Source organism: Triturus cristatus, chromosome 4_2, assembly GCF_964204655.1.
Source record: "Triturus cristatus chromosome 4_2, aTriCri1.1, whole genome shotgun sequence".
Taxonomy (NCBI): Eukaryota; Metazoa; Chordata; class Amphibia; order Caudata; family Salamandridae; genus Triturus; species Triturus cristatus.
Window position 1 is genome coordinate 509,705,468 of NC_140586.1, and position 144,179 is coordinate 509,849,646.

The window sequence follows — 144,179 nt, forward strand, 5'->3', positions numbered from 1 at the left end:
GCCATTACAATACCCAAGGAGTTAACTGAACAAACCTTGGATATAGAATGTTCGCGCATTTTAATACCAACACACACTAAACGTATACATTCCCTGACAGGGTCATGTATCTGACATTGGGCCTTTAAAGTTTCCAGTGTATTTTTTTTCAGGAGTAGCTAGATGTGGAAGGTTACCCAAACTTGTATTTCCAAGTCATGTTCCCATAGGTATCGCTTCACAAAAATCACAGCGGGCACCACCAGGGCAGCTTTAGACCACACTCCAATCAGAAGGCAGCATTTGGTCCAATGTAGGTTACAGGTTTGCTTGTCTGTACAGCTAATTATTGAGCAAAAATGTAGACATATGTTCATTTGAAAACTTCAACTAATAAACAAGCCAATATCTAAATGACAATAAAATATGGTTGCCTGAGATCTTGGGCAAGCATTCATGAATCAGCCCGGTGGAAATGTGAGTCCCAAAAAATAACATGCCCAAGGGAAGGGATACATAAAAGGGCTTTCTGGCTTGATGAAGGTCCTGGGAGCCACCAAATATTCCTCTCTCTTCACTGCCCATATAACAGCACAATTAAGGAGCTTCCCTTTTCCCCAATCTATGCTGATCGATTCCTGTTAGGATGGAGGCCATCCTCAGGAGGGTTCAAAGAGCATAGAATGCAACCACTACATCCTGACTACCCTCTCACTTCTCTCTACCCTACCACTTCAAAGCTCCCTGGACTTGCAGAATATATAGGGAGAAATGTCTTTGTGTTTCTCTATGGGGCAAGGGGTCTGACCCTCATTTTTCCTTACTGGGTGCTGTGGCAACTGCCAGCTGCTCTGATCATTCTCTGGCTACCATTGTGCAGATGGCAGCGGATGCTAATAGCCTCGTAATGTCATCAGGAGATTCTTCCTCTCCTTATAAGAGTGTGAGGTGAAACAGATGGGAAGTTCGGGGCAGCCAACAGCTGCCTTGGTTTACTGCAATGCAAGAAACTGGAAACATATCTTTGTGAGTCTGCCCTTACTCCCAGGTGAAAAAGAAATCCTCTACAGGAGCCTGCTCCCCGAGAGAAGAGGGATAGAAAAAACTCAGACTAACTCAACATTTGCTGTTTAAAATGTCAGATTATTGACGTTGGAAATAAATATTCATTGTGGAGGCATTTAAATGTAGACAGTGGCACTGCAAACTTCTAATTACAATTAATATGCATGACGACATGGAGTTATGGATTGTGCATAGCAGTTACTCTATCAGCCTTTGGGCCTGCCTACAAGTTGCAAGGCCAAGACCACTTGAGTGTATAGAGAATAGGCATAAATTGAAGAATTGTTCTCGGTGGTTTTAGTATATCGAAACAAAAGGAGGGGACTACATTTATTTGTGCAGCAAGACCTAAATATGTGGCTAATAAAATGTGTAAGGACTTCACTTTGGTAGTGGACAAAGGTGGAGATCCCATGGACTTTAGCCACAGTGACTCATGCCATTGGTCAATGTGGTTGCCACAAACCATACTGCTCACACAACCCTGGCCATGTGTCATACCCTGTGCCTATTAACAATGTCCATTGAATCCACGGCCTGATATCCATGACCTTTAGGTACTGGGAACAAAGCATCACCTTTGTTTATACACTATGCACATTACCCATTTCAATAGCACCTGCAGGCCCTCCGGCTGCAGCATGGATGCCATGACTACCAGTCAAGAGCTCATCCTTTGACCTATGCATTGGTTGAGGAACTGATCATACAGCATGGCCTGTTGCCTTGCCTACAGAAAAACACCAATTCCCTCATTACCCAAACTGCAAGCAGTGGAGATACTGGACAAAAAGCATGGCCCTGGCTTTGCTGTGTTCCAAGCTTGGGTGCTTAACATAATATGGCTAGTAGATATCAGCAATACCAAGTATCCAAGTACTATGGCCATTCTTTTTAGACGGTACCCATGCTCACAGACCCTATTCTGCTGGTACAGGGAACAGCATGGCTGGCAGTCAAAGACTTTATCAACTAACCATCTCCTCAGCACCCTGAGGCCTTGCCTTGCTGGTAGAGTACACAATCATGTCTGTTAGCCATGCCATGAGCATGGTACACCTACCCTCTATACTCTAGTTTTCTGGAAATTCTATCTTAATCGCTAGACAAATATTCACCAAACCTATAGGTGCACTAGATGGAGTCAATAAGATCAGCGCTTTTGGACTGTCATTGAATGTGTAATGGCAGTATAACACTTGGATCATCCATTTTAACTTTTCAATTGTTGATCACTCACATACTGGGTTCCAGGATTAATATGATCTGTATCTAAACGTTTTGGAAAATTTACCATAGACTGAAATGGATGTCAGTTCAAAACGTTTGCAAAAGGCTATTCTGATGGACTTGTCAATGAATACTGTATTTCTGCTGCCGATCCCAAACAGGCAGACAGATGGACGGAGATAATGGGGAAAACCTATAGTCCCTCAGTTTTGCTTCATTTTAGTTTGTTCTTATGTACATTCTGGAATTCTTAGTTTCCCACTTTCACTTCCACCAAAGAACTCAGTGCAGTTGTTTTTTAATGATTTTTTAATATTAATACTCCAATGTTAGATACAGCTTATCAACTAAGAAAAGTAGCCTATGTTGCAAGCAAATAGGTATGACGTTGTCCAAAAACCATGAGATCAAAATCGCTTCCAAAATAATGTTTAACTAATGGACTATAAAGCTAATCATTGACCTGAGATATATTTACACCTACACTGCATCTGTGAACTATAAAAGCTGAAGCGTGCCCTTCATTTCTATTCACCACAATCATGAGGGGGATCATCCTAGCCCTTGTGGTAGCCCTTGTGGGTAAGTTCTTACTTCACTTCTCTGGGATAGTTTTCTTTCCCCAAGATGTATCTCCAGTAGACTAGATGTTGTGTTGAGGAGGTGATGTGCTGTTTCTCACATATCAATTTATTTTCTTTTCTGCAGGCAGTGAGCAGTACAACTATGGTAAGCCTACTTTGTGTGCACTTCTGTGAGGATATTAAAAACTGCGGATTCACTTTTTTGCAATTTTTCATGGATAGAGATTTTCAAATTTGCAAAAGTGAGACAGAGACTTTGGGCTGAAAGTAGCACAATGGGGCAGGTTGTGAGTTGTATGAAGAGGGAGTGACAAGCCACAATCACTAAAACCTAGTTGTTTTCCGTCTCAATTATGTTTTTTCTAACAAATTAAACCATCTAGACTGTGAATTTAAAATTAACTTATTACTACAATGGATAGACGTAATGATTATATAGATTAAATCAAACGTGTATAAATATGCTGTAATTTACTCTCTAACATGCCTAGGATTATGTTGCTTCTAATTTCTGTGGCCAGGTGTGTCAAATAGAGTGATTTTCTGAATATGATGAAGTTTGTAAAAGTAAGTCTAGAAATATTGGGGGGAAAGTTCCCTGAGTAAAGTTTAGCAAAGCCGCAATGCAGCATCCAGTTAGTTGTCAGCCTAAGTAAATGGAAATATCATTTTCTTAAAGGCACATACATGAGTTGATGTTGAACAGAATGAATGCTGCTGGGTGCTGTGCTAGATGCAGACCTACTAGAATATGTCATGAGTTTCTCTTTAGAGCTACTTGTAAAATTCAAGGTATATATTTATGTGTGATATTCGGGAAACCGTGCCTCAAAAGGACCATGTGGGCCTAATATTAAAGCCAACTTCTTGGGAGACCACTCCATCTGACTCAAGCCTTCTTAAACGGGGTGAGACTCACTTGCTATGCCTATCAGTATATGCACAATACACCTCATCTTGCCCCCAGATAAGGAAGCATTGGAATAGACATGTTTTGTCAGACATGTGTGAAATTACATAGAGGTCATAGTAGAGAAGTTTGGATGTACAAGCAATCTGGTTAGGATATGTTTGATTAATTAGCATTTGGACGCAATCAGCCAATCAATCTTTCTTTTGGGGTAGGCTAGAATGCAAAATCTGCGGTGAAAGATGCCCCTAAGTGTCACCACTACTGGGAATCTCAGAAGAGAGCTTGAGTCTACATGGAAACCCAAGCATGCATTCCCTCTTTACAAGCCATTTGAAACGAGGTGGTTTGAAGGCCATGATCCTCCCCACCGGCTTCAATTGGTCATTGGTGACAAGTCTACTGATCCTGCACATTTACACAAAAGTATATATTTGCAAAACCTGCTCTTTCTTTCTCGTTGTAGAGCCTACCTTCAGTGAAAGCAAGACCTATGTCTACAACTATGAGGCTCTGATTATGAACGGACTGCCCGAAAGTGGTTTCGCAAGAGCTGGGATAAAACTGAACTGCAAGGTCGAGATCAGCGGGTTTGCTCAGAAGGCCTATCTCCTCAAGGTAAGGGGCGCCCACCATTCTACAGGGTGATGCAGGAGCCCACAAAAAACAGAGCATCTCTGATGGAGATAGAAATTAACACTCATGATTTGAAACCAGGAACAGTAAAGAAGTCCTATTTCATGACAAACAAGTCACCTCTGCTCTAGGGATGTGCAACCTATTTGCACACGTGCAGATGACATTTGTTACTTTTATAGACTTATATTTTTGCAAAGTACAAGCCTTTACATTATCTCTCTATAGAATGTGACCAATGGCCCATATGGGTATCAATTGACTGTTTATGTGGAAACCTGTTCCTCTGGTTAATCAGAAGCAGGACTTAAAATCCTGAAGTCAAGTGACTAACTTCAGACATCTGATGAAGATTTGAACCTGAACTTCTTGTTTTGTAACTCACTGTACGCGAATATATGGTGACGTGTTACTTTCCATTCAGTAACCCCGGGAGAAAAGTACCTCGGGGTAGATAAACCGGAATAACAAAAATAACGCAAGTCTAAAGAAATATCGGCGAGGAAAGTAAAGTAAAGTAAGGAGAGTTAAAGAGTAAAGTAAATAAATAGTGTAAAGAATAACGGATGGGAAAAGAGAGCAGGAAATAGTTTTAAATAAAAGGGTTGGTAAGAGAGGTGATCCCTTCATCAAATGCATAAATTAATAAACACACAGCATAAAATGGGCGTTTTACGTGGGTCATTCCTGTGGATAAAAAGATTAAATACAGGTTTGTAAAAAAAGAATATTATACTTGAAGCAGAAAAGCCCCGCTTGAGGATGACTCAGTGCTGCCATCTCTCAGCACAAATGTAATAAACCCTGGATGAAGACGATTTAATTCACCTGAATCCCCAAAGCAGTTACAAATCAATAGAGATTAATTCCGATTAATACCGAAGTAATTCATGAAATGAATAATTGTAAACACGTCCTGCTGATTCTCTAGTTACTGGATATGCATACAGCTGGGATTAATTATTCGTAGCAAGTAACTGTTTAAAACGTCTTTGCAACGATATCAACAGTTTTTCACAGTTTTACACATAGAGAGGCGACGCCCACAAGGACTATAAAAAAGGCTGTACCAAATCACCAAATGTAGAAATAAAAAATATGCAGTGAAGGAGCCCTTAGACTGAATTAACAGTTTTTCGTAACGCAAGCAGATACCAATACTGGCTTGAGGTGTCGTTTCATTAATAGTAATTAATATTAATTTGTGCCTACCAAAAAAAAAAAAGAATGTGTTTTTGTGTAACTTAACTGGTGCTCATGTAAAGCGCTCCAATACCTTCGGGTCGAGTTCACGCTATATAAATCTGCAAAAAATTATAAAACAGTAGCTCATCGCATGATTCCATCATGAAAACAGCCTAACTAAAACTGAGAACTGTTTTTTGGTACCTGAAATATTGCGAACCACCTAATTGGTAGATTGTCAGTCTCCATATTATCTGAAAAGATGCTCTGGTACTACAGACACTTTATGACGTATAAGGCCCAATGACAGAGGTGTGCGACCACTGCGACGCCTAGAAAGGCAATGGGGACCCTCGTTGGTAAAAGGCTTTCATCTGAAGTCCTGTGGGTGAGGGAACATCTCAGATCAGAGGCAACGAGCGGGCCATGGGGCTACCGGCACTTTGTATTGACTGGTACACATAATCTCACCTCGAGAACTAAACCATTATACAAAGGCATACCACAAACCAACAATGCTACAGCTCCTGCACGTGTCCTTATTTTATGAGGCTCAAGTAGTATTGATTATCAGACTTTGTGTACATGGAAAAAAACTTCATGCAAAGTGAACGTATGGTTCGAATTGGTTAGAACACCTTACACTTAAAGTGGCAGATGCAATGTAAGTGCCATATATAAATTAATAATCACAGGCAAGAATACACAACGCTTGCAAATTCAATATGTTTCTAGTTTTAATTCATAAACATAACTGAAATTTAACTGTGTTTTCAAGTGACTACATGTGTGTAAAAGTATACATATGAATATATATTTAGAAATTTGTGTGTGTGCAATACATCTGTAATTGCATCTTAGTATGCGCACAACGTGACACTCACGCCTCCCAACAATTGCCAACATCCATCTCTACCCACACCCTTTCGACCCTTTGCCATGCCCATGAATTGACGGAATCCGGTTCTGTTGTCTAAGGCGTAGATTTATTCATATCAAACAGAATAATTCAACATAACCACTACTGGAGTATAAGTATCCTACTTAGGTACATAAAAGTTATACATGCTTCACACGTTAGCGTCCTTCATATGTCAAAGGCACAAAGGCACTAAGATATTACAATAGGTATTACATTTTCAGCATAGCATAAAGCTGACCATTCTCTTGAACCCTCTACGGCGCACATTATGCCGGCAGGCCACAACGCGCTACAGCAAATAGTTGCATTGCCTGAACCAGGCCACCGCATAACGCACCGGCCCTCATAGGTACCTGAAATGGCAAAACCTTCCCACATACACATATCAAAGGCACCATAAAATTGTAATAGTCGTCACAGATGAGCATAGCATAAAGTTGGTCCCAGTCTCGAATCCTCTGCTGCGCACATTGTGTCGGCAGGCCACAACGTGCTACAACAAACCATCGCCTTACTTGAAAGTCAGGGCTCCGCATAGCGCACCGGCCCACCGAGGTACCTGAACACAGGCAGCCTCCACAAGATTCATCTCAGTCCTTAAGGAACGTGTTAGGGTGGTAGAGTTGAGGACCACCGGCAGGCCGGTCCCTTTCTCCGCCAATCCACTAAACACTTCGGTCCTACCCCGTCATGGGGTCCATCCAGTTGCTCAACCTCCCTTGTTGAGCATGCCCTTTGTTGTTAACAGTCAGCACTCCGCCACAGGGTGAGAAGCTCCCCGGCACACTCGCCCTCCCCCCGTGCTGACGCTGACAGTGCTTCAGGACCTCCCCCAGTATGGTGTGGATGAATATCTCAATTCCTCCCCCAGTATGGTGTGGATGAATATCTCAATTCCTTTCACCGACAGATGCTCACCGTTGTGATGTAACAACTCCGTTTTCCCCAGATGTAGCAATTTGTGTCGAATTGTACCCATGGAGGAGCCACATAAGAGTCTATGTTTAGAAGAGTTCAACTTCCGTCCAAAGTTATTAATGACCTTCGGCGAGGCTCCGCCAAGCCACACTGCCCTAAGTATAACCTCTGACCACAATATCGCTGTAGTTGGTAAGAATTGCCGAATCCTAGACAAGACTGAAAACAAGGCCTCTCGCACTCCCTGCCTGCCTAAAGGCAGCATGTCATTCCCGCCACCGTGCATAACTAAAATGACTGAAGGAAGCATCTCTTCACCTTCGACCGCTAGTTGAAGCCGGACAAAGAGATCCTGTAACTGCAGACCCTGCCCCCCAAGCCAGTGGTGCACAAACCCAGCGGCCCTTGTGCTGCCTCCAAATTGGACCCGTGAAATTGCTGTTCGGCACTGCAAATCAAGGAATGCCCACACGAACATACATGCACAGGATTTCGTAAAACAACTGCAATTTAGAAAGAAATAGTGTAAAGACCATGATTGATAAGCATCCTGGGCAACATTCCTCCCCTTAAACCAGACTTGGCCGAACATACCGTTGAAAACATTCTGACTGCCAATGACCTACTTTTTTGATTGCATCTGTTGACAAACCCATTGCCGCTGCTGTAGTGGCTGCTCCTATGCGAAAGGAATGGGAGGTAAACTGCATCAAATCCTCCCCCAAAAATCGTAACGCCTTCCTACATACCTGGGTAAACTGGTATCTTGTCACTGGCACCCCATCATTGTGTACTAAAAGCCTAGTTGAGCCCCCCACTGGGCGGACCTTTAGGTATTCCTTGGTGCATTCCACTGGACAATATTCTGCCTGCTGGGCCGCATACAATTTAACCCATGTGCCTCTTCCACGCGAGTCTGTTTGTGACCGCTGGATCCTTATGTGGACCGCTCCCTCTTGTAGCAAGACGTCCACTAGTCCTAATCCACCTTCACCTTGTTTGGATGCTGCCACCAACTCAGAGACCCGTAAGGCCCCGAAAAAGGCAAGCAAGTAAGTCAGACTGAATAATCTTACCTCATATTGGCACCGGCACACCCACTGTAGGGCCCCCACAAGCCTACCCAACCTTTCTACATTGATAGGTCGCCTAGTGTCCTGCACTCCAGGCACCAAACGTTCCCAACCCCTGATAGCCTTTTGCACCCTAAAGTCTTTAGTGGGATCACTAACACCATGCAACTCCACGAAGAAAGCAATGGCCAACAATTGCCTACGCACTGACGAGAGTGACTTTCTTTGCTCCTTCTGACCCACAAGACAACCCAGGACACCTTCCGGTGTGAATCTGCTTTGCTCAGTGCCAGTGACAAAAGTTGCGCTGTATACCTCCCAAGCCCTCTCGTACATACGTTTTGTCTGGGGTGCCAATGATGCTGTAATTAGGTGTGTGGCTACCGGGCACCAAGCTTTCATAACTACTCTGGGAAATCCATCATCCGTTCGTCTGTATGCGGCCACCGTGCCCTGAATTCTGCCATCTTAAACCGAGACAAAGCGTCCGCCACTGTATTATCCACACCAGGTACATGTTTGGCAGCAAAATGCACGTTATGCAAGGGACACTGGCGAATCAGAGTTTTCAACTACCGCAGCACCAAAGGGCATTTCGCACTCTGATTATTAATGGCCATCACTGCAGACATACTGTCTGACCAAAAAATTACTCTTGTGTTTGCCAAAAATGCCCCCCAAATGTGTAAGGCGACAATGATAGGAAACAATTCCAGAAAGGTGACATTACGTGTTAGCTCAGACGTAACCCATACCTCAGGCCAATGCTTCATGCACCACCTAGCGCCCAATACTGCTCCAAAGCCAATACTGCCCGCTGCATCAGTATAGAGGGCTAACTCACTGTTGTTGCACGCTGGCTGCTGCCATAACAATGTTCCATTGAAGTTGTCTAAGAACCCTCGCCATGACTCTAAGTCCTCTCTGACATCTGCCGACAACCTTGTGTGATGGTGTTTGGCCCGTAGACCAGACGTCGCTCCCGCTATGTTCTTCGAAAAGACTCTCCCCTTGGGAATCACTCTCAATGTAAAATTCAATTGGCCTACCAAGACCTGAAGCTGATGCAAAGTAACCTTCTTGGCTGAAATGCAGGCGTTAACCGCTTTCCTGAATGCCTTCACCTTCTCCTGTGGCAACCTACACTCCCCGCCACTGAGTCAATTTAAATCCCCAGGAAACATAAATGGGTGGTGGGACCTTCCGTCTTGTCTTCAGCTAACGGAACCCCCAAAGCCTGGGCAAGCTGCCGGACACCTTCCAGCGCCCTCCCACATGCCTGATCACCCAGAGGACCCATGAACAAGAAGTCGTCCAGGTAGTGTACTACATAGTCTTTCACCGCTTATTCAAGGATTCTGCTGAATGTCTCAAATACTGAGCACGCTATGGGACATCCCATGGGCATACGCAAGTCCATAAAGAACTGTCCCTCAAAAGTGAAACCCAACAAACGAGTATCCTCTGGGTGTATGGGGAGAAGGCGAAAGGTGAACTCAATGTCCGATTTGGCCATTAGCGCACCTTCGCCTAAACACTGTAACTTTGCAATGACCTCGTCAAAAGTGGTGTACCGCACTGTGCATAGAGGTTGGTCCAAACCATCATTTACAGATAGCCCGTTGGGGTGAGACAGATTATGGATCAACCGAAACTTGCCTGGCTCTTTCTTTGGCACCAACCCCAGGGGCAAACACACAAAAGATTCACAAGGTGGAGAACTAAAAGGACCCGCCACCCTGCCTGAGAACACCTCCCCCATAATCTTGTCCCGTACCAATTCCCGCTGTTGCAGAACCGACTGTTGATTTCATGGCGGGACTGATGAAGGGGGTGCGCGGGAAGGAATGCGGAACCCATCCTTGAAGCCATAATACAGCATTTAAGCATAGTCATGATTATTGTATTTACTGAGTAGGTGCGTGAGAACATGCATGCGGATTGGTGAAGGACGCCCGGGATTATTGCTTGGGCAATATGCTCTTTAGGGGTGTGCGCTCTCTTGGCTTGCCCTGTTTTTTAAAACACTTGAACTCCAGGTGTCCTTGTCCCCCACAGAATGAGCAAACGTGTTTAAACTTACAGGCTGCCCCTCTGCTACATTACTTCTTGTTGTACTGCCAGCAGGACAGTTTTTTGTCTCCCAAACTTTTGTTGAAACGAAAGGACTGGGTTGTCTTCCCAGGTGCTTGAGCCATATTAAACTCAGCATGCCAAATATTGATCTCCCTTTGGTCCCAAGCTCTCTCCGGCCTAACAGCTTTCATCTGTTTAAATTTAGTGTCGTACCGCATCCATGCAGACCCTTGGAACTCGGAGGCCGTCCCATGTATGAGGGACATGTAACCAAACAACTGCGAGGCCAATGATGGTGTCTTCTCAGTTAAGATCGCCGCATAAATAGAAAACCCTGTTATCCAGTTCCGCAAAGACCACTCTACCCACACCGTTTTTGGCTTGTACTCACTCTCTTTAGCTGTCTTGGTACGACTTAGGACTACCTCTGCATTGATCAGATCAAAAACGTTCACAAATTCCCCCCTGTGTATTTTCTCCTTTGTCTCTGACGGAACATGCCATGCAATCGCTGAAGGGGGGGCCAGCACCAAGGATGTACACCCAAATATTAGAGGAGTCACCACTGGTGGTGATTGGACTACACTTGCCCCCACTGCAGACATTGAGGTAGTAGGCTGTCCTACCCCCAGGGCCGCCGTTATTGGAGTCTCACCAGTCTGTCACCATACTTGCGCTGCCACCGCCCCTTGTGACCCTTTGACTGACTGCGGTCCCTGTGATACTGTAACTGGCCCCCCTTCAATGACCACCGGGACCTGATGGGCTACCAATGTCCCTGCCAATTGCAACCCCCTTAGGGGTCCGCAAGGTACACCTGGCGGCGTCAACAAGCCTGCCATATTCCCCGGGGGCTGCGGGGTTGGAGTGTTAACTGCTGCCTGTGACACCATTGGCGCCACCCCCACCTGCGGCTCCCCCATGGACGCTGCTGTCGTGGATAACGCCATTATGCACTGCCCCACCGCCCCCACTGTCATATTGAGCATGGGCCCCTGTGCTGCTTAGTCCGCACAATGCGCTGCCATGTCCTGAGTGCTTGACTCACCCCCCACAGCAGCCACTTTCTCAGGCTGTGTATGCGACTTGTCCTGTTGTCCCTCTCTAAAACGAACCGGGACTTTCCTCTGCCGCGTAGGTGCTCTGCCGTCTGGCCGCTGCTCTAGTTCGCCAGCCAACCTTTGGAGTGCTGCTTCCATGCCATGCCGCTTTGCCGCCTTCCAAAGCTGTGCGCGAAAATCCTCCTGAACCACTGGCTTCCCAGAGGTGGGGCGAGCGCATTTTGGTGCCATGTTACCACCTGCTAGTGAAAGCGAAAGACAACCCGTTAAATTCACAAAATCAGCATTACTCCACCCCCATACCACCTGAAGGGAATCACCCCGGATGTCCCACCAGAATAGTGGTTAAACCAACCACGACCCATTACCAGCCGCTGGCTATTAGATAACTCAAATTCTTTAACTAGCTCACCCAGACCCAATGTTTTTGAAAATTCAACCAATATTTTTGACATCCTGAAAACGACCTTCCCCAATGGTCAACTGAGCACCTCATGTGCCAACTCATTGCAGTAGGTGGGTGGTAAACTTGCCCTATGCGTATAAATGACCCAGTATCGCCTCAAAAAAGCACCCGATTAAGCTGCATTACTAGTTCCTTCATACCACAGAAATTACACCACAATCCCTGAGGTGGCATCAAAACATTGCGCTAAATATCCTTGTAATGTTCCATTATGTAACACGTTTGTGTTGTAACGTAACTGGCTCTATTGTACAGTGCTCTGACATTTATTCACTTATTTATATATTTTTAAAACGTCAGCAGCTCTATAAGACACACTAAATAAACACATTTTTCTTCCGAATAGCAGCTGCTCCACTGGCAACGTTGCCGTTTAATGTCTGTTCTATAATGGCTGCTGTTGTTCTAAATCCTCGATTGCGCACAGTTTCACTCCCTCGCCAATGCGCTATGTATCTAAACAACAAGATCCTCCTTGCACTTTCCCTGCATCAAATGCCTGAAGGAGCCATTCCCTCCAGACACCAAAAAAACGGCTTCCTTTGATCTGGCCACGCCCCCTTACATATACCTGGGCCCGCCTGGGACACTGTCCGAGCGTTCCCCAGTCATCGCCGCATCAAAAGCACCACTCAAAACTACATCGCCAATATGCCCTAACCCCAAGCCCCTTGTGTGAATATGCACCACACACAGCCCCTCGTGTGAATATGCACAACACACAGCCCCTCGTGTGAGCCACCCGGCCCGCCTAGAAGCCCGTCATAGCGTTCCACAGTAATCGCCGTTCGAGAACAACCCATCCGAACGATAAGCAGCACGCACTGGGGATGTAAACCAATCACAAAATAAAATTGAAACATTTAACAACATTGAGCATTTCAACTGCGCCAGTGGTGTAACTGACAACGCGATGTAAACTGCAGCCGCCGTATTAAAATGATGACGAGACTTCACATGTAGAATAGGCAGCCCCCGACCGGCCCTCTTAGAAGATACCTCAGGGGCACCACATAATCAACAACGCCAACCGCGCGTTACCCCTGGAAGTGCCAAACGGCTTCAAAGTGACAATCACCCACCCGCAGCAACCACGCGCCCCATTGTTAATCACACTTAACATATGCCCCCGCGATCTAAACTGCAACTGCAGTATGAACAATAGGCAGCTCCCTCTGGGAATAAACGCGCGCTAAACGGCACCACAATGACCCCCTGCTGTGTGAACCATCCGGCACATATGAGCCGACCGGCCCTCCTTAAAGATACCTCGGGGCGCCACCTAAACTAACAGGCCATCTGCGCGTCAACTCTAGGAAGAGACAATCACCCTTAATTATACCAGCACAGCCCATTACCTGTCCCGGAGGCTAACCAAGGAATCCAAGCTAGCAAAGTAACACAGTGTTACACTACGCCGGCCCCCCTGAACCCACAGCTTTGTCCTCCTTGGGCCGTCGACCGGAACCTGCACTCCTGGGTATTATTTCCAGCTCCTCTGTTGGTAATGTCCAGGGAGACAAAGAGGACGACCCAATCAGTGTGTCTTGTTTTCGCCTGTCAGATTCCATCTGACAGCGGTGAGTTTTTGGATACCGAGGCGATAGCCTCATTACTCCACATTCATTTTTGAGTTTTTTAGTCGCTGTTTCAGTTGTCTTATTGATGTGACGCTTTGTCACAGTTGAGGTTGGATCACAAGGTCAGTGCTGTGAAAGGCCGCAGGTTGCGGTCAATATGGTTTGCGGAAGTGTCAGCAAGTTTAGTCGCAGAGTCTTGTATTAGTCTGTCAAATGTCTTCTGGCGGTGATGAGCTTTTGATGGCTGCCGCGGCGGTTGCCTTCTGACAGTGATGGGTTTTGGGTACCTGCCGGGGCGATTTGCCCTCAGGCAGTGATGGGTTTTTTGGATGCTGTGTTGTTGTTTCAGTTTCACAAGTTTAGCACTTCGATGGGCCTCGGGTAGCGGTCAAATGGGTTCGTAGAAATGTCTGCAAGTTTCCTGATCAGTGGGTTATCTTTTTGATCCAGTCCTTTGTAGAATGTCCTGTTGAGTTTGCGGAGATGGTCGTCCAACATCTCAACGCCTAGGTCTCTGTGGAGGTCTGCTGTTCTTGTGAAGATTGGAGCACCTGCTGCAATCCGTAAGGCCTTGCTCTGTAGTCTCTGCAGGTCTTGCCGAAGCTGCGGGCGGCAGCCACTCCAAACTGGTGCAGCGTTCCTCATGGTTGGTCGAATTATTGCGGTGATTACTCGCACCTTGCTCTGCAAGGGCATCGACTTGGTCTTCAGGAGTGGGTATAGTGCAGTCAGTTTTGTTGCTGCTTTCTGGCAGGTCTTCTCTATGTGGTTTCTCCATGTGAGTTTAGAGTCCAGAGTCACCCCCAGGTAGGAGCTGCTGTTTTCCCATTTGATCTCATCCCCATTGAGGAGGATCGCTGGGTGTTTTCTGTTCAGCTTCCTGGTGAATAGTGTTGCTGTGGTTTTGCTAGTGTTCAGGGTGATCTGCCAGTCGCTGTACCATTCGTAGAGTCTGCTGAGTGATGCCTCAAGGTTTTTGGCCACTTCCTGTTCGCTGAAGGATTGGGAGATGACTGCTGCATCATCGGCGTAAAGAGCCAGATCAGTCTTCTTTAGGTCCGTGGGGATGTCGTTTGTGAATATGTTGAAGAGGAATGGTCCTAGGATTGATCCCTGGGGCACTCCAGCGAGGATTGGGCGTGGCGTTGAGCATTCGTCTCGTACCGCCACGTGGAAGGTCCGTTTTGACAGGTAGCTAGACAGCAGTTTAATCAGGTAGCTTGGAAACTTGAGCTTGATGAGTTTGCAAAGCAGTCCCTCATGCCATACTCGGTCGAATGCTTTGGCTACATCCAGAAAGACTATTCCAGTGGACTTGTTGATGTTGAATCCATGGCTGATGATGTCCACAACTCTGAGGAGTTGGTGATTTGTCGAGTGGTCTTTCCGGAACCCAAACTGTTCTTTGGCGAGGAGGTTCTCACTTGTCGCAAAGTCCACAAGGCGGGCAAGGATAACTTTTTCGAAGAGCTTTGATAGGCCAGATAGCAGACTTATAGGGCGGTAATTTGCGGGATCTCGTAGTGGTTTCCCAGCCTTGGGGAATACGATGACTCTTGCTTCTTTCCAGGCATTAGGGAAATACTGGTGCTGCATGCAGGCGTTGAATATCTCAGCAAGGTGATCCACTGCAGCGTCTGGGAGCATCTTGATGGCTTGGTTGACTATTCTGTCCTTTCCAGGTGCCTTGCCGTTTTTTAGTGTCTTTACCAGGGCCGATAACTCGCCTGTGGAGCATTCCTCAATGTTTGCAGCTTCGGTTTCTGGTGGGTGCTCCCGGTGGTGCTTAGCGACCTCTTGCTCAACTTCTGCTGCCAGCTTGCTAGCCTGGTTAGGCCTGAAGGACGCCTCCAACGTGTCAGCAAAGACCTCAGCCTTGTCCCTGTTGCTGCATGCCAGGTGAGTCTTCCCTTGTATCGGTGGGTTTGGTTCCTTCTTCCCGGTCAAGCGTCGGGTCATTTTCCAGAGAGAGTTGTCCGAGTCCTTTAAGTTAGCCGTAGCTGCTTCCCACTTTTCACCTCTGTGCTGGCTTATTTGCATCTTCAGCTGTCTTGTCAGCTCGTTGTATTTCTTCAGCAGGTCGGGGGTGCGATTCCTTTGCCACTCTCTCCGGGCTCTGTTCTTGTCAGCAATCGACTGCTTGATGCCCTTCGGGAGGTCGTAGATAGAACAGCGTTGGAGTTTCTGTTCAGGAACGCTGCGCTCGATGGCAGTGTGGACTGCAGCTGTGAAGTGGTGGACCGCCTGGTCAATGTCTTCAATGCAGCGTAGAGGGCCAGGGGCCAGTGTCTCCTCCAGGCTTCTCTTGTATAAGCTCCAGTCTGCCTTCTTGTAGTTGTGTCTGGTGCCCTGTTGTTGGTCTTCAAGCACGTCGCCAACTGTGATCAACACTGGGTTGTGGTCGGACGTCAGTGCAGTTAAGGTTTCCAGCTCCAAAGACTGGGAGAGATTCTTCATGACGACGATGTCCAGAACGTCCGGTTTATGCAGTGCAGGGCCTGGGTAGTGTGTTGGTTGAGTTGGGCCAGCCACTACAAAGTCCTCCTTCTTAGAGTGGGCAAGTAGAGCGTGTCCTTTGCTGTTTACCACGCGAGAGTTCCAGCACTGGTGCTTGGCATTTAGGTCTCCGCCAATTAATGTTGGGATGCGGGGGTCTAATAGAGCATCCAAGTCCTTTGGGCTTAGCTTGCCTGGGGGTGAGTAGGCGGCAATCAGCCGTAGGGGGCCTGCAGATGTCTGGATCTGTATGCCAGTTGCTTCAACGCTCCCCACTGGTGGTAGTGAGATCTCGTGGTGCTTCACTTTTGTGCTGACAATCACCGCTGTTCCTCCGCCCTTGGCTCCGGTGGTGCGATCTGTGCGGTACACCCTGTGGTTTGCTAGGTTGAGCTTCTGGCTTCCTTGGAGATGGGTCTCGGAGATAAGCGCTATGCTCACCCCCACGCAGCACTGCCTTAAATACCTAATCCCTTAGGATTCGGTTTCGTTTCATCCCTGTCCAATCCCAAAACCTTAACATCCGTCCCCCTCCTCAAACAGGCCCCCCAGTGGAATGCTTGGTCCCGTGGCGCAACTAAGGGCGCCCCTCCTCTAGGCGCAGGGGGCACCTGCTCATTCACATCAAAGATTAAGGGTGTAAAGTGCACACTTTACATATTTGGGAGTGTTTATTGCATTAAATGTAGTTTACAAAAATCCATATTTTAAAGGTACAGTAAAATACATAAAATAATCAATTTAGAGTTCAACTTGAAATATGGATTTCATCATCATAATACGAATCCCCAAACCACTCTGTAGACCTATACCATTGGCAGGGTTACTTGGGTATGTGGCATGAAAGATGAAAATATTCAGCAAGGTTATTTAAATATTGTGGCAAACGCGTAAATTATGCAGCATATTCTTGGCAGTATTATTTATATCCATTTGGCATATAATTTTTTTTAATGAAATCTGTAATTTATGTGCTAAATGCAAGATATCTACAATTAGCAAAACAAAAACAATGAGAAGAAAAATAGTTGAATTAATCTCAGCTACTGGTAATAAGTCGCCCGAATGATAGTGCATCCTTTCTTGCCCACCATACTATCTTTCATAGGAACTAGCCATAAGCAACTCAACCTCGGTCTTGCTACAACAGGAACAGTCCAGCAATACTTCCAGACCAGGTCCACTGTGAGAGGGTATTAAGGCAGCCGCAGACCACTTTTTGCCTATTTAGCCCTTGTTAGGTCTACCCATCACTGGTCTTGTGCACACTGTGACACAAGACTATTTTTATTTATTTACTTCTTTATTCGGCATATAAGAAATACCATAAAAGTGACAGCTTATCAATAGAGGTTACAGTACAAACTTTGTCTTTTTTTAAAATGCAAAGAAGCAATTCATCAATCTAAAATCTACATGGTACAATTTAAGTATATAGATAAAAAAGAACAAACATCACATATAACATGTCTCTCATCGGTCCACCCCATTTAAGGGCTTAGTTGACACTACCCCTTGTGGACCTTAGTCTAAATGCAGTCCTTAAAAAATTAATAATACAAGAGTGTAAAAGCATCTGGGGCCAATTTTAAAAATAAAAGTGCCACCTGTGCTTGTTTGAATCTGGCTTTTTTTTTAAACACCCCTCAGAAAAAGTCTTCTGGGATGAAGATAAAATGGGCAAAATAAAACAAACTGAAGGGTGTCCTGTGGAGACCTGTGGTCGCAGCCACAGGGCCCCTTCATCTCTGAGTGCAGTGTAAACCCTGCCAGCTCTGCTAAAACGTGATGCAAAAGATTTAGCCTGAACTGAGTCATTAAAAATCTATCATGGGCACTACTTATACAGGACAGGTATGGTTCAATGCCCTCGGTGGACCTGGCTACGAAGTGTTCTCTCACCGACGGTTTGGACAACTCTCTGTCTTCCCGGTGCATCAATGCATACTTAAAGAACCGGTCCTTAACCAGTACCTTATCCTGCGTGCTTATTTTCGAGGGGTTATCAAATAAGTTTGCACATCCAATTTTCACAAAGGACTTCTTTACATATTTTAGCCAGGGAATTTTAAGTCCATGGTCCAGGGAGAGACATTCTTTTATAACCTGGCTGCTTAGTGCAGCCTCCTCATTTAACCAGATCTTTACCCAACAAACTAGAGGGTTGACAGCCCACCTATCCGTAATGTAACGGGCACCCAGTTCTTCATGTACAATGTGGGCTGGCGTGCTCTGTGGGACTTTTAGCAGGCGCTTGAAATACTTGTTCTCCTCTATTTGTAATTGATTCACCTCAATGAATCCCCACACCGCGCTGCTATACAGCACTTTGGCACAACACATGGAGCTGTACAATTTCAGAATCTGCTCTGGGGACCACCGTCCTAGCCTCTGTGCAAAGTTCATTATTGATCCGTTACATTTGGCCAAAGTTCGGCACTTCTCTTCTAGTAAATATTTAAAATTTAATCGCCCATCAAATAAAATCCTCAGATGCGAAAAGGACTGTACCTTACCTAAACAATAAGAAGCAATTGTGTAATTATAGGATTTACCTGGCTTTTCATGATGTAAGATTTTGCCAAATTGGGAGACAAATCCAGGTTCTCCATAAAAGATACAAACCCATCTATTAGGATCTGCAAACTTTTGGGAGTGCATGCAAGGAGTACCGCGTCGTCTGCATAAAGCAGAACTGGAATTCCACGGGTACCTATCCTTGGGTGGTCTGCCTGGAAAGTGCTTAGTGCGAGATCAAGACTATTTATATACAGCGTAAACAGGAAGGGAGCTACCCAAGAGCACGGAAAGAGTTCTGTATTATTTCCAGCCTGACTGTATCTGACCGTAGCAGTGGTATTCATATGCAATGTTTTTATGATGTTAATAAGCCCGGGATCCACACCAAGCCCGCCCATTAGTGTCCACACTTTCCCTCTATTGACTCTGTCGAAAGCGGCAGTTAGGTCCATAAATGCCAAATACACCGTCCCTGAACTGACTACTGTGTATTTGGCTGAAATAAGGTACAGGTTGAGGCATTGGACGGTGGTAGATTTCCCTGGCCTAAAACCAAATTGAACATCAGTTATAACTTGATGCTCATCAGCCCAGTCCATCAGACTACTTAAAACCACCCGCCCTAGTACCTTCGCTGACACATCAATGAGAGACTAAAGCTACAACTCACAAATGAGTTCTGAGTAGGTAAAATTGGGTTTGGTGTTGCTTGTGCTCGCAACTAGAGGGTACCAGGCCTGGTAGCTTGGGCGCAGGACCAAGGCTGATTTGTACATAACTAAAGTGTCATAATAGCGTGTCTTAAGTGGCATAGCAGGCAAAAAACGATGGACAACAGAATGGCCTCGAATAACCGCCAGTGGCTGAAATTAATTCAAGCACTCCTTCGATCAACTTGTTGTTTATTGCAGTAAACTCATAAATATAAACGCTGCAGCCAAATTATCACATATGTCCTCTGCCCATCACCATAATTCATTGATTTATGAATAATGTATTTCTGAAAGGTAAACAAACCCTAAATATTTTAATTTCAACTAGTGCCCTTCATTGGCTGCATTTTGAAGACAACAGCATTTCAAATATAATTAGCCCAAATTAAATATGTGGTATAAAAAATACATAATAGTCAACCTATGCTATGGTGACATTTACAAATCACCAGACCTTTGGCTTAATTGGTTATGATCTCACTACCCAGAGCCCCTAAACAATAATGGACCATATTACACAGTTACTTGCCATGTATTCTCTCTTTCTTTATTTTTTTCTGTCTCTCTCTCTATCTCTATCTGTCTCACGCGCTCTCTCTCTCTCTCTCTCTTTCTCTCTGTCCCTGAGATTGTTTGTGCATGTTTGTGTAACACCACTCCAATACCATCAAGTTTTTTTATCATTACAATCATTATTTTCTAAGTGTTTTTGCAGAACTGTAATCTCCTACCAATAGAAACTCTAATGTGATGACCATTTATTTGCAGATCACATCTCCTGAAATCAAAGAGTACAATGGCATCTTTCCCAAGGATCCATTCACTCGATCCTCAAAGCTGACCCAGGCTCTTGCAGCTCAGCTTACCAGACCGGTGAAGTTTGAGTACAGCAATGGACGTGTCGGAACATTTTATGCCCCAGAAGATGTTTCTGAAACTGTGATCAACATTCAGAAAGGAATTGTCAACATGTTTCAACTCACCATTAAGAAGAACCAAAACATCTATGATTTACAGGAGGTTGGCATCTACCAGTTTCTACTAAATCATAGGTTTAGTCCTTGTAGGAAGGAAATTATCTTTGTTATTTTTAACAATGGAAAACATTATTGTAATCAAATGTACTGTTTTTCACAGGTCGGTGTCACTGGTGTTTGCCACACAAGGTATGTCATCCAGGAAGACAAGAAGGCTGATCGAATCATTGTCATCAAATCCAAGGATCTCAATAACTGTCAGGACAAAGTAGAAAGGAACATTGGCATGGCGTACATGGAGACCTGCAGGACCTGCCAGCAGGTGGGCCTGTTTTAGTGTCTATTTATTAACATTCTAAATGCATTTGCTCAATGGTCACAACTTACCTTTTCTTGCCTTCCACAGAGAGGAAAGAACTTGAGGGGAACTGCTACCTTCACTTACAAGTTGAAGAACAAGGATATTGGTGCTCTTATCACTGAAGCTACCGCTGAGCAGGTGTACCACTACTCCCCGTTCTATGAACTCTATGGTGCTGCAGTCATGAAAGCCAGGTAGGTCAGGGCGGGCCATCCAACCATCTTTTTAACATAAATTACATTCTTTAACCACAAGGTGAATAATTTGTATGGGAAATTAGCTTGAAGTAAATCAAAAGTATGGATCAGTGTAAATCAAAAATCGTTGTCAAAGAATTGGAATGTGTTGGAAGAAACTGTTTTAGAAATGCTGTCAGAGTGGTAGGAAGTTCAGAATTGTGAGCACACATACTGGCAGGCACATTACTTTTAAAAATAAGATTGCAAGGGTGTTGAGGGCAGCAAGACTATAGTTAATCGTCCTTATTTCAAGAATTTGGCATACTCAGTGGCCACTAATATATAGAAAGGCACAATAGCATGCCCAGAGGGTAAGAAAAGTTATGTATTCAATTTTGCTAGCAGTCACCCTGATCTTGCTTACTTCTTCATTTCTTTCCTAACATTCTGTGACGGTGTATCTTGACCCACTGGTCACTGGTATGGCCCTTCAGTGGTGCCATTAACATCTCTCAAATCACAGTCATCAAGTCACCGTTGAAATTTAACCACGTGCTGTGTGGGGTCGTACTGCGATTTTTACTCACTTCTCTTAATTTCAACATTTTTATGAAACCACAATCCCAAGTTTTTTTTCACCATCTCCTCCAGTTTTAAAGGTATATGGAGAATATTTGGTCCTCTTTCATCTAAACATGCACAAATAAAAATTGGCAGTATAGTAATATCTGCCTGAAATACATACACCAATCAATCACTACCTCATTCTGAATTGTACAAAGATTGAAATCCTCTTTGTTGGTAACATTCTACCACTCAATTGGCCAGTGGGATTAAGAAGTATCCCATTATCAAAAAATAAAACTTATTTGAATCTGGCTGGATTCGAAATACATTCCACACAAAATCACACCACTGGTTACAAATACCAACTTCTCCATTATGCTGGTGAAACAAATTGTCCAGCATACTATAATAGGGCTGCTAACATCACATCGGCTATCACAATACTCACCAGTTACACAGAGGCTTCCTATAACAATTTTACAAAACAATAAAAGCAATAAATAAACACAGAGAAAAGAGGGCCTGATTTAGAGTTTGGTGAATGGGATACTCTGTCACAAATGTGACGGATATGCCATCGGCCATAGTACAAGTGCATTCAATCTCATGTCACCTGTAAAACTGCAGACACAATATTAAATGACAATAAATATGTAGAGTAAATACTCAATGGCAGGAAACTGCTTGAACTCTATGTTTTACAATAGGTTGAAAAAGGTCAAGGAAAGATAAACAAATATCCAGAGAGTCACCAGAACTCACCATTCAACAGGTTCATTTAATCATTCTCACATTTATGAGCAGAAGCAATTTAAACTCAGTCCTGCAATTCCTTTCCTCTGGTACCAGGAGGGCTGTGGCTCGGTAACTCCCTGGAGAATCTGCACATGACTCTTTATGAGGTTAATATCAAACATGTCACGTGTTTGATTTTACTCAAATTCAGTATGTGAATACATACATTTAAAGGACTATGATTTATAGGTAGCTCATCAATCTATTGAAAAAAGAAATATTTTAATTAGAACTTACTTCATTTATTCCCCATTGCTTTCTAGGCAAGTGCTCACCCTGGTGGAGAGTAAAAGCAATAATGTGAAAGAGCCCCAGACTCAGCTGCAGAATCGTGGAGACCTTCAATACAACTTTGCTTCGGAACTGCTGCAGATGCCCATCCACTTGATAAAAAGCCGAAGCTCTGAAGCCCAGGTACACATAGTTTTTTGTATTCATCCTGAATGGGCTAGTATCCTAGGCTAACAAATCATGCTAATATTTTGGGTAACGTCTTTGTGTCAACTGTAGATTGTGGAGACTCTGCAGCATCTAGTGCAGAGCAACCAACAAGAGGTCCACCAAGAGGCACCGGCCAGGTTCCTTCAACTCACCCAGTTTCTGCGCAGAGCAAGCACTGAAAATATCAATGCACTTTGGAAACAGTATGCTTCAAGACCCCAGTACAGGTGAGAACATCTTTCTAAGTAATTGTCCTTCAACACACGTCTATGGTCGACTCAGCCAATATAATGTCAAATCCTTCTCTTACCTTCAGGCGTTGGCTGCTGAATGCAATCCCTGTGGCAGGAACAGCTGAGTCCCTGAAGTTTATTAGGCAGTGCATTCACAACGAGGACATGACTCTTTCTGAAGGCATTCAGGCCATTATGCTCGCCATGCAGTACACACAGGCCGATCACCGCACCCTTCAGACAGCGGCGGTAAGTACCTCATTTTGGGACTCCATGCTCTGAGCATTAATTGAAATGCTGTATCTTGCACTTAGTATGTTTAGTCATATAGAATGTTCGCCAAATCATCAGATTTTTGAGCATGGGGAAGTCTATTTTGGACTGGCTTTGCTGAGGGGGAGGCTGAGGAGTCAGGATCCCCATCTGTGAATGTCCTGGTCCAGCCAGCAAAAACAGACACTGTCCTCTCAACCTGGGAACAGTGTTGCAGTTCCTGTTTCCATTTATCGTTCTACTTACACTTGGAGTCCCTGAGAGTATTTGCTGTTTCCAGAAAGGGCTGTTTCTGTAGGTTTGTCAAGCAACATATTACTCATGTATAGTGTGTAGTGTTAAAAGTATATGAGTTCAGGAGGTGGAAGGGCCACAATTAAGAGCCGCAGACTGCAAGCCGAACACTGCAAATTTGTCACGGTGCCGGTCAATGCACTATAAAGGGCTTCTTAATAAATGCTCATCCAATCCTTGGCTTCTCTGCGGAGCACACAGAGCAATGGTCAGGTGTGGCAATTATAATTGTGATTATATGTGAAAGCGTGTGAAGGAGGTACACAGCTGTCAAAATACTGACAGGCTGAAAGTTATAGAAAATGCAGTGTGTAAAGGTGAGTGGGTGCATTGTGTGAAGGGCACAATTTATGAATTGAAGGAGATGCAAGAAAGTGTGTGTAGAAGAGAGTTAAAGCGGGTGCTCAAGAGGAAAGATATGCAGATTGATAATTTCGGAAAGATATGAGAAAAAGAATGTACATTTCTAACAAAGAGACTCCAGAAAAGAGTAGTGTGAAAAGTACAACGGGAGTGATTGAGACACTCTAAAGATCATTCCCCTTCCACAGACCATAGTAATGTTGAACTCACAGTCCGCTTCAACGCTTAAACTACTTGGTATGTATATATATATGTGTGTGTACCTGTTGTATGTGAAACTGCCAGTTTTATATGTGGCCTCTTTCGTGTCCGCCTAAAATCACATCTAGAGACATCACTGTGGATTTCTTTAGGGAGATTCTGATTCTTTGTCCACATATTTAAAGATTGTGAACAGGTGAGAATTACTTACAAATGTCAAATGAAATAAAGTTTTGATAAAAGTGAATATTAGTTATATATTAAGGTCTCTGATGAAGAAACCCTCTGCTGTTGTGGAACAGTATTTTCTACCACAAATATGGAAAGTGTCATTTGAGAAGATTTATAAATTATTTTCCATTCTAGTGTCAGGGAGAAACAAGTGGCTCACGAAACCTTCCCCAATCATTAACACTGATACTCATTAGTTATATAATTACTTGTTTCTGTGTTCATTTTTATTTATTTATTCGTATTTGCTTAAAAAAGTGCCAAGTGCAGTGTAGAGACACTTTGACTGTGGCATATAAAATAGGCAAAATAAATAGATAATAACTATACATATCATATATAATATATACATGTATTTGCACCAGATGAAGCAAAGCACCAGGGCGGGTCCACATCCTGGATGGATATTACATATATGGGTGCACAGGACTGTTCTGGGATTGGTGCAGGGTAGGTCACTTCACACTACTTCAAATTCATACAAATTGCCCCTGAATCAGATGTCTAGGCGAAACAATTTTTGACAACCACTTGTTGGGGAATTGATAGACCTTTCACTGATCAATGGTTTTGTATCCGAACCACTTCATATTGCACAGTGGTTTTACTGTGTGATTTGATACTCTTGACCACGGTCTAGCATTTTCAGTTTGGCCTGATCTTGTTGGACTAATGGGGCTAATCATTGCTCCCCTGTCTGCAGGAGTTTGTGACTGATGCCAGGATTCGGAAGTCTCCAGAACTTTACAAGATGGCAACGCTCCATTACGGTTCCATGGTCAACAAGTACTGCGCATCGCGATCAGTGTGTCCTGAAGAAGCCCTTGAGGTGAGTGTCGGTAGCTCAGTGAAACGTATCTGCAGTTGGCAAAATGCAGCATTCTCTCATTCAGCACAGTTATATCACTGTTTGGGGGAGAGGAGAATGGGGACAAGGGAAAGTGCTTGACAACTCAGTCCATATATACGGGACGTCATATCCCCCAGTGGTGTGTAAACCAAAATGATAGGAACCTCCTACAGAATGTGAAAAGGGGCTCCCGTGCCCCTCTTCACGTTCACAGATATTCATTGACTGTTGGCTGAAAGCCCCTTTCTGAAGCTTTGGCAGGCCCCTGAACGATTGGGGTCCCCCTGAACTGCAGGAGCTATGGGGGCCTGCGTTGCGCCCCTTTTCCCCATCCTTGTGTTCTAAAAATTGGCATTATGGCCCAACTCACAAACGTTTTTGCACACCCACTAACAATGTAATTGTGCACAAAACATAATTTGTGAAAGCAAAATCCCATTCTAGTAGTCGCCTAATCAGAAATGGTAAGATTTTGCCATCTCAAATGGGATTTGCTCACAAAACAATCCTGCCAGAGAGGTAGAAATTCATTGTCTGGAATTCTAGTGTGTTGACATTTAGTAGCAACTTACAGGTAGTGTCCTACCAGAAACATGCTCTGAAATTATTTTTGTCAAGAGCAGAAATAAATACAATTCAATGTGAATGAATCATGAACTCTACCATCAATCATTAGGTTTGCTCCACAGAAAGGAAAATAGTTTCAACAGAACTGTTTTTGCTTCATATATTTGGGTTCAGAAATGTACACCTGATACATTCCTATATGCAAAAATAGTAATGTGTTTGACATTTAAATAGATCTAAAACTGGCATTAATAGTCACAAGATTTCTTTCTTTCAAAATTCTGAAATGTCACTGTAAATATAGGACTAATCCTAGTAGAGAAAAATTCAGATTGTTTTTTTCAAAGTAGTTTTGCTAGTTGAACCCTAAATTAGAAGTGGAAATTAGTTTCCACCTTACCATTCCATACACATATATACCATAGCATTCCTCATTAGTCTGAAAATGTGTTAAATGCATCGTGTATTCTGTTACAGCCTCTGCATACTCTCGCTAATGAGGCAGCTAACAAGGCCCATGAAGAAGACATCTCCTTGGCTCTAAAGGCTCTTGCAAATGCGGGTCAGCCGGCCAGTATCAAGCGCATCCAGAAGTTCCTGCCAGTGTTCTCCTCCAGCGCGTTCCAGCTCCCGGTCAGGGTCCAGACTGATGCAGTGATGGCCCTCAGGAACATCGGCAAGGAGGATCCAAGGAGGGTAAGAAAGTACACGCTCCAGCCAGACCAGAACCTGGAGGGTCACCTCAATAGCCTACTTAGATGCTGAATGCGGTTGGAAGGTCCTGTTTGTGCTTTTTGGTGAACACCATTAGCAACTGAAAATTAACTGAGGAAGTCTGTTTGCTGGTTCAATGACGTTTTCCATCCGCTAATACATTAATTATTCATCACTGGGACTTCCTTTGCTCTTGGATATGCATGTGGATGCTCAGGTATGAGCAAGCTCCTTCAGGCACAGGGCCCTCACTTCTGCTAATTATTCTGGGGCAGATTTATGACGGACTTGCGCCACTTTTACGCCGCCGGTGCGTCACTTTTGTGACGCAGCGGCGGCGTAAACCCTGCGCCATGTTGCGCCCCATTTACAACGTGAAGCAACTAGGGAGATGCGTCACGTTGTAAAGCTTGCGCCATATGTGGGCGTACCTGCACGGGAGGGGGGCGTTCCGGCGCAGGAACGCCTGCGAAAAGTGGCTGAGTGAAATCTACAAGATTTCACTCAGTCACTTTTCCGGCCATGCTGCGTCTAAACCCTGCGCCTGCTTGAAGCAGGCGTAAGGATTGACGCTGCATTGTAATGATAGGGCACCCCCGAGCCTTGCTGGAGCTGCGTCGCGCTTGCGACGCAACTCCAGCAATGCGCCAACCTTCCGCCATCAGATGCGTCACGCATCTGTTTATCCTTGCGCCACAATGCGCTGCATTGTAAATGCGGCGCATCTATTGTGGCGCAAGGGTAAACTTACGTGACGCATCTTCCCTGGCGCATCCATGCTGATTTGCAGGGATGCGCCAGGGAACATAAATCTGCCCCTCTGTGTCTAAAGGTACATCAATTCACCACAACCACTTTGATAAATCTGCACCTTTCCAAGTAGAAATTTGGGCCCTCATTGTGGAAGTGATTGACAAGTTTTTACGTATACCGAAATTATGAGTCTGGCTGCTGACACCACTCTTCTGCTGAATTTTGCTCCTGATAATGTTCGGCAGTTCAAGTTTGCTGAACTTTATCAGGGGAATAATGCCCAGTAATTTGGATTTTAGTGCAGTAAGCAGCAAAATGTGGTTACCATTCCCCATCACCAGAGACAGGGTGTTCTATATTTGCCCTGATGAATTCTGACCCCTACGGTGTCGGATTTCATTTGGTACAATAAATATTGGCCAAACACTGTGGCCATCTTCATAGCAAAGTGGTGCAGTGCAGCGCAGGACGTCACCTTGCTGCACTGTGTCACTGAGAAAGGGCAGGAATGTACCGTATTTAAGGCATACAGCACATTCCCGTCCTTTACCCTGGCGCAATGGGCTTCCTAGTGTCAATGCAGACACCGTTGCAATATGGTGCAAGAGTGTCTAGCTGCATGCAGTATAGTTTTTGTGCAGGAAGTGACATCGGCACAAAAACATTCCTTAGAGGCATATTCCTCTATCTATGTGTGCCGCTGAATGCAGCACACCTAGAAAGAGAAAGTAACAGAGAGAAACACATTTCTCCTCGTTACGCCTCTACTGGGGAGGCGTATCTTTTTGGCACATTCTAAGGTTTACCACGGAACACCCATGGATTGCTTCCCTTACGCAGAGTAATACAAAGCAGCGATTTTCACTGCATTGAATTACACCAGATTTTTAAAGCTGTTCAATGCCACGCCAAGTGGTGTGGCTTCAAAAACACGATTCATGGTTTGCGTTGCTCGGCACCATGTTGTGTGGCGCAAAAGCGACGCAAACGGGGTCATACATATAGCCCTGGGTCACTTGTAATGCAAGCCAACTCCTTCAAAATTATAGATTACAACAATATTCAGAAATGTAGAGTACAAAACTGAAGACCATAAAAACTTACCTGCCCCAAAATAGGGAACTGTTTGAAATTCGCAGATACAGCCTAATCTCAGCCCAAACTTGTTTACTGGCAGTAGGATAGAATGCATTTCAGTATTTTATTAAGTATATACTGAAAGTGTTTATTTTTGAAACCCACATTGTTGAGTAGTCTATTTAGATATAATATGCCATAGAACGCTCTGCACGGCTGGCTGTTGAAATCATATTTTAGTTTTTAAATCCATATTGCCAATTCTAAAAGGATTTTACCCTGCCTACCTCACTGTTTATTAACTGTATTTTTTAATTTAGGGGACATGGCTGGACTGAAAATAAAAACATACCCAGGCAAAAATGTTCCCACCAGACTCATACTCCTGGATGTCTCGTCCAGTGCAGGGCGACGGGTGAATGCTTGCGTCATGGCAGCCAATCTTGCTGAAAAAGCAGCCTTCTAGCAAACAGCCTATTGGCAAAGGGCAGAGTAGCAGAATGGCTAGCCCACCCCTATTGGAGGCCTTGAATTGCCTGTAATTGTTCCACCTGAAGCATGAGCAGGCCCCATTCATTAGTGGTCATGACAGGTGCCAGGAAGGATTTCTTTCAGGTCCAGAGGAGTCACAGTGTGTCGAAAGCATCATGAAGGGTGTGTCCTCAGTCTCCTTTGCCCTATGCATCTGGTTTAGTCTGTGTTGGAAAGTAAACAGCAGTGGCCAAAGGTTCCAGACCATTTTGGATAAGAGTGCATAAGCTGTGAGCTGCCAAAGCATTGTTTGTGCAAGAATGTGTTTGGGTTCGTCTTAGTGGTCCAATGAGATTTCAGGGCCACTGCCCACTGAGGGTCATCCCTTTGTACCTCTTCATTTGGACCACAAATGCTAAATTCGAGCATAATCCCACCTAGCAGCTGGAGGTTAAACCAAGCTGTCATCTACATTAAATTCCATATTTGTTGCTGAATAGTTAGGAGCAGCCGCAGTCCGTGCAGGTAGCAGCGGTGGGGCGGTGGGCCGTGTAAGGGGAGATTTCGAGGGATGATGCAGATGGAAAACGAAATAAATAATTTAAGAAGAAACTGGTCAAAGTATAAAATATGTCTCTATTGTCAAGATATTTTGACAGTGTACTTGCTAGTAGCTATCCCTCTCTAATGGAATTAACTATGTTGCAAGCTTTAGTTAAAACCTCTACTGAGCGTTAGTAGATCCGTAAGGCATGTTATAGCAGCAGCCCTAGGCTCAACCACTGTGTGACACCAAAGTACAAGAGAAGCCTAAACAATTGCTTTTATGTTGGGGAACATACTCTCTCCTCTTGCAAAATATAATCTTGCCTTAAGCACTGAAAATCTTTACATGTTCCTGTCATGACATAATTGAATGCCCACATTCTTTGATTTGCAAAGATATCTACTCATGGGTACAAGCATTTTAAATCAAACCCACTATGTCTGCTTTTTTGTGTTACTAATTAACCATTTTGTTCATCCAAAGACAACCAGGACACTAACAACAGCTTCACCTTCTTAATTAAAGTCAATCTCTATATGATACAATGCTTTCTGTCTACAGGTTCAGGACATTCTGCTCCAAATCTTCATGGACCGCAGGGTTCGTTCTGAAGTCCGCATGGTCGCCTGCGTGGTCCTGTTTGAAACTAAGCCTAGCCTTGCCTTGGTATCAACCATTGCTAGTGTTGCACTGAAGGAGAGCAAACTCAACCTGCAGCTCGCGAGTTTCACCTACTCACACATGAAGTCATTGTCCAAAAGCCAATCTCCAGAACTCCACCAACTGTGAGTTCAGCCAGATCTCTGCCTCTAAATTGGCTACATATGCTACACAGTATGTTACTGTGGCTGGCAAATCTGTTCCTGTAGTGACTAATTTGATGCTCCTTCCTTTAGGGCTGCTGCCTGTAATGTTGCTATTAAGATGCTCAACCCGGCGCTTGATCGCCTGAGCTATCGTTATAGCAAAGCTCTCTACATCGACACTTTCAAATGTGAGTAAACAAAAGGATTTGTTCTTTTAAATGATTATTTATTTGCTTATGCATTCAGAATCAGTTTTGTTCATTGTGCCGTCACTAAAAAAATGTCAATGTCACATCTGTTAATGTTGTTATGATATGTAACTGCACCTGATGGGGGAATGAGCGGTTAGAGCACAGGTTACACACTGGCGCATGGATAGAATTTGGGACAGTGTTAAGTGAAGCCTTGGGTGAGTTACAACAGGTTCCCACCTACTTCACTCTTTCACTAAACTGACAAACCTTATTTGGCACCGTTTAGCATCTCTAATTATTTGCAAGTGAAAACATAGATGTGCGCCATGGTTTAGAGGTGAACTTACTACTTTAGGGAAAATATGCCATCAGGCTGTCTAACTGGTGTGTTACTTGGTATTCCATGGCATTTGTTGTCTGTAAATCTGCCCTAACCTCTAAAAGCATTGTTTAAAGCAAAATGATATTTTATGTCCATCAAGATTTCTTCTTCCGTGAACAAACCTTCTGCCAAATTATCGTTCACCATCAGGACGGTGAGAAAAATTGACTGCCTTGCCAGAAAAGGCAGAGCCTATCAATGTCTTTTTTTATCCAGAAAATTACAGAATTCCAACTTTCCCGCTTCAGACTCCCCTTTATCTAAGGATTTAATTTCAAAGATTCTGGAAAGCGTAAGTCTTCTTTAATCTGTGAAGCCTAATTATAAATCTGGAACCTCCCTTTCAGCCAGACCAGCCAAAGCTCATTTTGAGATCCTTACCACAATTCTTCAAAAGCTGGACTATTGTTCCTTAGCTTCAGGCATTCTTCTTAATAACCTGAGGATGGCTACAGTAGTAGCTTTTTTAAATAAGCCACTTGGATCCAGAAGGCTTGGGAAACTTCATCCTTTAGCCAGTATCCCATGGCTGTATGAAGGAATCTTATACAAAACAACTTTTGGCTTTTGAAAGAAGATTGCATTATAGATCACTTCCACTTCAGCTTTTGACCAACCAATGCACCGAAGCAGCTTCTGAGGATCTTTGGGATGCCCTAGCTTGATGCTGCTGATCAGCGATGCATCTCTTCTCACATTGTTGTACTTCTTAGCACTTTCCAGCAGTGTTCTTCACTTGCCTCTTTGAGGGCATTTGAGACACATGATTGAAGCCTCAGATTAAGCCGGTTCTATGATCTGAGGAGCAAGCTGTAAAACCATAGACACAGTAGCTAAAGTGCCCAATGCCAATAAATTCATCCTTTAAATCACATTTTACAGCAAACCAATAAGTAATAAAGAAATTCTAAAGAAATCTATTAGGCTGAAGTGGTGGCCAATGAGTTACAGTATTATTTAAAGTTAATATAAGAATATTTAATAATCAAAAAAGCTTAAGAAGCTGTTCACAATTAACAAATGAATCCACCAACCATGTTGATGATAAACCTGCAAACCTTAGCATTCTAGCAGATGCCAACATTCTCTGGAACAGTCACTGGAGAATTTTTGTTGCATAGCAGCCGCTCCGCTGTGTCCATAAATTAAATAAACCTAACAGTTACAGTTCGGAAATCATGCCTCATAGAGAAATTTTTCTTTTCGACAGGCTCTAATGCTGAATTAAATAAAGATCAGTCAAAACCAACATCTGCATTAGTTTAGAAGAGTGGAACAAATGCAGAGTACGTGCAATATTTATTCTTGTAAAGCAAGCACAGTCTTGCATAAATCTTGGGATGCGCTCAACCCAAATCATAGTTGCAACAGTCTTAGTTTAAAATGCCTTTATGACTTCCAGCCAGATAGGTCTGGTGTTGTAAACACTTGCATGTATTGATTGTCATTCCAGCATTGCCAGTGGCATACCATTGGTCCGCTGAGTCCCCTCTGTGTGGAGGGGGGCTAGCTCCAGGGGGCACCCTAAGAGCAGTACACTGGGTCTGGGACCAAAGTGGTAGGTGGTGGCCTTGGGGTATCGGAGGGGACCTCATGTACTTTGCAGGGGGTCCCCTCAAGTTTCATTACACAGCTGAGTATGGCTTCTTTTTCTTATTTTTTCCTTATCCTTGAGAAAGGTATTCCGATTCACTTGTTTATTCAACATTTTTTTAAAGATGGTATATGGGAGATTTCCCATAGAGTTATGCCTGCAAATCTCAGAGCGCAACAAACTATGTGCACTCATAGCTATCATTTAAAACACATATAAAGGATATATGTGATAAAATACCACACATCATTTAATGCTATCTTCTTATAAATCTCAGCCCACCATAACAATTGTAGTAATCTTTCTCAAGTTCATTCAAAAGGAGAAAATAGCAAAATACATTTTAATCATATCACTGTGCATAAAAGCAATTGCACACTGTCCCCGTGAGCTTAAGAACCACAAAAATATACATCCAACAAGTACACGTGTTTCTTTTAACAAACAACACACATTTTTAAAAAACATTATAGTCCATAAGCCCGCTCAAGGCTATTATTTGTGTATGTTTGTTGGTTAATTGCATCAATGGACTTACAATCCAGAAAGGTAGCCAGGTCTGATCAGGACAAGAACAATGGGGGTAGACCTTGCGGCTGAGGAATCTTTTGCCGCCGTCAGTGGAGGAAGGAACGTAAAAAGCATGACACCCCCCCTGCCATTAGGAAAGTGTTAAAGGCTTTACCATGAATTATGAATAACAATGCCTTACCCAGGGACAGGAATTGAACCACTGGAAACACATCTCAATGGTCAAAGCCTGGCTTTAGCGGTGCTGTGTCTCTAGATGCAGCCGGCGACAGGCTGAATGGTAAACAAAGCATAAAGCATTGCAAGTGCCACTGTTCAGTTTTGCAATTACTCCAAGGCCTCATGGGTTTACGGGTTGCTCATATAGCTTAGTGTGTGCAAATCTCAGCGGGCTGAGGCCATTGCTAACTCTCATACGTTCCTGCATCTCCTTCCAGATGTGAGATTTTAATGTCACCGCTTCTGCATGCCTCAAGGAGGATAAGCATTTGATCAGTGATGCCTTCTGGATCAAAAGTGCATCTTTATGTTGAGATACATTTAAAAAAGACCCACGTTTACCTGTGAAGGCAATAGAGCTAAATGATAGCACTGGAATGAGCTTTGTCACTCACACGAAGTACAAATCATGGCTTACAGGAGATTTTGTGAGTTGCCATTCCATCTCCTTAAAACAGAGGTGTTGCTGTCCTTCTGCAACGACTGGGAGTCCTGGCTTTTCAATGACCTGTTACCATGATCTTCTGATTGAATAATATATCCACAGCCTTAATGAATCATGGGGTCTAGACACCACTTTTTTCATTTATCTGCACACTGTAATCGAACAAATGCAAAAATGCATATAGTCAGTACCCAGTGTCTTAAACATACCTGAAGGCACCTAATACAATCAAACCCAAACCTTAAGAATGCAAATATTTCGGAGTGGATACAAATCTAAGCAGATGAGCATTGAGACAAATTTGTTGAAAAACTGGATAAATCTTTAGGTGCATATCACCGGTGTTTGCTTGCTTGTTAACACTGCACAATCACAAATTAGAGGCAGCACCCAATTTTAATGTTCAATCACTAAAGACCCTTAGTGATTTATTTTACTTTTCTGATTTAAATCTACATTAGCGGTCATTACTTGATTCATAAAATTAGACTGTTTCTCACAATAATCCCTATCAGCTATGTTCACTCAAAACCGCTTAGATAATTCTTGCACAGCGCTGGCTACAAAACAAGGCTGGCAAGAGAGTTTAGTGAGTTAAACCCATGCCGTTATGAAAAGGGACCATCTGCAGGTGATGAGATTGAATCCTGGTAAAGCCTGTTGAGCTTTCGAACCTTGTGAGTTTAGTACCATTATGATGGGTAATACTAAAACTATTTGCAGTGCTCATAAGCAGCAGCAGCTTGGCATGAATCGCTACATGTAATGCAAGCCATGATTATTCAACTGAATTCTAGTGTTAGAAGCAAACTTTCTATGCTTGGCTGCTGAGATCTTACACAAGACCGATCTTGGGGCTTTTGGCTTTTTAGTGATGCATGCATCTAGTATTGAATTAGCCCACAATTTTCTACAGGCTCATCCAAATTGATGAGCTTGGAATATTCATCTATCTAAGGCTTAACCTTGTAAGGGGTGTTGTTACACCTCAGAAAATGGTGTTCCTTTTAGATTTGTACTTGAAATATTTGACTGTGGAAGATGCAGATCCATGATCAATCTTCTAAGACTATTTGAAAGTTAGATGAAGGATGTATGGTGCTCAAAGTACTACCATTAACCTATTGGAGTAGCATTAAAAGGATAAATATTTTTCAATTATCTGACTCTGTTGTGGAGCAGCACTGTTAAGACAGTGCGCCAAGATTGCTTTGGATTTCTTTTCTCATGTTTCTAATAAGACTGGATGCTGCATTTTATAAATCAGAGTATTGCAAGTGTGGGTCTTGCCACCTCGAAGAACATGACCATGGGGTCAATCTCACCAACTTTCCAGTTCCAAGAGATCATGGTAGAACGGGGAATCATTGTATAAGCAGAGCGGTATCAATGCAAAAGGAGCATGACCTAGATAGGATGCACAGAGAAAGAGGTTCTACAGCATGAGTCCACCTTGGAAAGATGAGAAGATTGACATGTTTCTGAACTTGGAACATTAAGACCTTATTTTACATCCCAGAGGGGTAGCTTTGGGGAGGGGGTGTTTGAGGTGTGACAACTCACCAAATAAAAACATTCTTGGCTTGGCAGGTGATTCTGAGGGCCCTGGGTCAGGTCTGCTAAATCTGTGTCGAATTTGCTTGTCACACAGATATCATTAGCATGTTTCAACTTGCTATGTTAATCAGGAACCTAAATATATTTAAGTCCAGATTTACAAAGATTTTGCATTGAGGTAGTGTCACTTTTTGACGCAGCCAGCCCCGGGCACAAAATTCTATTTGCTATTTAAAAAGCCGCACAAATGTTGATTTGCATGGCTTTGTAAGCCAAAACAACTCAGTGCATTGTGCTGCCTTTTATTACTTTGCATCAGGTAAGCCCTCTATGGGTCGTACATGGGCGTTCCATGCAGTCACCCACAGACATTGACGCAAACCCATATTTACATAGGCTCAGATTTACAAAAATATTGAGTCTATGTACAGCTCCTCATCATTTGAGCTTCTTTTTCTTGCAAATGCACACCATTGTTGCAATTACCCATCAGCACATTCAGGCCTTGGTCATAGACTTGTAACCACAAACGTATTTTAGTAGACCCACAAGCAGTGAGATTATAGCAGTTTGTAGCACTGAGAATGTAATTCCATACAAACTAGTTACAGCTTTATCAACTCATTTTCTCCACTAAACAAGTTGTTTTCATAGAGTAGCCATGGAAAAACCACGTCAATGAGCAAGTCCCAAGAAGATCTTTTGTGGGGCATTATTTATTATTTTATTGGATCTTCTTTCAACCTGCATAATTATCTTTGAATAATACTTTTAAAATGTCCCTATGATTTTGAATCTGTTACTTAAGATGCTTGAAAAATATTTTACACTTGTATGTATGTATGTATGCAGTATTTGCCTATTGATACCCTAGCCAAAAGGCTGCAAAGTGTCATGCTGAGTTTAGTTTTTTAATTTGCAGGAAATAATTTGTAGAATCTTACAAAGGCTTCTTTGCATGTACTTGACATACACTTGAAGTCAATATTCTCTGTAAGCATCAGAGGTTTAGTTTTATAGAAAAGTTGCATTTTTACCTGCAGATCCTGTAATGGCAGGAATTGGTGCTAATGCCTTCATGATCAACAGTGCAAGTACAATGTTGCCCGTACTTCTGCTTGGGAAATTGAGAGGATACTTTTCTGGTGCAGAGGCCGATCTTCTTGAGGTATGATAAAACCAAATCATTGATCACTCACAAGACTTACATAAATAACGTGCTGTAGCACCATGTCACCCTGCTTTGCTTACCTCCACTGTGTTTGACCTTCATCTTCCCAAATCTATCCTCCAGAACTATGCTAAACTAGTATTATCATCCCTGTCACTCTATCCTCAATCTTAACATGTATTAGGCAATAGTAGTCTCTTCTACATATCAATTCTTATTTTATGAAATTCTGATCTAGCTAAACCTACTTCAGTAGATCCCATCCTACCAGATCCTACCTTGACCTACAATTCTCTACTTCATTCTGTCTTTCAAATTATACACTATTCTCGACTCTACCCATTCCAACAAAACCTTACAACAAGCTGCATGATCATCCCTTATTGGCTGCTAACCTCCCCAGTCTTAAGCTATCTGATTTATCCCTAGCCAACCCATACCTTTGTGTCCTAAACTCTACCTAAAGCTATCCCTAATGCAATCGAAATAGATTATACTCAACTCAGCTCTGGCCTTCCAAAACCTCTCCTCTTAAATCCATCCCCATCCAATTCAACTTTACCAAATCCCACTTACTTGGTGCTATTTTATCACATTACAAGATACCTAGTTTGTATCATATCTGGCACACCTCTATGCTGTCCTTCTACATAGCATGCCATCCCACATGGCATTATACAATTCAAACATAAATGAGCCTACTGTACCAGATATACTTTACCCATTTGCGCTTACCAAATCTGACTGATCATGAGCTAACATTTATTCTACCTGTTCTATTCCATCCAATCCCACCCTACACTACACAATCCTACTCTATCTTACAATGTTTTTTCTGCCTGATGTAACCTTCTTAGAGTATGCCCTATCAGAATCCACTAATCCCAGTCCTAGGCTGCCAATTGTACGGTTAAAGATTCACCACTATAGAGCCTTCTCTGCATATTTCCACTCTATGCTACTCTGTACAATCATTCATCACCAAATGTTCCTCCGCAAGCCTCCCCTTAATTATTCCACACAAAAACAATCAACCATACCTGATTCCACCTATCGCTACCATTATCGACCCAATTTACACAACTTGATATGACCACATCAGATCTACACCTATAACTACCATTATCAGCTCACATTAACTCAATCCAGTCGGACCATATTGGATATGACTCCTTACTAACGTCTGGGGACCCATCCATTTGATGCCATCCTTTAAAATCCGAATGCACCCAATAATCATACATTGATTCTCACTGTAACTAATCAAACCCAATCAAATTGTACACTACTAAAACCTACACAACCAGATCATTTATTACACAATTTAGCGCTATTCAGATATAATGTACAGAACCATTCACCTACCCATACCTTACCTTATTCAGTTCAACTCTTTCTAAGCCTTTCCTATACAATTCTACATTGCTCAAGTCTTACACTACATGATATCAGACTACCAGATCTTCATCTTAACAGATCCCTCCAGGGCTATCCTTCCCTCCTGCTCATGTCTTGTGTGAGATATTTCTCACAACCCAGTAAGATGCAAATATTGTTAGATAAGTTTCAGTCCCATCATTGAAGCCTCTTCGGTGCGTGCTAGTCTTTCAATAGCGCAGACATTTTAATCAAACATGAGACATTTCTAATAGCATGCCTTGTACTTTCCAACATTTTATATTTTTAAAACTGTTCCATATAATATAGCCTTGGTAAATATATCGATGCTAAAGACAGCTTACGTAACATATCTGTATCACAGTATGAATAATTTAACAAAAACGATATAAACATTTTTGCATTTATTTTCATATGTTTTCATAGATTGTTGTCAGAGCTGAAGGTCTGGAGGAAACGCTGAGAAAACAAAACATCCCATTTGCTGAATATCCCATGCACAAAAAGATAGGACAGATTGCAAAAACGGTAATTCATATTTTCGAAGTTTTCACTGAATATATGTTATACCATATACATTGTTATAGGTTCAGCCTAATTGTAAAGAGCGTGTGTGAATAGTCCAGTTATTCTTGAGCCAATAAACTGTGCACTGCCTGTAGACAGACACCTGCTCTCAGATAGTCTATGCTAGGGTATATGAATATGGGATAATCAACCTTTCATGTAAATAGTCTTTGGTTATATGCATTAGGTAGAATTAAGTGTTGTCTTAAGCAAGCCAACTTTATTTTAACTTTGTTCTAAAATAAGGAAGAGACTGTCGAATTATTGTTGATTACCAGTGTAGCCGGTATTGAGTACAATGTTTCTCGCATTAATGTGGGTACCTTTATTTGAAATTGTCCACTTACAAGTACGTGGCTCTTTTCTTCGCCTAATCGTCTTGCAATTTCAGGCTTGGCTGTCGTTCCTACTGGTCCAGTATTTGGTGGCAATAATACACCCATTAAACTACAGATCCCATTGACACAGCCAAATAGCTAAAGAAATGGCCCACATTTGCAAATCAGGCTGTTTTGAGCTTGAAAAGAAACACTGCATGAGTATTTTTTATAAGGTATGGGAAACTGCAGGCAGTTGTGTTTGCTACAGGCAAGCTATGTGGTCATATCAGGGAAATCAATAGTAAACACCAGTCCACATGGTCATAAAACAGGCCCAAAAAACTGCTAGAAAAGTAGCTCACAGACTGATTTGTTAGACCAGCACATCAGGCACTGCCTAGTTGCACTATTGGCCAGTCCAACCCTGTAGATCCCATAGGGTGCTTTTTTTTCCTCTACAGGACTATCCTTCTTTCTGAGCTTTTCAGGTTGGAATGGGGGATATCTTTTCAATATCACACCTTTTCCCACATGCTGAGCTCCAACATTCAGTATGGCGCAGTATACCTGCACTAATCTTTCCAGGTTGGTTTAAAATTTGGGAATGTTTTGTAATGTTGATTCAGTTACAAACACTTGTGCCTCAGTCAGTCCTACTGGCCAACTCACACTCAAGTCCTAAGTAATAATTCAGAGGCTCCTTAGAATCCCATTTTCAAAACTGCAACACCATAATAATTGCAGAGGTAATACTAGGATGTGCACCCATTAATACCATTAATAGGTCAATTCATGGTATTAAGGGTAGCTCGTGTAGATGACGTTTATTGACCCTATTGAATCACTGGAAGATATCGCCAGAGACCCAGTAGTGCCAGGTCACGAGTGGTCCGGCGTTGGATCGCTATTTAGCGATTCCATGGGGGACGTCAGCTGTTGGAGCAATAATTACTCTGATTACAAGAATCACTCAATAAAATGAAGCATCATAAGAGGTTTTTGGGCAAATGCACCAAAGTCCACACGTCCTTTCGTGTCCCAGGTTATTTTCCCCCAGCAAACATTGGCAAGTTTGACTTGACAATATTTATCTGCTGAAAATGTTGAGAGTGCAGCCTTTGCCACCAAACTCTTAATTGTGATATGTTAGGTACCAGGAGGTACAGCTCATATCACAAATAACCAGGACACTCCTAATCAGGCCTGTATAGTGCAGTGCAGAACGTTCTTGCAAATCAGCAAGAAATTGTGTGGTGGTATATTTATATCAACCAATATATACATGTGGGAAAAATACAAATATTGAGTTATGCGCCTTTGTGACATGTTGCGGAAGTTAGCTCGCTGCCCGGATCATTTTCAGTTAAAAAATGCAACATTCAAGACAGTTGGATAGTTCTATTTATGAAAAATAACATCAAGATAGGGAATGTAGTCTCCACCCGTATAAAAAACAGGTTGATATAGTTCTACATGAGGGGTTTCCAAAATAGTTTCAGGTGGACCTGATCCACGCCAGAATAACAAATTCCCCAGTTACAATGGTCTACATTCCCTATAGATTAACTAAATCTAACTGTTGCCTAAGTGGTTACCCTGAATATCTGGAAAATAATTCTGTCTTCCTGCACCTATGGCAGTCTTAAGGTCCGCATTACGATGAGATCCCCAGACTTAAATGCAGGGATAGAGGGTGGCTGAAATATTTGATTCCATCCAGTATACTTGCAATAAAATTCAGGGATTACAAGTTAATTTTTCCCCGGAAAAGAAAATAACACATGGACCCAAGAATACGGAGTCCCAATCTGTGTCTTTTTTTCCCAGTTCTGTATTTATTTGCCACCTGATTGGCGCAGGTGGAAAATGGATGCAGCTATTTTGGCTCATACTGTGCAGTTGAGCAGTTGGGATGTGAACGTTGGTAGCATTTTTAGCTCCTCTTGCCATACAGGTTGGACAGGGGAAGGCACAGTAGTTACAAGCAGCCCCTAGAGCTCCGCGTCCAATTCTGGTTTTGTGTTTTCATGTCTGGGGTTACTGGGCCCAGTATTTTCAGAAACAGTAATTCCAAGCCTGGAAATATCAGCTTCTCAGAAAAGTTTAAAGTGGTATCCCCCGACCCGACACCTACCCCCCACCCCCACCCTTCCCCGGAACACCATGGTTCTGAGTAACAAGCCCACTCTCTTCCCAAGATTTGATCTTTGATGATTCATCCAGTTGTCACTCACCTACCTATCCACAAAGTTCACACAGCAGAAAAAGAAAAAGGTAAAAGGTTAGTTACTAATTGAACTATACGTTTCAATCAGATAACTATTGATGAAAACAGCGAATGTTGACAGAAAATATTTTTCAGCTGACAGGTTGAAGCTTGTGAATACATTTGATTGATAAAATGCAATGTTTCCACAGTTGCTGGGCTGGAAGGCACTCCCATCGGAGGTACCCTTGATATCAGGCAACATCAAGTTATTTGGCCAGGAGATCGCATATCTTGACATCAATAAGGAAGTCATCCAAAGTGCCATCAAGGTAAAATAGATGAAGTAGCTGGTTTTCCTCAACAAAGTTTGCTTTCTCTTTGCTAACCGTCCAATCTGTTTGTCCCATCTTAGGCTCTGAATGAACCAGCTGAAAGGCATAGTATTGTGAAGAATGCAGTACACAAACTTCTGAATGGCGTCGCCGGACAATTCGCACAACCAGTTTTGGCCGCAGAAGTGCGACAACTTCTTCCCACCTGTGTTGGTTTGCCAATGGAGTTCAGCTTGTACTCCACTGCTGTGGCTAACGCGGTCATCAACAGTATGTCTCAATCTTTCTTACAGAGCTCTTAGCCCCAAATAATGCATTCACATTTATTAAATATATATTGTTTCTTTGACAGCTGATGTGAAAGTGACTCCAACTCCATCTTCAGATTTTAGTGTTGCACAGTTACTAGAATCAACTATTCAACTTCATGCGGATGTGGCACCAAGGTAAAGATACTTCCTCAATGTTCTCTGCATTCCACCAGAATAATGATGTTGTTGTTGTCGGTATTCCACCAGAATATCAATTACAGACCATCGTGGGGTCAAAATATCATGGCAAAAATATCGATGACCAAAATATTGTGATGGTAAATTTGCACAGGTAAGAGCAGGTGTACTCTAATTCTCCACACAAAATCACATATTATATACATAGCTCTTCAAGGTGCGTAGTTGTTGAGCTAAGAGTAGTAAAATATCTTTTCTGACAATATCTAATATAAGAGTGGTGGGGCCGAGTGGGAGGGGGGTTTCGACTGATGACGACGTGGGAGAATTAATTAAGATATTTAATTTTCCCTTGTTGTTATCTGTCTAATCCCCCCAAACCTGGCCCCACCACTGTTACCTGCACGGGCCGCTCCTGTAACCATCTATGATGTGTACGCATGCCTTTTTGCATGAACAAAGTATATGCAGAAACGTATGCACTTTTATAAATATTGGATGAGGGAACAAATCGTTGAACAAGACATCTTTTTTTAATTTTAGGAGATCTATCTGCATAAGCCCATTAATTTTTAGCTTCTTGTTCCTTCATGTTGGAAACAAGCAATGATAATGTCTCATTGCTCATTTACAAATTCTGTGTCCCTTTTGCAAATGACAATCCTTGATAAATCTCGAACAGTTCATCTTTGAGGCTAGTGCAAAGTTTGTAATCGACGACGTTTGCAGGCTGCCTGTTCCATTGTGATTAAGGAGGTACGGTTCTGTTTCCAGCAGTGTGGATATTCTGATGTTTTGAAAGCCATTCATCACACAAAAGCCCAAATCTGCTAAATGTTTGCATGGGTGCTCAAGTGACGCAACTCCATGCAAAAGATAGCATCTTTTAACTTACCTTTGCACAGGCACGGTGTGCTGTGCTTAACTGTTTGCATGTGCAAACTTTATTAGATGTAGACCACATTGCTAATTGAAAGTTAGCTATATGCAGCTAAAGATAACCCCTCTGAATTTAGTAAAATGTTTGAAATTGTAACTACAATTTTAATTTCTTTTGAAGCTTTACAAGGCCATTATTCATAGCAGGTACTTGATGTTAGTATTTTGTTAACCTTTTTTCATTAAGTCCTCACTTTTCATCCAGATTCAGTGGTGGACTGACCCATAGGGCATTCAGGCAGTGCTCGATGGGCTGGTCTGACAGGTTGTGAGTGGGCCTGTTTTTTAACTGTTTGTGGCCTGTTTTATTGTCTGCTGGGCCGGTTTATACTGTGGATTTCCATGATATTATAACAAACATTGCTTGCAGCAAGCTCAAATCCATGCAGTGTTCCAAACCTTGCAGAACACTTCTACAGTGTGTCTTCACTAAGTCAAAAGTGCGCCAATTTACAAACATCAGCTACTTTTTAGTTTACTAATTCATTAATGGTGGCTACTTTTAATTTGGTGCCATTTTCTATCCCAGTCCAACCCTGTCTAGATCTGCACTTCAGCTCACTATAAAGCAGGCGTCCATCAGACTTAATGAAACGGAGGGTATCCGGACCCATAGGGTCCACCAGAGATTCCCGACGGATCAAGCTTTTTCTCGTGTTGCTCATTCCAGTTGACACAATGGGACAATATCAGTCGCATGTCCAAGGGGTCACGACGCCTCCATATCAGGTGTCAACAATTCTACAGAAAAACAACTTGCATTGACAGGTACACATTGAAACACCTGAATCAGCGACCATTCTGATGTCTTTCACTTTTCACAGGAATTTCCTGAGTGCAAAGATAACTGTCCAGTGGGCCAACCTCTGCCATATATTGTGTTGGTCCCCTTCAGACCACGAGCCATATTTCAGTGACAGGGATCCCACATCTGCCAATTGCATGAGTGCAAAGAACTAGGTTAATCACATAAAGTACTAAATAGCTAGCTGGACGTCATAATTTATTTTGAATTCATTTGTTTTACCATGCGCGAGTATTCGCTTTTCATTTGGCCTTTAACAACATTTGAAATTAAATAGAGTACCCTATATGGCAGTAACATATATATTTAGGTTGACTGTTATAGTGCAACAGATAACTAATTTGGGAAGTCTAAACCTGATGCACATGCTAACCAAATTTTGCTGGTCATTTGAAAAGGTTATGTTGAAAATTGATTTGTGGGATTTAAAATGCACCAAGAACAACAGTTTTGCAGTGCAGTCTTGTAGGTGGCACCATAAAGAATAAGAATGAAGTATGAATGGTTTGTATTCTCTTGAGAACTTGCAGTTTTGATCTGTTCCCAGTATTTGGGCAGTAAAATACCTCTGCCATGTCATGATGCTGCTTTCCTTGGCTAATTTGATATATAATATATATATATATATATATATATATATATTCACTGAAAAAACCATAGGTTTCACACATGTTATAGTTAGCGGAAATTTTACTGATAAAAAACCAATGAAATTCCCCCATTATAGTTAGTGCAGGCAACTATAACTCACGTGACCGCAATCCTCTGCTGATGCTAATACTGTATTTAGACACTTATTTGCCCATGTCTTCTTCCATACATTTTTAGCTATACATATATTACAAATATTTTTTTTTCATAAAGACACATATGTCATCAGCAGAAGATTGCGGTCGCGTGAGTTATAGTTGCCTGCACCAACTATAACGGGGGAATTTCATTGGTTTTTTATCATTAAAATTTCCGCTAACTATAACATGTGTGAAACCTATGGTTTTTTCAGTGAATTTGCAAGGTTTTTTAAATGCTAATTCCTAACTATAACGTGTGTGAAACCAATGGTTTTTTCAGTGAATTTGTACGGTTTTTTAAATGCTAAGTTACTTTACGCCATTCGTGGCGTGCACGACCACTTAACGCAGTTCGTTCCGTGCGCGCACGGTGCGCTTCGCACACCGTGCGCGCACAGTGAGCACGCGGTGCGCTTCGCGCACCGCGCGCCCACTTTACGCAGTTAGTGCTGTACACGCAAGGTGGGCACGCGGTGCGCGTAGCGCACCGTGCGCACATGGAGGACATATTATGCGCTTCCTTGTGATAGGTAATCTGTTAAATTTAATTTGTAAGTGATGACAATAATACGCCATGCACAGAGAGTGTTTTTTTTTTTTTTATTAAAATTTTTAGCGTAAGCGCACCGTACGCGTACGGTAAGCGTAATCGGCGAAATTTTCAAAAAATAAAAATTTACCGTTTTTGGCCTTAGGGGATCTTTGAGGACTCAACTAACATGGCTATGTGCATGGGCGCTGTCTAAACAGCCCCTTTATATGTTTTTTGCCTTTGTTTACAGCCCCTCCTCAGAGTGCGAGAGAGAAAATGGCGGCCGCCGCTTCCTGGTTTCGACCGATTCGAATGTTTACTTAGATGTAACAGCCAATCAGAATCGCTCTCGCGCACGCCACCGTACGCGTACGGTAAGCTTACGGTAAGCGTACCGTAAGCTGGCTCAGATATATATATTGATTTAAAGGCTATTTACTCAGAATCTACTGAACAGATTTACACCAAACCTACAAAAGGCACTTCCTTGACCTGAGGACTACCTCTCTGCCAAATTTCTAGTAATTCTGTTCAGCCGTTCGGGCTGTAGCCCTGTCTAAAGGTCCTATGGAAAAATGCATGGGAAAAACGTGTTTTGGGACCCCCCTTTTATCTCAGCCCCCACTTGACGAATCCCCCCGAGACTTTCAGGGTAGGAGCGGAGCGTAGCGCCCCACCTATTTTGAGAAATTTGCGAGGATTCGTCGACCGGCGCCAAAGTTATTCAAAATAGAATGTTGCGGATTTCCTATGGAAACAGGGTCCTAACTATAACTACCTACTGGCGACCGCCAGTAGGTAATATATATATATATATATATATACATACATATATATATATATATATATATATATATATATATATATATATATATATATATTACCTACTGGCGGTCGCCAGTAGGTAGTTATAGTTAGGACCACGTTTCCATAGGAAAACCTCAACATTCTATTTTGAATAACTTTGGCGCCGGTCGACGAATCCTCGCGAATTTCTCAAAATAGGTGGGGCGCTACGCTCCGCTCCTACCCTGAAAGTCTCGGGGGGATTCGTCAAGCGGGGGCTGAGATAAAAGGGGGGTCCCAAAACGCGTTTTTCCCATGCATTTTTCCATAGGACCTTTAGAACGAGCTACAGCCCGAACGGCTGAACAGAATTACTAGAAATTTGGCAGAGAGGTAGTCCCTAGGTCAAGGAAGTGCCTTTTGTAGGTTTGGTGTAAATCTGTTCAGTAGATTCTGAGAAAATAGCCTTTAAATCAATATATATATCTGAGCCCGCTTACGGTACGCTTACCGTACGCTTACCGTAAGCGTACGGTGGCGTGCGCGAGCGCGATTCTGATTGGCTCTTAGATCTTAGTAAACATTCGAATCGGCCGAAACCAGGAAGCGGCGTCCGCCATTTTGTCTCTCGCATTGAGAGTTATTTCTCAAACTTGATGCCCAAAAACATGTTACGGGGCATTTTTGACAACTCCCTCCCACACAGTCATGTTGAGGGAGTCCCCAAACATCCCCCAAGAGCAAAAACGGTTTTATTTTTTTTTCGGCAATTTCGCCGAGTACGCTTACCGTACGCTTACCGTAAGCGTACGGTAAAAAAAAAAAAAAAAAAAAAAACACTATCCACACTTACCCCACCCCCTGTGCTTTTGGTGGCCGGAGGCCACCAAATGTACAGGGCTTATTAATAGGTAAAAAAAACTAAATTTTGGCAACATGAAATTATAAAATCGAAATAAAAAAAACACTATCCACATTGACCCCACCCCCTGTGCTTTTGGTGGCCGAAGGCCACCAAATGTACAGGGCTTATTAAAGTTGATAAAAACCGTGCACGGAACGAACTGCGTTAAGTGGGCGCGCACGCCTCGAATGGCGTAAAGTAACTTAGCATTTAAAAAACCGTACAAATTCACTGAAAAAACCATAGGTTTCACACACGTTATAGTTAGGAATTAGCATTTAAAAAACCTTGCAAATTCACTGAAAAAACCATAGGTTTCACACATGTTATAGTTAGCGGAAATTTTACTGATAAAAAACCAGTGAAATTGCCCCGTTATAGTTAGTGCTGGCAACTATAACTCACGCGACCGCAATCTTCTGCTGATGACATATGTGTCTTTATGAAAAAAAAATATTTGTAATATATGTATAGCTAAAAATGTATGGAAGAAGACATGGGCAAATAAGTGTCTAAATACAGTATTAGCATCAGCAGAGGATTGCGGTCGCGTGAGTTATAGTTGCCAGCACTAACTATAACGGGGCAATTTCACTGGTTTTTTATCAGTAAAATTTCCGCTAACTATAACATGTGTGAAACCTATGGTTTTTTCAGTGAATATATATATATATATATATATATATATATACATATAGATATATAGATATATATATATGTGACCAAAAAAGCCCAGAAGCTTGAGGCTGCACAATACTGCAGGTGAGTAACAAACTCTAAACCAAACAGGCAGCTTAACATCCCTTTGAAGTCCATGGCCTGGCTCATTTCGATGCCGCTGTTTGCATCTCCTCAGAGGCAGTGTCAGCGGAGGTTATTTATGGATACCGCATTTCCGCCGCGTGTTTCCGTAATTGGGGGCTTTCAGTGTTCCTCCCTTGGTGGAAGTTTATTTTCACATGCACGCTGGGATCTGAGTAGGCCTGGGCAAAAATTTCGTTCCGTTCGCGGAAATTGCGATAATTTGACATTTTTGCGTTCCGCGGAGAGCGCGAAAATGTCAAAAATTCCGGTTTCCGCAGCTTGGCGATAATTTGTTTCTTGCTCGCGCTGTAAAATGATACATTCTCGCGCGCGCGCGATCGCCTTACCTGAATCCCTGCGTTCGCCGACAAGTTTTCTTGATCCGGTCGCGTTCTCCATGAGATGTTGTATTGTTTTTAGCCATTTGCGCTGTCTCGCGACAGTTCGCGCCCGCAGTGACGTCATGCGTCGCGCGATCACGTCTTTCTTCTCGCGATCATGCACCGCGAGAACAACTCAAAACAAGATGGCCGCGCCCGCAAGCAACCACATGGGTAAGTTGGCGACCCGCAACCATGCAGAAAATCTCGCGAACATGCCGGAAAAAAACTTCCGCATCTTCGCGATATTTCTGCTTGTTTGCGATAATTTTAAACATTCTCGCGATAATTTGCGAAGGTTAATTCCGCAAATTCCGCCCACCCCTAGATCTGAGGTCTCATTTTGCCAATTGACGCCCTCTAGTGGGTTACCTCTGCTTCAGCTAATTATGGGCAATTATACTCAGCCCTCCATTGAGCCTTGGATGAGACTCTGCCGGCTTCATTAAAGGTACCCTGCAGATTCGGAAAGAGGAATCTTCCTCTCTCCTAATCCCATTTGGTTGCGGGCAGTGCGATCCCTCTGCGACCTGGAACTGCCGCATAATATATAACCAAAAACGCACAGAAGCTTGAGGCCGCACAATACTGCAAGTGAGTAATATATATTACGTGTTTCTCCACCACCAAACAGGATTTATCCAGAAACGGACACAGACCCAGGTTTTGTGCAATATATTTTTCTTTATTCCTCTTTTGTCGCCACGTTCTATTCAAATAGCGGCACACAGAGATGCTTATTGAGATGTTATAGTGGTGTCTCAAAAACAACATTTTATTTGTTTGGAAAGGACCTATTTCAACAACTTCAAGGGACAGCAATGGGCACCTGCTTCGCCCCTAGCTATGATAATTTGCATATGGACTGGTGGGAGCAGCAGATGCTGGCTGCGAAATATGCAGAGGAAATGTCAGATAACGTGGTCTTATGGACCCGTTATATTGGTGACCTTTTTATCATCTGGCGAGGTGAAATTTACAACACATAAACGCAAAGAGGAGGTCCAATTCCTAGATTTGACATTGTACATTGAGGGTGGTGAGATCAACACTAGAACATTCAGGAAAGAGACAGCAGGGAATACCATTCTCCATGCCCAAAGTTTCCACGCCACAAGACTGGTGAACAGCAAACCTTATGCTGAAAATTTAAGAATGAAGCGTAATTGCAGCTGCCCCAAACAACTGTATCAGGCAAAGGAAGAGTTAGATCAAAAATTCAAATAGAGAGGATACAGTTCATCTGTGCTTAAAGCAGCAAGAGTCAAAGCAGATGCTAAGCCCAGAGAAGAACTGTTTTTGGGAAACATGCTGAAAGAGGTGTACCTATAGATGAAAAACCATCACTGCGATTCATCACAGGGTACAATAGACAACAGAAGAATATACGGTGTATCATGCAGAAACACTAGCATGTGTTACAGGGTGATGCAATCTTTGGCAAGAAATGAGGCAACAGGCCCCTTATCACCTTGCGTAAAGCAAGATCACTGCGACAGGCCCTGGTCACTAATACCCCAGGCATTGCGCCCCAAAAAACTTGGCTTGGAGAGAGTAGAGGCTTCAGGAAGTGCCAGAAATGCAAGGCATGCAAATATGGAGAGAACACCATGGAAGTGCCCTTGCCATTTTCTAATATTAAAAAATGGCAGATCATGAAGCCTCTTACCTGTAAAAGCCAATTTGTGGTGTATATCCTGAGATGCAGTTGTTCTAAGATTTACATTGGCAGTACAATTCTACCGGTACACCAACGGATTGTACAGCATGTCCGAGAGATCAATAACAATGATCAGGCATACCCCATGGCTAGACATTTCCATGAATTTCACAATGGCAAGTTGGAAGGTCTTAAATATTTTGTGATCGATCAAGTCCATCAGAGACTACGAAAGGGTAACAGAGAAAAATGCTTGAGACAACTTGAATTGTGTTATATTCTTAGATTCAACAGTAAGAGTCCATTTGGTCACAACACAGAAGAAGATTTACATGTACATCTGTGACCATGATAGGGCCCTTAAGTGACAAAGTACCCATTTTGTATTCACCAGCATTAAGCTGTTATATTGCTCCTTTGCTTTGTAGACCTTTTAAGATTTTGACAGGATTTTAACAAAGATTGGTTTTAAGATTGCTTTTGAGCTCTAATTCAATTTTCTTAACCATGTTTTATCCTGTAATTTTGGTTTAAATTGAACCATGAATTGGTGCCACTCCAAGCCAATTTTTAATCACACAGTCGCACTCAGGCACAAAAGCACAAGCATGTTTAGTTAGTAAGTGGAATAGCCTTATCAATAGTTGTGAATACAAGGGCACTTGCCCAGTATTACCCAGAGGGGAGTCAGTGATAATGGCTTTTAGTTGAGTATCTATACTCATAAAGTATGCGTAATGGTTTTGCACATTAGCATAATTTGCATAAAGCACTTTACACAGAATAAACACCAAAACATTTTCCTCCTAAACTGGGGACAGTTGTGTGGTAGAATGAATGGCAGATGATTAGTACATATATCATCACGTATGAACATTCTTGGTGATACTGTACTGTCATGTATTTAGCTGTTTTAGGTGTTTTATCGCTATTGTATGCACAAAACTGGTAATATTGTATTATTGGTTTTAAATACTTAAGATTTTAAAATGCCACATTAAGAACACAAATGTTGTTGTTTTTTAACATGTTAACACCACAATTGCAGAGTTTGGAGATAATCTTTTTGCACTAACACTTTGGTTTATATTAAATTGGTACTGCTTGTTGTTTTAAGATTTGCACTGTCACTTTAACATTTTCACTAGTATAAAAAGAGAGGAAAATGGCGGCGACCCTAGGTTTGAAAAAGACAGCGGAGGCTGTTGAAACGCGTCACCTACCAGATTTGTAGTCTTAAACAAACACACATTGAAGTATCCCTGAGTGTGCTGGAGTTTGTATCAAATGTACAGCAGATGACATGACGAATATATATATAGAATTATGTGAGCAAGGACGGTTTTGCTGGCCAAAACGCGTATGACTTTGTAAGTGAGCAATAAACATTTCACGCCAAAAATAAGAGTAGGTCGTACCTTCATCTTCGCCGGTGGGAGGTTGAAGAAGGAAATCCTGTTTTAAGATATATATATATATATATTCACTGAAAAAACCATAGGTTTCACACATGTTATAGTTAGCTGGACATTTTACTGATAAAAAACCAATGAAATTCCCCCGTTATAGTTACTGTAGGCAACTATAACTCACGCGACCGCAATCCTCTGCTGATGCTAATACTGTATTTAGACACTTATTTGCCCATATCTTCTTCCATTAAATTTTAGCTATACATATATTACAAATATTTTTTTTTCATAAAGACACATATGTCATCAGCAGAGGATTACGGTCGCGTGAGTTATAGTTGCCTACAGTAACTATAACGAGGGAATTTCATTGGTTTTTTTATCAGTAAAATGTCCAGCTAACTATAACATGTGTGAAACCTATGGTTTTTTCAGTGAATTAGCAAGGTTTTTTAAATGCTATTTCCTAACTATAACGTGTGTGAAACCTATGGTTTTTTCAGTGAATTTGTACGGTTTTTTAAATGCTAAGTTACTTTACGCCATTTGTGGCGTGCGCGCCCACTTAACGCAGTTCGTTCCGTGCACGGTTTTTATCAACTTTAATAAGCCCTGTACATTTGGTGGCCTTCGGCCACCAAAAGCACAGGGGGTGAGGTCAATGTGGATAGTGTTTTTTTTATTTCGATTTTATAATTTCATGTTGCCAAAATTACGTTTTTTTTCTCTATTAATAAGCCCTGCACATTTGGTGGCCTGCGGCCACCAAAAGCACAGGGGGTGGGGTAAGTGTGGATAGTGTTTTTTTTATTTTTATTTTTTTACCGTAAGCGTACGGTAAGCTTACGGTAAGCGTACGGTAAGCGTACGGTAAGCGTACCCCGCGAAATTGCCGGAAAAAAAATAAAACCGTTTTTGCTCTTGGGGGATGTTTGGGGACTCCCTCAACATGACTATGTGGGAGGGAGTTGTCAAAACAGCCCCGTAACATGTTTTTGGCCATCATGTTTGATAAACAACACTCAGTGCGAGAGACAAAATGGCGGACGCCGCTTCCTGGTTTCGGCCGATTCGAATGTTTACTAAGATCTAAGAGCCAATCAGAATCGCGCTCGCGCACGCCACCGTAAGCTTACGGTAAGCGTACCGTAAGCGGGCTCAGATATATATATTGATTTAAAGGCTATTTTCTCAGAATCTACTGAACAGATTTACACCAAACCTACAAAAGGCACTTCCTTGACCTAGGGACTACCTCTCTGCCAAATTTCTAGTAATTCTGTTCAGCCGTTCGGGCTGTAGCTCGTTCTAAAGGTCCTATGGAAAAATGCATGGGAAAAACGCGTTTTGGGACCCCCCTTTTATCTCAGCCCCCGCTTGACGAATCCCCCCGAGACTTTCAGGGTAGGAGCGGAGCGTAGCGCCCCACCTATTTTGAGAAATTCGCGAGGATTCGTCGACCGGCGCCAAAGTTATTCAAAATAGAATGTTGAGGTTTTCCTATGGAAACGTGGTCCTAACTATAACTACCTACTGGCGACCGCCAGTAGGTAATATATATATATATATATATATATATATATATATATATATATATATATATATATATATATATATATATGTGTATATATACATATATATATATATATATATATCTTAAAACAGGATATATATATATATATATTACCTACTGGCGGTCGCCAGTAGGTAGTTATAGTTAGGACCCTGTTTCCATAGGAAAACCGCAACGTTCTATTTTGAATAACTTTGGCGCCGGTCGACGAATCCTCGCGAAATTTTCAAAACTAATGGGGCGCTATGCTCCGCTCCTACCCTAAAAGTCTCGGGGGGATTCGTCAAGCGGGGGCTGAGATAAAAGGGGGGTCCCAAAACACGTTTTTCCCATGCATTTTTCCATAGGACCTTTAGACACAGCTACAGCCCGAACGGCTGAACAGAGTTCCTTGAAATTTGGCAGAGAGGTAGTCTACAGGTCAAGGAAGTGCCTTTTGTAGGTTTGGTGTAAATCTGTTCAGTAGATTCTGAGAAAATAGCCTTTAAATCAATATATATATCTGAGCCAGCTTACGGTGCGCTTACCGTGCGCTTACCGTACGCGTACGGTGACGTGCACGAGCGTGATTCTGATTGGCTGTTCGATCTAAGTAAACATTCGAATCGGTCGAAACCAGGAAGCGGCGGCCGCCATTTTCTCTCTCGCACTCTGAGGGGGGCAGCAAAAACCAAGACAAAAAACATCTAAAGGGGCAGTATATTCAGTTCTTAACCACCCAGCATCGATATAGGTGTCCCCAAACAACCCCCAAGGCCAAAAAAACAATTTTATTTTTTTTCGAAAAATCGCCGATTACGCTTACTGTACGCGTACGGTAAAAAGTAGTAAAAAAAAAAAGAATTATCAACACTATCCCCACCCCGTGTGCAAATGGTGCCCAAATGGCACCATTTGTGCTTGGCATATACTGTATTTAGAAATTACTAAAGAATTCCTTTCACAACGAAGCGCATAATATGTCCCCCATGTGAGCACGGTGCGCGAAGCGCATCGTGCGTACATGGCCAATCCCGCGTAACGTGGGCACGCGGTGCGCGCAGCGCACTGCGTGACCACCGTGCGTGCACGGCACTAACTGCGTAAAGTGGGCGCGTGGTGCGCGAAGCGCACCGCGTGCTCACTGTGCGCGCACGGTGCGCGAAGCGCACTGTGCGCGCACGGAACGAACTGCGTTAACTGGGTGCGCACGCCACGAATGGCGTAAAGTAACTTAGCATTTAAAAAACCGTACAAATTCACTGAAAAAACCATAGGTTTCACACATGTTATAGTTAGGAATTAGCATTTAAAAAACCTTGCAAATTCACTGAAAAAACCATAGGTTTCACACATGTTATAGTTAGCTGGACATTTTACTGATAAAAAACCAATGAAATTCCCCCGTTATAGTTAGTGCAGGCAACTATAACTCACGCAACCGCAATCCTCTGCTGATGACATATGTGTCTTTATGAAAAAAAAATATTTGTAATATATGTATAGCTAAAATTTAATGGAAGAAGACATGGGCAAATAAGTGTCTAAATACAGTATTAGCATCAGCAGAGGATTGCGGTTGCGTGAGTTATAGTTGCCTGCACTAACTATAACGGGGGAATTTCATTGGTTTTTTATCAGTAAAATGTCCAGCTAACTATAACATGTGTGAAACCTATGGTTTTTTCAGTGAATATATATATATATATATGTATATATATATACTTTTGATTTTCTCAGGAACAACTGAACGGATTTACACCATTTAAGCAAAAGGCACGACTCTGAACCAAGGTCTACCTTTCTGCCAAATTTTGTGTAATTCCGTTCAGCAGTTCGGGCTGTAGCTGCGTCAACAGGTCCTATGGGAAATTGCATGGGGAAAACGCATTTTGGGACCCCCCTTTTTTCTCAACCCCCGCTTGATGAATCACCACAAAACTTTCAGGATAGGAGCGGACCGGAGCTGGCCAAAAGTTTGGAAAATTTCGCGAAGATTCGTCAACCGGCACTAGACTTATTGGGAATAGAATGTTGCGGATTTCCTGTGGAAAATAGGTCCTAACTATAACTACCTACTGGCGACCGCCAGTAGGTAATATATATATATATATATATATATATATATATATATATATATATATATATATATTCTTTCCACTCCTGGTTTTGCTAATACAAATCAGGCACTGACTCCGTGGGATACCATGAATCAAAGAAATCTTTTATTCCATACGATGTAGCCCAGACGCGTTTCGGTGGACAAGTCCGTCTTGCTCACTGTGTCTGGCATCACTCAGGTACATTTCATTTAAAGGTTTAACACTTACGACACAAACCAAAGTGGTTGCCATAGTAACCGAAGGATTAGTGAAGGACATAGAAAAGTTTCACAAACAGTGCATGTTCTGATTCCTTGAAAACTTGGAAAACAGACCCCAAATATCACTTTTCGCAAATGTCAAACAATATAGAATGTACAATACATCATAACGGAAATGGGATACAACGAAAATTTCGGAAAATTTCCAAGACATTCCAAAAGATTAAAATACATTTTCTGTATCAAATAAGTAGCGAGCTACAAGGAAGTTAATCCATCAAAAAAGTATATATCATTGTTAACAGTGAAATGGTGATACTAATTGCCTCAAAATAATATGCATGTGCTTAAGATGGTTTGCGGGCAAATGGATGGATATAAAATGTTGCGCGCTAATGAATTCATAAGTTCATTATGCCCGAGTGGGCAGGAATGTTGGTGTTTCTATCATTAGGTCATACCCTCTCTCAATTCCGTTTTATTGGTGTTTAATGGGTCTGTTATTTGGTAGTGCTCTCTATGATAAGTGATCTAGAGGTGTATTATGGAAAGAGATATAAGAACGAAAAAAGATTACATGTGTCAATAATGGAATGTAAAACCATAATTTAAAAAAGAAAAGAAAAGAGTGAGTCAGATGTAAAAAAGGGGGGGATTGGTTCAAAGATCTAGAGTGGGCAGTTACCGTTATCTTAGATTTTTTGTAGTTTTTCAATAATAGTTTTTGCAGTTTTTGCAGTGGCAGGTAGTTAGAGGTGTACGCTCATTGCCTCGTCAGCATTCATACCATTCAGAATTTTGCAATCCAGCAAGATTATATATTTGGATTCCAGTCTCCTGAGTGCTAGTTGTCTATTGCCTCCTCTGATGTTCTTTTTCACACTGTCAATGACAAAGTAAGTTAAGTCCTCCGTTTTACCGCCATGTAATGTGTTTATGTGGCGGGCCACAGGATACGTAGGGTCATCATTGTTGATGGCCCTTAGATGTTGTAGTATCCTGATGTGTATGGGATGAATAGTACTTCCCACGTACATTTTGTTGCAAGTGCAACGTAGCACATATACTGCGAAATCAGTTTTGTAGGTGTAGTTCTCCCTGATCTCGAGCGGAGTTTTTCTTAGGGGAGTGGAGACTGTTTTGGTGTTTATTCCGTGTTTGCAGGCTTTACACTTAGTGCATTTGTAAAAACCCTTCTGAGACTTGAGCCAACTAACACCCTTGTCCTGCACAGGAGCACTGGATACCAGTTCCTTTTTCATAGATTTGGCTCTTCTGAAAGTTAGCTGAGGAAGCTTATATATATATACACACACACATATATACATATATATATATATTTATAGTCAGGGTACATAGATGTGGAGTTGGCTATAGAAAATGAATTCATACTAACCTTTTGATATGTTGTCCCGCAATATTTTGTCCATGATATTAGTGTCCCACGCTATCCTGAGCTCGATGCCACCCTACTGCGATGCTACTCCTTTTTCCTTGCACCTCCACAAGCAGGACCTTCACCCACTGGACAACTGATGCAAGAACAAGCAAACAATAATCATCCCCTAGGCACAAGTTAGGGGTGCCAGCTGCTACACTTGGCCTTCCCTTTGGTACTCCTTGCTCTCCTATTGCTAAAACAGGTTACAGAGGTCATAAGGGCAGCAACAGGAGCAGAAAGTAAACGTCTATGAGATCCCTATTTACTGCCTATAGGCTCTGCTTTTTATGCAGCCTCCAGTCTCTCAGCATGAAAAAGTACGCTACTGAAGGGGTAAAGGCATGACAAAGTGTCAACCTCCTAATGTCATGGGGGTCAAATGATAAAAGCCATTCTCCACAATGTTGTTTGCACACTAGACAAGAACACGTTTGGAAAGCTGTTCTCCAATGGCATGAGCTCAATACTGCAGAGAGCACCTTAAGTGATCATTTACTATGTATGTGTAAAATGCTGACCAGATTATTCTCTCTGGGGATACATTTGAACCGATTGCTACTCTCATGTATATGGCCCTGCTAACACAAGGTTTCTCTTTCAGCATGTCCATGCACACTGTGGCTGTGATGGGAATAAACACCCACCTCATCCAGGCTGGCATTGAGTTCCATGCTAAGCTCCGCACGAATGCCCCGATGAAACTAACTGCCAAGATTGACATGAAAGAGAAGAACTTCAAGATAGAGACAACCCCATGCCAGCAGGAGAATGAACTCATTGTTGCCAGGTACAAGGCCTAGTGCTGATAAAGGAATGACAAGAGTTGTGGTGGGGTTTGATTCCAAGGGTTCCAGTGACTGTAAAAAAAATATTTGGCCAGATATATGATCTGTGAAGTGTCTTTGTTGACCAGAGAATGACATAGATGTAGCTATTTTAGCCATGGGGTTGACGTTGGGAGCAGGGAGACCCGGACATCTTAAGGATTTTGGGGGCCCTGGGCTAACTGTATTTTGAGGCCTCCAGTTCGGAATAGCTTTGGATGTATGATTCAATTTCAGCTCTTTCGTGCCCTCTTTGGTCAGGTCATTGACACTGCACAAGAACTCTGGCCAAATTCTAAATGTGCTTGAATCTAATATTCAGGTATAGTGACTCGTGTTTCTACAATTGCAACACAGCAGCAGCTCACTAATATTACTGCAAATAACCTATGTGACACCCTACTGCCATTTCTCATATGTTAGATCCTGTTTTGATCTAAAAGAAACTTTTTTATGGATGTTGCATGAAACATAAACACAACATGTCTGTAATAGATTCTCACACTTGACCCACATTAAAAATACATTGAAGGAAAACTTTACTTAAAACAATATGCTTAAGACATAGTCAAGGCAATCAGGAAACTACTCTGCAGAACAGAACTGTCTCCTTCAGGGCCCCCCCGAAAGGCTGGGGACCTGGGCCATAGCCCACTTTGCCCATGCCTTAAAACGTCTCTGACTGTAGGCCGAATTGTCAAAACATTGCTCTAGTGGAAGTGCGAGCAGGCAGCTTCTGTTTAGGAGGTACTTCTTAGCCATGTCAATAATACCTAACAATGTGACTGTAAATTGCTGAGGGATATTCTTTCATGTGTATAAAGGAGAGCACTTGGACATAAGGAACAGCCGACTATAGCCAGCACAGGCCCCATTACAGATGATGGGCCAGTGACTGGGTGTCTCCCTCAAACAACTAGGCAACAAAATGCGATCACTTTTAGTTACCATCACATTAAAGACCCATGAATTGTGGATAATAGTGAGAATTGTACTGTATTGTATCGCCGTTAAGATAACATTGCCCTATTTCTTGAGGCGCTCAAAGAATTTAATGTAGGGCAGACAAATTCTTGCCAGTAAAGAGTCTGAGACACATTGTCCTTAGCTATCTTAGTAACACAATCATTCCCATACAGTATGGTTAACTGGCACATACCGTCAGTGACTGCAACTGCAATGTTTGATCAAACTACTTTTGAAGCACAAACCATTTGATTTGCTAATAAATTTGGTAAACAAACACCACCCCCTCTAATAATTTGAAACTGCTAAATTCATCCCAGTGTTTTGGGAGTGTTTCCTTCAGAACTTTCCAACAGTTTGGCCTTCTGGTTCAAAATACAGGCTTGTTAAACTGATTAAAACAGTGGTTTTGTCACCTCACACACCAATAATATACATTTCAATCCCTTCCTTGTAAATACCCATCAGCCCTTGACCCTGGGTGTGTATACATGATTTTTATACATGGGTTTGAATAAAAAATGCGTTGTGATCATGTTGCTAGGAAAAGTAAATTACAAGCAGGTTTTGGGTTATTGGCTGCTTCTCCATAGCTGGATACGTAAATAGGACATCCAGTAGAGACTTAAGTTTTTCATCTCACCTAGAAAACAAGAAAGGACATAAAACATGTAAAACAGGTTTCCAGAGTTGGGTAGGTACAGGGTGAGGGAAACTCAACAATGGCAGTTTGTTTTAAAATCTGAGCAAGTATACCAGGCAAAGGAATCAGATGATGGTGGACTGTGATGTGAGGGAAAGGGGACTGTGAGCATTGATACCATGGAAAGGTATATTTTGAATGCTGAGATTTTCTCAACTCGTTGTCGCCTTAATGACATGTAACGCAACACTGAAAGTATATTGACTTGCTGATTGTTGTGTGCTTTTTTTGTTTAAATAAAATAGTTTAAAAAAAACTTTTTTAAGCAAGTGACAAGAGAACTTGTGTATTCAGCTTTCAAGGTTGCAAGAATAGTAGCAAAGGATTTACATTTGATACAAATATAAACTGACAATCAGCGGTGCGTCTTCTTTAGCTATGGGAGAATACATTTTAGTTTGGGTGATACATGTGCTTGGTTACCAAGTGGCAACATATCAACCCCTCGCTCCATTCCAATGCTGCTTTACACGAACACAGTACCCTATAATTTTATTTTAATTGAGATGAACAACATTGCAACTCCCTGATTGCAATATGCTTTTCAGTGACTGCCCAGAGCTGTAAAGCAGTGTCCCTGGTGCTATAAGTTAGAATAGAGTTGTGTCATACGCATAAGATCCAAAAGCATCCTCCCTTGGTGTAAGTGTTCTGTTATTAATTCCAATGGGGACATATTTGTCATATTTATGACACAATATTTATGTTACACAATATTCTGAAAATTTTAATGTGATACCATCAGTAACGGCCTGTGCAGGTAAGTGTGGTGGGACGGTGGGGTACAGGGGGGTGGTTTCAACAGACGACGTGGAAAAATTTACTATTTATTTAATTTTCCCTCATGGTCGTCTGTCGAATCCCCCTAACCCAGCCCCACAACCCCACCGCTTTTACCTGCACGGACCGCGGCTGAGTACCATACTGTGTCCGGTGCCATGGAACCACTTGGCAGCCATACGTTTTAGGAAAAGTCCTACAAACCGAAAGAGTTGGTGGCAAACAATTTTTTTAAATCCCTTTCTGTGTGTTTTCTTAGGGCACAAGCATTTGCTGTAACAAGAAATATTGAAGAGCTGGAGGCAGCGAGGAAAACTCCAATTCTGCCCCGAGGAGCTGCGGCTAATATTCTAAAGAAGCATTTCGAGACAACAGGAAAGACTTCAGCTGAAGCCGCCAGCCTAATGGTAAATTGATAGCAAACATTTTAATTTTTGGATTACTTTACAGCTCAAAATAAGATAATAATACAATAATAATACAGAATTTTGTAGAGCGCGAACAGCTACCTCACAAGGAGGTGTCCCGGCGCTAAACACAAGCAGAGAATACATGTACCGAAGTTCAAGTCATTAGCGAGGTTGGGTGAAGAGCCAAGTCTTCAGCATTTGTTTAAAGCGGGATTCAGAAGGTGCCAGCTGAAGCTCTGGGGGGAGTGAGTTCCAAAGCATCGCTACATTGGCCGAGAACGTTCTACCACCCAAACAAGCCTTTTTTTCTCGAGGAACAGCTAGCTGGATCCGGCAATTGGAGCGAAGAGAGCGGGACTGCGTATAGCTTGGCAACCGATTTCTCAAATATATTGGACACGAGCCAAACAAGGATCTAAAGGCTAACGTGAGTGCCTTGAATTTGATCCTGTTGGCTACTGGTAGCCAATGAAGTGATTGAAGATGCGGGGAGACAGAGTGCTTGAATAGAATATGCATTAGCAGCCTCGCAGCCGCATTCTGGACCAATTGCAAGCGTTGAATTAAATATTTAGGCAAACCCAGGAACAGACCATTTGCGTAATCCAATCTAGATGTGACTGTCGCATGGATTACCGATTTCCTGCAGTTTACCTAAGCAGCTTCCCATCAGCTGTTGTGTGTGCGAGACAAAAGACAATTGTTGTCCCACCGCACCCCCAGATTTTTTGCCGAGGGACAAGGGGAAGGGGCTGGGCACATTGCCATCGGCCACCAGAGCTCAGAGGGGGGCGGAGCGCCTTTGCCGAAGAAAAGCACCTCCGTTTTATCTGCATTGAGCTTTAGTTTATTAGCGTTCATCCAGATCACACCCTTTGTGAGATATAGTAGTATGACAGCAGCGTGCTCTCACAATAGATTGCTAGCATGGTAGTAGCTTTATGGAAGGTATCACACAATTGAATAATCAACAGTAATAATGGCCTTTTTGCTCACAAAGGACATTAGTAGATTCTAGAATGCTTGCACAAATAAATGCCCCATGTGGTAAGCAATATAAGATTCTTAGAATTCCTAATGCTTATATGGTTAAATATCATGTCTCTTGCACTTCACTAACTCCGCTGTGGATGATGCCATCTCCTTTTCAACCCTCAACGGTACGATATTTTTGTAAACAATATTTATGACACTCTATTTCAGGAATACAGTATTTATGTACAGAATATTTTGACATCCAACCAAAATGATGCAGTGGGTTCCCCATTTTTCAATTTTACTTCACAAGTTGCCATCTTTGTTTCTGTACAAATGCTACAATAAAGCTTTACAGTAAAGCTACCCGATTAGGTATAAGGTGGAGGCTGGATGGAATTTTTTAGTAATTCATCATCTGAAACACAAATCGTGCTTTGGTGAGATGACCCCTACTAGATTCTTCCCTAGCCAAAATCACACTGTGACTCACAAAATTAAGAAACAGGAGATCAAAAAGAAACCCATCTAGCCTGCTGCAACAATGTGTGAAAATGGAAGTAGCATGAAATATCTTTCCAAGTTTCAATCCTAAGGTTTTCTTTAACAAACGTGTTTTCATTAACAAACATGTTTCAATTAATTTTAATGTGTTTTAATGAAGTGGACTGAATTGGTCCCCTCCCCATCTAGCAGCACTTCAAATCCTTTGTTCCCTGCCAAATCTTCTACGTAGCTACCTGCTTTTGAACTACCTCAGCAATACCATATCCTAGTATCCTAATCTAAAACAGCGATAGTTTGCAACTTGACGACTCTGTGGATTTTCGCCTTATTGAAACCAATCTACCAAGCTCCACAAACCCACAACTCCATGGTTACCACACATCCTATATTGCTAGTCTTCTAGTTTGCTCACTTCCTTAAAATTCTACAGAAACTTTACCCGAACAATTCATTTGTACGTCTGGACACCAATGCTGAGGGTCTCTCGTTCTATAGCTTCAAATCACTAAGCAGGTTAACTTCCTCAACCTTAAAACAATCACACCAGAGTTATAAATGTGTATTTGCATCCTCCCATACCTCATGAGTCCAAATCCCTCATCCACTAGCCACAAACCACCACAATTGATAACAATGCCAACAGTTTTTGTAAGTTCTAGACCTTTGCATCGAACCTGCCCCTGTTTCCTGGACCCAAACAAGAACCCATAGTTCCAGAACAGCTCAGACTCTCGCTTCCCCCAGGATTTTAGTATGGCAGGCACCAAGCCTTAGTCTGACAGATATCATAATCCATAAAAATAAATATATTCGTTAAAAATCTTTCAGAATAGCTGATTGATAAAATGTGCATGTTTTGACATACATTTAATATAGTTCCTGTCAAAGGACAAGGTGAATAAATGACACCTGATTCAGACTAGCTGAAAATATTCTCTAGGAATTTCTGACATGGAAAGTTTAGTCATCACATTGGATTGCGAGCAATATAACAGGGTTCTATTTTTGGATTGCTGGGGAGCCATCTTTTTTTTTACTTGGTTATCCCTTATTTTTTGTTTATTTATTAACAACTTAACAACTTTGAATGTGATCCAATGGGCATGGACAACCATATGAAGGACGTACAGGATGCTAAATGCAGCTTCCATCTCCTTTCTTCTGTGCGCCTTCTCTTTGAAAATCTATTACTTGGAACACTCTTATTCTACCAAAACAGAAAAAAATTACAGTTGTAGTGAGCAAGCCTTTTCAAAGAGAAAAAGAGAGAAGATGAAATGAAGGTGTTATGGCTGACAGTTTGCATTAATAGTGTTGATTCATTGATCATCCAAGACCGCTTGGCTTCCTTTAATTTAATTTGATCATCCCGAATTTGTCTAAAGTCAATCAGGTCAATGCTAGACTCCAGAGCAACAATCTTAACTGTCTGCTCTGACTATTGAACCACACATCGCAGAGCATCATGGTATCCCTTGTTTCTCTGCTCTATTCCCCAATCACCTGGGAGATTCATTACCATTTCTCATCTTCAACTTCCAACTCAGCATCTCAGAGTCATCCTTCCCTCCTCTAGATTCAATTATAATGTGCAAACATAAAACAATGTCTTGCTATGGTGAGATAGGAAATACTGCCCTGTATAGCCCCGCTTGCCCCTTTTCTTGGGACAGTGATCAACTTGATGTGTACCAATAAGGTGAAACTGAATCCTTGCTCCTTAGAGTGAAGTGAATGACTGTAGCTCCATCTGTGGGTACTTCCCTACTTTTTCCAAATGTTTGGAATATCTAGTTTTTATCATTGATTGAATATTTATCTGACACCCCAGGTGAGCAGTGTTCACAACTCCTGTTTATGCCAACTCACGTTTCTCCACCAGATATTTCAGTACCTCTAATTTGCAGGCAATTTAACATTCTTGTTTACCTCGATCTGTCTACACTACAACGATAGCAACATTCTATTCACAGTCCTTCAGTGGGTGATTTCCAGCATCACTACCATCCCCAAATACTATAGCAAGGCTTCCAATGCACATTGATTGCAAAAAATATATCTTGATTGTCCTATCTGTCTTTCAGTAACCCCACCAACAATGTGATCCAGTTTACTGCCATGTGCATTGTCTCTGAATAGGTCCTAAATCCCAGATCTTAAAAGTCCAACCCACACACCCCACCAAACTGTGTTTACGGGTGAGTCAAGACTTCTGTGCAACACTGCAACCACAAAAAGTAAGACAACTAAAGGGCCAGGCTTTGGCTATCAATGCATCCTCTTCAAACTCAGAGATAGACTAAAGACTTAGGGCCTCATGTAGGTAGCCTAATACCGGTCGGTAACGGACAATTTTCGGTAAATATACCGTTACCGACCGGTATTTAGGCTTTTGCAATGTAGGGGGACAATTCCATGATTCGGTAATTTACCGAATCGGTAAAATTACCGAATCAGTAATTTTACCGATTCGGTAAATACCGAATCATGAAATGAGATGTAGGGGGAGTGTGTGGGTGTTGTGTGGATTCGTTATTTACCACCAACTAATAGTTGGTGGTAAATGACGAATAGGTGTGAAAAAGCATTTTTGTGCACTTTGCAGTGTGCAATGTGGCAGACATACATGCCCTTAGGGCATGTGTGCCACATGTGCACACATGCAGGAATCCGGGGTGCAACAGGGTGTCAATGTGACACCCTGCCACCCATAATGATGCCTCCCCCATTACCGAATCGGTATTTACCGAATCGGTAATGGCAACTGGCTTCCCATTCATTCCTATGGGCCTCCAGGCCCATAGGAATGAATAGGAAGCCAGTTGCCATTACCGAATCGGTAAATACCGATTCTAAAACACCGACACTTACCGATTCGGTATTTTTCTACCTACATTACATTTACCGATTCATAAATACCGAATCGGTAAAATTCGGTATTTAAGAATCAGTAAATGTTATTTACCTACATATGGCCCTTAGTTTTTTGCAGACCCAAATCTACAATCTGTCCTCCCTGCTCCCTCTTGAACTCTGTCCTTGTGGCTCAGTACAAGGAAATCTCTTGTGGCATGTAGCATGTTATAAAAATAAAAATATGTTAACAATTAAATATGTACACAAAATGCAAATTCAACTATTGTGGGGAGAATATCAGAGAAGTGCAGGAGGTACCCAAACAGAAGAATGATCCATTGTTGTTTAAGATAACACTAGCATGACAAATCAGCAGGTGAAAAGATGGAATGTGAAGATTGAAGATCATAGGATAACAAACAATTAAAATGTACGTTAGGTCACTGTAAGAAACTGGGGGTATTTGCTAAGGGAGTAGTGACCCACCTTAAGCAATATGCACAATTCTTGTCAGGGGGAAACTCAGAAGCAATGTGTAAAGTATTTATTCAGTACCAAAACAGTAATAAAGTCAAAACACTACATGAGACAAATCCTGCACCGATTGAGGAAAATACAGTACATTTATTTTAACAAATAAAATGACACCAGAATTACAAAAATCAAATAAGGGAGACCATACTTATGATTTTTTAAACTTTAAGGGTCAAAATAGCATCAAAAAGCATTAAACACCAACCAAGGCCATCTGGTTGCACTTGACCAGTACCAAGGTGCAAGTGAAGAACGATCATAATAGATTGCTGGTTGAATATAGAAACTAGGTACGACCTGATCAGAAGCTTTTTCTATCGGACTTAGTTTCTGGAATGAAATGCAAAAATCCTCAGCGCAGCAGGTTGTGGTTGAGGAGGGCTCCACGTCATCGGCTAGCCATTGGATGAGCTGAATCAGATTTGGCAATGGTCTAGGACCTTGAGGATAGCCCTTGGGAGACAAGACTTACTCACGTAGAGGCTGGAAACAGGTTCAAGGGCTGGTCCAACTGGAACTGGTCAGCTGGACATTTGCAGAAAAGGCCTCTTGCAGCGCGTTGTGTCCCTGTAGCTTGAACAGGTGGCGAGCCTTCAGCCCAATGTTTTAGGCTCTCTTCTAAGGTCACAGAGAGCAGGTCCACCCCCCCTTCTGTTCTTCCACAGGTAGGTCCAGAATGTCTTCTGAGGTGGGTACTGTGGGTGCCACATTGATGCCTGGCACCAGCCTGTGTGAGGGGATAACACTTGGCCCCTCTTTAATCAATATGGTGAGATTTCCCAGGTTAACCCTACCCACCTTTGCAGCACTTCCAGTGTACCTTACTTAAAACAATCCCCAAGTGGCCCTCTCCACCTAAACCCAAGAGGATATTCCTTTATCCCCTTCTACAGAGCCTGTGTGCCCATCCCAGAGGTGTAGCCAAGGAAATGAGCAACCTCTTTCCTGTGGTCATTTCCCTGCAGCTCCTCTACCACAGGGGCTGGTGCTGACTAGAGGAACAACAATAAGCTATATCAAGGTTTCAGCTAACAACAAGTTAGACCTCTTTGAAGTTAATCAAGTTCCTGGGCACATCCCGGAAGGTCATTCTGCCAGAAGAACAGAACACTGTCCACACCAAAGTCCTTTGTCTTAGCTCTGTGAGCATTTCACACCTCCTCAAGGGGGCTATTTAGCTGCCAGGTTACATCTGGGATTCATGCAAATGTTTTAGAAATCCAATAGTGAATTGGGCTTGTAATAAATATTTCAAAAAGTCCCAGAATAGAAATTGTAGCTGCTTCCTAGTCGGAGGTAACATCATTCAATTTAATAATGCATCTCAGTGCTACAGTGAAAATTGATTTAAGTGCATTTTCAAGGTAAGGGCATATTTAACACTGAACTTTCACATGCCCTACTTTTAAATTGTTTTCCTAATGCACCCTTCCCTATGGGCAGTAAGGCCAACTTGTGGTGAGTTGTTAATATTCAAAATGAGGGTTTAGGCCTGCCAAACGCTTTGCCGGACAATTTGCAGTTTGGAATTGGACAGTGAGGCTTCACATGGCAAGCTTGATGTCATGCTTAAATTGTCACTGTAGTGGATGGGACAATGGATGCTACCGTCCACTTGTAGCATTTAACTTACATACCCTGGAGCAGTTTTGGTACTAGGGACTTATAAGTAATTTACATATGGCAATCAGTGCTATGCCAATTTCATCATGTTGAAAAGCGGAACAGAAGCACCTAACTACTGGTTAGTAGGGGTAAAGTGCACTGCAAATATTTAATGCCCAGCAAAGGGAAAACAAATCTGTAATGGCCCTGCAGAATGGACAGATCATCAAGTCACATTGTACAACTCATTGCTTATGCATAAGCTGGAAGATTGTATGTAGTTAGGGCATCAGGTCAGATAGGCAAATTAAAGTGTGTGACAGTCTACAAGACCCACCTCAAGAATTGGTACTCAAAGACAGAAACATCACAACATGGTAGATTTGTTCACGAATATATATTGTTGACAAGAATTTACAGTTTGCATATATCAAGCATAACCTCACGTTCTATATGTTTTGTTTATGCAGGAAGTTTCCTCTGAACTGGTCTCCAAGAAATATTCAGAACAGTTTGACCATGGAGCAGCAGCAGAAAGCCAATTTACATATCAATCATGTGTCAAAGCAAGAAACTTTGGTTTCCAAGTCTGCCTTGAATCTCATTCACAAAATGCAGCATTTGTGAAAAATTCACCACTATACCAAGTCGTTGGAGAGCATGAAGCTAAAGTGGTGATGAAGCCAGGTACAGTGATGAGCGCAAATATTGTGGTTTCATAGGTAGGGAGTAGGAATGGATTTGGGATCAATGCACTTGAGCTCTTATTTCTGAAGCCTTTCATGGTGAATGCATATCTGAGTGTGTTCATCATTGTCCAAAGCAGACAGCTTTTGTGATTTGATACAAATTATTCTTCCACATGGTTCTCCATGATGATGTCACAAATCATGTCCCCATTTTGCCATCCTCTCACAACACTATTTCTGCTTCAGATCATCCACACATTTCTGCTCTCTGATTGCCCTTCCCTTGGTAGAGTCAGGATTAGAGCTGATATGCACTTTATGTCACAACCGGAATAGTGGGAACAGAATTTGCGGTTGGAAAATGTACTGGTGATTTATGCAGGTGTTATTGTAAGGCAGCAAATACCTCAAAGATCGTGAACCGTCATAGTAATATAGTGGTTATTGGGCAAAATCAGGGGAGTAGTCAATACATAGTTCATCTTTGGACATGTGATGAAGCAGCTAATGTACAGACTGTACATTCTATTCCTGGGTCTTATTTGTGAATCCTTTCACAACAATAATATAGAAATCTACCCATCCCGGTGTTCATATTTGATGCCTATACAAAAAGCCAAAATGCCCTTATAATCACCGAAACATATACATGGTGTGCGGCGATCAGTGCGCACCTCACACATCTTTAGTTGCTCACTAGAGTGTCTCCAGTAAGTTGCCACAGTCACCTAGAGGGCATGGGAATGCTGCGTAAGAAGGCTACAACCTACTACAATCTCCCTGATTGAGACATTTTTAAATTGTTGGTCAGGTTTGGTGACTGGGATCTATCCTTCTACAAACATTTAAATCCATGTTATTCTTTGATTAAAAGTAACTGTGCATCCTTTCACTGTGAAGGTTTCCAATATGAACCATAAAAGAAAGAAAACAACTGCAATGGGATCAAGATTTTCCTTCCAATCACTACTATGTTTTTATCGGTGTGGTAGTGTCAGAAGCAGCATATTGACTCCTTCAGTAGTATGCACGCCCTGAGGTATTCTAACAACCTCAACTAACATCGGTTTCATGTGCTTGCAGCTCATACTGATGTGGCCATTGAAAAACTGCTTATTGAGATCCAGGCTGGGCCAAAAGCAGCTTCAAAGATAATCGCCTTGGTAGCTCTGGAGGAAAATGAGGAACACGAAGACTCTATGGTGCAAATGAGACTGAAGAAAATTCTGGGAATAGACAAGCTAAGGGTAATTTACCTTATTGTGAAAACAACCGTGTTAATGTCTTCTGGTATTTATATAAAAATCATCTTTTGAACGGAATTACTGGGCATTGTCTGATAAAGTTCTGCAAGATGTGGAACTTCACATCAGAGAATGATTCCACTGCTTACATTGTGGTCTCTTGAATATAACAAAAACTAGTGTCTAAAGACAGTGTCTAATTGCCAATATCAGATCATATTATGTTTAAACTAACTGTCACAGCCACTGCATTTCAAAATATCTAAACATGTCTTAAGTAAAGTTGCTTTTAAATGTACTTCCCTCTATTATTTACACACCCTATGGCAAGACTGGTTCTCTTGGTTAGACTAGTGACGTCTACTTATTGCATTTGTCCCTACTGTGAGTTTCTCATTGAGAAAATCTGGTCTTGCAACCTTCCCGAACAGCCTTATTGGCTGTTGCATGTCATTAGTTCTCATCTACAGACAGTTTCAGCTGTCTGTTGCTGAAGAAATACTGTCTCTAATAAATTAAAATACATATAGTGCATGTTCATTATTAGGTGCCTATCTTATCTATCTCATTCCCCTGTTTCTTATTTGATGGGTTTCCTTCTGTTTGTTGATTGTTCTGGCCCTCTTGTGTTGTTTCTGATTTTAAATCCTACTCCCACTCTCTGAGTTGCTCTGTCCCTCCCTGCACAGCTATTCCATTGGTTCCCCTGCTCTTTCCGTCTGGCTTTTCTTTAAAAAAAACAAAAATATTAAACTCCAAGCTAGCAGTTACTCCCTGACCCCTCCCCTTCCCTGTTCCAGATATGAGTTTACTCCTCAACCCACTCCTCCTTTGCTGTCCCACCTCTCCCTATCGCATTTTTACTTTTGTTTGTTTTTTTGGACAGCCCAGCTGCTTGAATTAGGTGCCGGACCACTGCTTTTAATTTACAGTTCAAGGCTTGGTCATCCGCTATTTTGGAATGGCAAATAAAAAAATTAAATTGCGGCCACAAAATGCTGCATGTGTGCACATGCATGATCATCATCCTAACCGCTGTCATATCATGACACATATGTCCGTGATTATGCAGGCATACTTACATATCATTGTGGTTTTATTTTCATTGATGCAATTCAAACATCAGCTAACAAGCTTTTTTACTTTGTGCCGAAGCAGAACAGAATTGGCTAAAACATTGGCAAAACCAATACACCTGCATTGCTTTAAAATGCAAAACAAATTGGCTTTGCCAGAGGGTGTTCTCTGTAGTTGTGCTATTAGTCACCTTATCCTTCCTCTAACTCATGAGTACACTACCACCAGAACCAACTTCACCAACTGTATGATTAAGGTAGCAGACAGGATGAGATCTAACTGCCTGAAACTCAACTCCAACAAGACAAAAATGATGATCTTTGGGAACAAGAACTCTCCTTGGGACCTGGTGACAATCAGAGCTCAGACCCACACCCACACCAAATGGCCACTCCAGAAATTTGAGAATCCTTCTGGACAACAAGCTTAACATGGCAGCACAAGTCAATGCAGTCATCTCCCCCTGCTTCAGTGTTCTCTGCATGTTCCACAAGATTTTCAAATGGCTACCCCTGTACACCAGACGTACCATCATGCAAGCCCTCTTCACAAGCAGATTAGACTACGGCAACGCACTCTATGCCGGGAACTTGAACCATCTCCTCCACCAACTCCAGATCACCCAAAATGCCGCAGCCAGACTCATCCTTGACCTCCCATGATGCCCTCACATCTCACCACACCTCAGATAGCTCAACTGACACCCCATCTACAAACGCATTCAATTTAAACTCCTCACACACGCATATAAGGCACAACATCAGACCAACTTACTTGAACAACTGCCTTCACTTTTACCAACCTACCAGAAACCTACGCTCAGCCTCACTTGATCAAACCCCACGCCTCCAGAAAAGTAGAACGGGAAGTCGAGCATTCTCCTACATCACACCCAAGACCTGGAACGTCCTCCTTTAACACATCAGGGCATCCTCCTCATTACTTGAATTCCGCAAGAAGCTGAAGACCTGACTCTTCAACTAACTCTGTGGGGCAGACACCCAACACCTTCCGTTGTATGCCTACACGCCTGCCCCAGCGCTTGGAGCCCCTCGAGAGTGATTAGTTGCACTATACTAATCCACATAACATAACATATTGTGTGTCAAAATCATGAGTCATGTTATCTGCAGTTGAAACTGTCCTTATGATGAGGAGAACTACAAGGGTGTGTTTTTTTAGCTGCATATACTTAGAGTTTGGATGTGTGTCTAGATCATGAGTAGCCTTATGATGGGTGCTTGGTGGTGGGTGGGACTTGTGACTGATACACACTTTGTGTACGTGTGTGTGTGGCTGTGGGTGTGTGTGTGTGTGTGTGAGAGAGATAGAGAGAAAGGCAACCATGGGTTATGTATATTGTATTTGTTTGTTGCCCCACCCTTTAAAAAAGACCTTGTTGAGCCATTCAGCATTCCATAATGTTGCTTATATCTTCGTTTCATACAATTCTTTTCAAATGCTTTCCTTTCTAAACATGAATCAAGTTATCATTTAATATTAGTGTACATTTATAAGGCTCAAGTTTATTCTTTCATCTTATTGTGTATTGTAGACACATTCACACCGTGATGACAGCTCAAGCTCCAGCTCCAGCTCCCGCTCCCGCTCCAGCTCCCGCTCTAGCTCAAGCTCAAGGTCCAGCTCCAGCTCCAGATCTAGTTCCAGTTCCAGTTCCAGCTCCAGCAGCCGACGCAGCAAAAGCACTGACCAAGATAGGGGGAAAGTTGCTGAAGCTCTGAAGAGCAGGGAGCACAAGCAGCCCAAGTCTGGCCAGAGGGCACATGATCTCAAACACCAAGCCAAAAATAGTTCCTCTTCTTCTTCTTCATCTGCTCAGAATGCACATGGCCACAACAAGCACCATGCCAAGGAAAGCTCCTCTTCTTCTTCATCCTCTGCTCAGAGTGCAAAGGATCACAAGCATCGAGATCAAGACAAGGAGAAGGATCGCAAAGGAAACAAGAACAGGCACCAGAAGCAAAGTAGTAGCAGCAGCAGCAGCAGCAGTTCAAGCAGTGGTAGCAGCAGCAGCAGTGCCCAACAATCCAAACATCATGGTGACAAGAAACGCAATCAGCACCATGCCTCGGGTCATGTACACAGGAAGAGTAGCAACAGCAGTTCCAGCAGCAGCCGTTCCAGCAGTTCAAGCAGCAGCAGCCATGCGAGCCACAAGCATGCTAACAAACACCAGCATGAAAATAAGAGCCAACACAAAACGCCAGGCCAGCAACACAGAAAGAGCAGCAGTAGCAGCAGCAGCAGCAGCAACAGCAGCAGTAGCAGTAGCAGCAGCCAGGATTCCAGACATCAGGTGACCCCCCCTTATGTTATGGTTTTTTTCTGAATGTAGGGCTCAGGTTGGGACAGCATACACATCATAATTTTAGCACAACATAAATGCTATGATAATGCACAGTTTAACAACAAGCATTACAGCGTAGTAATATACCAGTATAAACATACCAAAGTATGGGTCGCTTTCTACATACACTACCTCTGCAATAGTCATGTGACATTAGTTTAAACACACAAGCTAGTCACAAAAGTAGGTATTATTTCCCTGTGGCCATGATCAGAATACTACCTATCATTAAAAGATTGTTAGGTGCACGCTGTGTTATTTATAAGTCATCCAAAAATGTAGCAGATTTGTGAGGGTTAAAATTAATCCTCGAAGTTGGCAAAAACTTGGGACCCCGTAAAGCCCCCCAAGATTCCCAAGTTCACCCATTTTCATTTTGGAAAACATTTTTGTGAGGCAATTCTCCTAATAATGTTTTTGCATTCTTTTCCATCACCAAATCCACTTTTAGTGGAAGTCTTTTTTTCCCTTTCTGTTTGAAAAGTAGAAAAAACTTTCTGACTTTGGAATAAGAAACCTTCACAACTCTGAAGTTGTGTATTTATCTATTTGATAAATATAAAAATGTTGAATGGGTAACTATGATATATATCAATGTCATGGTTGTTGTTACTATTCAAGGGGCATGCTCTAATCCAGATGTTAAATGATAAACACTGTGGCAGGGTTTGGAAGACAGCTCAGCTGGTTAAGGCAGCAACTGTCTCCTGGGCCGTGGTCTGAATCCCGGCAACATTTAAATGGCTTTTTATTCTTCGTATGTTGTAGGCAAGCTAATTGTGGTTGGTATTACATGCATATTTGAGCTACAGTGATAAGGCCTTTGGGATGTCTCAATAGAAATTATAATCTGGAGACAAACAGTAGAGTTGGATCACAGAAATAATTTAAAAAAACAACACAAAGAAACTCATGCCAAAACATACCGACCTGCAGGTGAAAGGCGATAGGCAGGAAGTGAAGATGGGGAGGTACGGTGAGGAACATGGGGAGGAAACTGAGACGGGATTCGCAGGGCTTTTATCTAAGGTTTGTGAGAAGAAAGCGAGACAGGAGTTAAAAAGAGTACTCTCACAAAAAGAAGAACAGGTAGGCAGAGACACACGAGGGTATCCGAAAGGCTTGAATCACAAGATATACAGCTAATGGTAATTTTCACAGTATCAAAGTACCATCGATTAAAAATTACCTTAAAACGTGACTTTCTTATCTTTTTTTCACCTTGCAGAGTCCAGCGATTTTCGAATATCGATTCAAACCAGCAAACAGGCGATCAGTAAGTGATTTAATCTATGCTTCTATGGCAGAGTTTTGTCAGATGCATACTTTTATTTTCACCCTGGCCAGCAGTGAGCTGAAAAAGCAAAGACTCATACACACCAAGAAGCCTATCCCTTCATTTAAAAATGACTAAAATCATCTGTGCATGATAGAATCATAACTTAATGGAAATACCTGATGGCCACTCCCATTTATTGCATCCAGGAGTAGGTTTAGGGTTTTAGACTTTGGGCCTTGCATGTCTAGGGCAAATCCAACTGATTAAATACAAATAGCAACTGAACCTAAAGGGCTCACCAAGCACCAGTTATTAGTCTCAAGATGCATTTAGAATTGTCCACAGTACAGTTCATTAGATGCCCAAAACCCGTATGCAAAGGATCAGATCCAGAAGAAATCATTAGGGTCTCATCTATATGAATTTCCACTTGGGTGTATATCTTAATCACCAATAACATATGTTAAATGCAGCATCCCATTACTATAAGAACTGCCTGGTAATGGTTGTAGAAATATCAAGAAAATATTATTAAAAATAATGACTATAGAACGGCTTAATGTGTAGTGATGATTAGATATAGTTAGTATAGTTTTAGTTAAAGATGCAGACACTTGAAAACAGCAGGGCAGAAAGAGACGAGGTGAGTATAAAACAAATGTAAGTTTAGAGAGGCACGAATAACTTTCAGAGAGCGAGAAAAGAAAACATATCTTTCACCCTTGGGAAGAGGGGTGCTGGGGCATATGGAGATATGATTTTAACGTGATTATAAAGTTACACCAACCTCGCAAGCCCTTTTCTACTTCACTGTTTAATATAGTGATATGTCCACTTAAGGACTGGAGGGTGGGGCTTGCCATACGAAGTGGAATTTTCCATCTATACAAACAATCTCAGCACCCTCCTCTGAACAAAATTGAAACATATCTAGCTCGTGCATAAAAATGTATCATGCTTAATAAGCAGTATGTTTGAGTCCATTTATCATGAAGATAGCAATGTCCTATATTGATTTTAAAATTGCATTTTTCAAAATTGTTTCTAGCCGTGTAGCCAACGCGTTTCATTCAAAATAAAATCTTCAGGACACAGTAGGGGTAGTCATGTGTTCCTGTTTGAGTTCTTGTTGTATATAAGACAGTCTCTCCTACTTATTTTACATTGATGTTGATCATGAAATAATTCACAGTTTTTTCGTAAGTCTAGTGCTTTATGTTTCATTTCTCATCTAATTATCTCGAAGTACATATATATCATTTTAAGTACATATTCTCATGAAAGTTTTTAGAAAACCAGATGGTTTCTGACATAATATTTCGAACTATCCTGCAACACCAAGCAACAATTCTGCTTTGGAAGAGTGGGATTTTCCCTACTAAAACACGTGCTCTAAGGGGATAAGCAGAAATAGCTCCAGGGTTCTATATCATAATTGTTAATATGTGGACCACTGTATTCTAAAGTGTACAATCCTCAGACAGCCTATAGATTTAGGGACATGCTCTAGATGGCAGAAGAGATTTGAAAACTTAGGGGCTGATTACGAGTTTGGCAGTAAGGGAACCTTTTTAGCAGTTTGACAGCCCGCTTCCCTGGAAGTCTGACCGCTGGATTTCGATCAGAGCAGGGAGACTGCCTCAAGACTGCCGCCACCGCCGACATGTCTGCGGCTGCGGCGGCGAGTCAGAGGTGGCCCATAGAAGTGGCCCAGGCATTGTTTCTGCCGGGCTTTTCGCACACTACCTATCCGTTGACTTTTTAATGGTGGGCACACGGGCATGCAAGAGTTGGCGGAAAGGCATTTTAAGTAGCACATTAATTTAGCGGAGGATGATGGTGCCCATGTGAAATGTCACTGGTTCACATGGAATACGCGACAGTACCTTTATGTCGGGCCACGCAATGCCAAAAAGCAGGAGGAATTGAAAAGCACACATACGCTCGACTGGTTGGTATCACGTTCCGGATGTGTCCAGCAGTCAGCAGTGCGTGTAACATAAATATCCTCCGGCTCGTTTCCTGCATGAAGGTTACCACCGTCATTACTCTGCTGCCGTTCACCCACCAGCCCGTTGGGAAACTCCGAATACGGCAGGCAGGGAGGCCAGCTGCTCAGCGGAGTGCTTGGTCCCGCTGCCGCAGCGGGATGTCTGTAAAATCGCCGAACTCGTAATCAGGCCCTCAACAATGCAATGGGATTGGTCAGATTCTGACCCCAGGTTTATCAGCACATCTAAGCTGCCTTTCCATATTTTCCATGCGATTCAAGATGAAGGCTTAAGCTGACTGACTGCAACATTTGTTCGCAATAGAAGCAACATTGATAAAGCTGCCTAGCGCAGGTCTACAGACTTTTGGCATTTTCTAATCGGTGCCCCCAATTTGTATGTTTTTCCTTCTTCCATTTTCATGCAAGAAGTATCTACTCACCACCATCCTTCAATTTTACAGATTCCTAACAGAAAATCTTCCAGCAGCAGTTCTTCCTCAAAATCCAGCTCTTCAAGCAGCAGAAGTGCTTCCTCTGCACATAAAACTCAGCACATGGTAAGTGCAACATTCACACAGAAATGCTTCCTTTGAGGAGCCCCAGATTAGTAGAATTTGAACTTCTCTTACCTAATGAGGACTAGTGTGTGATTTTCCTGCTAGGGTAACCACCTCTAAGGTGTTTCTTTTGTGGTCTCCTGTTTATCATTGTACTAACATTGCAACCTGCTCCTGCTCCTATGATTACATGAACTGCAAGACCATACTCAAGCCTACACTATGTTATAGACATTTCTGTAGTCACAATATATGGATTCTTGACCCATACCTAGATGTATCTGCTATAGGATTGGCAAATACATGTGTATTGTCAAGCATGAGTAAATTTCTCGACATACTTTACACAAAGATGTAAAAACATTTATAAAAATGTGCATTAAGTGCTTCAAATCTTTAGATGTTCGATATTACAGAAGGATTTAGAAATATGTAGGAATAAGTAAAAGATGATCTTAGATAATGACTCTAACTACAGTTAATACATTGCAATGCCAGGTGCATTAAACCCAAGTAAGAGGCTATCTGAGAACGAAGAATGGCAGCTAGGCACACACTACTGCACCAGCCAGTATAGTAAAATACAAGTCACCACAAATTATATATTGCCCAAATCTAATGGCCAGCCGCCACAAGGCCATGAATTAAATACAAAGTTAGGAACAGGATGAGAAGCAATACAATAATACTACAGTTAAGGAATTTCAAATACATTTTTTTCCAAATTCCAAGGTTCCCAATGTAAACAGGAAATTATTTATTCAGTTTCTTCTGGATTAAATAAACAGGCGCAGTGAATGTGTTTCGCCCATCACAGAGGGCATCTTCAGGGCCGTATAAATGATGTCTAATGAAAACTATTTACAATGACACACGCCACATCCCTAGGCCCACTCCAAAGATCCTTTTAGTGTTTCCACCTCAATTATTACTCAAAAGTTGCAAGTATATTTATGAAATCGTCACAGTCCATGTCCATTCGAAATTGAATATTAATCAGCAGTCATTACGTAATGTAGATGAAGGAGCCACCATAATCCATGTGTCCATTGACCTGTGAACCTAGTTCACATATTCCTCAAACGTCGGAGTCATTTTACTCCAGCATCTCCTCATAGGGGCTATCTCCCTGGGTGTAGATGTAAACTGACCAAAAAGGACTTATCTGCAGGTCATTGTAAGCAGCTTCCCAGTCATCAGATTTTGATATAACAACAAAAAATTAAGTCGGTACTCAACACAAACCCACTTTTCTGTGGTATGTTAATGTGAAAACAAATCCTCCTAAGTTTTTGATTTTGAATCCATTGACAGCAGATAAAAGTTAGAGGTTTTCAATTCAAAATCTCTTTTTTCTAAATGACATAGTTGGGCGGCAAAAGCACTAATCAAATTAAGCAGATGCCACCAAGGTGTGGCACATCAGCTTCCTCTTACTGCCTAAAAGAGAGACAATATAGACCCACATGCACCTAAAAATAGGGGTACACTCCAGGCAAACACTATCACCACTCTCCTACATTGACAGGTAAACTAGCAAAGACAGGATCTTTTCTATAAAAACTTTTCTCCTGGGCATATCACCCTGATGTTAAAAATATATCCAACAAACTACAGCCCTGCAGCATCATCTGCAACATATGCTGTTTGTCTTTGGTTTCCAGTGACTTAAGTTAAGCTTCATTTTAACTATATTTTGCCATGTTTTCCCCATTGTTCTAGCCACACTTTATGGGAGAGAACAAGCCACCATGTCTGGCAGTTACTGCTCAAGCTGTGAGAAATGACAACAAGAAACAAGGATACCAGGTGATCGTGTATGCTGACTACCATGCCTCTAAGCCCCAGATCCAGGCCTATGCAGTCGAAATCACCGGCTCCAGCAGATGGCGCGCTTGTGCAAATGCTGTCATTGTCAACTCTCATGAGGCACAGGTGAGGCACAACAAACTCAGGTGAAAAGGCAAAGCCACTTTAAGCATGATTTCACTAAGCTTTATATACTGTGTTAGAATGTCATGCCACAACTTGAGGCGATTGAACAGGGAAAGTAAAAAATGGTTATTCTCAGAAACTGAAACCCCATTAAAAACCTTACAAATCCGCCACTGAACATTTTGAATAAAGGAATCGTGACACAAATTAATGAATTAATGTGCAAATGGACTCTTGAGCTATTGAAGCAAAGCCAAAGAGTTTAGGAATACATTCTGAGGATATAGTGCAGTCTCTGACCGAAATATTTGTTATGAATTTGTGTGTTACCAACAGAAGCTGAATAGATAGGTGATCTCGACCCTTATTGGACCCTTTTTAAATGTAAAGCAGAAGGCTTTGAAGACCATTATCTAACTTAGATATACAAAGCTTATTTTCTAATCCAAAAACATGACTGTGACAATCATTTATGGCTTGTCCAGTGAATTTTATAAGCTTTCGAGAGTACACTTCTTGCAGTATTGTATCTGTCGGATAAAGAAATTTGGAAAAACAATTGAAACTCCCAATAGCAGAGATATGGCAAATTTACATTCTTTCTAAAATAGGGCAAGGAACTAACATTAAGAAACTCTTACTTTGAAATATCATTCTTAAAAGCATGAGCACAGAGATATTTATCCTCCATTACAACATATTTAATCAAACCAAATTCTGTGCTTATACCTATGATGTTGCTTTCTGGGAATATGCCAGATTCATTGTAGTTAGTTTAATGGGGTAAAAAAAGGGTTCGCAGACTGGAGTGGGTCTTTCTCTGAGAGTCAATGAGAATGATGGGTTATAGGCAAATAAAACACAAGTATAAGGATGTTTAACAAGCAACCGAGTACTCTTGTTGACCGCGCCACAATGCATTGTTACGAAACAGCGATAATCTGGGATCAAGGCAAGGTTTACCCCTGTTCTTGATTTTATTTAATATTGGCCCAAGTTCTTAGATCGAGCGGGTTCTCTAAACTTGACTCTATACACATATAACCCAACAACGTAGTTTCACAGCTATCCCTAAGTTCAAATGCACTAAACAACATATGGTTATGACAAATAGTGTACAAGAGTAAGCGCAAACCAGCAAGAATGGAATAAAATCAGGAGAGAGATTCAACGTAAACACGTTCTTTGGGTATTTGGGGTTAGGTCACTTCAAGCCCTTAAGAAAACTATGAGAAAATAATATTAAAAGTGAAAGTTGACTTATAGAAATGGGAAAACGTTCAAATGTCTCCTTTTGGAATGTGTTGATTTGCATTCCTACAACAACTTCTAAGGACTCTGGGGCATATCAGCAAGGGCCGGCGATAATTATCGCTAAGTGCACTTAGCGCAAGGATAATTATCGCCGGCTATCACTGCTTTCTATCGCGGAGATAGCGTGCTATTAGCAACGCTTATCTCCAAAGCGATAGAAATGCAAGCGTTAACTGGAAAACAGTGTGATTATCGCTGGAAATCCAGCGATAATCGCACTGTGACCGGCGATACCTTGCAGATAGGGCAGGGTGGTTTTAGCCATGTAATCCACCTCCCATTGGATTACATGGCTCAGTCAAAACTAAAGCAGGGGTAAGGAAAGTAGCAATAACCATGGTTAGCGCTACTTTTCTTATCGCTATGCTTGTTATCGATTCCCTTGATAATTGGAGAAATGTCGGTTAGCGACATTTATCTAGTTATTTCGGGAAGGAACCCCCACTTTGCATCTCATTAGAGATGCAAAGCTGGGCATTCAGTAAACAGGCGCTAAGGCAAGAATTCACGCGATGGCGTGACCTTGTTGATATAGCAATAAAATTATCGCCGCTTTTCGGCCAAAAACCGTCGCAAAAGCGGCGATAATTTTTTATCGCCGCCTTGTAGATATGCCCCATCATTACCTCCTTCTGAAAAGACCTTAAGCCACTTTGGGTTCGAAAGTGATGAGCACAAACTATCTTGCAATTTTTTGAAGATTATAAATGTTGTAAAAGACTGAATTATGTTACTAATAATAAGTCCCGATTTCGTAAGTACTAGTATCATATTTCTCTCTGATGCAATCAGAGATATGCAGGTTTACATAGGTTCTTCGCAAGTAAAATTACAAATTTGCAAGTCCTTATGGAAGGGATGATGGTTCTTCGTGATCTACCTTTAGGCTCCACATTTGAGCATCAGTGAAAAATCAGCAGAGGTCATTCATCAGCCCTGCACTGGAACCAAGTGTATAATTAACTCTATAAATGTCTAAGTTTTATACAGATGTGCACCCTTGTAATTTCTTATGATCTTCCCATTCTAAGTGGTTAAAAAGGTTTGTTACAAGATATTTTTGATCATCCACAGTGTCTGGTAGAAAGTTTGCATCTAACTTCATTGTCTTCATAATTATACATAAGTTTGGAAAAATCCAAGTGTCCTCGCGATTTTTATGGAGCTATGTCACAAAGAATTACCAGCACTCTGTGAAGCAAATTTTCCCCTCAGCCTGAAATTACTTTTGAGGGTGCTCAATAACTAAGCTAATCTCATAGAGGTTGGCGATATGTTGGGGGTCTCTCTCAAAGACAGAACACATTTGACTGACACTGATTTATAAATGTGTAATTCAGTCATGAAAAGAGGCGAGGCTTACTTTTTTCAAGCATAAAGAAAGATTAGAGATCTAAATATTATTGGTAAATGGTGCAGTGATTTTAGGTCTCGGTCTAACGCCACAATACTGGACTGTTAAAAATAGAATAATTTAACAGGTACTCCTTCTTGCAAATTTAAAGAGGGTATGTTGCTTTATTAAGCCATACGATTAATTTGCTATGACAGGATAGCAATCATGAAAAGATGGGAAAAGCATAATTTGTTCATTTGCATAATGCCAAGTTCCCTGGTTCGTTTGTAGCATGATGTCCATTCTCAACAGAGGCTATCAAAGGAAGTTTGCAGACATCCCAATCTTGCACTACTCGTCTGGAGCTCAAAATCAAATGAAATCAGCTCTCAAATTCATAAACTACTTGATAACAATTTCAAAGGAAGTAATCATTTGTTGGAAGAGACCAACACCTCACATAAAGGAGCAATGGTGGAACGAGGTGAAGAAATATATATAACTATGCAAAGTGTTAAAAACAAAGTAAGTATAAATAGGCTGTTTGGTACACGAGTACCCAAAAATGTACCTTACATAATAATACATTAAAATACCATGAGTTCAGCTGATTTAGATATTAACCGCCAGTGCAATAATTTACCAAACGTCAAGCACATCAGCAATGCAAGACAGGTGTGGGCACTTTAGTATTTTTACTATTGGATTCAGCATGTTAAAAAGTTAAACTATGCGTATAGAATGATTTGATGAATTACAAAAAAAAAATAATCCAATTGCCATGGACTTATTTTCTGTCTGTTTCAGGCTCATTTGAAATGGGGGCGCAATTGTCAAGATTACAAAGTAACAGCTAAGGCTGAAATGGGTCACTTTGGTAGCCAGCCTGGCCTGAGGATAAAGCTAGAGTGGCCACGAATTCCTTCAAAGCTCAGAGATGCTCAGCAGTGGTAAGACTTTATTGCTTGCTTTAATCATTTATAATTAAATGCAGCAAAAATGTGCTTGTTTACTAAGTAATTAGTGTAGGAAGAGTATAGTCTGAAAATAATTCTGACTCAAACATGAGAAACTTAATCATTGTGCAGATCAGATAAAATATTTTGTAGTGCTTGGTATTGGACAATAAAGATTATACAGAAATAAGGATGTGTGTTAGAATTCAAAGTTGAAATTAGATTGTCAAAGTTACAGTGAATTCAAAAGACATTATTTTTATGGTCTTAATTCTTTAGAAAAAGAACATTAATTTCTACACAAAGATTTACTCCTACATAAAACTCTAGTACTCCAGCAGTATTGCACCCGTGTACTCCTTCGTAGACATTTGTGCATGCCTAAATGTAATATGTGTACTTCTACACATGTAAGTAGGCAGCAGAAGCTTATTTGCATTTTAAACCATGTTTTTCTTTCATTATGCTCATGGAGGACTGCCTTCCCTTGCACAGCCATCAGTTTTGTTGGTGTTCCCTCCATATTCCCATTCTGTATGGAGATTTACTCCTGAGAACAACAGGATCAATTTTCAAACTATAAACAGGAAAGAATGTGCCTTACAAATGTCAGTCTGTGTTGTGAAAACACACAAGCTCACAAGTTCCCACTCCTCGTGTGAGAACATATGCTCCTGTATAGACTTTCACGATACAGCAGTGCATTCATCTGCAAGTGTAAATTCACATTTTGTAAAAGCAAACTAAATTACAGTCGTAAACGGGCCACTTGCTCACCATTCGTTCAACCAATGTGTTTGCATGTCTTCTAGACTCAGGCTCTACAACCCAGAGAAAGTAATGTTCTAAAGCCATAACACCTTAATGTAGTTAACACAAAATATTTCAGATTGCAAGTTTCAAGATTTTTTATAAATCCCAAACCTAGTTGCTATTTTAGAAAAAATAACTATGGCCACATTTTACAGGCAGTGAGGTGAAGCTTTGGTCTTGCACTGTTGAGGTAGGCTTAAACATGTAGCCCATCTCAGCTGGACAAAAGAACTAGAACCAAATCTGAAAGCCAGGTAAATCATATGTACGTTCAGTAAGGTAAGATCAGTTATAAGTACTCCAGCATCCAACTTTTCACAAGTGGATAAAGTATGCAAGGGAGGAGAATATTGAGGGGTGCATTTAGTTTTATGTGGGGCATTTTCTTGATGGCAATTTCTCACTTAGCATCTTGACTAAACTTTCTTCTAAAGTTTTGTCACTACTGGGTTTTTTCTGTGTGAGGAAAACCAAGTATAAGTTCAAATTTAAATTTGGTGCATTAATACTTTTAAAATTGGTTCTTACACCTTGTACCAATATGATTTCGTAGCCATCTAATTTTAAAGTTCCTGTCATGGGATTCTTACATTTCTCACAAATTGTGAGTTGTGTTAATACCGCCCCTGAGACCTGTTTTCATATCACCCACGTCACTGCCATTAAAGAAAGCTGTTGGCTGACCAAAGAGGCATCTGAATGATTTATTGCTGTCTATTGCAATCTATGGTTTTCTTCAGCACTTTTCGCTGTTTTTTTCTAAGTCTAAAAGTGCCTACGTCTAAGTGTATAAATGGAGAAAACAGGACAATAATGCAAAACATAGAAATAGGACTTTGTGAATAATACTAAAGTACCATAGTGTTGTCATGAAAGAAACACTGCTGCTGCTTTTGATACAGTGGGGCGATTTTCCAGCACTGCTGCAAAACCGGCCCCCTGTACCAAAAACGACCCCCACCTGTCCAAAACCGGCCCCCACCCTTCCTGCCCTCCGGGAAAACACCCGGTGCTGCTACAGCTAGTCCGACCCTGGAGCAACCCAGCCTCAAGGCACTTGACCTGAAGTGAGTCTAGTTGTCATATTCTGAAGCAGATGGAACTTAGCTAAGAAATGTTTGCCAGCACGAGCTGGAGCACACTGCTGTCATCCAGGCAGGAACAGATCACCTCCTGGATTGCTGTTTTGCAGCAATCAGTAGGTAAGACTTGATGATTTTGCAGAGTGTTCTAAGGCATGGAAAGCAAGCATAGGTGTGTTTGTTGACCTGCACCATCAGTGAAAGATTGCAACAAAGAAGAAGACCTGGTGAAGCTCTGTTGGGGTAGGTTCAAGTTAGGAGGCCATCTCAGCAGGCCACCAAGTGTCGAACCAAGTGGAGGTGGAGACTCACTGGCACCTCTGTCTTGTTAGTGTTTAGATCCCGGAGCGCATTCACACATCAATAGGGAAAAATAATCTCATTATGTAGCCTGATAATGAGTTGGGTATCATACAGGTAACAGGAGAATATAAATCTGGAAGAACCGATGAACTTCACCAAAGGAGGACAAGAAGAAGGATACACATTAAATAAAGTAGGGTTTATCGATGAAATTGATCAATATAATTATGATGATAAATCCTGCATAACTCACAGAGAAACTTATGATGGACCAAATAAAGCGTAACGGAATGTAGTTTGACATTCAATTGAATTACTTGTCAAACTATAACTAGTAACACATGCATGTTTTAACTAGCTAAAATCTATCTTCGGCAGACCATGTGATTTGTGTTGGTGATTGTCTTGCAGGGCTGCACAGTTTGTTCCAGGAGCTGCATATATGGCAGGATTTTCTGAAAAACATCAAAAGAATCCTTACCGGCAGGCAAAGATAATTCTGTCTCTAAGCTCTTCCAGGACCATTGATGCGGTTATACAAATACCCAGGGTAAAATGACTGTAATAACATATAAGTAAAATGATCTTATATATTTTGCAAATGTAGGTATCCATGTAATATGACTTTGTGTCCCCTTGCACAGCTCACACTCTACTATAGAGCCATTCAGCTCCCGCTGGCGATCCCGGCTGCTCGACCTGCGCAGTCTACAGACCTTCAGGCCCCCGGGTGGAACATCTTTACTGAAGTCCCAACAATGCTCATGGACTCCCTCAAAGGTGAAGCATGTCTTTTATGGGTGCCACAGGAAGAGTTATCATTTTCTGGACTACATGCTAATGAAAATGAGTTCCTTGCTTATTTTCTTTTAAATATAAATGTTGTTTTCTCTTAGGTCAATGCACTGTTTCACACAATAGAATCACCACCTTCAATGGTGTTACTTTTAACTATTCAATGCCTGCGAGCTGCTACCACGTCCTCGCCCAGGACTGTAGCCCTGAGCTGAAGTTCCTGGTGACGATGAAGAAAGAAGAAGGATCTCCTGAACAGAAGGCTATCAACGTCAAACTGGGCAGCTAGTGAGTAACTGCAGTAATACCAGTTGGCCTCAGTATAGGGGAATGCACACTGAGCAGCGAAGTGTTTGTAGTCCTAGACAGGCCCTCACCACAATGTGTTTACTGACCCATAAGTTGAGATCCCACTGTAGATACATCTAAATTTATACCTATTCCATTTCAATCCTTCCATTCTTCCCCCACTGGGCCTGTGTATCATTGCAACAGCTTCACTGCTATGTGCACATTTCCCATTTAAGCTTTTATTAAAGTTATTGTTTCTTTTAATGATTTTTTTTTTTGCTCTAATCTCACTTCCATCTTGCATCCAACACAGTAGAGTCTTGGTTCCCTAGATCTTTTGTCCATCTTGAGGGAGATTTTCAGTTTGGTGAGAATTTAAGAATAAAAGCTCATGTTGTGTCAAATTGGGATTCACTGTACAGGGTTAGTCAAAATTCCTTCTAAAAAAGAAAAGTGAGCTTCGTGAACCACAGATCTTGGGAGCACTGATTTTTCCAACAATGGTTACAGAGGAGGCTGTCGTGAGACATCAGATAATATGGGCATGGGATATAAGAAGCATAATAAGACTCTTATATCACAAAGTATAGCGTACAATGTTGTAGGGCAAAATCAGGATGACATCGCTTTCCTACAACTAAAGGGGCAAAAATACCTATAATAATCACAAACAATGACAGCTATCAGAAAAGAAAAAGTGTTAAATGCTTAAACTTTGTAGGTGCAAAAATAGATGTTTGTATTCTTTAACCAAGTGATCCAGAAACTGCAAATGGTTCAAAATTCGGCAGCTAAGTTAACTCTGGGTCTTAGCCATAGAACGAGCATGTCAGATCGGCTACGTACATTGCATTGGCTCCTCCTAAACAAAAGAAGCCCATACAAAACTCTGAATGTGTCCCAATGCAATCTACAGTGATAAGACTGACAACTGCATGAAGGACACATTCCCACCAGAACTCTGAGATCCTCATCTCAATTCCTGCTTGAAGCCCCCAACTAAAGACCTGAATTTGTGAACAAATGCTCCTGGTGATAAGTAACATAGCTTGGATCAAAGTGCCTATCCATCTGCGCTTTCAACCAGAGCTCAGGCACATCAAAAAGAGCTACAATATATATATATATCTGTTCGATCCAAAAAGGAAGATTCATCGCCCAGCTTTTCTCCTGGCTTGGTATTGAGGGCGGCGCTTAAAAGTCACAATTTTGTCAGCGCTGAGATACCTCTTTTTGAGGTCTAATTTTGCGGTAAATATAATAAATACATCAATAAATCACTGCATTTTGATGCCATGCCTCGATATAATGTATAGCAAGTGACATCACACAGTATTTTGTAATAAACATTGCAGTAATATTTATAGCCTTATCTAATGCACGAAGAAATAGATTTGACAAACACCCTTGCTCTTCTTGCCCTTTCACTGTGTTTTAAGGGAGCACGCAGTGTTTAATTTGAGCCGGTGGTCTCCAGTGCTCGGCACCTTCACTTAATTGGTTTGCGCTGCTCGGCAGGGCACTTAATTGTCATCACTGCACTTATGACACTGCCACATGGTGGCGCAGCTCATCTCATTTAGAGATGAGCAGAGCAAGTTTGTTTATGAATACAATATACATTAAAAAATACTAATACCTGCCTCCCCAGCCAATCCTTTAGCTTTGGGGATCTGGAATAATGTGAACTGTCACACTTGCAGGGGAGAGAGATGGTTAGTAGTTGTTTTGATACCGTCATTGGCAGCGATGACGGGGCAATGGGGGGTGCAAGCCGCTGTGGCCTCCTGGCCAGTGCCCTGGCACTTATTATTTACAAATTAAGCCCTGGGAAGCAGACATCCAATCCCCGAACATGCAGATTACAGTACACAACAGTAATCAAGAGAGGCATGTTCTTCTCTACCGTGCCAAACCATTTCTTTTCAAAGCACTGTAACAAAAGCGGCGAGGTCACCCCACTAAGACAACATGGCCCACTTAAACCCTTCTCTTTCTTCCTTGCAGTGATATTGACATGTATCCTTCCTCTGAGTTCCCAACGCTTACTATCAATGGAATAAAGGTGGACAATCTCCCATATCATTCCCATTCTGGTAAGTCAAATGTTAAAATATTAACGCAAAATTGGTTGTGTAAAACGATACAAAAGTTGAAAGGAAAATGGAGTCAGGTTTTCATGATATTCACAATGAATATGCATGAGACAAATATACAGAGAAAAGAAACAAGGGATCAATGATTAAGCTTTTGTGGCACCGCAGGATTTGTGCTGTTTAGCCAGTCCGTTTAAACATTGTTAGGCAGGTCTTCATCAAATGTATATGTTGTAAATATTGACAATTTATTTCTGCTATTACTTCTTCACTCTGTCATGAGCACTTTCTTGATCACTAATTTCACCTTCACTATGGAGCAATATTTGAAACTGTGAATTTACTATTATTGTATTATATAAATCGTGTTGATTATCAAGTGGATTGGATCAGTGTCTAATTATCTCATTGTGGGGTGGTTTTTGGTTCACTGTGTTTACCCTTTTGAGATCATCATTGTTTCGGTTGGACCATCTTCATATGTACCATTACGTTTTACTGTAGGTAGGGGATGTGGGCATCAGCATAGTCTATCCTCAACTGAATGCCTGCAACTCCACGGAGTGCCATGGAACAGTCCCGCAGCCTACAATAGCAGCTCTTGATGGCCTACCTCCCTTCCACCACCAACCCACAGTCATCACCCCTCTTAAATTTTCCCCCTTAAAGGAAGCAGGGGAGTGCCGGTCATGTGACCTGAAATAGGGCTATGATTTTAGTTTTCTACTACATAAAACAGAAGGCCTGATTTTGATCTCAGGGGACTGGTCAGTCCGTCGCAATGGCGATGGATATCCCGTCTGCAGAAATATAAATCCCATTACATACTATGGGATTTATATTTCGGCAGACAGGATATTTGTGTTAGAGTAACCCGTCCGCCAAGATCTAAATCAGGCCCATGGGTCTGCGTATTATTCCCTTCTCTCAGCGGAATCATTGGAGTAGTAGGGTTTAGGTACAGGAATGCCACCCGAAACTGGGAATTCGGCTTCCTGGTATCGCTGCAACTAAATATGTTTTTTAATGGTGCCCGTGGAAAATGGTATTGATTAGATAATCTGAACACTAAGGGCCTCAAAACGTTGTTGGTTGGAAAGGCTTCATAAGACAGTCGAATTCTCCTAAACCGTGTCCGAACCTATCTTTCCAACCGATTCTGAAACATTTCTGACTAACCGATTAGGATGGAAAGGTAACCATTCAGTCATTCCGAATCGGTTCCGACCAGCATTCGGAGACTCTGATTCGGTCGAAGCCGAATCGGACAGCTCTATGGACCGCGTTTCTGACCGACGTATTACGATATTGGATTCAGTCAGCCTTTCCGAATCAATCTGTTGATACATAATGACTGTCAGAAACTGACTTTAGGGGACTGTAGCAGACCCCCTTTCACCCTAATGCCTCCGGTTGGGGCCCTTGGGGTACTCAAGGGACCCCCCTTGCAAAGCATGCACACTGTGGCAGGCACCATGCAACAGGGTGCAAGGTTATCCGCACTCACCCCTTTTTTCAATAGGAGCTTGTGTTGTCGGTCAGAACACAGGCTCCCATTGAAGTCAAGGGGAGACTTGCCGAATGTTTTCAGAACCATCGCAATCGGACAGTCGGACTCGGCGAACATAAGTCGGTCAGAACCGATTCCGACAAGGAGTCGGTTGTATTGCTTTCCGACCGACTTCGTAATAAGGCCCTAAATACAATGCCTTTAGTAAACCGGGTAATAACATCCGCACAAATGTATAGTGGTTAGCTCAAGTGATACAATTTAGTAATAAAGTATGCTTTCACAGCTGCTATAGTTGTGTTTTATGTTTTGAAACTTTATGTAAAGGCTGCTGGTCCAGCCCAGAATTGCATTATTTTAATAAAATAGAAGAGAGCAAATTTGCAGTCTTATTTCTATCCCTCAACACAGAACCTTTGGTGCTGATTGAAAAGCACAGCGACGGACTGTCCCTGACTGCACCAGACTATGGCATTGAAAGGCTCTTCTTTAATGGAATCACAAGCCAGGTACTCTTTTCCATTTCTGATGTAATCAGTTTATTTGGAGGACATTACATACCTGCCACATAGTTAACTTTGTTTCTGCCCCACAAAGGTTGAGAAAGCATTGTGGATGAAGGGGAAGATGTGTGGCATCTGTGGCCGCCATGATGATGAGCTGGAACAGGAATATCAGATGCCAGATGGAATTGTGGCTAAAGATGAGGAGAGTTTTGGACACTCGTGGATGTTGTCAGGAGAGGGGTGTTCTGAAGGTATCACACATTAAACAATAGAAAGATATTGGAGGCTCTAAATAAAATCATTCACATTTAAAACAATAAATACAGAGTTTTCAGACAAGTTTTATGTTTTTTCAGCATGCAAACTGCAGCGCACACTTGTGAAACTTGAGAAGCCAATACGTATTGATGGAGAAGAGTCAAAATGCTTCTCGCGAACACCAGTTTTACGATGTGCGAAAGGATGTTCACCAACCAGAACAGCTCCAGTTTCCATTGGCTTCCACTGTCTGCCAGCTGGTAAGTTGCAATTACGCATTGTAAGACACCAACCCATTGTGTCTGAAATCAAAGAGGCGAAGAAGTGAATAATGTGCAGTGCCTCCAGTGTGTGAGAGTTCATGGGGGTGTCTTCAGTGGTGTCTCCAGAAACTGGTGGAGCCCCCTACAATATTTTACATCTATCAATATATATATATATTTATCTATATATTAATATTTAAATATATATATATATATTCGCACACACATATACGTCTATATATATACTTGCTTAAAATGTGTAAAGCTGACATTGTATGTGTAAATATGTATATGTGTATATATATGTGTGTGTGGGTGTGTGTGTGTGTGTGTGTGTGTGTTTAGCTATAGATACATACACACATATATACAAAGTTAGATTACCATATTTTAATCAATCAACAGTGATTTACAATGAAAGGTGGTTGGACAAATTAGTGTGTGTGTGGTAACCGGAAGTGTCATTTTTTCAGTGTCACTTCCTGGTACATTTAGCAGCTGTGGTGTGGGCAGGAGGTCAGGAAAAATACAGCTGGGCAAGGGTCCCATCTGCCTCCCTCTAGAGGCACCACTGGATGTTGTATGTGACTATAGGGATAGAAATAAAGTAGAATCATCGCACGGTGAAGCATGCCAACATTGGTGGGGATATTGCAGAATAAAGCATGAAAGTGTCATTGTAGCAAGCTGGAGTCAATGTGTACAGTGGGCATTCACTTTCAATGATATTATAGACAGCACTAGGTGATATTTTGGAGGTCAAAGGACTCCGGATCATATAAAAAATAATATTTACATGTAATATGTCCCACTTTGGTGGGTGAATACCTGAATAAATAGAGCAGTGCACCCCCAGCATTACTGAGGACCAGGGGCAGCTGCTTGTATTTCAATGTTGTAGGGTGATCAGGCGAACATTTTGACCGTCTTTCAGGCACTGTTTAAAACCAGGAAGGCCCTTAGGCGCAACCTTAAAGCTCTCAATCGTGGTCCATTATAAAAAGTGTTTATAATGCTGGAGTTGAGGCTGAAGGCAGTGCAAGTTTCTCACACTGCCTAATAGTGGGCAAAATAGTAACATCAATAAAATAAAGTACTTACCTACTCCTCTCCGGTCCTGCAGTCCATGACTCCAAGGCAGCAAGGGGTCTAAGAGCCAGCTCCCCAAACCAATCCAGATACTGTTCTGATGTTGTTAACCAGCATGAGAGAATTGCCAGGATTGTTTGGAGCGGGCTGGCTCAGTGCTCTTACCGGCACTGCAGACCTGTGCCCACTCTTCACCCAGTTGTCTAAGACAGCTCGGGTTGGAGAGGGTTAAAGTGCGCATGTCAGGCTGGCCATTGCAAGGCAGCCAGCCAAAGTGACAGGCACACTTTAAACTGGAGTATGCAACACTCCTCCCATGCTGCCTATCAGCAGCAAAGGCCCTGCCCCAACTCTTGTCTGGGACTGCCAGCACTGAAAAATAAAATTGTAATAAAATCATTTTATTACCATTTTATTTTTCATGGTTGCTGTGCTGGCACCAGGGTAGGCGATGCTCCTCCACCCTAATGGAAGAACCGCCGCTATTAAGGACTTCTAAATTATTCACAATAAGTAATTACGCCATATTTGCATTTGATATTGGTATTCCACCTTAGCAGAATATCATTGTAAAGGGATATTTTGAAAAAAATATTGAGGACCAAAATATTGACAACAAAAATAAAGAAATGTAAGAAAAGATTTACTTTACTTTTATATACACCTTGACCATACATATATATATCTACAAGCCACATAGATGTCGAGTTAAGAATAAAAAATCTATACTTAAACCCATATGCACTTCCCTTCTCAATATAACATTAAGATCATAAATATTTTGACAAAAATATTTTCGTAACTCAATGTTTCTGTAGTCAACATTTTGGTAAGCAAGTTTTACATTTAGTGCCGTTCACTAAATGGCTACAGGCAAATCTACTCTCCAAGGGACAGCTCTGTGTTGTGAATTTAGGTTAAACTTCTGGTCCCTTTATCTCACTTTTACAGGTTAAGATTTATTATTTTATCCCCGTTATCCTCCATTGCCACCGGTTTTATATCTCTCGCTTCCTCTTCTTTCTCCCTTGCTAAGGCTCTATTTCTAATAAATAAAAAATAAGGCTGGTCAAATAAATGAGTGCCTGTGCCCACCACCTACGACCGCTGACACAAATTAAGCACTGCACGGATGTAGTCCATGCAGCGTTCTTCTATTTAAAGAGAGTTGCATCTGTTTTCCCTTTCAACATCGCATCCAAGTGCTTCTGGCTTTGGTGGAATTAATTGGACAATACTAACAGTGTGCACCAAGGCTAAGAACCCTCGAAGTCTGAGCAAATCAAGAGAGGCCATTTCTCACCAATGGTGAATTTGTAGGAGGATAGGAAGATTCAATGTTACATCGCAGAAAAGGTACCAAAAGCATGGAATATTGCAGTGGTAATTATGCCAACATAAAAACAATCTAGCTATTGGAGGTGCACCTTTTTGGATCTACCCCAAAAGCATGGTATGATCTATCCCGCGGTGTAAGAATAGAAGACAGCCAGCACAAGTTCATAGAAGACTAAAAAATCTTGTTGTTTTGTGGCTAGGTATAGGCTTCCTGCTGTTGAGAGAAAGGTTATGTCTGCTTGATGAGCTGGCTTGAGTGCCAGTAAGCCCCATGAATCTACACGGTCTGCCTTAAAAACATTGCATAACATAGCAGAGGTGGGATACATGGACAATACCAGAGAGGGCACCAGATCCTGCACTTTTTGGTAACTGTGACTGTACTAAGGTACTAAGCCACCCCAAGAATGTACCATTTATGAACATGAAATATTCACAATATTGAGAATGTTGTTAGAGGCTGTGTACTCTGATAACTGAAGTACTCATGCTAGTTAATTATATGAATCCATTTACCCTGCTGATAACAGCCCTGTTTCTTTCTTGCAGACTCTACCCTGGACCTGGCTAATGGACAGATTAAGATGGATAAGTCTGAAGATTTAGTTGACACAGTCGATGCCCATACATCTTGCTCCTGTGCGGCCCAGCAGTGTTGAGTGCGGCACAACTTCACATATGAAAACATTAGTGATTGTCCTACATTATTAAGTGTCATGCTAAATTATATGTCTACTACAAAATACTCGAACTGCAGTGATCAATTTTTCAAATGTAGTTTGTTATAAACTATGAAAATATAACTGCACACTTTTGTAAATACATAAACTGCTAATAAAACTTTGCATTCAAAATGTTTTCATTGATGTTAAAATATTGTGTAAGTGGTAAAATTTATTCGCAGACACAACTGATTATTACCCTCCCTCAACTGAGTCTCCCTTCACCCCTACGCTCAGTGTGGCCTGGCGTTTACCTTCTCCTTCATTCGAGCCACATGCATGGAACGGAGGTCACAGCGCCATGAAGTCTCCACCATAACAACCACATATCCTTCCTACTGAGGAGTGACTGTACCAGTGCCTTGTGAAACTGGTCCACTGGTGATCCTGCATTGGTCTCCATGCATGGCGAGGCTATGGGCAAGTTAGAGAGGCTGGGGCCACTAAGATATTGTTATGTTTGACCCACAGATACACTTCAAGGTATCCTATAAATGTATTGCCTAAAGACTCAGAATGTAGGCCACAACAAAGCATGAGATAATTGACCCATATAAACCAAAAACCCTCTATTATTTTATTTTAGGACCCTCATCTACTCTAGTAGTGGCATGCTTTAACATTGGGTTGCATCCTGGTCATAAAAACTAGGATGAGTTCAACCATATTCCACTGAGCACTTTGTCATATTTGCCCAGCGGGGTCTTAAAAGGATAAAAATACCTGAAAACATCCAGGTATCCCTTCTTAATCATGGATGTTTTTGGTATGGATAAAAACTATGTATGTGGTGTGATGCAAGGGTATTATGGCCCTACAGGCTCATTTGTATTACTTTGTTTTTAGTACTGGCTAGAAAAGGCCTGTAGGGATTCTGGGCTTTCATCAGGATAAGGTATGTGCCATGGAAGTAGCTGACCTGTTGCTTACTTTTATCTGTCAGTTATCCAAACTCAGTCAGTCTGGACATATAACATAAATCATTGCACATGCAAATGGGTACTCCCCTAGCGTTGATATCCCCATGAATAATAATAGCCAAAGCTTAATACATATAAAAAAATTATTATGATCAGATACGACCAAAGGGTGGACCTCTATGAGGTCTGATGTCACAGATACCATATCTATTCTACAGAAAAGATTAGTGTGAGAATAAAAGGTGAAATCATTCCCCTCCCCTTACACAGCCTCCAGAGGTCCTTAAGATCATGTATATGTTGTTGTAAGGAGCTATACACCCTTGACATCCTGTGAGTCGCTAAGTGATGGATGAATACATCTTATAATTCATCACACAATTGAAATCCCCCAATAGTATTAATTCTCCTCTCCACCTAGAAAGCTCCACTGAAAGCTTATGAAAAGAATTATCAGTGCAGGGGCCACAAATCACTCACAAGATAAATATCTGCAATTCAACTTTAATTTGTGCTATAATCCAACATCTATCCTCATCCTCTAGGTGTATGAGCAGGAAAATATTACTTTTCCTTGTTTTCCGTTAGGAATAGCAACCCACCTTATGGATTCTTTTTGAGTGGCACAGGCCATAAACTCAAATCTCACCTGTTAAAATACTTGTCAATCTTTATAAGCAATATGTGTTTTGAGCATACATATAACCACAGCGTTGCATGTAACTGATAATGCGGCTACCAATTTGTTTTCATAGGGGGTTTTGGGACCTCTTAAATTACAACACAATATCCTATAAAACTTAGGGGCATATTTACAAGGGCCTTGCATCATGCTCGAACCACGCACAATGCAACGCTCCAAGTCATATTTATAAACTCCCGCAAAGCCACTTTGATTGGCTTTGAATGGCTTCATGAATATGGAGTAATGCAACACAGTAAAAATCGCTGTGTTGTATTACTCTGTGCAAGGAAGGTGTTCCATAGGCATTGCGGTGGGTGTTCCCACACGAATCCCATGGTTTTTGGAGCATTCCCAAATTTAACAAACCTGGTACACCTGGGAAAGCGCCAAAAAGATACAGCTCCCCAGATGAGTCGTAACACAGAGAAATAACTTTATTTCTCCTCATTTTTTCCTCTTTCCATCATAGAAAGAGGAAAACGCATCTATGGATTGTTTTTTTGCAGGAAGGTGCCCCTTTCTGCACAAGAACAATACTGCCTGCAACACAGGCACCCTTGCTCCATGGTGTAAAGATGCCTGCATCAGGGCTAGGCTGTCAAAATGGCGCCATCAGGGGGAAAGGATAGAAACAATTCCCATAAATATGCCTGAGTGTCCATTAATCACTTTTTTACCAAACAGTCTTTGCAGACTCCATCCTTGATTGCTGTTCTCCTCCTTTTTTATTTTTATTTTTTTATCCCACTGTTGACTCCCATCCAGAATACCCCACCTAGCTGCCTACCCATCTCCACCCATTTCCCACCCCGCAGACATGAATTAAGGCCATACTCACCCTGGCGAAGCAGTCCCTTCATTGCTGTCATTAATGGACAGCACCAGGTTTGCAGTAAAACCAATCCCCACCATCCATTACTACTAAAGAAAGATGTCAGGAACCCTCAAAAGAATAATTATTACAGAGGCCCTCCATTACAGGCCCTTACAATCCACCATTCAACCTGCCACCAACCATACCTCGACTGATGGTAAAAAAAAACATTTTAACCAATTTAACCAGCTGGAGCACGCAATTCCAAAGTGCATATGTTGGACTTGGCCCTTTCTGCAGGGTCATCCCTAAGCTTTTTACCTGAACTCCTATTTTTGAGCAATTTGTTTTTGATGGCCTTAGGACTCTGTGCACTTTAAGAATGCTAACCAGTGCTTGTGCTCTCTGCTTAAAACAAGATAACATTAGTTTATACTCAAATGGCATAGTTAATTTACTTAAAGGTCCCTAGTAAAATTGCTCTACATGTGTCTAGGGCCTGAAATTAACTAGTGGGTCTGGAGTTGATTGCGCCACCTACTTAAGTAGCCCTTTCAACATGTCTCAGGCTTGCTATTGCAGACCCTCTGTGTGCAGTTTAAACTGCCCTTTCGACCAGGCAAAGTAAATGTTTTGCCAGGCCCAAACCACCTTCTCTTTTAATACATGTAAGTCACCCCTAGGGAAGGCCCTGAACAGCCCAGAGAGCAGGGTGCTATGTATATAAAAAGTAGGACATGTACTTTTAGATTTGTTTTCACTACTGCAAGGGCTATCTCTCTCATAGGATAAAATTGGAGTTACCTTATTATAATGTATAAGTATAATTTCCAAATGAAAAGAGATAACCTGAGTATGTATGGTGTCTCTGGAATCACAATTTAACATCCTAGCTTATGGTGAAGTCGGATTTTAAACAGCAATTCTGAAAATGCCACTTTAAAAAAGTTGGAATTTTCTTGTCTTAGCCATTTGGTGTCTGCAGCCTGCCTCTGGGTCATATGACTGGGTGTGGGTGACACTTGGGCTTTGTGTATTCTTCCTAGACAGACACCCACAATGGGGAGCTTAGGTGTGACTGGGGCCTGCCCTACTTACACTTGAATAGGCTGAATCCTGTCTCTACCACAGTTAGTCTGGAGCCACTGTCAGGAAGGTAGGGTAACTATAGACTTCAAAAGGAAACCTCTAAAAGCTCCTCCCCACTTCAAAGGCACAACTGTGTATAAAAGAAGAACCTTAGACACCAACTCTTCAGTACACTTCTGGACCTGTGGAGATTCTGCCAGGAATAAGGACTGCTGTGCTTCTATAAGGACTGCCACTCTGCTGGACTACTAATCAAAAGGAACTGCTGCCCCTCTGTGCTGACAAGCTGCCTGCTACCTTCTCACCTGGGGAAGAGGAACTGGATCTGCAACTTCTTCTTGACCTGAGGACCCACAGTCACTCCAATGGTTAATCTGCTGGCCTTCTGACCTGAGCCTCAGGGACATAACAGCCTTCCCGACCAGCTCCTGGACCCAGGTACAGTGAGTTTCTGACCCCCCAGAGTGGTGCCCCCGAGGTCCTGATCCTTTGGGGTGGCTCATAGACTCAGAAAATCAAGCATTTGGGCTCTTCATGACCCCAAACAGTCCAGTTCGCACAGAGACATTGCCACTTGCACCGATATTCAGCATGAGCTGCTGTCAGCCCACCTCTTTGCACAACAAGCATCAATTGTCCATGGAGGACTGCCAATGTAAAGCACAAACCCGCACATCTGCGATACCGGGCTGCTCTTCACACCATCTAACCACCACCCACAATTCTCTCCTTGCTCTCTGCTACCCTCTCCAACGTGAACAGGACTCTTGGCAACAAAATTGAGAAGGTAAAACTTCAGCAGAACGAATCTGGGATTGTATCTGACACGTGCCTCATCAGGGTCAGCCTGAGCTTTTGGATTTGCACCGGTCCAGAATGACAAGATATCCCAGTTTGGTAATTTGTGCTTTTTGGTGCTATTTTTCACTTTATTCTTTAAAAATTTATAACTCCATGTCTACTGAATGGATTGTTGTTGTGTTGGTCTTATTTTATTAATTAAATTATGCGTTATGTTTCCAACCTGGTGTGGGAATCCTTTTGTGTGGTGTTGTCACTGTTTTAAAGTGTTGCACAGATACTTTACACATTGCCTCTAAGTTAAGCCTGACTGCTCTTGTAAAGCTACGAGGGGTCTGAGTCAGGGCCGGACTGGCCGTAGCGGGCGCCAGGTGTTTCCCCAGTGGGGGCTGGTTTTGGTACCGGGGCCGGCAATATTGGGGCCCTGAAACAAAATCGGCCGAAACCAGACCTAGCAAACAGCTCGGCCTCCCCCCGCCTTCCCCCCAGGGGGGCGGATGAGCAGTTTGCCAGGGCCAGTTTTGGTTCCCAGTCCGGCCCTGGGCTGAGTAAAGGTTAATTTGGGGTTTGCTTGTGCCTTACCCTCACAAGGAGTGTGGTTGCAGCTTGACCAAGGCTCACGACCCAGTCAACCACAAACCCAATTTCTCACAGCACACCTACCTAAGGCCCAGCTACCTTGCTTACTTCCAAGTCGCTATTCTTTCATCCCTTAATGCTCTTACTCACTCCAACCCCCAGGAGTTTTTGTTTTTATCCCACATCACTCATTGTATCTGTTACAAAAGTCAGTAGGCCTATCTCCCTTGTAGACCTATTGACTCTAGAATATTTCAATATCAGCTCTTCTGCTTCGTGTTGTCTTCACATATATATGTTTCCCCTCTTTGAATATCTTAGCATGGCAGGCTCCTGCAAATAGACCTGTGTGCCTTGCTCTTAAATCGGAGTGATGAAGTTGCGAAGACTCCATCAGCACTTCACAGTGCTATGGAACAAGCTTGAATGCATGAAATATTTCATGCCCCTATGAGATGCCGGGGTGGAAGGCTTAGCTTTGGCGTAGATCCTGCTGCAGTATGGCCAATATAGGGCACTGGTATTCAGGGTTCTAAGGATTTCTCCCTTGATTGTCCGTTGGCTGGAAAGGGATCCAGTATGCTTTGTAGTGATCCAGCGGAAAGGGGGGGGCAAGTTCACTGATCCTCCCTGTGTCACAGATCCATTGCCACACTTGTTCATTCACACACACACATTCATTGGTGGGGCCCATAACACCAACATTCACACCGACACACTCGTATCTGCATGCAGGAGGATGACGAATCCGCTGAACATGTGGTGGGGTACCTTATAACCAATAGGGAAGAAAAAGTTATTTTACAGAATATACATTAACATTCGTCACCTATAGATTTCTAATCCCAAACATCAAGGCACTTGGTCGATGGACCAATTAGTTGGATTGGTTGATGGTGATTTAGAACCAGCTAAAACGCATTTAAGACTCAGAATCTTTTATTCTCTTCAACGAAAAACCACAAACTCATAATTTTTGTTAATCAAATATTTGTTTATCTAAAATTTTGATTGCAATTAATATTAGCGTTTGTTTCATCAACAGTTTAGAATTTCTAGATCAATTAATTCAAATCGCAGGTCATTATATTTACCTATTTTTGCTATCTGGAATTTCTCTAATTCATTTGGCTCTGCACAATCGAATTAGCAGTTAATTGTCCTAATAAAGCAGGCCAAAGCTTAAGGTCCGAAAGTTCTTTGCTCAGCACGTTACAGTCCCAAAGATCTCCAAAGGACCAGAAATCGTGCAAGCATCTGTCGTCGCCTGTGGGGTCAAAAAGGGTGTGCAATCATAATAACAGCCGAATGCCAGCCCCCTCCCTATTCTACTACTCTTTTTATAATAAATTTAGGGCTAACATGAAACATTTTTAGGCGGAGAAAGTCTATAATTGGCTAATCGAAAACGTCCGATTTTATTCCATCGAGTTCTCATTGATTTTGCTGGTTCACTTCCGTGGCGTATACTTTGTCCTTATGTTACAATGTTTTTAGGTTTGCTTGTATGATCCAATTGTTCATTTTAACCAGTTTTTAACGACTGAGGTTTTGGCAGCCCACCAAGATCCTATCCTTGACCGAGGACATTGGGTGCTCAGGTCGTTAGGCAGTTCACTAGCCATCCGAGTCTGCGCAGTAGGCATCGCGCTCACGAGACGGTGGCCACTTCTGAACTCGACTTTTGGACTCCATTTTAGAGTAGGCCCAAATGTTAACTTAAGCAAAACAAACATAAAATAATAATTAATACAAAGAAATGATGATTCTAATGTTATACCCTCACTAATCCCTTTATGTATTAGTATTTTTCTAGCATATAGCAACATTTAAAGCGATAATATTTACCTTTAGGATCCAATCAGGAATGCAAACATCATGTAAGCAACATAAATCATGCGATATCTAATTACCACATATACTACTATTAATATGCGTACGTATTTTAGTTATTTGAGATAATCTGTCATGCAAATAGCAATTTCCCACGTGTATTTTGTGTATGCAAAAGATTGAATTAATATCACACACCACACCGTTAGTAAAATTATAATCAGTAAGTTATATAGTTAGTCTTTTCATGCAAAATATAGGAGGTATACAACATTTTGTTCTACCTGCTCCATCAGTCATTCCATATTTTCCTTGTCCGGTGTTTGAATCCTGACCCACAATTCAGTTTGCTCCTCTGATTGATCATCAACAACCCGCCAAAATTCATCAAATTCCACTTCCCCACCCCCAGCTCGTACTATAGTTTGTTCATTTCATGTGTAAATTGCTGGAGATAAAAATGAAGGTCCAATCTGACCAAACCAACCCCTGACTGTGTGGGATTTAGGAACTTTTAATGATAGTTCTGTGTGATGTTAGGGGGAACAGACCTATTTTTTGCTTCTGCTGAGGAGTCACCTTTGGCATTTACATCTTTTCCCATCTCTTATTCCATCATCGAATGTGACAATTTTTTTTTAACTGGGTGCTCTCTCTGGGTTTCTGTCTCTAACTATACTGTGCTGTGGTGATTCATGTTAGTAGTACTGCTACCTGACTAAGCATAGTAAGCTCCTGGCTTTATTTTCATCCCAGCTCTCTCAACCTGATGTGCTGTTTGGGTTTCTGCACCTCAAAGGTATTCCTCCTGTAGCAGTCAGCCCTGGTTTCTTGACTGTCACAGTTCTATGGTTCACTCTGCATCACAGGAGGTTCAAGTGTGCTTGAGCAAGACATGGCAGGCACAGTCCCTCTCTTCACTAGCCACCAGGGGCAACAGGTGCAGTCCTCATCGGTCAGCCTCTCTTTGCTGGTCCCTCGGTGCAGCAGGGAAGTCCTTTTTTGGTCCTTCTTCCAAACTGGTCGATATCTGAGTTCTGGGTGCCATTGGTGCCCTTTTTATCTTCAGAAACTGTTGCCAAGGTAGAATGCGGTTGGTACTCAATGTCTACCAGGTTACCTCCCTCCTTCTGACCACTTCCTGGGAACTGTGACATCTGGCTATCCCAGGATGCATCATTCTGCCCACTCCCAGGATGGAGAGACCCCTTTGTTAATACTTAGAGCTCCCTAGCCCACCCAGAGAGGTGGGGCTGCTACCAAGGGGCTACATGCCCCTGTAAAACACTGTTTGACAATTGGTGTCTCCTCTCGTGTTCCCAGTGTCAGCCTATCTAAAAATTAATAGAGCAGGCCGTCTCCCAAGGGTTACCCTTTTGTCCTTCAAAGGCAGCTTCTCCTTTGAAGCTCGACTTTTGGGCTAACACCTGTGTGGTTTCCTGCAGGAGGGAGGTAACACCTCTCTCCCATGTGTCCTTTCCAGGAGGGAAGAAACTGTCTGACCATCATTTAATTCTATGTCCCTCTTTATCGGTCTGTCTCTTTCTCTGATCTTTTTTCTATTAAAATACAATCTACAACTTTTATAAAAAGCAAACAAGGTCAGTAAGCAACACCCTACTATTAATATTGGCACAAATATAGTGTTAATAATTCCTCCTCCAGTGGTTGCAAACAATTGCCAAGAATAGAAACTTCTTTGCCTAAAGTTTCTAAAACACTTGTTTCTCTAATGGTTCTAATTCAGGTTTCAGATCATAAATGTTTGTTGTGAATTCTAAAATGTTCCTACTCTTGTCAGGTATGTATGAGCAGTAATGCTGAGCTTTCAGCATTTTGCAGATACCACCTTTCTCTGCAAGTAAAATGTCTAATGCTAGGGGATTTTGTAAAACCACTTATCTAATGGCCACAAATTCTGTATTTACAACTAATGATGCCCCAGAAGTACTGGTTGGCAGTTTGTCCGCAACTGTTGAAAGCTTTCAAATTTTCACATTGTTTACCACAATTCCTACAGGTGGTTTTATCTAATTAGTTATTTTCCATCACCTTTTCTACATATATCAGTGGCGTAACACAGGCCCCTGCAGCACAGTACTCAGGCCTGGGAGGTCCGGATAGAATCCCGAGCGGGGGCCCCTTCATGTACCGTGCAGGGGGCCCCTTCAACTTTAGTTACGCCACTGACATATATGTCTGTGTGATGGTATAATTGTTAATGCATCTATACTATTTACATGATACATGATACATCTTAGGACACAACAAGGCTAAATAACAAATACCTCCCCAATCAGCTGCCGATTGAAAATAAGCATCCTGTCCACAAATGAAATAAACTCCAGGAACAACTGAGTCGTCTCCTTGTGAGATTTGCCATGTGCTCCCCATACTTTCTAATGTGTGTTCACATCTACTAATTCCCACATGTCTATTCCTACTTTGTTTTTTTCGTTTATAAATACATATTTTTCCCTTTTGTCTCCTGTCTACTTTTAATTTTGGATAAACATTTTCTTTTTAAATGTATCTTCTTCTCGCTGTGTGAAATTTTTGTACTCCTTCACTCTAATGTCATAATGAATACTTTCTCTAAGGGTCTCATAAAGCAGGTTCAATTGTTTTTGTGTGCCTTAACACTATCTATAAGCATAGATGGTCTAACATAATGCCAAGCTGTGTCAATTTCTTTTGCCTGTGAGTGTAAATTTATGGTCTTCTGTAAAAGCCCCCAGCTGTGTGAACCTCCTACGGGCCCTCTGGCTGTTCACTGTCTCCCATCAATTATGAATACAAAGACTTTTGTGGTGTGAGAACGGAAACAGTTTATTGACATTATCAGCTGGTACATATGTTATTACATTGGCATCAGTCATTAACATGCACAGCTCTTTGCATCTCTTGCATTTCAATGTAATCCATTCGGTTCATAATTGGAGATACCATAGGCATCTTTATCTTTATTGCATAATAATAATCATAATTTGCATAACTTGCAATGCATCTTCCTTACACTCATAACATCTCTTTATTGGTTGCCATAAATCCATTTTATAAACTGCTGTGACAGCTCTTCCTCTGTCATTTCATTTTCATTTCATAAAGCTTTATTCGGTGCATGAAACCATAAAAATAAAACAAATGCACTACAATATCAGATACAGCAAAATAACAATTCAAAAGCTACAAATAACAAATGATACAAGCTTAAAAACACATACTTTTCCTGGCCTTGATTGAATGAAGTAAAAACATAGCAGCAAAAAAACAGATATCGGCGTTTTGTAAGTTCAAAACTAAACTCATTGCTTGATTAACTGTACGTATACCATATTTACAAAACATAGGTTTTAAATAGGCAATGCGAAAATTCATATACAGTTTGCAGATAAGAAGAAAGTGCACAGTGCTCTGTTTAGAGATGCCATCACACTTACAAGGCCCTTGCGGATATTTCTTTAGTGTTGGGAATGCCACCAAATGATGAGCAATACCAAACCTCAGTCTGGATAACACAAACTTATGGGATGGCCTCGTTACACATACTAAATAAATGGGTAAACCTTCATCAAGCTTATACTTATTATAAAACAAAAGAGTAGATAGAGAACCGCTAGCAATGGCCCGTTTTCTTGCAGTAAATGCCCAAAAAATAGTTTTCAACAATTTTTTCGTAATTAAAGATGTTGCGTTAGGGTCCACCAAGATGTTTAAATTAAAAATCTCAGAAAAACATCTAACTACATATTTTAACCAGGGTATATTTAAGAATTTATCCAGCGAGAGACAGTCCTCGATGACCAGTCTATTAAAGGTTTTTTCTTCTTGTAGCCAGATAGAACGCCAAATCATAAGTGGTCTCAGAGATAGTTGGTCAGTAAGAAAATGAATATCAAGCTCTCGATGGATGAGGTCAGTACAAGCAGTGGGTGGTAAAGATGAGAGTTTAAAAAAAAAAGCATTCTCCTCTAACTGCAAAAAATGGGCAGGAAAATGTCCCCAAACACCCGCCCCATACAGAGCAATACTGACACACCTGGCTTGATAAATCATAAGCATATCCCTGGTACGTCGGTCCCCAACCTTCGCAGCAAATCTAAAAACGCCGTGGGCATTTTTAGGCATTTTGATACGAATATTTTTAAATTCATTTAACCATTTTCTATCATTAGAGAAGGTAATACCAAGATAACAAAATGTATCCACCTGAAGCACCTTATCCTTATCTATAAAAAAGGAAAAACTAGCAGATTTACTTTTCTTAACGCTTTTGGTCCCAATGGTCATAATATACGTTTTCTTCTTGTTGATAGGCAACCTCCTATCCTTAATAAAGGAAGAGAATCTGTCAATCAGACGCTGCAATCCTAATGGAGTTCTAGAAAGTAGGACAGCGTCATCAGCGTATAATAACACAGGCACGGGGCAACCTTTGATCAGGGGGGCATCTGCTGGGATTGATTTTAAAATTGCGTCGATTCATTTAATAAATAAAATAAAAAGAAGGGGGGCCAATACGCAGCCCTGTCTAATGCCTCTTTTTACACTGAATTTGGGAGAACATTCACCTTTGGTCCCAAAGCGCACACATGTTTTTAGATTCCCATACAGTCTGGCCAGAAAATAAATTATTCCCTCTGGCGCCCCTAACTGTAACAAGGTTGACCATAGAATAGAATAGTCAACCAAATCAAATGCGCTGCTAAGGTCCGCAAAACAAAGGTAGAGTGAGCCTAGCTTAGCATCTATATATTTCCCGATCAGAAGGTCAAGATTTAAACACTGATCAAGTGTACCCCTACCCTTTCTAAATCCATACTGACTATCAGCTAGGATACCCTCTTGCTCGGCCCATTCCTCTAACCTCACGAGCATAATTCTGCTCATGATCTTAACAGACGAGTCTAAAAGAGAGATGGGTCGATAATTTTTGACATCGGACCTACTACCTTTTTTATGTATAGGAATAATAATAGATTCCCCCCATGTTTCGGGGGGCACAGTACATATGTCAGCGTTAAAAACTATAGCCAAGAGGGGGCTCCATATATCGGGCCCGTTTTTTTATACACATCAATAGGGACCCCGTCTGGGCCCTGGGCTTTACCCTCCTTGCTAGCACAAATACCAGCTTCAGCCTCGCTAACAGTAATATTTAAAGGTAAGACAGGCCAACTATTATGGCAAGTGTCAGTACAACTGTTAGAATCAAAGATATTTGAAAAATGGGTAACCCAGCCGTCACTCGAAACATTGGAGGTTAGCATTGGGGTATTCTCATCCCTAATAAAGGGAGAATTGACAGTGGCCCAAAACAGAGTACTGTTAGATGATTCTGTTGCCTGATTGAGTGAGTCCCATGCCAGCTGCTGTAACTCTCTCTTCCTTCGCCTTAGAGCAAGCTTATAATCCAGCCTTAATTTTACAATAGACTAGGCATCCCTAGGTTTTTTAGCAAGCGCAATTTTTAATTCAATTAATGAACGAGTGCACACATGGTCAAACCATCTTGGAACATTGCTACGTTGGCCCCCCTTAGATTTTGTAAATCTGGCCTCAATGGTTAAATTAATGTCCATAAAAGCATTTAAAACCTGTAATTCGTCAGTAAAATTTTCAAAAATAATACTAATGCTGGGTAAGCAGTCCCTCACAATAAGGCCAGTTAAATCACTAGCTTTATCCCCAACCCATCTCAAACGAACACCATTTGGTCTGTATGATACAATATTAGAGACCACAATGCCCGTTTCAACACGGCTATCGGCCCAAAAAGTTGTTTCCAAAATAATACAGTTGTGGTCGCTTAGGGTAGTTACTTCAATCCTAGGTGAAGCACAACAGGAAGCGATATTAGAGGAAACAATCACGTGGTCAACAACTGAGCAAGAATGATGACCCTTGAAAGTAGGGATGATTTGTCCCGAATCCTCTCTCGGGAGACCAAGAATTTCCAAATCATATTAACCTAAAAAATAATTTAAAGAATCTCCATAGTTGTTATGACGAAAATGTAGATGTTCCACTCCCACATCGTTGGTAAATCCACAAACATTTTCAATTGACAGTTCACATCACGGGATATTGAAGTCACCAACCCAGATGAAATCAAAAGAAACATTAGCTTCTGGGTTTAGATTTTCGATGGCACTAGCCAAATTGCGGACGACTACATCCCTGGAACTATCAAAAATATTATTATAATAATTAATCAGTAGGCTATTATGGGCGTGTTCCTCTAACAACCAGAGAATCTGGGCATGTTCACCCACTGTTATATACCTTTTTACTATGATTGGGCGATGGATTGACACTAATATTAACAGACCCCCCTTTGCTCTGCCAGGCCCAGTACCCTTTGCCACCAGATTATATGACGCAAACCCCTCATAATTAATTTCATCCTTACACCATGTCTCCTGGAAGCATGCGATATCAAAGAAATTAATTAAATTCTGCCAGCCCGGAAACTTCCCCTTAGATTTTAACCCTGCAACATTCCAACTGGCTATAATTATTCCATTACCCCTTGCATTGACCCTAACTGGTGTAGTAAATACAGTTGGAGGATTTCCTTCCATTGGATTTTCATTGACTGACCCCCTACAGTTATTATCAGTAAAAACTTCCTCCATTTGCGGCTCCGGAACCAGTTTAACATTAATAGTTTCAGAGCCCCGCTTATACATAGCCTTATATGGGGAAATCTGACTCTCCGGGTTAAGTCAGTCATTAGAATCTAAACTGTTGTGGGCATAAAATCGATTATGCAAGGGAATGGCTGAACCCCGCTGCTGTATCGGCGGGGGTAGCCAGGAAGAGTTATGATCATTAGGGGGCATATTAATAAGGTGGCTATAAAAAAAAGCCGAGGGGGCGTACACAAATACCGTGATCGGGCAATGATAGGGAGGCTGATCTAAGCAGAACTGTAGTGACGTGTTGAGGATATTTAAATTAACAATAACACAGTCACCTTTACAGGTCTTTCTAGAATTACCAACCCAATTGACCCTTCTTGTAGTTAAGATATCATTAGAGAGGGCCGTCGGAAATCCACATTGCTTATGCAACCAAGCAGCAGTTTTATTTTTCAGGGAATCGTGAGATTCATACTGAGACTGGGGCAAAATTGAATCAAACCATGGTACGTTAGTTAAAACCACCACATAAGGGGCACAATCAGGGGGAAGGTTAACAAAACCCTTTCTCCTTACCTCAGTCCAACCCACATTGCTTTCAGTTACCGAGGTAACCTGATTTTCTTGACTCGCAGTGTGCAGTTGGGCAGGAGCAGCTATTTGGGTGACCCTGGTCCTCTCCACAGATGGTACTTCTAACTGATTAACCTTGGACCCCTCCGCAGATGAAATTACTACCTCTTTCCTTACGTTGTGACTTACATCGGTAGTCATTGGAATACCTACCCGGGTGGTGTAGGTATCCAAGAGATTGGCCAATCTAGTTACTTCTACCGAGATCTGATCTAATTTAGCCACCAACGGTAAAATAACCTTATCCAGCTTGAAGTCAATATAGCTAAATAGCAAATTAAATTGCTCAGGGCTCAACTGGGCATGGCACTCTTTTTCTTGAATCTCGTCCCCTCCAACTATACGTGTAGAAGGTAATTGGACTCTTTTAGCCTTTTTACTCCCCCCTCGTTTTACAGGTATTTTCCAGCATGCCCTAACTGCTCTACACACCGGGACAGAATCTCCAGGATAGTCAGAAGAGTCATTTACCACCAGCTGACTAGGAGTCAATAACACTAGATCATCACTGTTAATCGGCTGGGGATCATGATCAGGACTAACATCTAGCCCAGGTACACCTGGGGAAATTGACAAGGTAGGCGGAGAAGCTGGAGGGCTACCCTGGCTGAGGGAGAGTCGATGTTCGTAGTTAATTTTATTAACAACTTTCACTAGATAGTTATCTAGTGTAGTAGGCACTGCAGTGGTTTTGATAGGTTTTTGTTTGGACATGCTTACAGCTACAAACGCACCCTATTGCACAAATGGTAAAAAAATCACGCACCCAAGCTATCAAAAATAGCACATCAAACAAAACAAAATACAAAACAATAAATCGCCAATGGGACTAGTTTAGTGCCCCAAACACAATGTGAAATGGCATTGGTGTGATAAAGGGAGACTCACAACCATGCAACAACCCTGACAACAAACGCCAAAGTCCGTGGCCCTGCCCTGCCACGTCCTGCCCCGGATGGCCACAGATGGCCCGCCCTTTGCCCGGGCTTCGCCCGGCTCGTCCTGCGTGCATCCCGCGAAGCGGGGCTCAGCGCTGCTTAAATGCGCCTCCTGGCGCTGGCGCAGCATGGGTAGAGCGCGCCGCCGCTGGGGCTGCCGGGAATTGAAGTCCCGTGATGGCGGCGGCGCTGCTTGCGGCTGCAAATGACTCCTGGCAGTGGCGGCGCAGCTTACGGCTTCGAATGACTCCTGGCGGTGGCGGCGTTATCAGCGTGGTAAGTCCCCCCACTCCGCCGGGCTCAGCGCTGCTTAAATGCGCCTCCTGGCGCTGGCGCAGCATGGGTAGAGCGCGCCGCCACTGGGGCTGCCGGGAATTGAAGTCCCGTGATGGCGGCGGCGCTGCTTGCGGCTGCAAATGACTCCTGGCAGTAGCGGCGCTGCTTACGGCTTTGAATGACTCCTGGCGGTGGCGGCGTTATCAGCGTGGTAAGTCGATTGCTTGGTACAGTGGGTCATGTCTCCAAGGCTTCTCTGGCTATCGAATGGCTGGCTCTTGTGGCCCGGTGGCGATGCCTGGGCTGCAACCACAGTGTCCGCCCTGCACTGACCATTTCTTACCCCTTTGCTTGCCCTAAAGTGTCCGTGCAGTGAGGCATCCCAAGGACCTTGTTCAGGCAATTTTCCTTCATGCCCTTGGATGACGATATTTATTCTTAAATATTAGCAACTCTATGCCATGCTGGCAATGGTTTACCAACCTTTGATAGCTTCCCCTAAGGCTATGAGAAACCCAGAAGCTCCAATGCCCCGACACTGTTCAAGAGGAATATGTTGACCCTACATTAGACAGGTGAACCTTGTTGTCTACATAATAACCTGGCACATCAGGTTGATGATGCCATGCCTCACAAATTCCCATCCCATGCCTTTACTGAACTTGCATGCAATGTTCAACTTCCTGCTCCCCTTAACTCAGTGGCCCCTCTAGTGATATCATGTTATCACCTCTGAACATATCATATTGCCTGGGTGCAATAGTCATTCTATGGTTGTCATATCCACCAGGGTTTTATGCCCCATTGCCATTATATTGTTGCTCCCAAGTGAATTACTACAACGGCGGGGTTCCTGTGCACCAGTTGTGTGTCCCATACTGTAGGGAGGAGCTGGCTCCACTTCATATCTGTTTTACCCAGCTATATCGCATTGGGGTTGCTCAGCCATATGCTGTGATACAGCTTTTTGGCACCTGTCCACCACTGTGCCCATGTGATGTACAAGTGACCCAATTTCCACACCGTTGGCTTTTCAGCTACATTCCCTGTGGTGAGAGAGTAGCTAGAGGATCACCTTCAGCCTTGTGAAGTCAATTGGAAGTCTCATGTCACAACTCCTTGGCTGTATGTGATACCAATCCCTCATCACTGTGTGGCAATAAAAAGTGTTTGCTGGGTCTAGTCCCCTGCACAATTTCAAGTGGTATGCTATGGCACTAAGGTGGGAATGCACCCAAGCTCTGGACCTGATGTGTGGTGTGTGAAGGACCACCTTGTTACTGGTGCAGGTTCTCACATCCCCCTTTGCTTTTGTGGACCGTTCCACACACTTATTGTAGGTGGCTGCGGTTTTGGGCACCAGGGTACTGTCAATGAATACCACTAGGTCAACTCCACAACTTCCCATAGGACGGGGGTAGTAGTGTCATCTGTCTGTCCTCCCACAGCGCCAATTGGTAGAACCTCTCCCACTAAAAGCATGAGAGAGCTTCAGCAATGGACTGGCTGACTCCGGAGCGCGTGGCTCATGGTTCAATCCTCAGCATCATGTAACTCTGGGAAATAGCTCACTTAATCTCCCCGACGGCCCCCAGCGCCTTGAGACCCTTAGGGGTACTTAACTTGTGCTTTACAAATACCAGGGTATGGCTAAAGTATTCTCCAGCTGGTAGCCTACAAAGGTGCTGGAGCAGTTCTAAAACTTTCTGGCTGAGTGCCACTCCTACATTTACTGCTTGCACCACTGCATGTTTGTCAGACAACATTGTCACCTACTCCTTTGCCAGGTGCTATTCCCACAGGGAAAAAGCCAGTACTATGGGTAATAACTCCTACAGCATAACATTTCTAGTCAGTCCTGCCATCTGCCAATTCTCTGGCCACTTTTCTGTGCACCATGCTGTGCCCAGAATGGCACCGAAGCCCTGGCTACCTGCCGCATTTATGTACTGGTTCAGCTGCTCTTCCATCACGCAGCGTTCCCGCCATACCAGGATCCCTTTGAACTTGTTCAGGAAGTTCTGCCACTGCTGCAATTCTCTCTTGACTCCACAGTCAGCCTGACCCTGTGATGTTTCCTTATGATGTCCTTTGTCAGCCATGCCAGATGCCTGGCAATGTGCACCCCGCTGGGACGACGCTGGCGGCAAAGTTGAGCTTCCCTAGTAAATACTGTAGCTCTTTTAGCATTGCCTTTCTATTGGCTATTAGCCCCTCAATATCCAGCCTTAGGTCTGGTATTGTCTGGTCCAGTAGTCAGCATACTCCCTCTTTTAAATCTAGCCCTATCCCTTGGAATGTCTGGCATGTTGTGGGGCCCACTGTCTTATGCGCCAGCGGCACCCTGAGCCTGTTTTGACAGGCATTTGAATTGCCCCAACATTAGATTACATTGCTCCATGTAGTGTAGTTTTTCCTCCTCTAGGAATTTCTCACCCAGTGCCCTCCAAGGAATGTGCTAAGCGCCTTAAACTAAGCACATGATTTAGCATAGCCCATAGGCAGGCATTTATCATACTCCAAGGCTCCATCCAAATGGAAACCCAGGAGATGATGACTGTCTGGATCTCCTGGGAGGAGCCATAACCACTTTTGCTTTTAGGGCTCCCATACCTGTCATCCTTAAAAGGTCTATCGCCTCATCCAGCGTGCCATAGGACACAGAGTTCCACTCCTGATCTAAACCATCATTCACTGAAACTCGCTCAGGGTAGGGTAAATAGTGGATACGCCTGAACTTGCCCGGCTCTCTCTTGAGGACCACCTCTAGAGAAGATACAATGAAGTCTTTTGGTGACAGCTTTTCAAATAGGCCGGCCACATGGAACAATTATAGTTCCTTGGCACTTTTTGCCTTGCCACTTTGGCATTGTCTGTGACAGATTTAAAGATGTTGCAGAGCCACCCTCTACAGGCCCTACACAGGGTATGATGGTAATTCCTGAAGCCCTCCGCTGGTAAGTGTGCATCGTCCTTCCTATAGTATTGGTTGAGTAACTGGAGTAGGTACTGGTATTTAATTGGGGTCGGCGCCAATCCTTCACCCTACTGCTTTCTTTTGTTGGGTCGCAGCCACTTTCTGAAGGGAACCTTTTTCTCCCTACTCCATTTCCCCTTCTTACACTCACTGGCTGGATGGCACCCCCCGCAACTGCTGCAAGCGTGTTTGAATTTGCAAGCCAAACCCTATTTGCACTCACCCATCTCAAACTTCAAGCAGGCAGCAGGCAGCAGGGCAGCAGGTTGTGACCATGTGTGTTTAGCCCCTGAGTTTGCCTTTACTGCCCTGCTGGTATCACTCTGTTCTCTGATTGCCCCTGTATGAATGAAAGGACTACTCATGTGTCTCCAGCCCCTTTTGCGTACTAAACATGTGTTCTGTGAACTCTGCTACATCCTTGTGATCCCAGTCTATGATGGATCATGCCTGAATCTTTGCCCTAAAGCCTTTATCATACTTAAACCAAGACTACCATTGGTACTTGCACTGCACTGCATGCACCGTTTGTTCACATAACAAAAATGCTGCTCCACTGTATGGAAATATTTCAACAAATACACTAAAGTGCGAACACCCATTTTCAATAGACCTCTCTAGCTCAGGCTGGCACCTTTCCCTCTTGTCCTCCTCTTTCTTGTCTTGTATCACAAGATGTAGCCCTGTCTGTCTGGCCTCAAGCAATGAAAATATATCAATGAATTCCTTTTACCATATAACGCTGTTTAACGGACAAGGTACCCAGGATTGCCAGCCCGGTCTCAGGCGCTATTATAGGTGGATCACCTGGGGAAGGACTAATGAATTTGCTAGCCAGTTTACCATTAGCCCCTCCCAGTGCAGATCTGCTTGCCCATGCAACTGTTAGGTCCGCCCACTGCGAGTCACACATCTCTGGCCCTTGAGCATCCTGCTTCACCCCCTCCAGTTCTCTTGATCCTTGCACACCCTGCTTATATGTGCAGATCGCTGTCTGTGCTGTTATGCAATCCTGCCCCCAAACCTGCACCTGTCCTAGCCAGTAATAAAGACTCAGCCATGGGAAAGCTGAAGGGAGGGAGGCTCCAAGGCTTCCCACCCCTTGCCATGGCCACCATGCTGGGGGTACCATTAATTGGGGGCAGCAAGGAATACGTGTACCCCATGGGTTGCACTGGTGATTATTGTGCCCTTTGGGTTGCTGGAGATTTACCCTGCCAACTGGGAGGGGCTATCTTCTTCTACATGCCTCCTGGCTCCATGGGCTTTCTGTCTCTCTGGGCCTCTCCTTGAACTTTGTGGGCTTTTTGTGCCCCTTTTCTCCGGTTTGTCATCTCAGGGGGGGGCCCAATTGTACTGCCCCCCTTATTTTACTGATGTTTGTCCCACTCAGCACACTCCATGGGCTACTTCATGGCCCTCACGAGTGCTGTGGCTTCACCCCCTGTCACCACTGTTGCCTTTAAATATTTGGGCAAAAGACAGTAATTGGTCCCTTTAAGTATCAGGGCAAATGACCAAGATGGTTACGCTGTCTCTTTTGATATCCGGACCCAAATTTGGCCTTGCAACAAACTTCTTTGCTCCTTCTTCGACCGCTTGTGCCCCTCCCCACTCCTTCTCTCATTATCGTATAGTAGTGGGGAAAGGTTGTACTACATGTGCTTCACCCTGTCAATCCTAGGGGCTTCTGCAAAGCAAAGGAGCCCCAGCACCTCCAAGAAGGGACTTGGTTATCACAGTTATCACAATTTTCACAGTCAGGGGTGAGCTCTCAATTTGAGCTCCTTCTTCTCGCCAGTGCACTCGAGGGAGAGCCTAGTGAGGTATCTGGCAGTGTGCCAATTCGGAAAGCCACTGTGCTACCTGTTCTCATCTCCGCTTGATGACCAGAGAGCCATGCTCTCCCCCCACAATTCAGGCTGAGAGGTAGTGATGAAGTCAGCGCCTGACCCTGCGGTGGCTCCTCCGGTGCAGCAGCTTTGTTCATCGTCTTCCGCCTCACCAGTGTGCTGCAGTTGCTCCTCCAGAGAATCTGCTCTCCCCCACTGCTGTCAGGCTTCTTTTGTGCTGCTGGGTAGTGAGGAAGTTGGCGCCAGATGCCTCAGTCATTCTTCTGGTGCAGAAGCCATGTTTCTCCTTTCCCGCCTCATCAAGATGCTGCAGCCGCTCCTCAGGGGCGGCGCTTACTTCTTTGCATGTCGCAAGGGCCCAGATGAACCCTTTTCTGGTCTGCTTCCTGCATCCTGCCGTGTACAACTGATAACTTTTCCCAGCAACAATGCTGGGGAATGCTTGTCCCAGTCACCTTTTGGCTGCGTTTGTGCCCATGCCCCCTTTCCTTCAATTGGGCAGTTCAAATGTATACTGCTTTTGGTGAGCTCCCGCGCCCTGTCATTGCCAGACACTTTGTTGCTGCTCACTGGGGCAGGGGTAAAGCTCCCCACTGGCTATGGCTCCTGGTCCAGTTGGAAATGGAGCTCTAGAAAGAACTAAGGGGCATATCAGCAACAACCGGCGATAATTATCGCTAAGCGCACTTAGCGCTAGGATAATTATTGCCGGCTAGCGTGGATTTTTATTGCTGAGATAGCATGCTATTAGCAACGCTTATCTCAAAAGCGATAAAAATCCTCAAGCTAACTGCCTAATGTGAGATTATCGCTGGAAACCCAGCGATAATCTCACGCAATGTGGCGTGAGCTTGATGATAGGGACTCACAAACTTAGCTATGATATCCACCTTCCATAGGATATCATGGCTAAGCCAGTCCTGAAGCAGGCGTAAGGAAAGTAGTGATAACAGGGGTTATCACTACTTTTCCTGCCGCTATGCTTCATAACGTGGGGCTTGATGATAGGAGAAATGTCGCTTAGCGACATTTCTCCTGTCATGTCAGGTCAGGAACGCCCACTTTGTATCTCATTAGAGATGCAAAGCTGGGGGTTAGGAATTCCTACGCTAACGCAAGTTTTCACGCGTTAGCATCAGCTTGCTAATTAGGCGATAAAATTATTGCCGCTTTTCAGCCGAAAAAGGCCGCAAAAGCGGCGATAATTCTATCGCCTCGCCTTGCTGATATGCCCCAAAGTCATATTTGAATAGAAATGATCAAAGTTTTCTTGTCTATTTACTTAACTAAGCAAAATACTACTTGTGATTGCATATGACAACGGTATGTGGTGATAAGTCTCCTGCTCTGCAGCTGATGAAGGTAAGTGGCACAGGCAGGACAATCCTTTGTGTCTAGTGCCTGTGTGTATTCTTGAACTAATCTAGAATAAATGTTAGTAAAATAATCTTCTTTCATGTAGCTCACAAATAATGCCTTTAATTTTGTGTCATTTATCGGGTGCGCAGATGTTGCAGTTTCAGGTGAAGACATACGCTTCTCTGTCTCTGGTGACAAATAAAACCCTATTCATGTTGTTGTTATCACTAACACAGTTACTTAAAATATAATACCCATATCAAATCTGTCAAAAGAATTATAAAGCACTGCAAAGCAAGGAGAATGCACTCAAAATGGGGGAGAAATCAATGAAAATTAAGGAAAAGAAAGAAGGCACTCAAAAAAGGGGGGCAAAGGCAAAGAGAAAGCAGTGAAAGTGATGGGAAAGCAAGGAGAAAGCACTCAAAAAACGTGGGAGAAAACAAGGAATAAGCAATGAAAATTAGGGAAAGGCAAGGAGGAATAAGTGGAAAAATAGAGATAAAAGCAAAGAGAAAGTAGTAAAAACAAGGGAAAAGCAAGAAGAAGCCACTCAAAAGACAGGGGAAAAAGCAAGGAGACAAAAGGAGCAGCAGCACAGGAAGCGCTGGGCCTGGGGCCTTCTCAAAGCAGTGGCACTCCAGCCTCCATTAAGCAGGTCCTGGGAGGAGGGAGGTGCACTGGAGGTGGTGGGAAGGCTAGGCGGAGGCAGGAAAAAGGCGGCAAGGAGGCAAAAAACAGGCAGAAAGCAATGAAAACGAGGGTAAAGCAAGGAGAAGGTACTCAAAAAACAGGGGAAAAAACAAGGAGAAATCAATGAAAACAAGTGGAAAGCAATGAGAAGGAAGTCAAAAAACATGTGGAAAAGCAAGGAGAATGCAGGGAAAACCAGAAAAAAGCAAGGAGAATGCACTCAAAAAACAGGGAAAAACAAGGAGTAAGCAATGAAAATGAGGGAAAGGCAAGGAGAAAGAACTGTAAAAATAGAGGAAAAAGCAAGGAGAAAGCAGTGAAAAGAAGGGCATAGCAAGAAGAAGCCACTCAAATACAGGGGAAAAAGCTAAGGGAAAGCAGTGAAAACAAGGGAAAAGCAAGGAGATAAACAAGGAGAAGACAGGAACAAAAGTGGTACAGCAGCAGCCCGTATGGAGCTGGGCCTGAGGCATCCAGATTAAGGATTTTGCATCTAGCTGTATTTAGAAAACACATTTGCCTGTAGTCAGATCGTTAAGCAAAATATAGCAACAATAATTTCAACAGTTCAGTTCCGATTTCCTTAAAGCAGTTTCTAGGATCTTTCTTTTTGGGGTTAGTTTATTTTCAACATTACTTACATCAGTCTTGGTATGGTCGTTCCTATCCCTACTCCATCTTCTTCTAAATGTGTTAGCCCTACTCTTCTACTACAGCCCTGGGGGTTGAGAAATCTTAAAACTATTTTTTTTATTTCAGTCTTTCACAATTTTTTATTCCATGGTGTCCCTTAAACTTTTCTTTCGTTTTAGAAATCTTTCCAAACAGCTTTTTCCCAATTTTGTTTTTAGTGTTATGTCATAGGGGATCAGTTCTGATCTGCAATCAAGCAATTCTTCCACTGTCACATTTGATTTGTGTAGTATGCTCTTTCAGGTGCAGAATACCTTTGACAAGGCACTCTTGCTCTTTTTGATCTTCTTGGTGCCTGCTGATCTTCTTGTGTGTCACGTATACCGCTTGATTCTGTCTCTTCAGCAATTGTATGCGGATCAACTGACACACTCAATCTCAATTTTCTTTGACTATGATTCTGTAGCCATTTAGTATTGTGAGTTACTCTTCTTGATCCATTTCTTTTTCATTCACCCGGTCCTCTATTTGTTCTGAAATCGCCTCAACTGTTCTCTCAGGTTGAGATCTTGTTTCTTCTTCTTCAAAAACTTTAATGCCACATTGTGAAATCACAGGAACCTGGATTGGTCAAACTGTTTGTCGTTCTTCAGCCCTCTCCTCTACTTGCTGTCTCTTAGAATGTATGACGTTACAACGCATGCTATTACAACGCATACCTTTACAACGCATTTTTTACAACGCTAGTACTATTACAACGCATTACTTTACAACGAATTCTGTTACAACGCCAAACCTATTACAATACTGAAAAGTGCTGTTACAACGAAGTATATTACAACGCATACCATTACAACGCGATTTTTTTTTTAAATTAAAAGTACAATAAAATCTGGAACGGGATGCAGGGAAATTAGGGGTTTTAGGGTGGGGAAGTGTATTAAAACGTGGAGAAGAACTGTACGTAAATCGACCAAAATGCAGTAACAAATTAATACTCGGGTATTAAAATTAATACTCGAGTATTAAAATCAATACTCAAAATTCCCCATAAAAATCCGTTTTAAGACATTTGTAAGTTTTTAAATAATAATGAAAAAATAAATTACAGTACATACACATTTTTAACATGAAAAGATCGCAAACTAAGTAAACTAACGAAAACATAACACACATACACATAGGCGCCATTTTAACCATCTCACTTATAAAACTTGTCCTACCACAGTTTCTATGTAAACAATACCAAAAGACATGTTCCAAAATGGATGCCAAAACGGGGCAAATGAATGAAAACAATATTTCTTTAAAAGCATTTTTAAAATATCATTTTCCACAGTAAAACAAAGCATTAAAAAAAACACAACGAACGCAGTTTTTAAAAAAATTAATAGTGACACACAGTAAAACTTATAAATACAAGTGAGACACCATTTTGCACTCAGTTGATTATCAACTAGCAGAGAGAGCAGACGTAATAAGCTGACCCTCTGTCACCTGCACTGCGACCTCCTCAGAGAGAGCACGGAATTCACAACAGAGCAAGTACTAGTAAGTTATTAATATATATGTAAACGATAGTTTATAGAAAAATATATTTTCTTAAACCACAAAAAATATTTTTTCACTTAATAATAAAAACTTAAGAAATGAACTGTTTCAAATATAATATCAATAAAATAAAACTCAAAATTAAAACAAGTAATTTATTTTCCTCAACCAGAAAATCGGAAGATTTTTACATTCCACAGCAGCTGAACCTATTTGGACATCCCCACCACGTAAACGACTGACAAACTCAATTGTTTAGGTAAATGTTATTTTTGTGGCATGGTTTTACTTGTAAAATTTATTTATAAAAATTTCATAAAGTCATGTATGCCAATGGTGTTTTTTTTTAATACTCAATCACACCGCATAAAAATCAAAATTTTCTTTTTATAACCAACGTTGACAAAGGAACAATTTTATTTTTTTATTTTCTCCAACAGTGAACATCTTTTCACAAAAACCTTTTAACCTCCAGCAAACATCAGGATAAAGGCACGATAACAAAATACCTACTAGAAAAGGTATGTTTTCTTTCCCATTTTATTATAACGATACATTAGAAATCCTTACTTTTGCAATTATTCCTCCTGTATCGTACCTAATTTGAAAACTAATGGATAGTTTTGAGAAACAAAATTCAATTTCTTCTGTAGGAAAGAGCACCATCAGTGATATTTTTGTGTAGGGTAGGGGTACATATCTATATTTCTACTACAGTAATGTGTTTTAATTAGGACAGTATCATGTAGTACTAGTTATATTGTATGTCTGTTTAATTTTAAAAAAACTCAAGTACTACATTTCTACCCACCGTTAATTATCTTTTTTTCGCCTTTTTTCCAGAACAGAAAAGATTTTTTTTCTCACAACTAAAAATTTGAGCCAACAAAGAAAAACATCCTCTACCACCTCATCCACAAAAGCAAATTCTCAAAAACAAGGTATTTTTTTACAGCACGGATTCTTTACCTTCAAAATATTTGACTAACTATCACATAGCTAAATTTCAAAGAAATAATCAATGTAATTATGATTACATTTTCCAATTTTAGATTTATATTTCATGTCTAAAGAATGTATTTTTCATTACTGAAATAGTTATGTGCAGCAACTTATATCACATGTGCAATTTTTTGTGGAATAATTTTACTAAACACATTTCTCAACATCGTTCTGTTTTCAAAGTTTTTTCATTTTTCACTTTTTCAGACATTTATTTATCCATTCCCCAACAAATCACCTCAAAAGTGTCTACACAAACCGACTCAGCAATACCACTGAACAGGAGTCTGCCAGAAAACCAATTCGGAAAAAAAGGTAATTTAGACAAACATTGTAAGTTGCAACAATTTTTAAAATGTACCATGCTGTAGAGTTAACAATTTACTTTTCCAAAATCTGGAAGGTGCAGCAGTAGGGTAAGTGTTGGATAGTGTAGGGGTATTAATTTACTATTCTAACTCCAGGGGGTGCAACAGTAGGGTAAGTGTTGGATAGTGTAGGGGTATTAATTTACTATTCTAACTCCAGGAAGGTGCAGCAGTAGGGTAAGTGTTGGATAGTGTAGGTGTATTAATTTACTATTCTAACTCCAGGAAGGTGCATCAGTAGGGAAAGTGTTGGATAGTGTAGGGGTAACAATTTACTATTCAAACTCCAGGAAGGTGCTGCAGTAGGGAAAGTTTTGGATAGTGTAGGGGTAACAATTTACTATTCTAACTCCAGTAAGGTGCATCAGTAGGGAAAGTGTGGGATAGTGTAGGGGTAACAATTTACTATTCTAACTCCAGGAAGGTGCATCAGTAGGGAAAGTGTGGGATAGTGTAGGGGTATCAATTTACTATTCTAACTCCAGGAAGGTGCTGCAGTAGGGAAAGTGTGGGATAGTGTAGGGGTATCAATTTACTATTCTAACTCCAGGAAGGTGCTGCAGTAGGGAAAGTGTTGGATAGTGTAGGGGTATCAATTTACTATTCTAACTCCAGGAAGGTGCATCAGTAGGGAAAGTGTTGGATAGTGTAGGGGTATCATTTTACTATTCTAACACCAGGAAGGTGCTGCAGTAGGGAAAGTGTTGGATAGTGTAGGGGTATCAATTTACTATTCTAACTTCAGGAAGGTGCATCAGTAGGGAATGTGTGGGATAGTGTAGGGGTAACAATTTACTATTCTAACTCCAGGAAGGTGCTGCAGTAGGGAAAGTGTTGGATAGTGTAGGGGTATCAATTTACTATTCTAACTCCAGGAAGGTGCAGCAGTAGGGTAAGTGTTGGATAGTGTAGGTGTATCAATTTACTATTCTAACTCCATGAAGGTGCTGCAGTAGGGAAAGTGTGGGATAGTGTAGGGGTATTAATTTAATATTCTAACTCCATGAAGGAGCTGCAGAGGTGAAAGTGTTGGATAGTGTAGGGGTATTAATTTACTATTCTAACTCCAGGAAGGTGCATCAGTAGGGTAAGTGTTGGATAGTGTAGGTGTATTAATTTACTATTCTAACTCCAGGAAGGTGCAGCAGTAGGGTAAGTGTTGGATAGTGTAGGGGTAACAATGTGCTATTCTTACTGCATCAGTAGGCAAAATAAAGGATTGAGTACATGTTATGTTTTGTATACAAATATTAATAAATATCAAGCTAAATGTTTTATCTTTTCTCCTTTTTTCAGATAATGTCTAGCCTTGGAGCAGCCAACTTCGTTAAATCCAGGAAGGGCAAAAATCTGTTAAACCATGGTGGATACATATATAGTAAGGAAAGAATAAGTTTAACTAGAAATCATTGGAGGTGCGTGCAATACTACACTACCCATTGCAGTGGCAGAGCGGTTACTGTTGATAATTTGGTTGTGAAAACCACAGAACATAACCACTCTGCCTCTGCAATGGATGTAGAAATCAGAGAGACAATTAATGAGATGAAAGCTATTGCAAGCACCTCCAATGATTCTACAGGATCCATTTTAAGGGAGGTTGCACAGCATGTCCCCAGTCATGTTGCTAGCAACATGCCTATAATACCCAATTTGAGAAGCATTATTCAGAGACAAAAGCAGGCAAGTAATATTCAATTGTCTACACCACATACATTCTCTGACATTAGAATTCCTCATGATCTTTCTATTTCTTTTTCTGATGAACCTTTCCTTCTGCATGACAACGAAAACCCTCAGAAACGTATTTTAATTTTTAGTACCCCCCGTAACCTTGCTAAGTTAGAAAGTAGTGAAATTTGGATGATGGATGGGACGTTTAAAAGTACACCCCATCCTTTCACTCAAATTTACACTATACATGCTAAGATTAACAATAGTGTAATTCCCTTAGTGTATAGTTTGCTACCTGATAAGACTTCTGCAACATACACTGAACTTTTATCAGTGATTAAAAGCAAAACATCTGCAAGTCCTCGAAAAATAATAATCGATTTCGAATTGAGCATGATCAATGTGATCACCAAAACGTACACGGATACCCAAATTCAGGGATGTTTTTTCCATTTTTCGCAGGCATTTTGGCGTAAACTACAAAAAACATCCCTAGTTGCAGAATATTCTCGGGATAGCAAATTACAGTTTGAACTAAAAAAATTAACTGCACTTTGTTTTGTTCCTCCCGAAAGTGTGGACGAGTACTACACTGCAATTATAGAATCTGTTTATTATACGAGTAACCTAAGCAGATCGGGTCGCAGGAGGAAGCCACGATTCCATGTGGAGTGGTGGAACTGCTACACGAGTTGTTTAGAGGGAGAGGCCAAAACAAACAATGCCATTGAGGGGTGGCATAACTCCTTCAATCATACAATTGGAAAACCACATCCGAACTTCTACTCATTTTTGGAAACTTTGAAGAAGGAGCAAAGTTTCCAAGAAATGAGATTAGCACAAACACTCGCAGGTAGTCTAAACCCACGAGTAACAGTCAAAACAAGGGAAATGTCTGAGAGACTATTGGCAATTCTACAACAGTTTTCGTTGTGTGTGGCTATAGACTACCTCGAAAATCTTTCTAACATTCTTTCTTTTTAAAACAATGAATTTGCTTACTTTCCTGCTTTGCTAAAAATTATAGTAATTACAATAATTCAATTGGCATACAAATATTTTTTTTTAAAAAATTTTTTCAAATTAATAAGTCGGGTTTTTTCCATTTTTTCAAACAAATCTTCATTTCATCAAAACTAAACCAATGTTGAAAAATTTTACTGTTCCATAGTATTCGAACCATTTATCATTATCGGTACGCCATTTTTTAAATTATCGAAAAAATCCAATTTCAATTCCGTCAAAACCAATCACCAAAACTCAATCCGAACTATAAAATAGAAATTAAACCATATTCCTTAATACACATTGCAGCTGAATTTTCATTTGTATTTCAAAATAAGATTTACAAAATATTAAAGTACGCACAATTTTTTTACCAAGAAATGAAGATCGACAGTACATCTTTATCTTCGGAAACAAAGAAATCAACTGTCTAAACCGTAACTTTTTATTTAGAAAGAGTTACATACTTTTTTAAAATAACTAACTTACTTTCAGCGACCCGACATAGGCATGTATTAATGACATTAATGTGGACATGTTTAACAACTTTTAAAACATCTATTAGTTTTCCAGCAACCTCCCCTTATTCTTTCCTTACTATATATGTATCCCTTAAAAAGGTTTAATCTATAATATCAACAGAAAATATTTCCTACCTGGACGCAGATCAGCTTCCTGCTGCTTCCTCCTCCGATGCTCTGCAAAATGGCGTATTACGTCGACGCACACGTCCTTACGTCATCGCGTGCTTCTCTATTTATGGCGGACTACTTTTTTACATTCAACTGTAATTAAATGTTAATATATGTAAATAAAATATTTATATTTTGTTTAAAAATTAAAACTTACTTTGAAAAATTAATGAAAAATATGTTTAATTTTTTCATGTTTTTTAAATCAAATAAAATAGTGATATTAATATTTGTTTCCTATCATTATTTTTAATTAAGTTTTTAAATCTCCAATATTGTAATTTAATAACTGTAAAATTACTTAATATGTTCCTTACCTTGGCTCTATTGCCTTTTCCTTTCAAAACTTCCTCTTACTTCACTTTCTGTACCTTCTTTTCTTGTTCCGCGGGCTGTATATGCTGAGGCTGCCAAAATAAATAAAGGACAAACACGCTCATAGACTTCAATGGAAAACCGTGGGAAATAAATTCAAAAAGTAAGTTATAATTGTTATTTCTGATTTCTAAATTTTAAAAATGTTAAATTGGTATAATTATTACTGTAAATATTTTTTAATGTTGATATTAATATTTTAAATATATTATTAATTTTTTTATATAATAAATTAATCAAAAATACACTTCCATTTATTTTTAAAAGGACACTTTCTTTTAAACATATAAATACTCTTGTCTTTTCATATGTGATAAAAATACTCTAGTATTTAAAAATAGGTACTCAATCATTTTTCTATATATTTAAATATTATATACTCTTTAATATTTAAGAAAACTTATTTTTAAGTAGATAAATACTCAACATATAAAATAAGTTTTTATTAAGTATCTATTTTTTATATTTTAAAACACTAAACTAAATGTTCAAGAATTAAATTTTAAAAAATCAAGTATTAATCATTTCTACATAATAAAATACACATGCATTAATATTTTGATTATCTACTCACTTTTTTGAAACTACTATAGAAACTAAAAATACTAAACTATTATTTTATCACCAAACAAACCAAACATTTCTACCAGGCACAATACTCAAGTATTATTATTTTTATAAACTACTCACTTTTTTCAAATAAATATTGCATTTTTTAAAAAATTTTTAATACTCAAGTATTTATTTTACTGCTAACCAACCAAACTTTTCTACCAGAAAAAATACACAAGTAATAATTTTTTTATTAACTACTGCCCTTTTTTTAATTAGAATTGCTATATTAAAAAAAAATAAAAATACTCAAGTATTAATTTTAATACTACCCAACTAATAAAATTTAGATAAATATTTTGCAAAAAAAAAATGCGTTGTAATAGTATATGCGTTGTAAAAGTACTTACATTATAACATCTTGCGTTGTAAACACATGCATTGTAAATACATGCGTTGTAAAAGCATTTCCACCAAATGCGTTGTAAAGGTATATGCGTTGTAAAGGTACTTACCATATAATGGAACGCGTTGTAAAAGCATGCGTTGTAAAAGTTTTAGCGTTGTAAAAAATGCGTTGTAATAGCACAGCGTTGTAAAAGTTGCGTTGTAAAGGTAGTTCCCCGTCTCTTACGCTATTGTTCTTTGCAGTTGTCCAAATTGTGACATTTCTGTTACCAGTGCTCTAGGTTCTGGCTCACATATCACTATCTCTTTGTATTGACTTCCGACTCTTTGCGTTTGCGATGCAAGTACCCAGCTTAGTTCCCTGGCACACTTTACAGCAATATTTGTGATGAGAATCACCTGAAAAGGCATATACATCTCAGTTCCAACAGGACTTCTGAATGTGCTTCTTGACTAACACCCAGTCACCGGGCCTGAGGTCATGGCACTATTCTTGATGAGTATTTAAGGCAGAAGCTTCAACCTGGTGAGAGACACAACTCACCAAAGCAGTCAGTCCTTTGTAGTTATCAAGTATCTTGTCATCTGTGATATTTAAAATTGCATGTGGAGGTACAGCAGGCAGTCTCATTGCATGTCCCTTCAACATCTCATGGGGAGAAAAGCCTGTCTTCCTGTCAGGAATACTTCAGAGACTCATCAACACCAAAGGTAAGGCATCTGGCCATTTTAGTGATGTGGAAGCACAAACGTTTGCCAACCGGGTCTTTATGATTCCACTGAACTGTTTAACAATTTCAGAGTCTTCCAGTCAAAAACTACAGTGTAATCTCTGCTCAATCTGTGATGCTACAGAAATCATTCTCAGGACCTCTTTCTTGATATGAGTCCCCTGATCTGACTCCAGAGAAATTGGTAATCAGTATCTAGGTAACAACTCTTGCAACAGCAATTTAGCTATAGTAAGTCTGTCATTTCTCCATGTTGGGTAGGTTTCCACCCATTGAGAGTAAATGCACACTATGACCAGGACATATCTCAACATGTACAAATTGGCATCCTGATAAAGTCCATTTCCGTTCTGTTGAAGGGACCAACTGATCTCCCTATGTGACTTAATGTTACTGGAGTTCTTGTCCCTATGTTCATCTGTTGACATGTCACACAATGATGGCACGATTCTTCTGCAAGCATCATAAATCTGGTATTAAAGGATTAAACCAATTCTGCCTGAATAATCTCACCATTTAATCTATTCCTATATGTGTTGAACCATGAAAGTATTGTGTCATGGGAAACAACAAACTGTCTGGCAACACTAGTCTTCCATCTGCTGACATCCAAATGCTATTCACATTTTTCTGACATCCTGCTCTTATCCAACCCTGCTGTTCTGCTACTAAAATACTTTTTACAATATTTTGAGCTCCCCCCATTTATCAGCTACTGACAACAACATTGAGAAAACAGCGTCCTCTTCCGATTACTTTGTGTAAGCCTCAATAAATGTGCAGGCCACAATGCATAATGCACAATGCCGTGTAACTTCGTCCGTATATCTGTTTCTAACCATAACATATCCATTGCCACTCGATGTGAGCTGCACATTTAACAACTGCAACTTCTGTTGGTTTTAACAGTGGCTCAAGCAATTTTCTTACACGCACCCCATTTCTAAATGGGGTTCCAGATGAGATCATGAAACATCCTAGTGACCATAGCTGTCCAAAGTCATGGGCACACTAAAGCCATATTGAGTATCTGTAAATATAAATCAATTGGGTGGTTAAACTGCAAGCCCTTGTAAGGGCAATTCATTCAGCAACTTGTGCTGAGGTAACATCACGAAGCCATGAAGATTCTACAACTTCTTGAATTGTACAGACAGCATACGCTGCTATCAAGGTACCATCACTGTTTCTCAGACATGAGCCATCGACACAAATTACATAATCAGGCTGAGTCAAACATTAATCTTTTATGTCTGAAGAGAGAAAAAGGCAGCTGAAAATGGATAAGAGAGGTAGCACCAGGGGAAAAACTGCTCACAAATGCACAAACAACACTGACATCACTACACCTGTCTTTGCCTGTGGTGCATTAGGGATGAAGAACCACCCACACACACAGCGCTCCACACCCTACTCACTATGGGAAATGGATGCGGTCGTATAACTTGGCTTTACAAGGGCCTCCACAGTCACACCGGTATATCACTCTCACCTCTCCAAGCCATATGGGAAGATGAGGTAGGGACGGCGCTTCACAACAAGGAATGGGCTAGAGCACTAGAATTCTGGCATTGTGGTCCAACTGTCTGACCTGGGGGCAAGTAGTTAGCTTTTCTGAGTTCTTCCCATGTCTTCCTCCCATTTTATTAATTCTGTCGGTGCCCTGAAGAAGGTGGTAGACCGTATTTTGGTTTTGCACCAAAACACACCTCGGTGTCAGCTGAATGCAAACTTGAGGACCATACTGTTTTTTTTTAAATAACACTAAGGAGACAGAAAATAAATAACAAAAACACTCCTAGGAGTGTATTGATTTCAACTGTATGTAAAGTTTGTGAAATTGAAAATGACATTGAGCAATATGACTGCATGTATATAATTGATATTTGTGTTCATTAAAAAGATAAAGATGCTACGGTCTGTGAATATTCACTTACACCAGTTGCTTGAAAGATGTATAACAATTTAATATTTGTCTTAGTCTCTTGTTCATCACTGGAAGTTTTAAACTACATTTAATTGTTTGATCCTCGTTTGCACAAGTATGGTACGATTGAGATATGTCTGTGTGTGTATTTAATTTTAAGTATGTTTGGGGGCTAGTTGAGATTTCTTTGATTGAACTACATTGTTCAATTATTGCTTTGTATTATCAAACCATATGTTGCAAATGCATGTATATGCCAAACACAACAAGTAACGTATGACAAAAACAATTTGCATAAAAAGATTTTCCTTTTCCAATAAATGTCTTTGTGATATATTTACGCAATAGATGGAGTTGTTATCTTATGGTGGCTCAAGACAGGCATGTGTTGCAATATGAATGTATAGGACAACAAACTTTGTAAAGTAATAGAGTAGGCCGGTTGTTTGTGCATTTCAGAGTTCATCTTTTATGTCTGGCCTTGGCTTGTTGCATAAACGCATGACATCTAGACAATCATGCTCAACTTCATCTTTATTGAAATCCTCATTTAAAAGTAACAGAGTTGACAGTTTTAAAATATTACAACATTTTAAAACAATATTCTCAGCTGTCAGAATCTGCTGCTTGTACTTTTTGAGTCTGTTGTTTGCCATGTACAGGGTTTTTGTTCTGGTGAACAATATTTCTACAAAGTGAGGGACCATCACAGTTAAAGGATGTCCCATCACTATGTTTACACATCTCTCTATACTGACTCCAATTGCAGCTACCGATTTAAGGCAGCTGGGCAGTACTTAGGCTACTGGGTCAAGGGTATTCGAAAAATAAGCCACAGGTCTTCGTGAATCTCCATGCATCTGAGTAATCACGAAGAGAGTTCAGCCCTCACTGTCACTGCAAAACAATGTGAACATCTTACTGTAATCAGGCATTCCTAGTGCCAGGGAACAACAGAGACTTTCTCTTATATCTAGGAAAGCTTTTGAGCACGTGTTGTTCCATGGAAGCAGATCAGGCAAATTTTTGTGTGTCAGCCTCAGCCTCAGTAATATCAGCCACTAGGGGAATGTTTGGTATCAAGACTTTTAAGTAGCAAGTAGGAGACATTGACTGACCTGTGAGCGCGAGCTCTGTCCTGCGAGGTCCTTCCTGTTGGCCTGTTTGTTCTGCTGCTGCACCTCGCGGAACCCGCTCCGCGGGTCCCGCTTCGCCCGTGTGCCTGGGCGCATCGTTGCTGATTCCTGACAGGGGAGCTGCCTGAATCTCGGGGAGCAGGGCTGCGAGCGCCAGGTGAGGATCAGGGACTCCATTGCCCAGGAGTCCCTGTGCTGCCATCATTTCCTGCACCTGGACGCTCTCCCTGCTGGCCACGCCCCCTAAGCACAGCTGAAAAGAGCCTGCTTGTCCCTAGCTCTTTGGGAGACATTGACTGACCTGTGAGCGCGAGCTCTGTCCTGCGAGGTCCTTCCTGTTGGCCTGTTTGTTCTGCTGCTGCACCTCGCGGAACCCGCTCCGCGGGTCCCGCTTCGCCCGTGTGCCTGGGCGCATCGTTGCTGATTCCTGACAGGGGAGCTGCCTGAATCTCGGGGAGCAGGGCTGCGAGCGCCAGGTGAGGATCAGGGACTCCATTGCCCAGGAGTCCCTGTGCTGCCATCATTTCCTGCACCTGGACGCTCTCCCTACTGGCCACGCCCCCTAAGCACAGCTGAAAAGAGCCTGCTTGTCCCTAGCTCTTTGGGAGACATTGACTGACCTGTGAGCGCGAGCTCTGTCCTGCGAGGTCCTTCCTGTTGGCCTGTTTGTTCTGCTGCTGCACCTCGCGGAACCCGCTCCGCGGGTCCCGCTTCGCCCGTGTGCCTGGGCGCATCGTTGCTGATTCCTGACAGGGGAGCTGCCTGAATCTCGGGGAGCAGGGCTGCGAGCGCCAGGTGAGGATCAGGGACTCCATTGCCCAGGATGTGCTGCCATCATTTCCTGCACCTGGACGCTCTCCCTGCTGGCCACGCCCCCTAAGCACAGCTGAAAAGAGCCTGCTTGTCCCTAGCTCTTTGGGAGACATTGACTGACCTGTGAGCGCGAGCTCTGTCCTGCGAGGTCCTTCCTGTTGGCCTGTTTGTTCTGCTGCTGCACCTCGCGGAACCCGCTCCGCGGGTCCCGCTTCGCCCGTGTGCCTGGGCGCATCGTTGCTGATTCCTGACAGGGGAGCTGCCTGAATCTCGGGGAGCAGGGCTGCGAGTGCCAGGTGAGGATCAGGGACTCCATTGCCCAGGAGTCCCTGTGCTGCCATCATTTCCTGCACCTGGACGCTCTCCCTGCTGGCCACGCCCCCTAAGCACCCTCCCCCTATATCAGGTGCAGCTTCTTCCGCGGCGCGGGAGCGCGCGGGAGGGCGCCGGGAGAAGCCCGGGACAAGGGCGGGACCGTCTGTGGCCGTCCGGGGCCGAAGGTGGCCGGGCTGGGCCTACCCTCTTGGATTGTGCTTCCGACCCCTGGTCTCTTACACTCGGTGGAGCCGCCCGCCGAGTTTAATTTATTGTGAACATTATGCCGTCCCCTGCAAGGGAGAGCACCCCACTAAAACCGGGTGGAGTAAAGAATAGGACTCTAGAGAATTATTTCTCCCGGGCAGTGGGGGAGGGGGACAAAGAGTGTAATCTGTCCAGGTTAAGGGCAGAACGGAGACGCTCAATAGATAATATGAAAAACACGCCCCTCGGAGACCAATTTATTTTACCAAGGGAGGAGTTGTCCCGAATTGATGATGTCCCACTATTGCTGAGGGATTGCACTAACATGTCACCAGTTGAAGCCTTGAGTATAGCCCCAGAAATTAGTTCTAGCCCCCCAAGGGTGACCATTGATTTAGTGTCCCAACCCCCTCCGGCCCCTTCAGCCTCGAAGATTAGGAAAACTAAATCTAAGCCAACTAACACACAAGTAGCCTTTGGACCTCCTCCAAATAAACGCAGGAGGAAATCGAGGGGAGTTCAAGGAAAGAGTAAACCCAAGGTTCCACACTCGGATTTTGGGAAGTTTTTAAAAACCCCCACATTAGTAGAGAAACCATTGGTCGATTTACACCCTAAACCCATTGCTCATGAGGATCCAGCTCCTACTATGATAAAAGACACAGGAGTTGGTACTGCTAATATTCCCTTGTCTGTTGTCCCGCTGGGAAACCTAGAATTTTTGCTAAGGTCCCTGTTATTACCGATCAGCGAGAGTATTAAAAAGATTGAGATCAGACTAACCATTTTAGAGGCCACATTGGGCAGTCTGAAAACTCCAGCTGGCAGACAGGGAAGGCAATCAGAGTCCACTCCCTCCACTGTAGCCCCTAAGCAGTCGGCAAATAGTGTCGCCAATCCAGTCCCTCCACAAGCTGTGAATGTGGCACCCTCGCAACAACCCACAAGGCCAAAGCCTGCAACAGCTAAGCCCCCTAACACCAATATGCCCAACCCTCCTTTAGGATCTGTACCCCCGGCACAGCCGGTAGACAAGAGCACCCCGACCCCTTTAATGAAGCTCACCCTGAGACCACGCAGACCCAATTTACCTCCAGAGACCAATGCTTTTACTGTCGTTATGGCAGGTGTCCCCCCACTTGAGGAAGGTGAAACGGAGGACTTTTGTGCCCTAAAAAGTAGGGTAATCAAGTGGTTAAACATAAATAGACCCCTCCCGACACATTTTAATAACGAAATTATAATGGTAAGAAAGGTACCATGGGTGGGAAGAACACAAAAATCCATTAAAGGGGACTGCATACTGGTGAGTTTTAGGGACACAGGAACGGTGTCCCATATATGTCAAGGGAAAAACAGATCTAGGGAATCCACCATCCAAACCCTCCATGTGTCGTTCTTTTTTCCCATCATCCCAGTCCTATCTCAGCAACCCCAAACTCATGACAACTGGGAGAGGGTTGGCAGGAGGGGGAGTCACCAGGCCTTTAACCCTAGGCCGTTTTTTGGCCGACCTGAACAACCCTTTTTTTCCTATAACCGGTTCCATTGCCTAAATGGCCTTGAAGGGGTCGATTGACAGACAGACAATGCCCCCCAGGGTTGTATAGAAATTGGAGGTACGGTAGAAAGACTGGAGGAGCAAAGATCCAAGGCTCAGCAAATCCTGGTGGTTGGTGAGGGGGAACCAAACTGCGTTGTGCCAAAGGAAATAGTTGTAGACAAGACAGGAGGGGGACATGGGCAGGGAATGCAAAGATCAATGTGGGAAAGAAGACCAAGGGCCCAGGGGGGTGCTGAATGGAGTGGAGAGGGTGTGAGACTTATCTCATGGAATATAGCGGGTATAGCGGGCAAATTCAACAATAAGGAATGGGTGGACTTCATTAGAACATTTCACATTATATGTGTACAGGAGACATGGGCTGTGGAGAATAACTACCATCTGCAGGGGTACAAGTGTTTTTTTGTTCCCGCCCGAAAATCTAGCTCAGGGAGAGCAATGGGCGGTTTGTCCATCTATGTAGATTTAGACCTGCCAGGCACCTGGTCCTTTCCAGACTGGTTCTCATATGGGATACAGGCGGTTCGGTTCCAGGGAAAGGGGTTACGTTTCTCTGTTTTTAACATATATAGCACCGAGTTAGAAAATAGCCACACCCCGGTATTAACTGGACTTGACCAAAGGTTAGGAAAAGAAATCATATCCCAGAATAAGGGACCGTCTGGTGGACTGCTTGTGGTGGGGGATTTTAATTGTCACCTTTGTCCGGCACTGGTCAAAAAGAACACAGATTGGGCGCAATGCCCAATCGAGAAGGGACCGCATTTTTCTCACTCGCCTACTGGGTCGGCTCTTAGGTTGCTTCGGCTTAAGTATGACCTAGAGCACACCATTAATATGGTAGACCCTCAGTCGGATGGTACACTCCCACCAACTTTTAAGGGCAGGGGCTGCTCGTCTATTATAGATTATATTCTGGTCTCGAGATCCCTGGTTAATAAAGTAGTCAGTGTAGGGATAGACTGGAACACTTTCAGCGACCATAACCCGCTTGTTTTAATGCTCGCATATAGGGCGGGTATTGGCTCCAATGCCCATCGTTCAATCGTGGAGAGGGTCACCGATCAAGGCAGGAGACTGAAATGGTCCAAAATAGATGGGGCAAAGTTCTATAAAAACCTGAGCGATAAGGGTCTGCTGGCCATAAATGAATGTTTGGATCTGGAAGTCCAGGGACCAAGGTTATTAGAAGCATTTAACCACATTGCCAACCTGATAGACGGATTACTAAGGTCCAGTGCGCCCACGCGTAATCTGGTCAATCCCCGGTGGTTTGATAAAGATTGTTCCAAGGCACTGAGGGAACTGAAATGCTCCCTTAAGTCAAAACCACGAGATCCACAAGTAATCAGGGCATGCAGAGAAAAATATAAAAAAGAGACCAAAAGGAGGAAACTCACCCTGCAGGCAGAAGCTTGGGCAGATCTGAGAGAGGCAGGGGAAAGAAGGGACCTAGCGGGGTTCTGGAGAATCATCAATAAACCGACCTTTCAAGAAAATGATTCTCCGGAGATAGGGGCTAACATCCTCCCGGAGCAGTGGGTCACACACTTTAGGAGCCTGTATAACCATGAATCGGGTCCCCACGTAGAGTCATCAGTAACCCCAAGTCAGGCTCCTCCGGTAGTATTTACCCTTAAGGAGATCACGGCAGGGATGGAGAGTCTAACTAAGAATAAAGCCCCGGGCCCAGGTGGAATTCCCCCTGACCTTTTTCTTAGTAATATAGATCTTTGGGCCCCACTGATGACCAGGGTCCTAAACACTGCTATCACTTGCGGTCTCCCTCCATCATGGTCTAAAGCGATCATTGTGCCAATCTTTAAAAAGGGCAACAAGGACGACCCCAAGTGTTATCGGCCTATTTCCCTGATTGACGTCTCGGCTAAACTTCTGGGAAGGGCACTCCTGAACAGATTGTCCGAGTGGACCGAAGAGAATAACATCTTCTCGGACACTCAATATGGGTTCAGGTCAGGGAGGTCCACCAGCGACCAATGCCTGAACCTATATATGCTGACTGCCAAATATACTCTGGCCAGTAAGGAACCCATTTATATGGGATTCATGGACCTGGCAGCAGCATTCGATCACGTCAACAGAGGGAAGTTGTGGGACATGATGGCAGGGATGGGGATCGAGAGCGGCCTAATTACCATACTAAGAGAGCTGCATAGCGACACCACGGCTAGAGTTAGATTTAACAGGGAGGGAGGTTTGACGGACTCCTTTCCATGCAAAAGTGGAGTCAGACAAGGTTGTATTCTTGCCCCTTTTTTGTTCTCCCTTTACATTAATAATTTGGAACAGTTTCTTTTGGGCTTAAAGGCAGATTCCCCAAGGGTTGGGACGCGGCAAATCCCTGTCCTGCTTTACGCAGACGACGCGGTCTTGCAGGCGCGTACACCACGAAGCCTACAGATTCTGATAGATGGGTTCGTCAAGTTTATGAGCGATCTGGACTTATCTGTCAACCTAAGCAAATCTTACGTGCTCCTGGCAGGCAAAAAACCTTCCTCAAAATTTTCTTACACAATAGGCTCCCATTGTTTAGAGGAGGTTAAAACGTTCTCCTATCTCGGAGTAACCTTTGATGGTGCTCTTCAATTTAACTCCTTGGTGGAAGAGCGCTGTAACAAAATGATTGCCTCTAACGGGGCAATAGCCGGATATGGCAGGAGGTTGGGCAGATGGAGTCCGGAACAGGTGATGAACCTGTACGGCTCCATAACATGCGCTAAAGTAAGCTATGGGGCAGAAGTTTGGGGCTTCGTGAATACTTCTAGAATTGACCAGGAAGAGAACAAACATCTGAAATCTATCCTGAGGGTACCACCCAGCACTGCTGGACTCATAGCTCACAGGGAGCTAGGGAGGCCATATCTGGTCGATTTGTTAAAACTTAGGCCAATTGTGGCGTGGCTAAAAATCTGGGTAAATCCAGACGCGCATCTAAGTAGAAAAATCTTACTGGACTGCCTAGGTAGGACCCACTGCATGCGCATCCCATGGCTCAAATATGTGAGAAACACTCTTGAGGAACTAGGGTTTGGAAACCTCTTCAAGAACCCCACCACCATTTCAGCACAGCACAAGAAACAAGTAGGGGAAATTTTCCTAGAGCGGAAAACCCAATGCCGTGCTCTGGCTGAAGGGGAAAAAAAGTCAATAAGGGCTCATACTTTGGTGAAGAGTGTGGAGGGTATGGAGCCCTACCTGTATCTTGTACACAATACACAGGACAGATTTCTTATGTGCCGTTTCAGACTGAGCCTACTTCCTTTTATGTTGGCCTCGCCAGCAGGTTTTACCATGTCAATCGAGCAGAAGGGACCCTGCGGCTGCGACAATCGGTCTCCGCAGGACTCCCTTCATTTTACTCTGCTCTGTCCCTATTATTCAATGCCCAGGCGTAGATTCCTAGTAGACATCCTAAAAAAGGCCCACCTGGAACATGCCAGAGATGCACTAATTTACTTGCAAAAAGCTTCTGACCCGCTAACCTTGTGTTGTGTTATGAATTTTATCAAGGTTGCGGTCCGACTAAGGAAGACGAGGGGAGAGGATTAAAAGACTTGTGACTCCCTGTTTTAAATTTACAGCCTTGTATGTTAGTATTTTATTGTTATTTATGCACAAGGATCTTGACTAATATTTAATGCCGTTTTATCTATGTATATGTATGTGTGCTTTTATGGTGTTTTTTAATCACCGAATAAAGATTCTTGAATTGAATTGAAAAAGTAGCAAACCAATCCCAAAAACATTCTGACTTCTCTCTGTGTTCTGGGTGGATTTATCTGAAGGATAATCTCAATTCTCTCTGGTGATACCTTTCTTGCAATTCAACAATTGGAATATTAAGGTTTTAACACCCTTCAACTTACCTTTTCACACATAAATATTTTTCACATTCAAGTGAAATCTCAGCCAGCAGGAAATCACCTTAATCAATGTAGCTTCACCTTTTGCGCAATTAGGTTCTGTCAACACTAATCAATATTAGTACATTCACAACAATTTGTTATAATCCTTATCTCAATTGTGTAGTCGATGGTACCTCATTACCTACACCACAAATCTTTAACAGACAGGAAAACCATCAATCAACTCTTATTTTTCTATCCCAGGATCTTAGGGGCATATGTATCAAACGATTTTTTGATCGCAAATGCTGCGAATCGCAAAATAACAGCGTTTGCGATTAAAAAATCGGTAATCGGGATGTATGAGCCAAATCCCATTGCAAAATTAAGGAATTGCTAAATTAGCGATGTCTTAATTTTGCGTAAGCATTTAAGAAATCGCAAATTGCGATTTCTTAAATGATATGTAAAAAGCACCCAAGTTGTGTGAATTATCCTTAAGAAATCGCAAATTACCACCAACTTCCAGTTGGTGGTAATTTGCGATTTCCTTTCAAAATGCACTTTTTTGAATTTTACGAAGTGCCACGTGGCGCTCATACATGCCCTTAGGGCATGTATGTGCGCCATATGCACACACATGCTCATTTCAGGGGTGCATCAGGGTGTCATCATGACACCCTTGCACCTTTGAAATTATTCTCAAATTGCGATTAGCAAATTGCGATTCGCTATTTGAGAATTACTTCCCATTCATTCCTATGGGTCTCCTGGCCCATAGAAATGAATGGGCAGGTATTCCTTAATTGCGATTTCGCAATTTGCTAATCGCAATTAAGGAATTTTAAGAAATGGCAAAAAAAATTGCAATTTTTTAAATACATCCCGTTTTGCAATTCTCAAATAGCGATTCTTTACAAATCGCTATTTGAGAATCGCAAATGGTGATGTTGATACATATGCCCCTTAGTCTACTTCACAGTTTGCTAATTTCTTCAACTTCTTCACAATTAACACATAAACATGAATAAATCATCCAATACTCTTCTACAACATGCAGCAATATCAACAAAAACAACAACAACTGTGACGCATAACCCTATTAATGCTCACACCTCCAATACAGAAAACGCCTTCGAAACTGCAACTTGTCAAATTTCAAATTGTGGGCTTTGGATCTTGGGCATTACTCTGACTCAAGGTAATTATTTATAACTCCTCTTCTCATAACGTAAACCATTCCTCCTGCTAACAAGTTTGCTAGTGCTGAATTGTTTTCAATTTAAAAAGTCTCATTTCACCAGGATCAGGGCTAACCCCCGCTGCTCACTGTTGCAATGGATCTTTGCCATTGGTTTGGAGAAAATCAGAATCTATGCATCACATCAATTATAATCATACTCACTCATCTATTTTTAGTCAATAATGAGAGTTTGGAATGAGTTAAAGGGTTTTATTAAATAAATCGTTTAGTAAATCATCTTTATTAGATCTCAAGTACATTTGTATTAATCTCAATCATCAATATATTAACAGAAATCAAAAATCAATATTAGTTAATCAGATAATATAATAATTGCATTAAAGCATGTCCCCTAAAGAAAGGAATCCCAATTCTAAAACTTGGGAGAAAATGGTGTCAGTCAGAACCCATAAAGAGTTCTAGCTCAAGAAAATGAGAGAAAAGCATAAAGCTTTAGCATCAAAAGTCAGCTATATAAAACAAAATAAATCACTAAAAGCAGAACTTCTCACAAAGGGAGGGTCAAGAAACTCAGAAGAGTCTCAGAGCAACGTGACAGAAAGTCTGGATCTGGGTAAATGAATCTGAACACTTGTCCGGAAAACAGTTTCAACCTACTGTATGAAGACACACTATTATAGACAACACATTTTATCAATGTTGCAGCTTGTGGTCTTCTTCCTCCTTTAGCCAGCCAATCAGCTATCAATGCTCTCATGGGAACGGGATCATTCCTCCTCTTCTCACAGAAATACAATAGTCCACACATAGCAATGTTGAGTATGCAACTAAGGGATTAATTACAATGTCGGTCGGAAGGCATTCTGACCGAATCAGCCTCGAAATGGTTTCCAACTGAATTGGATTCAGGGAGTCCAATCGACCGATCACGATGGTTCTGGATGCCATTCGGTCGTACTCCCATTGACCTCAATGGGAGCATGTGTTCCGACCGTATACACAGGTTTCCATTGAAGAAAGGAGTAGCTGGGGAAAATTGTGCACCCTGTGACGGGTACCCAATGGTGCCTGCCACATTGTGCATGGTCTGAAAGGGGGGTCCCTTGGGCAGCCCCACGGGCCCCATTCGAAAGGATCCAGGTGAAGGGGGGCCTGCTACAGGCCCCCAAAGTCAGATTTGGACAGCCAAGTCGGAACAACCAATTCGGAAAGGCTGTCTGAATCCGACATCATAATACAACGTTCATAAAGGTTCTAAGTTGTTTGGAAACATGGCCCGTAGACACATACGATTCAGCTACGAACGACTGGGACTTTCTGAATGCCGTACGGTTCGGTTTGAGAACCGACTCAGAAAGACCAAATGCTTTCCCAACATTGTAATTGGTCATTCAGAAAGCTTTCCGAATAGGTCAGCAAGACGGGTTCCAAGTCGGATTCTGCAGACCCGATTCTGATCTGGAGCCTTTCCGAACAACATCGTAATCGACCACTAAGTTGTATCAATTCTAAGTTTCATTATAGGTTATTCCCTCATTCAAGACTATGTTCCAGCTTATAAACTATATTTCTAGCCTTCCAATATATCAAATATATTGATGTGTTTAGCAATGGTCTATGTAGTAGTTGAAACATCAATATAACAAAAAAACATATTTAGCACAGCAACCATTCATTCTCTTTAAGAATGCTGCATCCTCATAAATGAACAGTTCACTACTTTTTTTTAAAAGACTAATTTCTAATCATTTGTTAAAAGTGATCTTTGTGTAAGTAGAAATATTTTGAGAAAATATATGAAAACATTTATGCAACTATTATTTATTATGAAAACATGTTCATGGAAAGGTCAAGAAATAAACATTGCATACACATTAAGCGTTACTAGTCAAGTCAGCTTATCAGTGAATGTTCCCATAGCCATTTGAGGCCTAGTACAAGTAAATATGGTTGTCTACTACAATTTTATGCATTTAAACACATTTTGTTTTTATTAAAGCCTACACATTAATTCTGCACAACATTAAAAACTACAGTTTTTTTCCTCATTTTTAAAACACTACCCCAATGTATTGCCCCTATTTATGACTGATCTTTACTCAGCTCATTTTAGAACAATCCCTAGCCATTTCTACCCTAGGAGGATGTTATATTTGTAAAAAATGTTGATATGTCCTTGACTTAGTGCATGGATTGGATAAATGTGCCTACACGATTTTGTATCACTGCACTCTTGTTTGCAGTGATACACGTGCACAGTTTGGGTCGGTGCATCATATTTAACAGGCACTTAAATATTAATAATTAAGTCTAATTAGTAATGTAAACATACATGCCAACCCTCCCAATTCAGGTGGGAGGCTACCGACTTCAAGGCTAGATTCCCACCGCCTGATTCCTGCATGCAAAAACCAGAATCATCAGTGGGCTTCAGCCGACAGGGCCTGGTCTTGTGTGATTCAGAGTATGCACTGCCCGTAACCTGCTCCTGCAGGCCAGTACACAACATGTTTGTCACCCTTTATCTGGCTGCCATAACATGTTCAGATATCTGATCCCTTAACAGCACACTTGCAAGTCCCATGCATGCCAATCGACTCGATTCAGGCCTCAATAGAAGTCAATGGAAAAAAATACATTCTCTAAATATGTTTTTAAATCTCCCACTTCCCTCTTCTAAAATGCTGGCATGTATGATTGTAAATGATCGCCTTGCAGGCCACTTACTTCAAATGATCCTTTTACCAAAGATCACAAGGGGTTATTGGGTCGCCTTTTCTTTATGGTGTAGACTACAATCTAGGCAGTGCTGCTGGCGAAACTGGATGTTCCTGGACCACTATTGTCACTTGTAGCCAAGCAGGACCACTTCCAGTGAGAGCCACAGCCTCCTCCTTTACCTGCCCAATCACCGAACAAATCTTTTAAACAGCAGGCTCTTGCCTTGTCATCCATGTAATGTTTTGTAAGCACCCTCTCTCCACTTAAGCTTAAGCCAGGCAGCCATCTATGCTTCCTATGGAGCCTTCAAAATATACAGAGTACAACAGCCACTCATTTGTCAAGGCCTATGCTTTTGGCCACTGGAGCACCCCCAATGACACAAGTCTTCCTCAAGCCTCCCCCTCAGTCTGCAGCTTCACTCTCCACTGACGATCGCAGCATGGACTCTCAGCAGCATCTGTCTGTTCCTTTTTCTCTATGCCTTAGTCATCAGAGAAGATGGATGTGTGTGGGTTTATTAAAATAAGGTGTGGTAGAAGAACCTTTAGGTATGATGTCCTACTCCATATCCAGCTAAGCCATAGCCATCATTGAAACTTAAAGGATTGTGCTGCTTTTGTTCAGCATTTGTTGAGATACCTAAAATAAACAAAGAACACAAACCAATGATGTATCAGAAAGCAAAACAACACAACTAAAACCTGGCAGTAAAAAACATAACACAACAACCACAGTACAACATGAAAATACTGCACTTGTGTACACCAAATCAACATATCACTACAACACAATGCAAAACAACACATGTGCACAAAATGCTGGTCACGCATTACGACGTCCATAAATCTTTTTTCAAAATACAGTGGTGAAAGTTATTTGTACCCATGACTGGCTTATATGCCAAGAAGGACATAAAAACATCTAACAGCGACAGTCAAATGTTTTTTGTGGGGTGACCCTAATTTTGCTCATGCATTTGCTAAAATATGATGGAAAACAGCAACTTTCACGACTGCCGAACAAAGCGTTGCCTTCACAACTCGGGTGGAACAACTAATGCATCTGAACCACGCATTCCACGCATTCCATTTACAATGCAAGTCATTACAATGACATGTGTTAGGTAAAACGGCAATGGAATTTAAAGTCCAACGCTTTCTCTACTGTTGCAGGGACTGGAGTTGGAACAGTAAATTATACTATTCCAAAGTCCAGCGCCGCCTTAAGGCAAGTCGTTGCAACGACTTGCATTGTAAATGAAATGCATGGGTCAGCCCGTGTTGTTAAGGAACCCCTGGGAAAGGAAAGCGTGGTTGTGTTATACAACCAAGTATCACCTGCTATTATAAATGTAGTTCCAAACTGCAGTAATTAGCAGTAAAGGAAAGAATGTATGGTCTGTATTTATGTCATTAGTGCTTTCATGGAGTAGAAGTGTTGCTTGCCCTTCGGTTGCTTGGAAATATAGCTGAGCCAGGAACAGGTGGCAGATTCACCACCCACAGCTGGATTAGGAGTGTGATGTAAACATATCAATCAGTCACTGTTAATTGAACTTCACAGTTAAACCGAATGCAAAAAGTGCCATTGAGGAAGATAGTAATGCTTTTCTGAACAACCAAACTGTTGCTAAATATTTCTCAACCATAGTACTCATGTGTCCACAACATGGTGATGTACCACGGTTCAACAATGTTGTCAGGGCAAGATTTGTTTACTGTATTCTTTAGTGAAAAATTCCAGTCGGACAATGGTTCACTTTGTTAGGTATTTATAATGAAAGATGTTGTCACTCTATTAATAAGAGTGAGTGAAAAAACAGCCAACACGTGTTTCACCCCTTTACATGGCCATCCGGCCTGGGGCTTCCTCAGGGCTGTACAGATAGGCACAATAAAAATTATAAAGTGTGTAGGAAGAGCGGGGTGGGGGTGGTGTGTATCCCATGACTACGAGCCAAGTGGGTGTTAAAATCGGTGAGAAGGGAGGAAAAAGAAAGGCAAAGAGGTTGTGTAAGGGGAGGTAAAGTGGGAGGTTGATTGGTTAATTTTTCATCATTGAAGAGGATAGTGGGGGGAAAGAGATGAGAAGTGAGGGTGTAGGGGGGAAAGAGAAAGGAACGCAGCAAATAGTGTATGGTATTTTAGAACAATAATGTGGGATAAGAGATCACAGTAGGGTTAGAGAGAAACCAGTATGAGATGCAGAAGAAAGGAAGGAGGGAGAAAGAGATCACGGGAAAGAGGCAGGGAGCATGTAGGACAAGTACCAAACGTATCACATTGATTCATACCCAAGAAAAGTTGAAGCGTGCAAATCATTAGAGGATACATGTCAAAATATTTATATGTACAGTGAATGAAAAATGGCATAAGTACGGCATAATATGCACAGTCAGTAAGTTTTTCATCTTGAATTTGAGACGATCACACCGGAAGAAGATTAGTTAGTATTGGCATGACATACATCAAAAATGACAGTAAAATAGGATTTGCATAAGGAGCATCCGCGAATATGGGTAGCCGGTCAATAGAAAGGTATATTGGATATATACAGTAATGTTACAAACATCAGTTTTGATATTTTAAGAGTATATAGAAAATTTCCCCAGTTCGGGTCATGCATAATTGACAAAGGTATTTGAAAAAGGAGACAGCGTGAGCGAAAAAACGTGAAAAACAATAAATAAGGAATTTAAATTTTGAAAGGATTGGGCCGCGATATAGTTACATATGTCGTTTTCGGGGTGCCCAGTTCATCCAGGATCAAGGGTATCCAAGGCAAGGGGGGGAGGGAAAAGGAGGACAAAACTAGTTAGTCAAGGAGAGGCAGGATCAAGGTGTATATTAGGCCTGGGCTAAATTTCCATTCCACTCGCGGAAATTGCGATAATTTGACATTTTCGCGTTCCGCGGAGAGCGCGAAAATATCAAAATTTCCGCATTCTGCAGCTTAGCAATAATTTGTTTCTTGCTCGCGCTGTAAAATAATACATTCTCGCACGCGCGCAATCACCTTACCTGAATCCCCGCATTCGCCGACAAGTTTAACCGATCCGGTCGCGTTCTCCACGAGATGTTGGATTGTTGGTAGCCATTTGCGCTGTCTCACGACAGTTCGCGCCCGCAGTAACGTCATGCGTCGCGCGATCACGTCTTTCTTCTCGCGATCATGCACCACGAGAAGAGTGAAAACAAGATGGCCGCGCCCGCGAGCAACCGCATGGGTAAGTTGGCGAGCCGCGACCACGCAGAAAATACCGCGACCGGGTGGGAAAAAAACTTCTGCATCTTCGCGATATTTCCGCGTGTTTGCGGAGATTTTTAACATTTTCGCGATAATTTGCGAAAAGTCGCTTTCACAAATTCCGCCCACCCCTAGTGTATATACATCAGAGGAGGACCTCCTGTGAGGAATGAAGTAGTCTTAAACGTGGCTAGGTAGTCAGGCAATGCATTGTTATAATTCAACGTTAGTCAAGCAGGCTCAAGCAGCAAGATCTATGAGATCTGTCTATTGGGGAGGATCTCAGTATATTAGCTTCAGAGAAGGATTTCAGAGATAAATTCCAAAGAAAAGGGGGATAAAAACCACACACACATACTCAAGGAAGGAGATCAATTTCTTGGATATCACACTCTATGTTAAGGATAACACCTTACATAGCAAACTCTATAGAAGAGAAACAGCGGCCAACTCTATACTGAGAGCAGACAGTTGTCATCCACGTCATAATGTAAGGAACATCCCGAAAGGGGAATTCTTAAGAACATGAAGAAACTGTAGCAAGGATCAAGTATTCAAAGAAAAAGGACAAGAAATTGTATTAAGATTAAGCGAACTACGGTACGATCATAACACACTCCAAAATACCCTCACCACTGTGGCCCAAATGGAACCGAAACACATGTTCCAACCCAAAGGACAATGAGAGAGCAACACCGTGATCCGTTTCATTACAGACTATCATAATGGTCACCACCAAATAAGACAAATTTTGAAATATCACTGGCATCTCCTACAACAAACACCCAGCCTTACTGATCACCTGAAAACCTATCCAGAAATGACTTTCAGAAGAGCATCCAAACTAAAGAACCTCCTATGCAAATCAGAATTTGAGGACAAAAGAAAACCCATAACTAAATTCCTAGACAGACCACCAGGGTTCCACTCCTGTAAAAACTGCAGCCTTTGCAAATTGAGTAGAAGCAAAACCATGCAGGTACCACTAACACAAGGAAAATAATTTGCCATCAAAGAATGGATCGACTGCAACAGCAAATTCACTATCTATGCAATTATCTGCCCTTGCAACCTTCCATACATTGGAAGCAAGATAAGACCACTCCACACCCGGATTCAAGAACATTACCACAACATATACAAGCATAACACCGGCCACCCACTAACAGAACATTTCCATGAGATGCACCCACACAAGAAAGACTTTACCTTCTTTGGCCTGGAAATTGTCCATCCAGCCAAAAGAGGGGAAGATCGCGAACTAAGACTCAGGAGACGAGAATATTCTGAAATTCAAGACAGTAGCTCTAGGGTTAAATAAAGATGCAGAAATGCATGTATGGCTGGGAGATGAATAGTAAAAAACAGAAGTTTAACCTCTTTGGTCTAGCGAGGGGGACTGTACTATATACATCCTACTGTCTCTCCCCCTTGGCACCCCATTAGACTGTCTGCCCATGTCTGTCCATCTTACCCTGCTTTAAGTAAGTTCGCATAGAGACAAGCCTGAAATAATCCATCTCTCTACTAATACTCCACATGTGCACTAGGATGCTCGAAACTTGGCTCATGTCGATCCACCACAATTCTATCTGCCGGGATTTTTCTGCCTACACATAGTTTTTCTGATGTCACTCAAAACTCTTCGCGCTACATTTAATATATTCCGCTGCCCCACAATTACCCACCGCTCGGGGGCATTCTGTAAATCTAAATTAAAAAAATATTTTTTTTCCATCCCCTGGTACACCTCCCATCATGACCCACAATACGTCCTAGATGAGGTGTCGCTCCCCCACTTTTTTACATCCCGGTTTTACAAACCCCTTCTCTTTCATTAGGGTACGCCTCTCTAATAGAACTATTCTCTGCTGAACTATTTAGACCATTCCAAGATGGTGCCTATAGTAAGCACCACGAATAGCCACGAATAGCCCCTCCGGGTCGCGACCTGGAAGCACTACATTTGTTGATCTTAAAAATGGCCACCGAGCTGAACACAAAGTTAATTGATCATTACAGGAAGAGTCCTTAAGAAACGGCATTATGCCCTGATATTGAAGATGTAAGTGGCCGCCACTAGCTACCCGATTTTCTTTTCCCCCTACTCTCCCCCCATCCTATTCCCCTTTGACTTCGGGCTGTTTCAAACCCTTTCACCATTGTTCCCTCAGAAGTATCAGGAACCTAATATTACTGAGACGTATTCATCGAATTTAAAGCATAAAAAACGGTAAGCACTTAGACTCCATTGTCGCCGACAGTCCTGCGTTTAAGCCCAACACCCAATGTGCCTCGTAATTGAGCCAGCACATCGTACAGACTTTCACGATCACTTACGGTAATTGTGAGTTTTTTCTAGCCACCAGCGTGCCCCTCCGTAATAACGTGCACTACCCATGGTTAGCTATGTGCAGTCCTGATAAACCTGATAAACCTGTCGCCGGTCTCCGCACTAGATAAATACAACACGCGGTACTATATTTACATTTTTCCAAGCCGGCACGAATCTCTATAAAAATCCCTCACAGTACGCCTCCACATGATATAAACCACCATTTACCTCCCGTACGAGCCCTCCCTACTACCAAATCCTTCTCTGAAGCTAATACACTAAGATCCTCTGCAATAGACAGATTTCATAGATCTTGCTGCTTGAGCCTGCTTGACTAACGTTGAATTATAACAATGCATTGCCTGACTACCTAGCCACATTTTAGACTACTTCATTCCTCACAGGAGGTCCTCCTCTGATGTATATACACCTTGATCCTGCCTTCCCTTGACTAACTAGTTTCGTCCTCCTTTTCACTCCCCCCCTTGCCTTGGATACCCTTGATCCTGGATGAACTGGGCACCCTGAAAACGAGATATGTAACTATATCGCAGCCCAATCCTTTCAAAATTTCAATTCCTTATTTATTGTTTGTCACGTTTATTCGCACATGCTGTCTCCTTTTTCATGACCCGTTACCCGAACTGGGGAAACTTTCTATATACTCATAAAATATTGAAACTGTTGTATGTAACATTACTGTGTATATCCAATATACCTTTCTATTGACCGGCTACCCGTACTCGGGGATGTTCCTTATGCAAATCCTATTTTATTGTTGTTTTTGATGTATGTTATGCCAATTCTAACTAATCTTCTTCCGGTGTGATCGTCTCAAATTCACGACAAAAAACTTACTGACTGTGCATATTATGCCATACTTATGCCAATTATCATTCACTGTATATATAAATATTTTGACATGTATCCTCTAATGATTTGCTTGCTTCAACTTTTCTTGGGCATGAATCAATGTGATACGTATGGTACTTGTCCTACATGCTCCCTCCCTCTTTCCCGTTCACTCTTTCTCCCTCCTTCCTTTCTTCTGCCTCTCAGACTGGTTTCTCTCTTACCCTACTGTGATCTCTTATCCCACATTATTGTTCTAAAATACCATACGCTATGTGTTGTGTTCCTTTCTCTTCCCTCTACATCCATCACTTCTAATCTCATTCCCCCCACTATCCTCTTCACCGCTGAAAAATTTACCAATCAACCTCCCACTTTACCTCCCCCTAAACAACCTCTTTGTCTTTCTTTTTCCTCCCTTCTCACCGATTTTAACACCCTCCTGGCTCTTTGTCATGGGAAACACACCACCCCAACCCAGCTCTTCCTCCATACTTTATATTGTGTATATCTGTACAGCCCTGAGGAAGCCCCAGGCCGGATGGCCATGTAAAGGGGTGAAACACGTGTTGGCTGTTCTTTCACTCACTCTTATGAATAGAGTGACAACACCTTTCATTATAAATACCTAACAAAGTGAACCATTGTCTGACTGGAATTTTTCACTAAAGAATACAGGAAACTAATCTTGCCCTGACAACCTTGTTGAACCTTGTCTATATTAAGGGGTTAGGGGTTTTCCCCCTTTCAAGGGCAAGTATCATAACGAGAAATGTTGCTCAATATACGGCCAGTAAGGGATCGGGACCTTTTTACCCCTTATCTCATAGAACTAGGGTGATGTACCACAAATTATGTACCTGTCAGTCCCTAGTATAAGTGCACTGTGTGTGCCCAGGGCTGGTAGACCAAATACTGCTGGTGGACCTGCAGCGCTGATTTGCGCTACCCACCGAAGCAGCTTTCAAAGTATGTCTATGTAGCATGTTCTAATAGCGAGTTACCCTCCATTTCAATGTTTACTATTGTGAGGCTATCCATTCTCATAGGCCAGAATGGGCAGGCTGAGTATTACATTCCATAATCCTACCTGCCCCCAGGAACCTGATAGGAAATTCGA

At 42.1% G+C, this 144,179-nt stretch overlaps 1 protein-coding gene and 1 long non-coding RNA gene across 2 annotated transcripts; both read left to right on the plus strand.

Annotated features, from left to right (window-relative positions):
• The first annotated feature begins 2,816 nt into the window (after positions 1 to 2,816).
• Positions 2,817 to 91,933, plus strand: LOC146834635 (vitellogenin-A2-like). The gene is made up of 35 exons (XM_085602104.1): positions 2,817 to 2,856; positions 2,983 to 3,003; positions 4,235 to 4,386; positions 20,183 to 20,434; positions 20,552 to 20,713; positions 20,798 to 20,946; positions 22,557 to 22,707; positions 22,804 to 22,961; positions 23,051 to 23,216; positions 25,033 to 25,158; positions 26,224 to 26,442; positions 29,870 to 30,093; positions 30,205 to 30,302; positions 36,080 to 36,204; positions 38,032 to 38,133; positions 40,911 to 41,030; positions 41,114 to 41,303; positions 41,386 to 41,479; positions 56,413 to 56,598; positions 59,344 to 59,491; positions 66,442 to 66,658; positions 67,744 to 67,907; positions 70,537 to 71,298; positions 72,578 to 72,625; positions 75,083 to 75,178; positions 76,901 to 77,113; positions 80,571 to 80,713; positions 83,329 to 83,467; positions 83,562 to 83,697; positions 83,814 to 84,000; positions 86,011 to 86,099; positions 88,021 to 88,118; positions 88,207 to 88,366; positions 88,472 to 88,633; positions 91,613 to 91,933. Exons 1-35 carry the CDS (start codon positions 2,817 to 2,819, stop codon positions 91,720 to 91,722), a joined length of 5,607 nt encoding a protein of 1,868 aa, XP_085458230.1. The 3' UTR covers positions 91,723 to 91,933.
• Positions 91,934 to 116,729: 24,796 nt separating this feature from the next.
• Positions 116,730 to 119,077, plus strand: LOC146834636 (uncharacterized). The gene is made up of 3 exons (XR_014960317.1): positions 116,730 to 117,004; positions 117,273 to 117,380; positions 118,730 to 119,077. It is a non-coding gene; the product is annotated as an uncharacterized LOC146834636 (long non-coding RNA).
• Positions 119,078 to 144,179: the final 25,102 nt, after the last annotated feature.

Bases quoted from the DNA above. Each gene is read 5' to 3' on its own strand.
- LOC146834635 (XM_085602104.1), top strand. From the start codon at position 2,817: ATGAGGGGGATCATCCTAGCCCTTGTGGTAGCCCTTGTGG. The intron at 66,659-67,743 runs GTACAGTGATGA...ATGTGCTTGCAG, and splicing joins TAAAGTGGTGATGAAGCCAG to CTCATACTGATGTGGCCATT. The intron at 88,367-88,471 runs GTATCACACATT...ATGTTTTTTCAG, and splicing joins AGGAGAGGGGTGTTCTGAAG to CATGCAAACTGCAGCGCACA.